Source organism: Haliotis rufescens, unplaced genomic scaffold, assembly GCF_023055435.1.
Source record: "Haliotis rufescens isolate VD_foot unplaced genomic scaffold, xgHalRufe1.0.p SCAF_3, whole genome shotgun sequence".
In the NCBI taxonomy this organism is placed as follows: domain Eukaryota; kingdom Metazoa; phylum Mollusca; class Gastropoda; order Lepetellida; family Haliotidae; genus Haliotis; species Haliotis rufescens.
The window spans coordinates 42625170-42736742 of NW_025964001.1; the positions used below are offsets into that span (position 1 = coordinate 42625170).

General features: G+C 40.2%; 2 protein-coding genes across 3 annotated transcripts; one reads left to right on the top strand and one right to left on the bottom strand.

Moving 5' to 3' along the window:
- The first annotated feature begins 17607 nt into the window (after positions 1-17607).
- On the top strand, positions 17608-71517 carry LOC124123409 (glutamate receptor-like). Of its 2 annotated transcripts, none has more exons than XM_046486638.2 (13): positions 17608-18306; positions 38556-38705; positions 39480-39842; positions 40439-40641; positions 46904-47077; positions 48544-48654; positions 57286-57480; positions 57928-58022; positions 59009-59096; positions 60829-61141; positions 62691-62920; positions 68839-69104; positions 70420-71517. In XM_046486638.2, the coding sequence occupies exons 1-13, from the start codon at positions 18192-18194 to the stop codon at positions 70709-70711; spliced, it is 2595 nt and encodes an 864-aa protein (XP_046342594.1). In that variant the 5' UTR covers positions 17608-18191; the 3' UTR covers positions 70712-71517. The 2 variants fall into 2 exon arrangements, with proteins under 2 accessions (XP_046342594.1, XP_046342603.1); XM_046486647.2 differs by having other exon boundaries at positions 17609-18306; positions 62691-62911.
- A 15383-nt stretch (positions 71518-86900) lies between these two features.
- Positions 86901-89127, bottom strand: LOC124125264. The gene is made up of 2 exons (XM_046488541.2): positions 89043-89127; positions 86901-88557 (listed from the first exon to the last, which is right to left on the bottom strand). The coding sequence occupies exons 1-2, from the start codon at positions 89073-89075 to the stop codon at positions 87439-87441; spliced, it is 1152 nt and encodes a 383-aa protein (XP_046344497.2). The 5' UTR covers positions 89076-89127; the 3' UTR covers positions 86901-87438.
- Positions 89128-111573: the final 22446 nt, after the last annotated feature.

A 111573-nucleotide genomic window follows, 5' to 3' on the forward strand; every position in this document is an offset into this window, starting at 1 on the left:
CTGACCAGTGACACAGTTAACACATCTACCCGACACGCTATACAATGACCAGTGACACAGTTGACACATCTACCCGGTACACTATACACTGACCAATGACACAGTTAACACATCTACCCGACACACTATACACTGACCAATGGCACAGTTAACGCACCTACCTGACACCCTATAGACTGACCAGTGACAGTTGGCACATCCACCCGACACACTATACACTGACCAATGACACAGTTAACACATCTACCCGGCACACTATAGACTGACCAGTGACACAGTTGACACATCCACCTGACACGCTATACACTGACCAGTGACACAGTTGACACATCTACCTGGTACACTATACACTGACCAATGACACAGTTAACACATCTACCCGACACACTATACACTGACCAGTGACACAGTTAACACATCTACCCGACACACTATACACTGACCAATGACACAGTTAACACACCTACCCGACACCCTATAGACTGACCAGTGACACCGTTGGCACATCCACCCGACACACTATACACTGACCAATGACACAGTTAACACATCTACCTGATACACTGACCAATGACACAGTTAACACACCTCCCCGACACGCTATACACTGACCAGTGACACAGTTAACACATCTACCCGACACACTATTCACCGACCACTGACACAGTTGACACATCTACCCGACACACTATACACTGACCAATGACACAGTTGACAAATCAATTCGACACACTATACACTGACCACTGACACAGTTGACACATCCACCCGACACACTATACACTGACCAGTGACACAGTTGACACATCTACCTGACGCACTATACACTGACAAGTGACACAGTTGACACATCCACCCGACACACTATACACTGACCAATGACACAGTTAACACATCTACCCGACACACTATACACTGACCACTGACACAGTTAACACATCTACCCGACACACTATACACTGACCAGTGACACAGCTGACACATCTACCTGGCACACTATACACTGACCAGTGACACAGTTAACAAATCTACCCGGCAAACTATACACTGACCAATGACACAGTTAACATACCTACCCGACACATTATAGACTGACCGGTGACACAGCTGACACATCTACCTGGCACACTGTACACTGACCGGTGACACAGTTGCCACATCTACCTGGCACACTATACACTGACCACTGACACAGTTAACACACCTACCCGACATATTATAGACTGACCGGTGACACAGCTGACACATCTACCCGACACACTGCACCATGACCAGTGACACAGTTGACACATCCACCTGACACACTGTACACTGACATCTGACACAGTTGCCACATCTACCTGGCACACTGTACACTGACCAGTGACACAGCTGACACACCTACCCGACACACTATACCCTGACCTATGACGGTTGTCACCTGTGACAACTATTGCAGAGTTGCCAGTGTCGACAGGTCGGCAGTTACCAACTTTCAATTGACCTCATCATCATATGTGTAGGAGATCGTTCTGCGAAATAAGGACACATGATGGAGGTTTGTTTCGTGTCGTCCATCGATCTTATGTTTCTAAAATACGTGTTATCACATATTTAATCATCACTAGCAATAGGGACACTTTTTAAACGGAACGATAACTTCATATGGAACACAAATAATCAGCACTTACAAATCCATGTATTAGGTGAGAAAAATCCTATCTGCATCTTCATCTGGATCGTCATAAGTGATACCTTAACAAGACTTATACACCAACAGACGGTTAAAAGAAAAAATGCACTTGAAAATTTCAGTTCGTTGAAAACAGTCGCAGAAACACTACGAGCTTAGGGTCCAAAACACAACCATCATACCTGTATGAAATACATCACCATCGAAAAACCATTTCTTGGTTGTTCCATTTTTAGCCACCATCAAACATAGGTGTAACCTTTCTTGTGCCCGGCAGTTTCGATGAGTGAACTATGGTCTGATTGTGGATGAGAAACTCTATAATTAGCATTGATCACAAAAAGCGATACCTGGAGAAAAGCCCTTTTAAATGAAGCCCACTTATAGAAACTCCCAAACTAACAGAAAACACCTATTATTAACGTGATTATATATTTACTTATGTGTTTGTGGGAACGGTCCTTGAGTACACAACTAATGGAACATGATTTGACAGGTGAAGGCAGTGCGATGTACATTTACTGATTAACATGCCATACCTGTCATCGCACCTGCTGACTTCCGAACATTAGTTATATAGACGGCATGAAAGGATGATGCCTCTCTCATTAACCTGACTCAGTGGAAACTGTCGCTACTGTCATGTGAAGCTTGGTTATCGCCCAATGTAGGCAGAAGACGTGGTGTCCATCGCGATAGAATCAGGCCAACTGTGATTAACGCATTATAGAGAATAATATGTAATGATTGTGCGGATATTACGGAGACCTGGAGTTAGTGATATTGTTGTTACATCATGGCCGACTGTAGAAAGTAATATTCAAGCAAAATCACGGCATATTAATGAAATTAACATTTAAAATGACAGTCATTTAACATCCGATATTGGCATGACAGTTGCCCGAATTGAGTTGGGGTAACAAAAACAAACTTTCAACGTAATAGACAAAAGGTACTCGCACCTACAATCGCTCAAGTTCAATGACACGATACATTAATAGTGTGTATGACCACCCCCTGCTTAAAAGACAAGCAAGAACGCTTGGGCAAATACAAAAAGGAAGTCTGATAACGTCACGTGGGATACGTCGTTATTCTTCTTGGAGGACCTGGATCAGTTTCTGTCGGTTGGCTGGAGGATGTGGTCGCTGTCGAACACGACTTTGACGTTGTTGGTTGCAAGGTCGTACTGTACGATTCGGGCTGTATGGGGACTGACGTTGTCACGCCGATAAAGGACATAACGTGGCAGCTGTTGTAGAAATGGTATTGCAATCGGATGAAGAATGTCATCCATGTGACAGTGAGCTGTCAAATTTCCGTTAATGATGACCAGTGGTGTTCTTTCCTGCCCACAAATAAGCAAAATCACGGCATCTTAATGAACACACGGCACGACCTCGCTGCCAACAACGTACAGCCCGGGCCCATCTCAATCTTTGACGACGATGTTGCGCTGTCAATAACTGTCCTCTGTAAGGTCTGTAAGCCCTAATTCCTTGAGCCTGGCCACTGTCTTTCGACTAATTATAAGCCCTAAGGCATTCGTCCGTGATGACGTCAGTGTCAGGTATCGTGCAAAGTACGCAAGTACCGGTCTTTATTGGGTGTAGTTACCCTGGGTTTGCCTGTTCTTGGTCTGTCTGTAACGTTGCATCAGGTTAGTTACAGCACAACGGGAGCAACCAAAAGTTCTCGCAATGAGGGTATGGGTGGCTCCCATCTGTATCATACACAGGGCCCGCTCGTTTTGTTTTTGGGTAAGTCGTGGCATTTCTGGGGTGATTTTTATTAGTGTGAGTGTCCGTATCATTTATATACCCTCATTGCACACATAGTTTCTGCTGCCCATGCGGCACGTGTTTTGCACTCTTTCGCTTTTCTACAAAACCAAACGTGCCGTGGGCGTGTATCACTTTCCGCACAGAGCATTGTTGTGTTTGGACTATGTGTTCAGCATTGATTTTGTGTAATCGTTTGACCGTCAGTTTATATAAATAGACCTGTAGTCAGCAATATTACAGATATATGACGATGGCCTGTAGTCAGTAATATTGCATCTACATCACGGAGACCTGTAGTCAGTAATATTGCATCTACATCACGGAGACCTGTAGTCAGTAATATTACATATATGACGATGGCCTGTAGTCAGTTATATTACATTTATATCACGGAGACCTGTACTCAGTAATATTGCATCTATATCACGGAGGCCTGTAGTCAGTAATATGACAGTTATATCACAGTGGGCTGTAGTCAATAGCATTACATTTATATCACGGTGGCCTGTAGTCAATAGCATTACAGTTATATCACGGTGGCCTGTAGTCAGTAATATGACAGTTACATCACAGTGGGCTGTAGTCAATAGCATTACATTTATATCACGGAGACCTGTAGTCAGTAATATTGCATCTATATCACGGAGGCCTGTAGTCAGTAATATGACAGTTATATCACGGTGGCCTGTAGTCAATAGCATTACAGTTATATCACGGTGGCCTGTAGTCAATAATAGTACAGTTATATCACGATAACATGTAGTAAGTAATATAACAGCTTTAACCTTCTTGCACACCTAATGCATAAACACAACAGTGCTAAAATTGTTAACGTTAAAAGCATCACAACATCGTTATTTGTACAAATTCGTTTACAATACAAAAAGTCGTGCATAAGGTTTTGTATCCCTTTAGACCAATGTGCATGTTTACCTCAATCTTAAACATCCCCGAATACACTGCAGGGCAAAACAAAGTAATGATTATACAGTTGAAAATCGGACGTGACCAAAAAATTACAAACGTTATCCAAACGTTATTAAGCTGAAAACAATCTCAGAAACACACACAAAAGAGTAACACAATGACTGTGATAGCTGTATCAAATACATCACCAACGAAAAATCATTTCTTGTTTGTTTCATTTTTAGCCACCGTCCGACATGTATTCTTTCTTTTGCCTGGCAGTTTAATATAAAGTCATCCAACGGTGATGACTAGAGTGGGCGTGCGGTGAAGATTGCGGGGTAGAATAGGCCTTCAGTAACTCAAGCTTGTCTTCCGAAGAGGCGACTAACGGGATCGGGTGGTCAAGGCTCGCTGACTTAGTTGATACATCTCATCGTATCCCAACCGTCTAGATCGATGCTCATGATGTCAAGCACTTGATTGTCTGGTCCACATTCGATTATTTAGAGACCGCCGTCATATAGCTGGAATATTGTCGAGTGCGACGTTAAACAACAAACAAACAAAGAAACTGGGGTTGGACCCTTGTTCCTTTCTACCGTTAATGGTGTTTCTGTGTAAGCATGTTCCGATGCATGTCAGCTGATTCCCGCTTGACTGTGTCTGTCTGCAGCAGCAGCAGCATGTCCAAATCGGTGTTACTTCCTGGATGATGTGTAGGGAGACGTCTACATCAATGATGCTATTTACATACCCCAGGCGCTGTGTTATCGTCGAAAAAACTATCGCTTTCATCTTATTACAACAGCATGGATAACTTGAAAATATGGTGTGATCTGTACATCTAAAACCTTTACTATTTTGAATTGACGTCGTGCCAACTAGTAATGAAATGACATTTAAATGCTATCGCTTGATCTGAGCGCAACCAAGCTAGGATGATGGTGTACGGCGAGTGAGTGAGTGAGTGTGTGAGTGAGTGAGTGAGTGAGTGAATGAGTGAGTGAGTATCACCGTATGACAACTTGTAATGGGCACTGATATGTTGAAAGACGAATGATCATGCGATTGTTAGGATTCCAACCATACATCATTCGATCCTGACGCGGCTTCGATTTGTTTTACCTCACACCACTGGAACACGAAAACATACACACACACTACTACTACTACTACTACAACTACTGCTACTACTACTACTACTACTACTACTACTACTACTACTACTGATCTTTATATGAATACTTTTGATTCTTCACGAACTTCGCGCATAATTTGTGTTTGGTGTGTGTACGATTACTATTGCGTGTGTATGTGAGTACAGTGTCTCTACAACATCTTTGTATCTCTATTTATTTATCTGTACAAAGATACAAAGATACAAAGATACAACTCAACATTGTAAAGGGAGTGCCCAGATGGGGCATAAATCTGATTAGTTATCTAGGTTACCGTGAAGATCCGGGTTAGAATAGGGCTTCAGCAACCCCATGCTTGCCTTAAGAGGCGACTATGCTTGTCGTAATCGTGTTGTCAGGCTCGCTGACATGGTTGATACATGTCATCGTATCCCAATTACGTGGATCGATGCTCATGATGTCAATCACTGGATTGTATAGTCCAGACTCGATTATTTACAGACCGCCGTCATACAACTGGAATATTGCTGAGTGCAGCGTTAAACAACAGACAAACAAACAAACAAAGCTGTCTTCGTCAGTTCAAGCCTAAATCGACCCTATTCAAACGTTAACATCTCCAAACCACCGGTCAGATTAATCCCCCATCTGATCCCTATGAAATATAGAGCAATATATATGGGTGCCGTCGTACAAAACAACCTTAGCGCTACGACTGTCGTACGTCTATGTTAAGGTTTAGGAGCTACGATCACCTTAGCGCTAAGATCGCTTTGTACAACGGCACCATGAAGTATATAATGACGAGCAAACACCAGACACGAAACTTCAAGTGGATATCAAGCCACTGATTCAACAACGCACATACCACCAATTTACAGCAAACTGGTAATGAGACTCATTACGGTGTTAAGATGAAAGCTATATGCTGCTGCAAGACATAAAAAGTAGGCTGAGACTATATAATCATTCTCAGGAGTAAATCAATAGAGAGATGTATAAACAAAATGTCTATTCATATTGATTCATCCACGAGGAGATCATAAACAAATATATTATAAACGGAGTCATATGATTTGGGTGAGATAAATGCCAACTACATGCACAGACGTAGATAGTTGAATAGGTCTATTATCAATGCAGCATCAACATAAAAACAATGTTCTCTTAAAACGATTTAGGTAGAACAAAGCTTGATTACTGAAGCATATAATATAAGATAAGATATTTTTCAACTCCAAACAGCCCAGAATTATTCATCTGTATATACACAAAGACAAAAGCGACCCTTTGCGAATATTTTGAAAGAAAAAAAGAGCAGAAGTTAATCGCGTAAAGATATACAGTCAACATTTGAAACCAAACTTATCATGGCCACGCTCACAGTTAACCTCACATTCAGGGTGAGTGAGTGAGAATGTTTTTACGTCGCTTTTAGCTATATTCCAGTAATATCATGACGGATGACACTAGAAATGGGTTTCACACAATTTACCTATGCCGGGAATCGAACCCGGGATTTCGGTGTGACGAGCGAACGCTTTAACCACTGGGCTGGCCCACCGCCCTACTCTTATTCAGGGAGTTCTGCGTACAGTATTGTGACAAATGACAAAAAGATCACAAACTCAATACCAAATATTTTTTTAAACGTAGTGAAAACAAATTGTGCCCCGTTAGTGAACTTTTCACATATAACTGAAGAAAAAAATGTCAGAGTTTAGAGACGTTTTAAAAGCAAAAAGAAATACCATCATATCAAATATTTTCAGAGTTAGAAATCAACTAAATTCAAGATTCATTGTCATTGGCAAAAGAAAACAGCCAAGTTATAGAATGTGTGAGTATGGTTTTATTCTGCTTTTGGCAATATTCCAGCAATATCACGGCGGGAGACACCAGAAATGGGTTTCACACATTGTACGCTTGTGGGGATTCGAACCCGGGCCTTCGAACGCTTTAACCACAAGGCTACTCCCACCGCCCCTACGTAAATCAGAAACTGAAGCTAGTATAAAAACATTTCTATAGAATATTTTTGGTGGGTGCTCCAATTGTGTTAACCACAAAATCACAAAATCAAACTTTGGAAGTGCCAATGGAAAGAGTGAGTGAGTTTGGTTTAGTGCCAATGAGAGTAAGTGCAGGCCAGTCAGTAATTAAATTGTTGTCCGCTTCATTTCCATATTTTGACTTGTATCATATGTTTCCGTATTCTTTTGGTCAGGTGAACAATTGACTTGCATTCGCATGTGTTTGTGACGGCTGCCACCTGTGGAGCAGGATGCCCTCATCTTTTTGCTCACTTGGTACCACCACTATTTGATAGTGAAACATAGACACAAATGCTTATGATGTAGTTGGAATGACACGGACCGACCGCTTTTAGCACAGATTTCTAATGTTTATGGTGCGGGTTTTGTCACTTTTTTATAAAAATATCTGAGCAGATGCATGAGGCTAGGGTAAGTTGATCAACATACACTATCTCCTGAAGCACTGATTGAACAAAAGACTCCGTCTGAAACAAAACAACAAAATAGAGAATATTAACTTGTTAGTTCGTTTGTCAAAGTCAAACTGATGTTTTGTAAGCTTAATATATGTAATCGATTCACGCGTAATTTTCCATCCATTATTAACACAATAACCATGGAAAGATACATTATTGTATATTTTTATGTTCAGTATTCTGAACCACTTGGTTACTGTCCGAATCAAATAAGCTGAAGTGGGAGCCTCCCTCTTTCACCAAGGTCCATAGATTTGTGCTAGTTCGACCAACAGATAGTAAACACACTCCACGTTCACTGCACCTGCTACACCCCATTAACTATGTACTCTGCTATTGAAAATATTTCAACACACAGTCAAGTAAATAGACAATCACTGATGTGTATAGCAGTTAGTAGGTGTTCCGTCGATGCATCAGTAAAGATGAATATTCAGTTTCTTTTTCTTAGTACTTGCATGTTGTACCAGGTGGTATTAGTGTCAGACTAAAAAGGTATTATCAAGGTATCATAGGTGGTGATGTTATGGCATCTGTCTAAAGGCGATATTGTCTGAGCATCAGTTTCAAGGTGATCTTATCAAGGTGTCAGCAAAACGTTGATCTTTTCAAGGTATTACTCAATAGGTGATCTAAAGTAAAACATTACAAGTAATCTCTATCGCTGTGTTAGTCTTCAGTCTACTCGAAATATACTAAGTCAAATTAAAACTTCACATTTTTAAAAGTAATCCCATATATGATATACAACGGACAAATGTATCACAGAAGGTAATTTTTAATCATTAATGTCCAAAGAAGCATTGTAATTACAAGTAATCTCTATCGCTGTGTTAGTCTTCAGGTGATCGTATCAAGATGCCAGTAAACACGTGATCTTATCAATGTGTCTACAAGTGAGAAAGTGTTTGTGTATTACCGGCCCATTATGCAGTGCATGTGACAGTACCGTCAAACGATACGCATATTTTGCCAAGCAGTTGAACATATTTACTGTTTGATAACTTTATTTTCTTAAACTTTGTGCTGTTGGAAACTACAATATAGTATATAGGAAGAAGATCGTCAGGTAGGTCATTGTAATATGGTCATTCCATAAAAAGTGATATTTTGACTCAGTTATTGGAACAATACAAAATGGACATAATCTTTCATTACGGACTAAACCCATCTTTTTACCTTCTTCTATTAATAGTTTATGATTAGAACAACGGAATTTACACAATTTAATACGATAGGCTGGTACTGTAGACGTCATCAAATAATTCTCAAATTTATTTTCGAACTTTATACTTCTGTACATTTCATGTTTAACGAAACGAGCAATATTGACAAACCAAACTTGGTTATCTATTGCGATACACCTGCACACATTTCTTTAAAGCAAGATGAGAGCCGTCTTATAGCTGGAATATTGCTGAGTGCGGCGTTAAGCAACAAACAAACATACAAACAAGACAAGAACACACTGACACAGCCCCTGTCTTGATTCATCCATATATAACCCAACTATAACTATATAATAGCTTCTTAAGCTTGAGTGCCCAACAATTACGTCCACCTTCAGCGTATTATACTGGTGTTCATATGCTCTTTTTAAAATAATACGAGGGGCGTTTGGCTCCTTTCTTTGCTGGTGACTGTGTTCATTTCAAATCTGAGAATATAGTCTTTTGAATAAGTTCAGTAAATATAAATGTGCGATAAATTTGCAAATTATATTGCAGCAAAGGTAGATTTTAAAAGGTGCCATGAACTAAAGAAGAACAACTATAACCTGAAAATGAGCGATGTGATAAATGAGGCATCAAAGGACAGTGGCTGTAAGAGATTCTGGGATACATCTAAACGTGCCCTATAAAACAAGTAATTTCTAAGTATCTCTTTTAAATGTTCCTGGCAAGTAATTTACTTTTGTGTTAGAAAAATGGTTTAGGACATGGATGGAAATTAATTATTTAATATCTGAACCTCTAGCTGGTTTTGGCTCTAATTATTCTACCATTGATAAAATATGTACATTTTACACTCATTGTACTCGAAATATACTAAGTCAAATTAAAACTTCACATTTTTTAAAGTAATCCCATATATGATATACAACGGACAAATGTATCACAGAAGGTAATTTTTAATCATTAATGTCCAAAGAAGCATTTTAATTAACGGTGGTAACCATAATTTGTTCCAAGCACCTACGGTATTCGGTAATAACATCAACAGTTTAAATCATAAGTCCCAAGCACGAGAATCTGATGGCACACAAGTTCAGTAGCGTGTATGGCCACCATGTGCGTTGACAACTGCCACATAACGCCTCCGCATGGACCTTGTGATGCTTGTGAACACATGATTGGGAAGACGACGCCATTGTTGCTGCAAAATGGTGCAAAGATCTTGCAAATTGTGCGGTTGGTTCTAGAGTGTGCAGACTTCTGCCAAGAGCATCAAAGACGTGTTCGATGGGATTGAGGTCGGGAGACCTTGACGGCCAGTCCATGTTGTTGACTCCCGCATTCTGAAGAAATTTTCTTTGTCAAAATTGCTGTGTGGGGTCTTGCATTGTCGTGTTGGAACATCAAACCGGGTCCATGTGCTGCCATAAAAGGAAGAAGTTCTGGTGCCAGTACCTGGTCGCGGTAAGCAGCAGCGTTGAGGTTGCCACGGATGACAAGAAGCCTGGAACGTGCATTGTCACAGAAAGCACCCCACACCATGACACTTCCGCCTCGAAATCTGTCAACTTCCTGTACACAACACTGGGCGTAACGTTCATGACGGCGCCTCCACACCCTCGCCCTACCATCAGCAAATCGAAGATTAAATCGGGATTCATCACTGAAGACGACTTGATTCCAATTCCTCTGAGTCCATCGTAAGTGTCGCTGTGCCCACAATTGACGTTGACGTCTGTGTAATTGAGTCAGAATCGGCCCGCAGTATGGTCGTGCTCGAAGGGGAGCAGTTCTCGAACGGTTTCGAACAATTCGCGCACTCAGTCTACCCCTAAACAGTTAATTTCTGGTCGATGTAGCCGTCAAAAATCGGTTACGGAGGTGACGTAAGACAATCTGACGATCCTCTGCATGTGACGTCACACGTGGTCGATCTGGCCGAGGGCGATCAGCGAGTGGTACCCTTTTGCTGTAGACGCGTCTGTAAATCATAAACTGTCCGTCGACTGCAACCCATCGTCCTTGCGACTTCAGTTGCCCGTGAAAAAACACTTTTGCCGCTTTAGTGCTGTGCACATGATTCTGATCGATTCACCTGCACAAAAACGGGTGTTATCTGAAGACAATACGTGGTCATTACTGCTTAAATACACAATAAGGGCCCACAATGATAACTGGTCAAAATGTTAAAATTTTAGGATTGTGAAGTTTTTAATTTGGTTCAGTATATATATGCAAATCCAATGGCCATTTCTACTGTGCTTTCGCTGATTTCACGCAAGCCTTATAATTTAGTGAATAGGAAAAAGTTATTGTATTTACAAGTAATCAAGGGTTGTCATGGAAAAATGTTTAATGTTATGCAAAGTATTATTCATCAGTGAAAGCATGTATAAAGACTGACAAGGGTAAAACAAACAGTTTTTCAACTTCCAGAGGTGCAAAGCAAGGATGTAGTTTCAGTTATGGTTTGTTCATTTTCTTTAATCAATGAACTTGTTATTGAAACTAATAACCAATGTTATTATGGTATACTTGTGCATCAAGATATTGTTGATAATATGAAGCTTTTGTCTGCTGATGATATTGTAATTTTTCATTTGCAGTAAGAGGTTAACAAAGACAAATAAATGTATTACAAGTCTTTTGTTTGAAAAGGGCTGTTGGGGTACATTTGAACAAAACAAATATTATTGTGTTAAAAAAATGGAGGTATAGTTGACAAAAGGGAAAGATTGAGTTATGGAAATGCTTCGGGCATGGTTGTACTTCCCTATAAATATGTAGGTATTATGTTTTCTTCTAAATTGATATGGTCAGTTGCTTGTGTGACAGAAACGTATTTTCAGTAATGAAAAATTAACTACAGTTTTAGTAAAAATAATACCGTAACATATGCAGCAACTCCCGGTGACTCGTAGTCAATTTACAACCTTTATGTTCCTTTAAAACTTACCTTTTGGCCGTGGAATGGGGGAAATGTTTATTTCCAGCTCGGTTCCTATCGCATGGTCTGCACGTGGGTGAATTTTAGTTTCAAGTTCCGGTCAGAGCGTCTGATAGGAGCGTTCTGATTGGGTGACGGGCGGATTGTTGACCAATCGCGTCTAGGATGGGTGCGGGAAGAGGTCAAGGTCGGTTGGCGCGGTAAATATAAGGGGGCTTGACACCTGGGGTAGACTGTCTTGCGTTATCGGTTGATCGATACAGGTTAGGTGACCGCACCACACTTAACTCTGTGACGGAGTTAGTTCCCCGTAGATCTGTGAGGGATCTATGTCCAAATCTTCTTTTATAAAATATGAGAGGAATTTGGTAGAGTTAAGACTCTTTGGGAAACCGGTAAGATAGTGGGCGGGGCGGGTGACATTTTACGGAAGTGCAGTGCATAGCAGGGATGCAGGATTATCTTAAGAGTGATGTAGGGCAAACTGGCTAGGTAGAAAAGTAGTCAAAACGGCATGTTGGGTAATGTTAGGATTTTGAGGGTGGGGGTTAGGTTTATAATTTGAGTTTCCTTGATTTATTGAATTAACTATATATTTTGTTACTCTGACTTTGTTTATTTATTTTTCTAATCACTCCTCTCTACATCCCAAAAGAACTGGGAAATAGGGCGGCTGTAGGTTAAGAATGACGAACACAACGCAAAGCATGGGACATTGTTTGTGACAGCCGTTCCTATTACACTTGTAAACAAGTTGCTATTCAAGTGTCAAATGCATGTATGTCTGTGTACAAGTTGTTCAAATAAAATAAGTATATAAATCATTTTTTACTGTAAACTTGCACCTATATTACTATATGGTTCGGAGTTATGGGGAACAAAATATAATGCTTCCATCGAAAAAGTATATACTAACTATTTCAAAAGTTTTTGGGTGGACTGATATATACGCCTCAAAATATAGCAATGTTTTGTAAACTGAACTCTGCGGTATGTTTGTACATAGTCAAGAAACAGTAAGGAATATATTATTTACATGTGAGATCTTTATGTGTGGATTGTACAGGATACTTGTAACATTCAAGTGTTTATGGGAATATGTAAGCAGCGAGTGAAAGATACATTTGCATAAAACTAGTAAGGAATCGTTTCATCTTTACATTATCTTTGCAATTATAGTAAATTAAAGTCATATCTTCAACCTGAAATGTATTTCTCTGTCTTACCAGAAAAATCTTTAATAAGATCTTTTTTGTAAATTCAGAATTTCATTACAGAATGTCAATGTCAATATGTGTGGTAAATCTAAACATAAATATTGAACGTACCAATTGTGACTAGGTGAAGTTGACGATGATTTCTTATTTGAGTGTAACAAGTATTCCAATTTAAGATCTACATATCTTTCTTTCTTGCAAAATTACTTTAAATCTGAAATTTGAATGATAAATGTTTTCAACTCACAAAATAAACATGATATCCTTTCAGTGGCTACTTACATAAAACATGTTTTAATATCAGATTCAAGAAGACGTAATTTCTGTATATTCACGTGACAATATATTATGATTTAGTATCAGTTGTACTTTAGGCCATATGGCCACAGCACTGAATAAACCTGTCAGTCTGCAGGTGACGTTATCAATAGTTAATGTGTCAGTATACAGGTGATCCATCTGTCTATGGTACTGACTATGGTACTGTCTATGGTACTGCCTATGGTACTCTTATCAGGCCTCATTATATACGTGATCTCATCAAGTCATCTGTCGATAGATTATCTTATCAAGGTCTCATTATCCAGTGATCCTATCATGGCATCACTCTATAGGTGACCTTATCAAAGAATCAATATGTAGGCGATCAATGTAGCAGTTTTGACGAACCCGCATTCTCGTATCTTATGTAAGGGATTTCATCTTGGCTAAGAATACTGTGACATCCTGTATGATTTAAGCGTTAAGGACACTGTAGACCAGCGATACATGTCATGGCGGACGGCATATGTATCCAAAACCAACCTCGAATTTTATTTCTGCCGTGCAAAATGTATTATTTTGTACCGTTGCATGTCTACAGAACCTGTCACTCGTGGATACTCTTTTCATGAGCGTGTGGTTTTGTGAGTCCAATGAACTGTTTCAGTTTAATTTACTTCAATTGTTTCTAGTTCTCTATCAGAGAAAATAACGTAGGTCTGGATCAGGAGCAAATATCCGAATAAGATCGCTAAGTGTTCGTCGGTACCTAAAGCTTTCTCGGTTTTATGTAACCGTATACCTGTTATTGTTATTAGTAAATTGAAATAAAGGGATTGCTTTAGAAAATCGGTTTTATTTGAACATGGGTATTATTTCATGTATCACATATGCGTTTGATTTCCTGTAGACTTTGTCTGGGCCTAGTCTCCTGTAGATTTTGTTTAGACCTAGTCGAAGTGATTCTGCTCTAGATGACCCGAATGGAAAAGCTCTCACTTATTGATTATATTACACTTCATGAACAAGATCAACATGTTATAAAAATATTGCTTTTATCTCATTAACAGAGTAAAAATATTGGTATGAATGTTTTTTCAAGAGGTCTTTAAATAATTAAGCTCTTTTTTTGTTATTTGTGAAAAATACATCAGATGTTGACAGTATCAATAATCGACTGTAAATTAGAACTAACGTGATCTCTAGAGCAAAGATAGTGACTTTGTGTGAACTTCCAAGTCAGCTCGTCGTTAGCAATAACAGAGATAAAACCCTTGCCATAATCAGAAGAAATCTGTGCTAAAAGCAGAATCCACGATTCCGACTACATGATAAGCATGTGTTTATGAAGTTTTTCGCATGGATTTGCATACGCGTGGATATCACAGGATGTTGGAAATAAAATTATGTTCTTAACAATGTTTAAACAACGATATAAAGATATGTATTGGAAAGGCTGGTCAGCTGATATCAGATGTTCAAAATCGCTACATGCCTATTTAGTGTTTAAGATGGAAATAATACCAGAAATGTATTTAACAGCAATTCGATCTTTATCTTTAAGCAGATGTTTAACGAAGTTCAGGTGTGGTATACATACCCTCAATATACAATTATACAGACACTCCAAAGATAATGATGTTTTAACATCGATGTGTCCTCACTGCAAATATCACCAAGTAGATGAATACCATGTTTTAGTGATATGTCCAGTATATGAAGATATAAGAATCAAATACCTGCCCAACTATTATTATACGTATCCATCCCAAAGAAAATTTGTACATTTAATGAACAGCAAAAATGGCCATATTCTTCTCAGAATTGCAGTTTTTGCTTTTAAGATATTTGAAGGAGTGATGATACATTGAACATTAATAAAACTCAATTGTGTACTACAACGCTACTCAGCTCCAATATACAAGTGGTGTTCCACTACGAATTTCCCTACAACAAAATGTCATTGCACTATTGGCCTCACGACCACATGCACGAAATAAATCTGTCTGTTTATGAATCACAATCACACAGACATGATAAAAGGTGTTAAAGGGGAAGTGTACACGCAAAAATCACTTTCTTTCTTTTTCTAAACAAAACGCAATTTTAGAATTAGTTAGTATCTGTGTTTGAAAATATACACTCATTTTTTTCACAGTGAAAGTAGGAAGCTCACAATAGTGTGAAAATGATATGCCGTTACGAGGCCTTCGTTTTTCGAGCTAAACTGGCCTGAGTTATCCCCCTTAGATTATGACGTAATTGGTGCCAATTCAACTGGGTCCCTGTCTATTCTGAACGCAAAAGATATCAAGTACAAGTTTGCGGTAAAACAACATGGCCTACGACACACTCCGGCGCAGTGGTGACTCAGCATAACACTATGCTGGCTGGCATCTGAGACGCTAGAATCACACATCTGTACCTACACCACGTGAAGCGGCTCTAACAAAGCATGATGACGTCATAATGTTTATCAATTGGCACCAATGACGTCATATTGCAAGGGGCATAAGCCATGGTGTTTTTGTTATGGAAATAGAACACTTGGTAAATGTGAAAAATATAAATCGTTTTAATGCAAAACATATGTTAATTAATTGTGATATTTTTATATTTTTGTCTATGACACTTCTAGGTTAACACTTTTATTGTGGAAAAAGTACAAGAAAATTAGGTTCATTTCCGTGTGAACTTGCCCTTTAACGAAAAGGTGAGTGTATCCTGTTCCTCGAGTTATATTACGCTCTTTGACATGTTCGAATGAGGTTGGCTGGTTGGTTTGTTGGTTAACGCAGCACTCAGCACTGTTCCAGCTATATGACGGCGGTCTGTAAATAATCGAGGTCTGGAACAGACAATCGAGTGATTGACATCATGAACATCGATCCATGCAATTGGGATCGATGACATGCATCAACAAAGTCAGCGAGCCTGACCACCCGATCTCGTTAGTCGCCTCTTGCGACAAGCTTAGTCGCCTTTTATGGCAAGCATGGGTTGCTGAAGACCTATGCTACCCCGGATCTTCACGGGTCATGTTCGTATATAGAGCTTGCTCGATGCAAGAAGTGTCCTTATTGACATATAGAAGATGCACTAAGCATAAATATCTGTCTTTCACAGCAATTATGTGACACACACATGTTGTGCGAATGTGATTTCGAAATATGCTGCAGGGTTAGACAATAAGTTTATGGAAAATGAGTTTGCATCAAGAATTTTCGTGTAACGGATGAACGATCTGTTGATATGTAGCTTACGTTGAAAAAGATGATATGGAAACGAAAGTTAATTGATGTAACTTATGTAACTGTTCAGTGTCCCCCACGCGACTCCAAGATTATCAGAGATGATTATTCAGCACCGTACCCATGCTCGTTTCACCAAAACGACAATTTTGGCTTTTCATCCACATGGTGCTGAAATATTGGGATATAACTGAAATACTGTTCAAAGAAGCGTTAAAGCCACTTACTCCATCATACACCCACTCGCATGGACAATTGAGATTCGTGAGAGACAGCGTCTGCTTTTGGTCAGTGCTACATTCATGCTACAAGATATACCTTATTTTCCAGTTTTGGAGCCAACAACACATTTCTTTTAAAGAATTCGAAGTCCTTTTCAAAACCAATGGCCACAAAAGTTAAAGTTGAAAACAAATCTAACTGGACCAATGTTTCGCCGGTACGATGCGACTGTTACTATGATACAGATGTTTACCTTGTCCTGATCACATTGGTTGATTTCCAATGAAGTCCTGTTTTGTAATAGCTACTCTAACATATCGGTAAACATAATCTTTTGTAATCATTGCTCCTGGTAGAGTGTTGGTATTTGGTGACGACGGCACGTGATTACAACAACAAATACGGGGACGAGGTATGCAATTATCCCACGAGGAAGACAATATATAAGAAAGCCTTGGTGCTGTATCTCATGTTGTCTCCTAACCGCTTCCTCGCGCACACAACGCAGAACCAATACTCAGCTGGAGGCGTCACGAGCAAAAAGCCTGCGCCAGCCACCTGATCGATGTCATACACCCAGGAATCAATCTCATCCAGTCGTCAACGCTCCCTGAATCACAAGTCCGAGACGAGTCTGTTTAACCGCTGGATATTGATTCAGTGGTAGCTATCAATTTTTAACTGCGTTGTTAACTTGGCGCAGGTAGCCTGTGTGAGGCAGCGCCCCTAACGGTGAGTTTCCACTAGTCGTCTGCTCAACCACCTGTCACCTGCGAGCGCAAGTCAGAAAGGCGGGGAACGTAGGCAGCTGGATCCTACAGGAAGTAGCACTTGCCAGCCGAAGGCTAGAAATGGGAACATGACGAATGGAGGGAGCATATGGTATTCAGTGTCTTTCGAAGGAAATGGATATATTTTACGGAGAACATATGAATCAAAATAATCAAGTTCCTCAGAAGTTAACTTAATGGTATAGCCATAAATCATTATTAATCAAGCGGTGTGTGATGCTCGTGAGTGATCGTCTGAAGAAGCTCCAGAGCGCGGGACACAGTTTCAGGAAACACCCAAGGAACAGGAGGACCCACCCGGATCACACACCATGGCTGCTGCCTCTCAACCACCCACCCTCATCAACACCCCTGTGATCGGTCTGTTTCTTCTGTTCGCTGGCACTAACCTGGTTACATCGCAGACATCCACAATCCTAACCATAGGCAAGTACCACTCAGTAATGTTCTCCGGGCATGAATTTACCTTGTTTGACCAGCAGCTGTTTTCAATGACAAACGATTACTCTGTGATTGTATACGTTTTACTATAATAGGTTATTGCTGTGAAAATAATTGGAAATGGTTTCATTATTGTTGCATGGGTTTATTTAGAAATAAAGATGGCCTCGATACCGTTAAAATGTTAATGCGACTGAGGAAGCAGATTCTATCTCTTATTATGGAAATACGATCATGGCTCTTGATCACATTATCTATAACAACTAATTATATTTTTACAAAATATCCTAACGCTTATTATGGCAATGTTATCGTGATGCACACTCATTACAACGAGAAAATGTATCCTATGTCAATCAATTGTGCACATCTAAGTCTCGTGTATGTCGTTATTCTTCCAAGGTCGATACTTGTACGATTGGAAATCGATAAACGTATGCGTTTTCTGTAAACCTCCTCCTATTGTAAGACCAAGTCCTAAATCTACAGTGAAACATGGGTCTACAAATGAGCAATACTTTCCTTCCGATGGAGACAGAGAGCCAAGGTTTGAGAGGTTGATTGCCCCAATACACCTCTCCTACACCAGCGTCAGCAGTAATTAATAACGATCGGACCAGATTGCCTTTGTTACTGAGTAATGTTCATCGTGTACACGTCCTGCATCCACATAGAAATAAAATTGGCCGTCGCAAATAACTTAGAATAGAGAAATTCGAAAGCATAATGATATCTTGTTGCAAATAATATAGGTTTACTATCGACACGGTATAGTGTCATTAAAGGAAATTTGCATAAGTTGAAATAACATAAATACGCTCTACCGTTACACATCATCGTATGAGAAAAAAATCATAGACAAATTCATCTTATATTACAGTATTTCATCTTTGATGTGACCAAACAGATTTATGTGTCCTTACATAACAAAATTCCATGGCAGTGAACAATCATAAATAAATAATAATGTGTATCTTTATAATACGCCAACTCCATACCCTAAAGCATGCTCAAAGTGTTCCATCCTTACCCGGTCAATGAATGAGTGTGTACTCGAGTTTCATTCTCAGCTCAGCCCAAGCTGAACGTGAGGCGCTAAAATGTTAACACTACCATCTCATCCTAACGGGCACCCATTCAGTGCTGATGAACAGAGGCACATTTCGAACAAAGTCACTTGCTTAAGGTGACACCACACGTGCAAACATATGAGTAAGCTATAAGCAGGCTCGCCTACAATACCGGACATCAATTCCTCCTGTGTGACATTGCCTCCTCCTTGTACCCCAATGCCCTATGAAATAACTCGATACTCACATATGAGATCATAATATTTCACTAAGACTATGCTTCGAGCTATGAATAAAATACGAGGTTTACATTGTGCAGTGCATGACAATTAGCTGTTTCCGCAAACAGGCAATTTGTCAACGTCATCTTGGTGCTTCATCTGCAAATAAACCAGCAATTTAAGAGTACTTGATGATTCTGTTGTTGTATAGTTAGCCTATAAATAGTTCCAGCAACATCCATATGTCATTACCTTGGCAATCTGAACCAGGACTAAATACCCCTGTGGACTGTGACGGTACTGATTACAGGCTGGTGCCAGCTGCGGTATTGTATCCGCCATGGGCACACTGACTTGGACAATAAGAGAGAGGGGCATAATGCATTTAGATCACAGAGTCATGAACACGAACACGATATCGCTGCATGAAGGTTATTTGCTCAGGTACACGAATCAGCAGGAACACGGGCCAGCAGGAACACGGGCCAGCAGGAACACGGGCCAGCTGCAGGGGGTATACTCACCACCAAAGGAAACGCGTACCATAGAAACATATAGAGGAGACTGTACGTTAACGGGAGATGTTTCCAATGTGTACCAATTTATGACAAAACTAACAATTAGTCTAGTGTTATCTCGTAATTTCCAAAATTTACACGCTAATCCTGAGCACGACAAATGGTGCATCTCGAGTTATCGATCTATGATGTCATATGTCATGCGTTCATGAGCGTCGGTTCACACAACATACCAGTATGTTCGTTTGTGCATCTAACCAATCTAATATCTCTTGAATATGAGTAATTCTCGATATTAGCCAACATTAATGGTATTGGCGTTTCTTTTGTCGGTGAGTATATTTGTCCGGTAACCATAACCCATCGGAAGGCATCTTAGATGCCTGTGTCAATATGAGCTAGCTTCAGGGCGGTCAATGGGTCGGGACCATACCAGCTTCAGAGATTTAACTGAGTCAGAGTGAGTGGGTGAGTTATGGCAACTGAGTCAGAAACGTGGACACGTTCCAGAGGGATATTTGAACATGAACTTACTACAGAAAGGTGTCTGATTAAGAAGTGACTTTCACTTTGTGTGAGTTAAATGGAGTATGAACCTTCACAGAGTTAGGTCAATAACGTATGAATTGCATGAGTTTGCCTCGACGTTCGTACTAAGATTGGATCTCATTCTTTGAAGGTTCATTCCTCAGTTAACTGACACAACGTCGGACGAGAGGTGTCGTTAGGGTCGGGATAGGGAGGGTGTGGTCAGGGTAGGAGACGGGAGGGCGTGGTCAGGGTAGGAGTCGGGAGGGTGTGGTCAGGTAGGAGTCGGGAGGGTGTGGTCAGGTAGGAGTCGGGAGGGTGTGGTCAGGTAGGAGTCGGGAGGTGTCGTTAGAGTAGGAGACGGGAGGGCATATAGTCAGGGTAGTAGTCGGGAGGTTTGGTCAGGTAGGAGTCAAGAGGGCTTGGTCAGGGTAGAAGTAGGGAGGGCGTGGTCAGGGTAGAAGTAGGGAGGGCGTGTTCAGGGTAGGAGTTGGGAGTTGTCGGTAGGGTAGGAGTCGGGAGGGTGTGTTCAGGGTAGGAATCGGGAGGGTGTGGTCAGGTAGGAGTCGGGAGGGTGTGGTCAGGTAGGAGTCGGGAGGGTGTGGTCAGGTAGGAGCCGGGAGGGTGTGGTCAGGTAGGAGTCGGGGGGTGTGGTCAGGGTAGGAGTCGGGAGTTGTCGGTAGGGCAGGAGTTGGGAGGGTGTGGTCAGGGTAGGAGTTGGGAGTTGTCGATAGGGTAGGAGTCGGGAGGGGGTGGTCAGGGTAGGAGTCGGGAGGGCGTGTTCAGGGTAGGAATCGGGAGGGTGTGGTCAGGGTAGGAGTCGGGAGTTGTCGGTAGGGTAGGAGTCGGGAGGGTGTGGTCAGGGTAGGAGTCGGGAGTTGTCGGTAGGGTAGGAGTCGGGAGGGTGTGGTCAGGGTAGGAGTCGGGAGGGTGTGGTCAGGGTAGGAGTCGGAAGGGTGTGGTCAGGGTAGGAGTCGGGAGGGTGTGGTCAGGGTAGGAGTCGGGAGGGTGTGGTCAGGGTAGGAGTCGGGAGTTGTCGGTAGGGTAGGAGTCGGGAGGGTGTGGTCAGGGTAGGAGTTGGGAGTTGTCGATAGGGTAGGAGTCGGGAGGGTGTGGTCAGGGTAGGAGTCGGGAGGGCGTGTTCAGGGTAGGAATCGGGAGGGTGTGGTCAGGGTAGGAGTCGGGAGTTGTCGGTAGGGTAGGAGTCGGGAGGGTGTGGTCAGGGTAGGAGTCGGGAGTTGTCGGTAGGGTAGGAGTCGGGAGGGTGTGGTCAGGGTAGGAGTCGGGAGGGTGTGGTCAGGGTAGGAGTCGGGAGGGTGTGGTCAGGGTAGGAGTCGGGAGGGTGTGGTCAGGGTAGGAGTCGGGAGTTGTCGGTAGGGTAGGAGTCGGGAGGGTGTGGTCAGGGTAGGAGTCGGGAGGGTCAGGGTAGGAGACGGCAGGATGTCGTCAGGGCAGGAGTCCGCCAGGTTCTTATCTACAAATATTTGCACCGAATACAATAACACGCTGGACTGATCAGCGTTGTAGATAATCGATTGGCAATGATTGTTCAGGAGTTTGTATACGACAAACAAGCAACAGTATCAAACACAGCATTACAAGTCATCTGCCCACACTACATCATGGTCTTTTTTAATAATTCTTCCAACGTAATCAGAAAATCGTCAATTCCTCTCAACAACTACATCTGGTTGACACTGACGAAGTAGTGAGTTGAAACTATACACACACCACTATATACACACACACACAAAACACGTCAGGTTTTGCTCCGAATCCCTCATGACTGTATTTCTTGAGCACAGTCGATTACTTTCGTCCAATGGGTGGTCACTATTTTGGTCACGTGGAATACACTTATTTTAGAAATATTTGCAATATGTTGTTTATCGTACAGTAAAACACTGCAGGGAGAATAAACCATGAGGGGCACAGCCCCAAGTGGTTATGCTCCCGGCAGTGTTTTATTGTACATAAACAACGATTACGAGTCGATTATTTCTTATATGAGATTTTGTATATCCTTTTTAATGTAAACGCTATAAAAAAAAACATATACCATTTCTAAGAAGGTTATACACTAATAAAATAATGATGACTCCCTGAATACAATCCGACCTCGGCAATGTCGGACAAGTCCATTTTATGAACAGGGGGGTACATTTGGTATTTCCCTGATATTCTAACAAATTTAAAGTCGATTACCTGCACCTTTTCTAACGATTGTCATGTCTCAGCTACATCTATGGGGAACAACTTACTGGACATTTCCCTCTCAAAAATAACGTCGTCCAATTCTCGACGTCATCAAGTTGCGAGCGCCGGTTCGAATCTCCAGAAATGACGTCATGATAGAACAATGATTTATCGTGAAATAGGCCGCTCTGAGTTCTTCATTGTTCTTTGCGATTTATCGCGTAGAAATCGTTTATATACTGATAAAGTAATGTAAAGTACAAAGTTTATAATGCGTGAAATTGTCGTGTTTCGAGAAACTTGTATATTTCAGCATAACAACGAACCGCAGGTATATGAAATCGTGCAATCTGCTTCGAATATGAATGGTTAAATGTGCGATCTGCAATGTATCGCTCGTGGAGGTATGCTATTTGCCGGTGTTCTTAGATAGATACTAGCCCTCCATATAATACAGTTAACATGCGAAAAGGAATGTGAGTGAGTTGGGTTTAACGCCGCTTTTAACAGTATTCCAGTTATATCGCGGCGTGTCAGCATAATATGGGAGGAAAGCCCGAAGTGGTGCATGTCTCAGACGTTTACCACTTCGGTGAAACCCACGAGCACGGGTATGGTGCTCACAAACCTAGAAACATAATCCAGGCGAACCGGGATTCGAACCCACAATCATAGGTTTCTGGCGTGCCCAAGGAACGCAACTCTGCACAGCGAATCGCGGCGCCTAAGACGACTGGGCCACCCGTGCCCCCGCGAAAAGGAAACAATTCTGAATAAACCGATATATTTGACTGGTTGTTTAATCATTAAATCATATCTACTTTTACAAACAGCGCGCACAATAAAAAGTGTTTACAGTGAAAGAATATTATACATTGGTCAGGTTTGTATCCTTAAACTACCCAGTACCGCGCCGACCATTCACACTCGTGTCAAATTATGACTTTGTTTAAGCTAGGATGTTCTTCACCTGCGTATTAAAATTGCAAGAGGATACTTTTGTATACCAAACATAAACGCACACACACTAAATCTAGGATTTATTTCTTTGTTGAAGTTCCACCAATATTTTCATCACTCTTTGCTTACAACGAAGGTTGCTATTTTGAGTTTAGGATTGCGTATGAAAAACATGTGTTTGTTATTATCGTATATTTGTTTGGCATCGCTCTTCTCAAAATGGCCATGGTTTAACCGTTATTTTCCTACAGAATGGAGGTACACTATCATAATATCGAAATGGAATGTCAAATGGCTCTTGTCCACAAGATGTTTTCCCTTCAAATATTTGAGTTTAATTATCACTGGGGTGTTGCCACGACTACCGTGTAACACCGCTTATAGGCATATACGTTACCTACGCGAGCTTCTGCCGTTTGTTTTAAAACGCCGCCTTAATGTAAGCAGTACCTTCGTTTTATAGAATATGGAGCGTCCGGGACATATCCTTATTTGAATTTTTTTTGTGGCTTTTAAATCCATCAACCGCTTGAAAGGAATAGTGCGTAGGTCGAATTCCTGTACCTAAACCACTTTAATACAAAGTAATTTCATGATAGCGAACAATATAGCTTAAATCAATATGAATTGTGAATAGGAACACTGAGTTTTAGACACAGTAAAATGATATGCTATCATGGGTTCCCAGCCTGTCTAAAATACGCGTTGGAAACAAGGCACACAAACACATCTCAACATTTGATTGTGACATGTGTTGAATTTGTAGGGGCGCTATTTTAAATGTACTGGCAATCAGTAAAGCTTATTTCCCTATATTTTTATTGTTCCCTTACTCGTTTCCATCAGTATATATACCCTGCCGGAAAAAAAGAAAGAAACACTTGAAAAATTACAAACCTTATAAAAATGTAACTACCAGTCTGAACACTGTCGCCGAAACACTGCAAACTAAAGGTCAAAAACTAAACTATAATACCCGTATTAAATGCATCACCATGCAATAACCATTTCTTGCTTGTTTTCAGTCACAATCAAACATGGGTGTATACTTCTTTTTGCCAGCAGTTTATGTGGCATTTGCCTGTGCAGCATGTGTTAAGCCGATCTAGTGCAACATACAGACACACTACGCCAACTTATGAAAATGTAGTTTAATTATATAGAAATGTATATGTAAATATTAATGGTAAATGGTATTAGCTTTCAGTGGCATTACCTCTCATATATATTTACACAGACTCTGCAAAAAAAACCACAAAAGTGATTTTTAGATGTATATTTTACATATCATACGATTAATAAATAGATTGTAAATTGTTCAAAATTGACACACATCATTGTCATTGACCAAGGTTCCATATAGCATACATGGAACCATACATTTTCAAGGTGAAAGTCATCTGTTATCAATATCTTGTATGGCCACCATTAGAAGCCAAAACTGACTGGCATCATCGTCCCATGGAAGCAACCAGATCCCGAATTATGGCCTGGGGAATGTTCACCCACTCTGCCTGCAGTGATTGTGCCAACTGTCGGAGGTTCTATGGTTGTTACTGACGTGCTCGCAGTCGTTGATCCAGTGCATCCCACAAATATATGATTGGGTTTAAATCTGGAGACCTGGAGTGCCATGGCAGCACCTGCATGTTGTGGTTCCTGTAAAATGATGTCGTCAGTCTTGCCGTGTGAGGTGGGGCGTTGTCTTGTTGGAAGATGACTTTCGCTTGTTGCATAATGGGAAGGACGTGTGGCCGAAGAATCTCACAGAACTTTATACTATGATAAAGTATTTTTTGCTTATCTTATATTGACATTGAAAGAGATCATAACAATAACCAGAAAGCTAAGTGTATCAAGTAAAAGAAATGCATAAAAAGAAAATTATGATATCTAATAAAGTTAGTATATAAAATAAGTTATTTTATTAGATCCATTTCCCTGACTGTTCAGTTAATCCTACAGACTTCGCATTAAATCGTGCAATACTGTTGATCCCGGTTTGCAAAATTAGGGTTATAGATCTGGAATGCCAAATTTGAATATCAGATAGTCCCGGGAAAGCCGAACTCATCATTCGAGGTATTCTGCTGTTGGTACCGCGAGCGCCAAATCGATGAATTCGGTGAACGGTGAATGCATACTGTTTTATGATATAAACGAGGCATACCGAAATACATTAGTAGAAATACGCTTTTATCAAATTTGGCGTTCCCTGGCCGAAAACAAAAGGGGTGGTCGTTTTTACAAAATAAACACAGTGGTAAGTAGCGCAATAATATCTTATTCTGTTTTAAACAATTATCTACAGAATCAAAGTTATTACAACATCCATTTTTGTCGATTAAATCCTATCAAAAATCAAGAAAATAATAACGAGTCAAGTTTCAAAACGCAGGCGGGGCATGAACATTAAAACATCAACCATGGTTTAAAAATCAAAGTGATTAAGGGATTTAGAATGATAACAACAACGAAACCTTGGCTATGCCTGCAGCCCTTTCTCCTTAATAATATACAAATGTTAGACAACAAACGACCATATATTAGTCTATATTCGTCTTTAGATAATGCAGCACTGGTGGAAGACTTTTTAAACAGTTCATTAACACCGTGAAACATCGGTTCATCGTCAACATTAAGCATTGGTTACTTGTAACATTTAACATCGGTAACTCGTCAACATTTAACATAGGTAACTCGTCAACATTTAACATAGGTAACTCGTCAACATTTAACATCGGTTACTCGTCAACATTTAACATAGGTAACTCGTCAACATTTAACATCGGTTACTCGTCAACATTTAACATCGGTTACTCGTCAACATTTAACATCGGTTACACATCGGTTACTCGTCAACATTTAATATCGGTTACTCGTCAACATTTGACATAGATTACTCGTCAACATTTAACATCAGTTACTCGTCAACATTTCACAACGGTTACTCGTCAACATTTAACATCAGTTACGCGTCAACATTTAACATCCGTTACACATCGGTTACTCGTCAACATTTAACATCGGTTACCCGCCAACATTTAACATCGGTTACACATCGGTTACTCGTCAACATTTAACATCAGTTTCTCGTCAACATTTAACATCGGTTACACAACGGTTACTCGTCAACATTTAACATCGGTTACACAACAGTTACTCGTCAACATTTAACATCGGTTACACAACGGTTACTCGTCAACATTTAACATCGGTTACTCGTCAACATTTAACATCAGTTACGCGTCAACATTTAACATCGGTTACTCGTCAACATTTAACATCGGTTACACATCGGTTACTCGTCAACATTTAACATCGGTTACTCGTCAACATTTAACATCGGTTACTCGTCAACATTTAACATCAGTTACGCGTCAACATTTAACATCGGTTACTCGTCAACATTTAACATCGGTTACACATCGGTTACTCGTCAACATTTTCTGGCTACTTCACATGGCAAACACGCAGTCTTCTGCGGGAAATAAATGACCTAATTGTTGCTAATTAAATAAATGAGGGGACCTGGAACAACATTCAATGAACACATGATGAACTACCACCTATGTCAATTCAATAATATATCCTTCTATTCGGTATACACCACATGCGGAAATTCAAAGCGATCTTGACGAAAACACCGAGTTCATAAAATATCATTTCGAATGAAAATAATATATCGTTGGCAAACCAACTGAAGTACTATTTACAACAGCTGCTAGTCCATGAAAATATTTAATTACGATGTAAACACATAATGCTGAAGACCTGAAAATCTGATAATGGTAGATTGTTGTCTCCCACAAGCCAACCAAATGAACAGCTGATCGTGCGTAACACGTCAGCTAAACGATATGTTAATTGTATTCGCAAATATTTCCTCCAGGAGATGACAAGCAGAAATATGTAAATATAGTAAATAGTGTTACCTTTCATCTAATAATGCTTATTGTCCAATAGTAATTTATATGCATATTTGTAAATATCCGTGGTGGTTCTGGGTGTGTTGTTCACAATATCCGGAATCCCATTGAGGGATACCCATCTCGATCATGTTACCGATAAAAATATTAAATTTCATTGAATCGTGTTCCAAAGTTATTGAACAGATTTCCCACTCAACAATGTTTTTATCGATCTTGTCAACAATTGATAATTCCACTCTAAAAACTATCAATGTTCTTTTATCCTGCTTTATGAGTTAGACTATGCACTGGTGAACGTATTTGCAACCTCTACCGAAAACGGAATTGTACTTTGCATTTGTGAAGTTTCAGTATGGCATAAAACGTATCCTACTGATTCGATCTGATCTTTTCATTACAAGTTAGGCATCAATGGGGTTTTTAACACCTTAAAAAAAATCACGTATCCAAACGTTTGTTTGAATCTCGGCGTGATCGGCAGGTTGTCCTCGTAGTTATTCGGAGAGTACGCTGTTCTCAATAAATCAAATCGTAAAAAAACGAAGATTCATAGATTAATTCTACAGGAACCAGTGTACATGTACATGAACCGTTATGTCCAAACGACTTTGCAGCGGTACATGCATTTGCCTGAGTGAAAGCTGGCATTATGTTTTGTTTACTAGTTTCCCACTCAAAATGCAATGTGAAATTCTCTCCAAATCCAGGTTTTGGTTCCATATTCTATGGAAACGTCCGCATATTTCGTAGTTGATAATATTTTTAGTCCTTTTTTATGACCTCATCGCCAGTCTTATGTTGCTTAACATGACCCGTGCATCTTTCACTGATGCCCAAACCGCAGATATCTTCAATAAGCCACACTTTCCTCATTAACTGCGGTATCAAATCATATGGTATTTTGCACGCTCTTCCTGTAGTGTTCTTGCTTCCCTCGAGACAATAGTCGCGACGCGCGGTCTAAGGGAAAATTGTTGACTTGATAACCAGAATTTACCTTTGATCATATATAAAATATTGATTAATCGATAAGTAATCTCTAAGCTTATAGATAACTAATTTGGAACAGTTAATAAGGAAAACGTGAAGGACTTTCTATTCTATGGTCACCAAATCAATGCCTTAAAGATTAACCATGATCCTCAATACAATCAAGAAAGTAGGGTTTTTTTTATTTACAGAAATTGTTTGACACAAGTGGAATCTATTCCCTGTGGACTTGCAAAATATCAAAGCATTTGCTTGAATTTTGGCAATCTCAGAAAAGAACCATGTTCACTTCTTTCAAAACATTTCATTTTTCAACTTTGTACACCAATATACCACACGGAAAACTGAGGGAAAAACTTTTTACTTAACGCTGTGACCATCCATTTTGTTGCATATCTATCTTCAGAGGTTGAGGACAACATGTCAAAATTGAAATAAAATGTCACCTGAAGCATCCCCGTCGGCACCAATAGTGCTCCCCATTTTGCTGATCTGTTTCTTTATAATATGAATCGGAATTTCTGCTCGGATTGTCAAAATAAAAAAAAGAGGATTTGGCCAAGATGTTTAACTTACGTTTCAAGTTTATCGATGACCTGAGATAATAAAAGAATGGTCAAATAGCCAATTCCCTTCCACGTACATAATAATCATGTCTGAAGTAAAGGAGACAAGCGAGACAGCCTCGTTTGTTTCTATATTTAGATATATGCTTAACGATTCAGAGTGACCAAAAACCTCAACAAGACTGTGTGGCAATAGAAATTACTTCAACTTTCCAATGGTCAACTTTACCTTCATGTCGAGCCTTTTTAAGCTGCTCCAGTCTTTGAGGTACAATCAAGCATGCTATTTCTTCGAAGGTTTCAAGAGCGTCAGATGACTCTTGCTCAAAAGTTGTTTGATCAAAATTACACCATTCACGGCCTCTGAGGACATTTTCAATTTTGAAATGTGAATTCCCTATTTTGAAGTGTGCCATATGCTCTCTTTTTTTCAGGTGAACATTTGACTTGCCTTAGGTTGCATGTGTTTGTGATGGGTGCTACCGGTGGGGCAGGATACGATCACCCTTTCGCGAACACCTGTTATCATTATATGATAGTGATTCATTAACCCATGGTATAGTCGAAATCGTTCAATGGACGCTACTTTTAGTTTAGATTTGGTTATGTGTTTTTGTCGTTTTATATTTCGTATAGAAGAGATCACTGAGTAAAACTCACTTGAACGCTTACATTAATGATTTCAAGTATTACCAGTGAAACAAGTTTCAAATCGATTCCATTCGGATTGTTGGTACATTCCTATTGTAAACCAATATAACGATTTCTGAATAACGAGAAACATTTCTCTCAATCAGTTTGCGATTGCGATACGAGTTTATTATCCCTCGTAACTGACAAAGATGAGTTGCATTTCAGAATCTCTGCAAGAATCGTAAAATAAAAGCACCTAAATAATTATTCACGATTGTATAAGGAATCGACTATTTAATATTCTGGAGAAAGGGGCAGGATGCTGGAATTTTATCCAAAATAAAAGTTTCATGTATTCATGTTCTCAAAACTTCTGAATGCCTATCAAAGACTTTGTTCCAAGGTGGGTTTGTTTTGTTTTTTGTTTTTTTAAATAAGAAGAAGATATTTAGGCCCATAATTTTAATTAAAAAGGTCTCTGATTTGCAGATGTAGATGAATAAATATCTTTTGTCTCCATACAATATCCCTTCCTCTCAAATGATCGGTCCCAAAGAGATAATATAAGACTGTAATTTAAATACATCATCACGATATCTAGCAGCCAAAACAGGATGAATACGAACTTTGAGAACAAGTTAATGAGCTCTGAACAACGATATATTTGTTGCTCCTGTTTTGTTTTTTGGGGTTTTTTTTGTTTTTTTTCTCATCAAAGAATTTGCTATTTACTTTACATAAACACCATCATAGGTCGCATAATTTAACCTTACAGATAATCTTCTCTGAGACTTTCACTTTTTTCAAATATATGAAACTATTTGATATTTAATTTCACACAATTGTGTCATGTTTTCCGACGTTATGTGACAAAATTAAAATAATCCGAGTGTCAAAACAACAATCATAATAGCCCCGTCAAATCCATGTGTTTTGTATGATGATATCAGCGTGAGGTGTTAACTTCCAAGTGTCTGTTTTTGAAAAAATAATGGATCGACGTCACATACCCGTTTAAACACCTTAAACTGTATAAGGGCTGGAATGTTTTGATATGAATGAATATTGAACGATGTGACGTCATGATAATGGTGTGTGGTTTGGAACCAACCCTTGTAAGTCTCGCTTCATCCTTCTTCAGAGTTGTGTTACTTATGGAGAAATCCTTCATATATTAAATGTCATATTGACTTGAGTTAGCTGTATCTCGAAAACGAATATAATCGAGGGGTTCCGGCTGCAAAAAATAACCACGCCATTATATTGTTGTGAATGTTTGATACATTCTTCCGTTTCTGAGAGCCATGGCACCTAAAGGGGAATCGTTCTGAACAGCTGACTGTTAATCGGGTCAAGAACCCACGCATCCATCAGTTTGATAGGGCGATCAAACCTCCCTCGGGATTAACCTGATCTTCTATATAGGTGATCCTAAAGGTATCGCATTGGAGTAAAAGATCTGGTTTTATTGACATTGGTCTGGGCCTTTAATGGAGTCTATCCAGTACTTTGATCTCAACTTAATGATATCATATTAACCTATCCAACCTGACCTACAGATGGCGCTCAGTTTGCAGCAGACACAATAGTCTGACGTTGGAGGACATTCCCTTTGTCATAATGCCCTCGGGAGGAGCCGATGGATTGCAGTTTCTAAGATGTGATTGTTCTCTGTCATAATTGAGTTCAGTTGAAGTCAAGCAAAATGAATGAATTATCAGATGATGGTGGCCAAATCTACATATATGTTGGGTTAGAAGACGTAATGTATATTTGACGAAGGTCATTCGATTATTCCAAGCACGACAGCCAAACCTGTTAACCTCCGGCCACTTGTAACAAGATGCACGACAGCCAAACCTGTTAACCTCCGGCCACTTGTAACGAGATGTTCATCTTTTTTTAGTGTTTAGTTTTATATAGTGATATTCTGTATGTTATTACAGAATGGTATTTAGATATAGAGGATCTACATATCGTAATATTCATGTTTGTTGGATTTTCTGTCTCAGTATCATGAATCCATAATTCATATATATATATATGTGTGTGTGTGTGTGTGTGTGTTTATATGTGTGTGTGTGTGTGTGTGTGTGTGTGTGTGTGTGTGTGTGTGTGTGTGTGTGTGTGTGTGTGTGTGTGTGTGTGTGTGTGTGTGTGTGTGTGTTTATATACTCACATATATGTAACTTAGGTAAGTTAAGGTGGGTTGGGGGAAATGAATAAGTTATGTCCCCCTTGTTGTCTCGATGCATTAACTGTTGGTTGCGGATCTATCTCTCTAAGCACTTCTAAGTGAGTACGGCAGTCATGCGTTAAGCAGATCTGCGTCTGCCGCAACCGATGTTGAAGTAATGATGATATATATTATGTACGATAGTATTGTGGGATGATGTTTGGTGGAGCATCAATGATGTTGGACGTGTTAGCGCGACCTGGCGACAATTATAGTGATTGCATCGCTGTCCTTAATATCAATGTGATTGAAAGTAATAGGCAATCAAAAGCGACAGGACTGTCATCAGAACATGTGTCAATTAGTGTTGGCTGAAATTACTCATACCTGACTGAATATTGATTAAAACTAAACTACAAACGGTCGATTTTATATTTATACATTACAGCTTGTTGTTAAGAGCGGTGGAAGTAATGATCGCTTCAGTCCATTAAGAAGGTTAACGTGGTTAAAATAAAAGCAACAAACCATTTCTATAACCATGGGATATGTCTTCTGAAAGAAAATTCAGCTATGCGATTCCGACTGTATCACATGCATGTGTTTATGAATCACTATAAAAAGAAATGATAGCGACAATTTGTTCACCTGACAAATCAAGGGAACTATGGTACAAGCCATAGGTCATGTTCATGGATCACTCTCAAATGGTGATGATACCGGGGGTTCGAGAAAAGGTAAGCCTATCCTGCTACACTGGTGGCACCCATTACAAACACATGCAAAGGCAAGTCAATTATTCACCTGACAAATCAAGGGAACACGGGAACTATGGTACAAGCCATAGGTCATGTTCAAGGATCACTATCAAATGGTGATGAAACCGGGTGTTCGAGAAAAGGTGAGCCTATCCTGCAACACTGGTGGCACCCATTACAAACACATGCAAAGGCAAGTCAACTATTCACCTGACAAAACAATGGGAACATGCGATACAAGTCCTGTGTTCATAAATCACTATCAAATAATGGTGGTACCATGTTTTCGCGAAACGGTGAACTTATACCGCCCCCGGCGCAACATTAAACTGAACAGTCTTGCTCCAAAGATTTTTTTTATCTTTGATATTCTTTTAACAATGACGTGCACTCTTTGGCGAATGTCACAGTGTTACTCATAGTTGATGCATGTATACGCTGCTAGTCAATATCGAGAACCACACCGTGTGTCGTTGCACAGAGACCATGTATGTATACGTGAGCAGCATCGGGGAGAGCAGTATAGATATTTCTAGTGTTTGACAATGCTATTGGCCGCGATCAGTGCCGGTTATTGTAACAGCACGTCAAGACACCTCTGGTTTTCCATCATAAAATGGGTCCCACTCCAATATGGAATATATATTTTCCCATTTTAATCTTGGTTCCTTTACCATATACCATTAAACTCTACCTGTCGACCATCTTTTAACGTGATGAGTAATATGAATTTATTTCATATTATAATGGTGTTATGGAGATCATTGTCGTTTACTCCAACTGAAGGCTTAATAAGAAACATACTTACAAGCTCTGAACAAACACGGATTTCGTTTAAGCTTTAGTGTTGGGTGGTCAGGCTCGCTGACGTGGTTGATGCATCTCATCGTATCCCAATTGCGTAGATGGATGTTTATGATGTTAATCACTGGCTCGTCTGGTCCAGACGCGATTATTTGCAGACCACCGTCATATAACTGAAATATTGCTGAGCGCGGCGTTAAACAACAAACAAACAAACAAACAGACAAACAAACAAAACTAGGCCGATGAAGAGGTAAGAGTCTTGTACATACTGTAATATCAAATAAATATAAAACGTCTAGGTAGAATAAAGAGAGTAATTAACCATTCTCGATTATCCGCCCAAACAGATTCAATTCGGCAAAAAAGGCAAAATTGCAGTGAAAATTATATGAATGGATCAGGGAAAATAAGTAATGACATCAAATACAGAACAATGTAGGATCCTGTGACATCATCTTTAATGTCATTGGCGGAACCAGAGTGTTGGGTGCTTAACCTGCAAACCCACCTAAACCAAATAACTATCTCACCCGTCTTCCAAATGCGACTATGGGGAATCGTTCACAGTGTACAAAACAATAACCGTTCGACGGGATTCTATACAGTTACAAGCGGCGTTTTTAAATTTGAAAACTCTGATGTCAACATAATTTGTCAACACCAACAAGTACGTCGAATCATCACCAATAAGTTTGTGGTTTTCAAGATCAAACTTCGTCTGAAGAAAACCAATTGCAAGTTGTTCTAACTCGAATGTGTACAACGTTACCCAACGTTCCCTTATTTCGACTTACAGGCGATCAGTGACAGCCGAGGTGTTTGCATAGATACATGGGCAAGTGGGTTTTGTTGAAATATCAATCGAAGCAATACTGGTTTGGCAATACTATGATTTGAAATTGTGTCCTTCACAGAGTCCCATAGATCTGTTATGAATCGGTTGTAGCAGGGGGTTTGACAAGGTGACGAATTTGACTGATTCTCATATTATCCGCCGCCACGAAGTGTGGCGTTGGATATAGGAATGGAATTCGTTCGTCCGTCCGCTTCTCAATGGGGCAAATTTCCTCAAAATCTATTTTCAGTTAGAGAAATAAAATTTCCCACTCTGATGCTACTGGTTACGATCTCAAATGAATTTATATATTGACGTCTTAAACTATTTTTTACAAAGTTATGGCCCTTGCTACCTACTTTTCATCCTAGTGCATACCGCGTGAAATTGGGTGAAGTTACATGAATGAAACTTTGCAAGCTTATCTGAGAGATGCTTATCGAGAATGAGCGCCAAAAATTGGTTTTCCAGAGTTACTTCTCTTGCTACATGTCTTTAGATTTGAACATACGGTTACGGCCCTTGATCCATGTTATTTTACTTAGTGCATGTGTTTGCAGGGTGACAAGTTTTCTAAAAACTAACTGAAGTTACATGATTGAAACTAAGAGATACTTATCCAGGCGAAAGTTCGAAATATTTTTCCATAAATTATTTTTCCCAGAGAAGGAGCCTTTTGTGTGTATAAATGTAACATTAATGTTTTCTGATGATATAAAGCGACCCTAGTGCCTATCTCTCCTTGACGCTTTATAGGACTCTTGTTTTAATAGTTAACATTAACTTTCATCTTATTCAATACCATATAAACAAACACAATTGTTATATGCGTCATGGCGGGGGTAGTGAACACGCTGTTTCTTTATTATTGTTATATTTATTCTATGATTCATTTTTCATCTCGGGGCGGTACAATGTGTGAAGCCCATTTTTGGTGTCCCCCGCCGTGATATTGCTGGAATATTGCTAAAAGCGGCGTAAAACCATACTCCCTCATTTTTCATCTTAGCTCAAGAACAAATATACAATCTAAGAAAGAGTGTGTTTCGGTATTTTTTTAAACACCAGCGATGGATCGTGTGTCTGGTTGTAGATTTGTTATTTGGTGTCTTCACAGCGAATCATAATATATAATCGCTTGTCAGGAAATGTCATTTATTATTCAGTTGATCAAATTGCAGGACGCCGAGCGAGAAATTATCTGAGCTGACGGCCTGTGTGGTTGCCTTGACTGTACGATGACATTGAGCTATAATACATAATTAACGATGTGATTATATAGCACATGTTCATCTGGTTCCATTTTCATGACAATGGCGACACTGGACCGTTGAAGACTGTGACATTAAACTCGCTATTCACCAGTGTAACCACACACGCTCTCTAAATATTGAGAACTCACTGACAAGCAGAATGTGAATTACATTACAATAAACTAAGTAACAACGCATGTTCATTATAAAGCTACTGTCAATAATTCAATCAGGACGCTAAGTTGACATTTCATGTTATTTTTTATTAATTTCTGGAACAGAAAAATAACAGACTATTTTTTGCCAATTAGTGGTAATGCGGATACATCTATGTGTTTAAATTCCTTTCATCTCTTGTGAGTACTGATGGCAGTCAATAGAATGGAACGTCACAACACACAAAAATACATCGTCATGTTTAAGTCCTTAAGTACTTATATCCCCCGTGTTGTCCTTAAGTACTTATGTCCCCCGTGAGGCGTCGAAATTCGTTGTGCGGTGTGCAGAGGTGCGTCACTTGGGCACACCAGAAACCGATGATCGTGGGTTCGAATCCCGGTTCGCCCTGATTGTGTTTCTAGACTTATCAGCTCTATATCCGTGCTCGTTGTGTTAAAGCTGTATTCCACTCTGGGTTTGGTGCCACAAAGCTGTCACGCCGAGTATAACTGGAATACTGCTCAAAGGTGAGTTAAACCGAATTCTAACATGAATTTGGAAATTACTCGATTCTGATTGGTCGCTCATAGGTTGCAAATCACAATAAACCCCATCTGATTGAAACAGCCAACTTAACCGCCGCAACACCGCGGAAGCTAATATTCAAAGAAAAGTACTTTTAAGTTATTGTCGGATGGCATATTTAATTATATCTACAATCATAGGTTACTAAATGCAAAGTTGCAGATACTACAATATTCAAAGGATGTGTGGCAATACATTTCGTGCAGAAAATGCGAAAGAAATCTACAAAGAGAATGTAGCTTAAGTTTTGGGAACAACAAAGAGCGTGGAATTTGACGCTTTTCTACATACGACTCTGACGTCCTATCTTTTGCGTCACAATGAGCGATATAACGTCATAATGGTGACGTGTAGTGTAGAACGAAAGCTGCGCGAACGGTTACAAATTTAAACGTAGCGCTTACATCTACCGGTTAACCTAGCTCTACACTGAAAATACAACACGTGTAGCTCCTCATTCACTCACTTGTAACGTTACAACTTTGGCTGTCAGACCATGGGCTATATTAAGCGGATCCTGGCATGACTAAGGGACGCAACAGAAGCTCTCTTTCGGCCAGAAAACTGTTCTTTTTTTATGGCGGAGTTAAACTGTTCAGAATTCTCTGCATATTATCCTTGTGAAACCCACATATTCCTACAACGCTTAAGGTTATGTCCGGCAATCGTACTTCTGGGTCATTTATTATATCTGATTTCTCTTTAGCTAAGGTCTTTCGTCCCCGTGATATTTTGTCAATACTTGCATTCGAGATATTAACCATCTTCGAAGCACTGCGATTGATACATGGAAATTACCATGATGCCATAATATCAACTCATTCAATGGCTTCTGTTAGACCTAGTGAGTCAGAGAAACTGTATCAAAAGTAACATCTTCATGGACGATGTTCTACTTATCCTTCTCCATGTTGGTTCAGAGGGAAACATGATTCACATAAGCTATCATAAGTCACAAAACATGTGTTTCTGAAAGAGTTTAAACCTTGCCCAAAGACTTTTATATTGGATATATCGATTAATTTTCAAATGTTGGTAGCAAATATGGGATTATTATGTTTCTTGGCGAAATGTAAGTTCTGTGTGTACATACGTTAAATTGCACTTAAACATTCGGCGACGTAAAAGAAGAGACGTTACTTTCACCAGGCCCTCTTGGTCATCATGGAATTAATGCCAACAGAAACATCAAATACATTAATAATTAGATACATCCCCATTTTTCGGTCGTTGCAGTGGTCAGTCAAGCATATTTTACTATCAGACATATCTGAGGTAGCCAATCAACTATCCTCTACTGGGTTGCAAAACAAATATACGTTTGTATTTCGTAAACGTTTTACTTTACTTATAAGCAGCAAAATCTCTACACTTGACACAGCAGACCTAAATTAAAATTGGCTTATCGTTTTGAGCTTCATCCAGATCATGATCCGTAAATGCGCTGTCGTGTCACTGGATTTCTGGTCCATCACTTGATTGTCTGGTTTGTTGACATGCCACCGTTGCATGGCGGGAGTACAGGTGGGTGGCGTCAGACAACAAACAAACATGTTCCTTTTTATGCAAATTGTGAGTCTTTGGTGCTACCGGTAGGGCAGGACATGCTTACCCTTTTCGCGAACACCTTGTATCATCACTGATTTTCAGTGATCCATTCATATATTTTTCACCTTTATTTTGCCTTTTACGCTCAATGGAATCTGTTTCGTCGGGTAATCGAGACTGCTTATTCTCTGGTGTTAGCGTTTTGTAATTAGATAAAGGAGACGCACTTTGTCATTCTTGAATATTAGGCCCATATCTAATGTATTGGGCAATCTAAAAAGCTGTCTCCTATATTGTGTCTAAAAAGGAAAATTGATGTTTTATGTTTCACGATGTTTTATGATGTTTTATTTATTTTAATGGTTTTAAAATTCAGAAGGACCATTTGCTCATTGCCAAAAATACCTAATTCCTACCTCATATTTTACAAAATTCAAGATTGACAATTTATTTATGTGAAAAGGTGTTGTAAAGTAAGAATAAACTTGTGTTTTTGCAGGTGCTATAGACGCTCAAAATGAGACTGAACCAATGACCTACCAAGCTATACAGACCATCGGTTATAACGCTACCTGGGGAAGCGAGCTGAAGGTGAAGGTCATATGGTCGATCGCAAAAGTGAACGAAAGGTTTTCACTCCTCAAACAAGGTCAGTGTATATGACATTTTACACACTTGAACATGTTTTGAAGGATCCCAGAAATCCCATTTATCGTGCTCCTTTGCCATATTAATTGTTGTAGCTTTGTGGTTAATGCGTTCGCTTATAACACCGAAGTCGGGCCCAGATATTCCTGCCTAGTTCGGAAAGGTTTCATTCCCAATATGGGTACAACGCGTGAAGTCCAGTCTTGGTGTTCCCTTTGCTGCTATAACAGGATAATGACCATCTTCCCGAGGCACTGGTGTTGACTGACTCGAAAAGTCCAGTGTCGACCCTTTCCGAACTAGGCGGGAATATCTGGACCCGATCGTAGCGCCACCAGTGGCGAGTTTTGTCGCTTCTATGCGCCTCTTACTGACCAATCAGATTCCACCTCTCATATCACTTGCGTTTGCTTCAAATAAAATGGTGGCGCCCAGACAAGATAAATATTGTAATAAAACGGGCCTCACCTCTCGAACTGTATCAAATCACGTAAGCACCTTGATTAAAACATGAAGAGATTTGGAAAATATCTGTCGACCCCAGTTGACGGTACACATCCTTTGCAAATCCTGCAGTCGATTTCGTAAAGCGATTTTGATTGGACTATGCATCAACTCGTTAGTCCAGCCAAAATATAACTCCACAATTACAGCCGGGTTCGGCAAGGGGGGAAACTGGACTGTTATAGTCAGATAATTCCCTTGCCTCAGGTAGTAAGATAACGGCTAAAAACGACAAAACACCATATTCACTCACTCCTGATTTTCGTTACAGTCCGCGGCTTCATTGACACCTCCGTTGACTTTCTGGTGCTCAATGACATCTTCTACGGATATTTGGAGGAGAAACACCACTTCGAGCTCCAGGACACGACAGTCGTTCACTACCAAGGCCAACTCAGCCCCTTTGTCTCCCCCAAGACTGCCGATGTGAGCGTGGAGCCAGATCCCTGGCGTATATGTGGCGCCTTCTCGTTTCTCAAAGACGGTATCTCGCCAGACAGCAATCAGTGTAATGAGAATAACGACGTCCATCACGATGACCGCCCCATTGTGCCGGATATGGTGGACGTGGTGTTCGCAGTGCTCGATTACCTACAGTGGAAGTCTCTCGTCATACTGTATGAAGATGAAACAGGTTAGTTTTACCTAGCATTAGAGTGAGTGGGTGAGTGAGTGAGTTGGGTTTAACGCCTCTGAACAGTATTTCAGTTATATAATGGCGTGTCAACTTGATAAATGAGTGAATATGGTTTTACGCCACTTTTAGCAATATCACGGAGGATGACACCAGAAATGGGCTTCACACATTGTACTCATGTCGGGAATCGAACCCGGGTCGTCGGTGTGACGAGCGTGACACATCAATAACAAAAATTCAATTCCCTATTTTGACTTTGACTATATGTTCCCATGTTTTTAGGTGAACAATTGACATGCCTTTGCATGCGTTTGTGAAGGGTCCGAGCGGTGGGACAGGAAACGCTTACCTTTTCGCGAAAACATAGTATTACCACTGTTTGATGCTCATGACAGTCGGAATCGTACAGTGAGTGGCCTCTGATTTCAGCAGAGATTTAATATGAATATGGGATGGGTTTTGTCGCTTATATTGCAACCTATACCCTCTTTTGACAAAGAAAACACACAAACGTAAGAGAGGGGGTATATATGTGTACACACAGAGGGCATATTAACATGCGGTGTCTGATTAACCAATCGTCCACGTTGCAGCTCTTGAGGCGATGGAGGTGTCGGGCATGTTGTCGTCGGACAACGTTACATACCAGGTGTACAGCGTCAAGCACTATGAGAATACCATCGGCCTGCATGACATGCTCAACGTCATCTACAACAAAACCATGACCAGCAGCAACAACGTCATCAACATCGTCCTGATGTGCTCTGAGGTCTGCGTCAATAAAATCATCAATAAGGTAGGTGGCCGCCTGTTGTGATCAGTTTAGTTAGATGTTTAAACAGGCGTAACTTCAGTCACGAAAATTGTGAGTGATTGAGTGCGCCGGGTTTACGTCGTTACTACTACTACTACTACTTACCCGTGAAGATCCGGAATAGAATAGGTCTCCAGCGACCCATGCTTGCCGTAAAAGACGACTATTCTTGTCGTGAGAGGCGACTAACGAGATCGGGTGGTCAGGCTCGCTGACTTGGTTTATATTTACATGTCATCGTATCCCAAATGCGTGGATCATGTTCATGATGTCATCACTGGATTGTCTGGGCCAGACTCGATAATAACAGACCGCCGTCATATACCTGGAATATTGCTGCGTGTGGCGTCAAACATCAAACAAACCAACAAAACTGATGTAGTTTGAATATTGTTGCGTCGTTAAACAACATTCATTCATTCTCTCTATAGTGGATTTACTTTTTTTATTGCTTGTTGTAAAAGGCGTCTAACGGGATCGGGGGTCAGGCTGGCTGACTTGGTTGATGCCACTCATCGATCCCATTTGCGTGGATCGATGCTCACGATGTCAAACACTGGATTGTCAGGTCCAGACTCGATTATTTACAGACTGCCGTCATATAGCTGGAATATTTCTAGTGCGGCGTTAAACAACAAACCAAACCAAACCAAATACTTTTTTATTAAACAAAACTTAATATATTACATACATACGGAGTGGAAGACAACACTGTACAAACTGGAGGTAGTATATTCCTCATTATTTGCCACTGTGTTCAGAGCGTGCCTTGTCAACACCGCAATTAGAACTTACTTACAATCAATGCTCTCACATGTAAATCGCCTTCAGCCCAGCACGCCCCGGTAATTGTCATGAGGGTTTGTTCGAAATGGCAGACTTGAGTTTCATTATACTGGTGTTTGGTTTTTATCGAGACAGCTTTAAACAGTGAGTGTCATGTGGACATGGTCATCCTCGCTGCCAGAAGAATCGATCACACCACAACGGCAACGACACGCCAACGTTATAACTAGGAGGGATGCCGAATCAATAGACATGTTTACCATATCCATTCCAAAACGTAATGTTCAATGTAAATTTATCCCATCCAACACAGTTTTTTTAAAAGCCAACTGAAAATGAAGGTGAAAATGGTTGTATACAATTTCCTTGTTATTATCCTATTTTGTTATTCAGCAAATATGAGTTCCTCACTGAATAGAAAGCTGCAAATCTCCGTGACTAATTCATAAACATCCTGCTTTGAGTTGACGAGATTTGAATGTTCCAGGGATCGATTGTTGAAGCTCATTATACTTGTAATACATCTGTGTCGGAAATCAATGTTCAAAGCAGTAAAAAGTGTCGAGTCAGCTTTTGTCATTTTAATATTTAACCATTACACATGCTGGTGCACAACCAGCAACAAATAATATGTAAGTTCAACGTGGTTGTTCCGACTGTCAGCGTCATGAAGTAAGTAGGATCTTTCGCCGACCCGGTCATGGTGCGGCGTGATGGAGACTGACATTGTGTCCAGAAATAAAGTTATCTTATTTAAAAATATATATCTACAAAATATAGAGAATAAAATCCAAAATGGAGCCCATCCCGAGGCGTGAAATAGAGGAGGGTAGGGTGGTGTTTCACAACTCTGTCCATCAGTTGGGCGTGGTGAGCCAACGCTGAGACTACTGTCGCGGAGCTTGATTTACGCCTCACCCATGGAGGAGCCGACTCGTAATTGTCAAAAGGCTACGATCCCGTCGTGAACACATCCGCGTGAATTAAAAAGTAAATACATTGGACATGGACATACCGATTGCATTATAGACACATTGACTAAGCATAACCAAATGATAGTTCAATGATTTATTAACACAATGCATTAATAAAGGATTACGAAGGGGAAATTACTACAGCTATCAATAAATTAAAACCCGGTGAAGATAAAATAATACCTGAATTCTTCAAGGACTCAATGGATGAATTATTATCATTATTGTTTGATTCATCTGTTTTTTACAGACAGTTGGGGTACGGCGGTAATTGTACTAAAGTATAAGGAAGGTGATTCTGAAGACCCTAACCTACTCAATGCTCTCACATCTATGTAGTAATGTGTAAAGGGCCTAGTGCTCGAACACAACAACCTCTCATAAGATTTTGAATGTCCATTGGGTTTAAGACAAGGATGTGTGTTAAGTCCCCCAATATTTTCCATGTATATTAAAGAGCTTTAGAAACTGAGGAAAACTGCGAACATGGCATACACATGCATCCTGATATTATACAGCTATTTCTCCCATTATCTGCAGATGACGTGTTTTTAGCTGATTCTGCATGTGGTCCACAAAACGTATCAACGTTTTGGAATGTTTCTGTGAATGTCACCGGTTATCTGTGAACAATGGTATTTGTATGGCACAACTGTTGCATTCTATAAATATTTGTGTGTTGTTTTCTCGAGATCTTTGTCATGGCCTCGTCACGTTCGTCATGTTGCTGTGCAAGCGAAGACGATTCTTTGTGGTGTATTCAAATCCTTATATATAATAAAACCGTTCCCATATGATTTATGTTTTTCAAATTTTGATACCAATATTACTCCAATGTAACTTTATGGTTCAGAAATCCGCAAAAATAAATGTAAACAATGCGAATGGTTGCTTGTAAACGCTTCGTGTGTGTCACACCATCTTCAAGTCATACAGTTAGAGGTGAATGTGGCCGATATCCTTTTTAACAGTGAGTTTATATACTGGTGTAAACTAATTAATATGCCAGACACCAAATATGTGAAGAGATGTAACAATTTATTAGTTTTAGATTTTGTGAATGGAAAAACCTACTGAGCTTCATAACTTAAAGATATTGTATTCAGGTCTGGTTTCGGATATATTTGGCAACAAGAATGTGTATATAATGTATCAAGTTTGTATATAGACTAAAATTATGCTATGAGCATAAATGGCAAACGACACTTGTTTCTAGTTCTTAATTGGTAACCTACGTCTCTTTCAAAATGTCCTTTGTCCTCGAATTCTGTTTTAAAGATATTTCCATTTCAAAATTCCGTGCTGCACTATCTCAGCTTACATGTTGTTCACATCAGCTCCGAACTGAAACTGGTAAACATGTTAAAAAGGTAAAATCAGATGTTATGTGTTATGTTTATGAAAATTTCAAGTGTTCGTATATACCCCAAAATACTACTTATATATCCAACATTACATAAATGTAAGTTATGAAGGTATTCAAAAAGTCCCGAAACTGTAATAAATCTAGCAACTTTGGTATATTAATCAATGCAACTAAGACAATCATTTGGGTGAACAATGTATATCAGTGTACCAATGTATATATTACCGTTACTCTCTCAAGCAATGATGCAATTGTAGAATGGGCCTTAGGCCTCCAATTTAAGAATAAACATTGAATACACGGCTGAGGGTCTATCGAATGTTTTTGATCAGCTTGTCACGCTATTAAAACATTGTGTTGCTAACATGAAGGCCATGTCATACTATATAATTTATAAAGAAATTCCCAATCAATATATCAAAACGATACCAACATATGTTGTTATATAGCCAATAATTACATATTTAGCGATTAGAAGTGTGAGCCCTCCTTTTGAAATTACTATAGTGGAAAAACGTGAGCACACATTTAGAAATTGATTAACAGCACAAAATCATGCTAAGAGGATGTGTATGTGTGATGCCAGCCTGCTGAGATACAGCTACAATACTGCATTTTCGCTTAGATATTGCTTTGCTCACCATTAATAGTTATTTTGTTAGACCACCATATTATTAATAATCGGTGTAATATGACATCACCGTGAAATCTGTTATATTGATAGTTGTATTGGTCATATTGATGGTTTACCGTGAAAAATCTGCTCTGCTAATGGTTTAGCGTTACACATTTGTTAAATTGATGGTTCACCGTGATATATTAATAATATTCATTGCTCACCTTTTTTGTACTGATGGTTTGCAGTTATACATATGCTATATTAATGGTTTGAAATGAGACATGTTTTGCACATAGACATGCTGCACAAAACCTTTTGAAGACATATTATGAATGTACCCTTTGTGGATAGATTAATGTTGGAAATTATCGACACGAGTCAGCCAAAATAAATAGGCGCATCAATAGAAATGTTTCCAAATGTGTCTACCAACATTTCAATTCTGAAATCACTCCATCCTTTGCATGGGAGTAAGGACTTAAGAGATTATATACTATCCAATTAATAGTCTTAAATGCAGGACCTTATAGCATGTCTAGAGAAAACCATTGGATTCCATTGTTGTGTACAGCAATGCCATATGGATGTAATGACAACATACAAGTTGTTAGCAGTCTTTCTAACCAACAAACAGCCTACGTCAGTGTGTTAAAACTGTTCCCGGCATTCCAAAAACGTCGACGCAGCCATTGTCACAAGAAAGGACGAAGGACAAATGATACAATTCATTTGGAAGGTTTGTCGCCTCTTCTTAAGGAGCCACTGGAACTGCCCAGAGTAGGACCAAGATTATAATCCGTGTCACTGAAAGAAATTCAAGGACTATAGCAACTTAGTCTGATGGATGGGTCTACAAACAGTGAGAGCCCACAGTATCGACCAGGGACTTATAGTTCTTGATATTGCTTTTTTACAAAGTAGAAACGGACTCTACGAAATCACACAAAGACCGCATGTTCTTTCAACTTAGAATTTGCAAACAAGGGAATTGATGCTTGAAATTTTACAGTCTCAGCAAAGAAGCAAGTTCAATTTTGCCAAAACATTTGATTTTTCTACTTTCTCACGACTATCCCACATAACAAATGTAAGGGAAACTTCATTCCTTGATCCATTGGGCTTTTGAAAGGATTTTGTCGCTTTCATATAATAAATGTGGTGATGATAGATATAGTTACAGATCTATCTTCAGAGGTTCGGAACAATTTTGAAAAAATTGAAAGCAAATGCCATCTGAAGTTTACCGAGAAAAACATTTTTGAAATTGGACTTGGACTTCTCCGTTCATAACATCTATGTAACACTTTGGGGTAAGACATTTAGGCAAGAAGTCGGCATCCTCATGGGCACCAACTGTGTTCCCTTTCTTGCAGATCTGTTTCTATATAATATGAATCGGAATTTTAACCTAGCTTCAGGAATATCGATCTTATATTGTTCAATAACCATGAAATAGCCAATTCCCTTCAAATGATCTACCCAGCTGAACTGGAAATAAAGGTGACCAGTGAGACTGCATCAGCTATTTCATATTTAGATCTGTGCATAAAGATTCAGAGTGACAAAACACGTTCCACAAGACTGTATGACAAGATGGATGACTTCAACTTTCAATCGGTCATTTTTCCTTAATGTCGAGCAATAATCCAGCCGATCCAGCCTTTGGTGTTTACATTCTACAACGTTTGAGGTACAGCTGAGTATGATCAAGGTTACAACATTCAAGGCGTCAATAAAGCCTTCAAAACGTTGTATGATAGATACATGTATGTGGGTGACATTTCCAAACTTTAAGTCCAATGTAGTTCCCTATCTTGACTTGTACCATATGTTCCCGTGTTTTTAGGGTGAAAAATTTACTTGCCATTGCATGTGTTTGTGACGGATGCCACCGGTGTGACAGGATATGCTCACCTTTTCGCGAACACTGGTATCGTCATTATTTGATGGTGGTTCATGGACGCATGTTCATGATATTGTCGGAATCGTACCATCGATTCTGCCTTTTGGCAGATATTTCTTATAAATATAGAAAAGGTTTTGTCGATTTTATTGTACTTATGATTCTCCGTGATGTATCTGCTATATTGATGGTTTACCGTGATATATCTGCTATTGTCATAATATACCGTGATATACCTGCTATTTTCATAGTTTATCGTGATACATCTGCTTTTTAGATGGTTTACCGTGATATATCTGCTATAGTGATGGTTTACCGTCATAAATCTCTATTTTCATAGTTTACCGTGGTATATCTGCTATTTTCTTAATTTACCATGATATATCTGCTATATTGATGATTTACTGTGATACCCCTGCTATATTGATGGCTAACCATGATACATCTGTTGTATTGATGATTTACCATGACATATCCGTTATAGTCATGGTAAAATATCTTATATTGATGGTTTATCGCGACATATCTGCTATATTGGTGGTTTATCGTTAACTATCTGCTATACTCTATTACTTTACGACTGGTATTGTGTTTAGGCCAACGCCTTCGACGACGTCAACGGAAAGAAGACTGCCATGAAGCTGGCGTCCAATTGGCTAGTTGTTCTCCCCCACCCCAACAACGCCTACGTCGAACAGTGCGGCATGGACATGGACAACATCGCCGTCATCACATACCCGCCCAGCAACACCGTCAGCAACATGACAGTTGTAAGTAATATGGCAGTATACCAATGCGCTCGTTAGATTGAGATAGGTCCTAGTGGCTTATAACATGCACGCCACACTCACCCTCTGTCATGAGGCAAGTCCTAGTGGCTTGTAACATGCACGCATCACTCACCCTCTGTCATGAGGCAAGTCCTAGTGGCTTATAACATGCACGCCACACTCACCCTCTGTCATGAGACAAGTTCTAGTGGCTTATAACATGCACGCCACACTTACCCTCTGTCATGAGGCAAGTCCTAGTGGCTTGTAACATGCACGCCACACTCACCCTCTGTCATGAGGCAAGTCCAAGTGGCTTATAACATGCACGCCACACTCACCCTCTGTCATGGGGCAAGTCCTAGTGGCTTATAACATGCACGCCACACTCACCCTCTGTCATGAGGCAAGTTCTAGTGGCTTATAACATGCACGCCACACTCATCTTAGAACTGTCATTAGGCAAGTCCTAGTGGTCTATAACATGCACGCCACACTCATCTTCTGTCATGAGGCAAGTCCTAGTGGCTTATAACATGCACGCCACACTCACCCTCTGTCATTAGGCAAGTTCTAGTGGCTTATAACATGCACGCCACACTCACCTTCTGTCATGAGGCAAGTCCTAGTGGCCTATAACATGCACGCCACACTCACCCTCTGTCATGAGGCAAGTCCCAGTGGCCTATAACATGCACGCCACACTCACCCTCTGTCATGAGGCAAGTCCCAGTGGCCTATAACATGCACGTTAGACTCACCCTCTGTCATGAGGCAAGTCCCAGTGGCCTATAACATGCACGCCACACTCACCCTCTGTCATGAGGCAAGTCCCAGTGGCCTATAACATGCACGCCACACTCACCCTCTTTCATGAGGCAAGTCCCAGTGGCCTATAACATGCACGCCACACTCACCCTCTGTCATGAGGCAAGTCCCAGTGGCCTATAACATGCACGCCACACTCACCCTCTGTCATGAGGCAAGTCCCAGTGGCCTATAACATGCACGTTAGACTCACCCTCTGTCATGAGGCAAGTCCCAGTGGCCTATAACATGCACGCCACACTCATCTTCTGTCATGAGGCAAGTCCTAGTGGCTTATAACATGCACGCCACACTCACCCTCTGTCATGAGGCAAGTCCCAGTGGCCTATAACATGCACGTTAGACTCACCCTCTGTCATGAGGCAAGTCCCAATGGCCTATAACATGCACGCCACACTCACCCTCTGTCATGAGGCAAGTCCTAGTGGCTTATAACATGCACGTTAGACTCACCCACACGGGATTGGGCTCGCTGACTTCTTTGAACGATGCTCATGATATCAATCACTGGATTGTCTGGTCCAGACTCGATAATTTACCGACCGCCGTCATATAGCTGGAATATTGCTGAGTGCGGCGTTAAAACAACAAGCAAAACTTTCCTATGCGTGTGCTGACCCTCCTCCCTGTGTATGCAGGGGTTGCCGCAGACGTTAGAGAAGGTCCTTCGTTTAGTCGGCTCCAACAACGACACCAACAACGTCACAATGGACGACATCAGACATAATGCCAGCGTCACACTGATGCAGGTAGGTAGACATGGGTCTTATTGCAGAGTTATGCGTATTTATATATACGGTCATACATATTCATATATAGTCATACATATTCATATATACAGTCATACATATTCATGTATCTCCATCAGGTCAGTGTAAACGTATAGTGATCAAAAACGTTTATGGACTGACAGTCATTCACTGTCATTGGACGCAAACCGCGATAGGTAATTGGTTCTAAAGAGTGACATCGATTCCATGATGTTTGACTAAGCCAAGGAACAGTTTAATCAGGTGCATCTCTGAATCTTGGTGCGTGCCGAGTACACAGAGAAAGGTTTTCGTGTGCAGGTCGTGCCGAATGTTAAACCAAGTCCTGTGTTTGTGATTGGTTGAGCCTTTGATATCACTGTGTGACGGACAACATCAGGTATCTCATGAGAGGACGGTTTATCGATTGTCTCTCTCTGTATACTAAATGTTTTGTGACATCAGAATATATCAAACAAAATATCGAGCAAGTATGAGTACATCCATCCTTTGAATGACAACGATGTAACATATTAATAACTCACACTATTTAGTGTAATCAGTGTTTCCTATTATGATGATGATGATGATGATGATTGTTATTATTATCATTATTATTATTATTATTATTATTTACAGATTAAAATAAAAAATGCTGCAAAGAGGGTTTGGGATTATTATTATTATTATTATTATAATTATTATTATTATTATACATATATATTGTAATATATCCTGCCTTTCTACTACCCAACCATAATGATTAAGAATCACTATTATGATTTATAAGTTCATGTGTACCCTAATTATTATTAATATTCAAACCTCAGTCGTGATAAATAAGGAAGCCATAATAATGTTCAGCAATTGAATATATTATATCTTTCTTATGTAAGATAGCTACGCGATAAATCGCAAAAAACAATGAAGAACGAAGCATGGTTTATTTTACGATCAAACATTGTTCTATCATGGCCTAATTTTGGAGATTCGAACATGCGAGGGCAACTTGATGACGTCGTTAATTGGACGAAGTTATTTTGTAGAGGGAAGTGATGGTCCAATGAGTTGTTCGTAACGTAGATCAACGCAATGGCCGATCGATCGCACCTCAAAGTCGCAGTCTCCTTTCGTATAAACTATAAGATATGTATCATCACTCACGACTGCCTCAACAATAGCGACTATCCAGACTATCTCAAAGATCTTATATCCGGGTACTCTCCAGAGCGTGCTCTCCGATCCTCTGGTGGAACTCTACTGTATCAGCCTCTGTCTACTTCTGCTATGTCTGACCGTGCCTTCTCCTTTTGCAGTCCACAGTTATGGAACTCTTTGCCTTTGAACCTGAGAAACTCTGCTTCTAAGGAAACGTTAAAGTCTCTCCTCAAAACCCATTTCTTCACTTCAGCTTTTCAATAGATCTCCTGATTGTTGGCATATGTACATAGACATTACTTTTTAACTTTGTCACAGCGCGAGTGAGCAACTGTCGATGGATATTAGGCGCTTTACAAATCAATTATTATTATTGTTATTATTATTATTATTATTATATGACAATCGGTATTTGGCGAAAAGGTACGCATGAGCGACGTATACAATATGAGAATATTCGGGAAATACCACACTTAACCACCCTGTTAATAAAATGGACTTGTCCAACATTGCCGGGTCGAGTCATCATTATTTATGTACGAGTAGATATTTTAAAGCTTGTACATTTTATTAACATATTTAGCCTGTCATTTTGATATTTCATATATGAAATAGAAGACTACTGGTCTTGTTTATATATCGTACAATAAGTCACTGCTGGGAGAATAAACCACTCGTCGTTTCTTCAATTAGCAACAGGGTGCACGGGTTGCAGAGTTGCGTCCCTTGTTCATGCCATACACCTGTCATAGACCAATAATGTTTCTGCGTTTGTCAGCACCGTACCCCTCTTCATGGGTTTCACCGAAGTGGTAAACGTCTGAGACCTGCATCACTTCGGGCTCTCCTCCCACATTAAGCTGACACGCCGTAATATGACTGGAATACTGTCAAAAGCAGCGTAAAACCCAACTCACTCACTCACTCACTCACTATTACAGCCCCTGTATCTATACTACCGGACATCCTCTGGACATGATGACCATCAATTACTAAGATCGCCACTCATACCGACATGTTTATCTATGTCCGATACCGAAGAAAGAATCAGATAAGAGTTTTGGGAATATTTTAATTTGAGGTGTTAAATAAACTTGTACTGAAATGTAAACTTCAAAGAATCCTGTTGGGTCGAAAGGCTAAATAAACTGCCGGCCAAAACAAAGTATACACCAGAAAATTGTATTTGACCAACATATTACAAACGTTATGAAACGTTATTTGGTTGAACACACGGAAACAATGCAAACTTGAGCTCCAAAACACATCTATGATACCCTGAGCAAACACATCACCATCGAATAACCATTTCTTGTTTGTTTAATTTTCGCCACCCTCAAACATGGGTGCATACTTTCTTTTTGCCGGCAATTTATAATCAAATCTAAAAAATGTATTAAAAAACATCATTCTTAAGTAATAAACTGGGTCTGCATCTTGTTTCATTGTTGTAGCCATTAAAAGCGCAAGATTGCTTGCAAATAACAAAAAGAGCATAAAAGGGCTGTACGATCAGTACCGTTGATAATCAATAGATGTTGATTTCCCCACACGGTACATATTTACCTGCATGAGACACGGAGGTGAAGGTAAATAAGTGATAAAGGTTTCTCATGAGGCCACGTGCTTTATTCGTGTGTAATTAACGGAAACTAAATATGTAGCGGCGTCGTTGAGAGGGAAACTAATACCGCATGTTGACCTACTCCATCACGTCTCGCCACTGAAGGGAAAGCCTGGATAACGTTGGTACCGGGTGTATATTGGACATGTATTGATAAACGACGATCGTTACGTGTTTCTATGAACTCGTCGTATTTCTATTGGTACAAGACGAATGTGTGCACATAGACATCTTTATATTGTCATCCGTTTTGATATATCCGTGATAATCGCGACTTAGCGCGTATATGATAAGGTCTAAGTCCTAGTCAAGATTAGGGAGCACGGTAATTCGTTGTACAGAGTTGCGTCCCCTGGGTACGCTAGGATCCTATGATCGTGGGTTCAAGTCCCGGTTCAGCCTGATTATATTTTTAGGTTTGTCAGTACCATACCGTGCTCGTGGGTTTTACCAAAGTGGTAAACGAGACATGTATTACTTGGGGCTTTCCGGCCACGTTAAGCTGACACGCCGTGATATAACTGGAATACTGTTCATCGTGGCGCTACACCCAACGTACTCACTCGTCACGATAGGGCTATATTCTTCCAGTAAATTGCATTACGTTGCGACCGTTAGGTGACGGGTGGGCTCAGCGCATTGTTGAACAGTATTTCAGTTATATCATGGCGGGACAGTTTGATGCAAATTGAAAGGTCTAAGCGACCGAGGTTGTTCTAGTCAGTGAAAACCACGAACGCGGGTATGGTGGCGACAAATCATAAAGCACGATCACGACCACAGAGAAATGAACGCATATATGAGCGAGTTGCGGCCCCTTGGTGATCTTTGACCGTAGACTCTCAGTAACTCCAACAAATATTTATTTAAGAAATAAAAGACGAGTGGGAGTTGTTTATCGTACGATAAAACACTGCAGTAAGAATAAATCATGAGGGGCACAGTGTTTTATTGTACAATAAACAACGACCAGAAATAGTATATTTCTTATATGAGAAATATCAACATTATTTACTGCCTCTTTAAAGATGATGCTAAAATGTTCAATCTTTACATATATTTACCCGTATTATAATAATGATGACTCCCTCAATATAATCCGACCTCGGCAATGTCGGACAAGTCCATTTTAAGCACCGGTGGGTTTTTCTCGCGTATTCTCACAATCCTCACATCGATTACCTTTCCCAATACCGGTTGTTGTATCTCTCCTCCTTTGGGATGCGATCGTTCGGCCATCGCGTTTATCTGCGTTGCCCTGCTACATCTATGGGGAACAACTGACTAGACACTCCCCTCTCAAAAACAACGTCGTCCAATGTACGACGTCATCAAGTTGCGAGCGCATGTTTGAATCTCCAGAAATGACATCCTGATAGAACAATGTTTTATCAAGAAATAAACCACACTTCGTTTTTCCTTGTTCTTTGCGATTTATTGTGTGGCTTCCTTATATTTGCTGCTAACAATCCTGGCGCAGCGTATATTGCAAAACAACACGTGCAAGCGTATCTTTTATCATCATCAGGATGTCGCAAACTTTTCCAGACACAGTTAAGGCTATATTTAGCCACTCGCAATAATTTCATTGCGCAAAACTTTCAAGACGGACATTATTGTCTAGGATTAAACTGCTGGTATATATGGAACTATAAGGTCTATTGAAATACACAATGCTATGCTAAACCTTCAGGTGTATTCATCCCAATATTCATCCTGCGATTACACGGTCCATTGCATCACGACCTATATCGAATTTACTTAACAGAGCGTTGCCATGGTACTAAATGAGTCTGTCTCCCATCTGTGGAGGAATACTCTGTTGTACTGTGTTGTACAGCTTTGTACGAGCCAGCTGTTGTAGTCCAAACACGTGGAGCAGTAGTGAACAGGATACATAACAAGATTGACAATCAGCAGTAAGTGACGTGCATCTATCTATTCACACCTGTTGTGAAGATTCATGAAGTATATCATATTCAACACATGGCACAACGAAGGATCCCACAATGCAATCGATGCTCCGTATGACAAAAGTATGAAATATTCATGTAAGTAAACAGCCTCAGTGGCCCAGTGGTGATCGTGCCCTGAAAATGGAAGTCCGGTGGTTCGATCCCCTGCCGCGTCATACCTTAAGACGTTAAAGGAGTACTTGTTGTTGCCCTGCCTTGCGCTCGGCATTAAGGACTGGTCGGCTCGGAGTCAGTAGACGGTGTCTGAGTGGGGTATCCATGTAAACTGTAACATGGTATCTCAGAGGTTTGGCATTATACAAACGACATAGACCAGTAGAATCACACACACACACGCACGCACACACGCACGCACGCACGCACATTGTGCATTAATCTTTCTAACGCGAGGTCAAACCGTATTCTCACCTCACGATCCTCCGTGGTCTGTTTGTAGAGCTGAAACTTCAGTGTTATAACACTTCACCATAGAGAAACAATCAGCATTGCCGTGTGTGTCAGTGTACACCTTTGTGTGTGATTGGAAGCAAGAATACACGTGTGTAGAACTAGAACACTTTGTAGTGAACTTCGCTGTCCTACAGGATATACTTCTATAAGTCAATGAGGAGCGTATCACAGGTGAAACTTCCTTGTATCACACTCAATGCCCGTTTCTTGTATTCAATCATAAAGAAATACGCCTCCTTCTCACTAAAATAATTTTCTTTCGTTTAATTGTAACACTGGAACATTTGTACATATCATCCCCGTTGCTCCACACTAGACAGCAATTTACTAATGAAGAATGTTAATCTCAGCTTATTTCAGTCAAGTTTATGTCAAGGAGTAAGTGGGTATGATATTGCGCGTTTTTAGCATTATTCCACCAGTTTCACGGGGGAGGGCACTAGAAATGGGCTCTACACATTGCACCCATGTGGGGAATCGAACCTGGGTCTTTGGCGTGACGAGCGAACATTTTAACCACTGGGCTACGTGCATGCACGTGTGTGTGGCTGCTTGTACTAGTCCGGACTTATGCCGATTTATAGTTCTAGCTCACTGATATACCATGCCGCAGATGAACATGCATACCCCACTCAGACACAGTATATTGACTCACAGGGTACCATCTTTAAACGTCTTTTAGTATAACGCGGCCGGGGATCGAACCCAGGACCTTTCCGCTCTCGGGGTGGACACTCTACCACTAGACCACGGAGGCGGTCCACTCGAAAAGTCATACTGTTGATCCCCTTATTTGGAATAAAAAATTAAACTTGCGCATAATGTACATGCTTTGGTAAACAATACACGTAATCTCGTGAAATATCACGTGTATGATACACGGCAATAATGGCACAATTTCAGTTCCATGTGTACTTCCATATATTCTTTGAAACATAAGCGTAAACAAATCCATTCGTTAAGAAATGATGCAGCTTGGATGGCTATCCGTCCTCGGCGTTTAGGTACAAACTGATGAGGTCGTATCTCTGCCATACACAAAGTTCATGCAGTGCAAGTGGGGGTTCTTCGATCGCTTGTGTCAGCACTAACGAAAACACTTAGCTTTTATATCTGTGTATGATTTCCTGGCTAATCTGGTTACGTCGGAGTTATTTTAACCAGGAGCTGTTTATTTCTTGTCACGTGTACACAAAACATCCTTAGTCATCCCGAATCATTATGTAAATATACCTGAAAAGAAAATTACAAGTAGTATTATATTCAGAATCGATGGAAATGCAAAACAATGTCTGAATGACCGTCATGTATATTTACTGTTCTCTTTGAAATACTGTTACTCCGTGTGGTACCCATTAACACCTGACGTATTCCAATGGTAATCATTTCCTCAAAGTAGCAGTCCATCAACTAGTGGGTGTAGCGTCTCATTGGAACAGATACCACTGGTTATAGTATCGATTTTCGCATTCAATCCGACATTTAATTAAAAAACACCAAATGATCATAAATCAATACATGTCTACGTCTTGTTTTGTTAGAATATATATACAATTATACACACTTGACGTTACATTTACATTACAAAATACCTTTTTCTAGAATATATAAAATCGTTAAATAGCAAGATCTTAAACTAAATGATATTAAAATAGATAAGCTACAAACGTAAAAGGGGTACACAAACGGCAATAAACAGGTTATTTACATAAAGACATATCTGCTAAATTAAATTTTCGTGATCAAATTAAACAAATCATCGAGATATGATATCAGAATCTTCTGGACAATATACTACCTTCGATGTACGCGTTTGATTACATGCGTTCACTGATGCGCTGAGGTCAATCTTTCACGTGTAGAGGCTCCGTTTCGTGATGAGAAAAACGACTGCCTGTAGCGGCATTCATTGTCTCAGGAGACTCACACCACTTCAGCCTTGGCCTGGCATAGACTGTTTAGAGGCTTGAACCCGAGGATTATTGGTGCATAAAATGAATGCGATGAATAATTGGTGAGGTTATGTAGCAATGGCACAGGTGCCTAAACAACATCATTCATTTGTTATGGAGTAGTGGTATACATATCACATATCACAGGGGGATAATATACATATATCACCGACCAAAAATATGATGAAACGATATTGATTGTGTAATGACGATGAATGTTTGTAAATTAATGTCGGGCGTGTAGATCAATATCTGGTTTGTCCACCATAGTGGGCGGTACATTCACGACACCTTGTTGGCATACTGGGGGGCACGGGTGGCCCAGTCGTCTAAGGCGCCGCGATTCGCTGTGCAGAGTTGCGTCCCTTTGGGCACGCCAGAAACCTATGATTAGGGGTTCGAATCCCGGTTCGCCTGGATTATGTTTCTAGGTTTGTCAGCACCATACCCGAGCTCGTGGGTTTCACCGAAGTGGTAAACGTTGAGACCTGCATCACTTCGGGCTTTCCTCTCACATTAAGCTGACACGCCCTGATAATACTGTTTAAAGCGGCGTCACACCCAACACACTCACTGTTGGCATACTGTTGTTTGAGTACGGTTGTCTTTGGTATTGCTCTGCCATTTCGTCTGAAGAGCCGGGCCACGTTGGCTGGTGCTGGGTCTGTGACTACACTCTCCGCCCGTGTACATCCACAGATGCTCTATATGGGATCATGTCAGGGGGTTTAGCGGGCCAGTCCAATGTCCGTATGCCTTCACGTCGGAGATATATCGGTGACAACCTGTGCACGATGTGGTCTGGCAGTGTCGTCTTCTGTTCAAAATTTCTGCCGATAATTATCGTGAATGGAACAACGACAGGAAGCACCATTTCGTCAACATATCGCTGGGCAGTCAAATTTCCATTAACAATACATCAGTTGTGATATCACCCCACTATATGACACTAGCCCCCGCATTCCGTCCAAGATCAAGAATTGTTGCCCTGGCATACCGCTCGCATCTACGTCACCAACATACCGCTCGCCGCTACGTCACCAACAGATGCAACGCCACGATATTGTAAATATACACCTCGTCGATAGCTACATTCAAGTCATTAATTCCCGTATTTGTTGTCTGTAGTATATATACATGGGGTATTACGGCTCATGAGCTCTTCGCCTTCGCCTACAGTCGTCTGAGGCGCGATTCGCTGTGCACTGTTGCGTCCCTTGGGCACGCAAGAAACCTATGATTGTGGGTTCGAATCCCGGTTCGTCCCGATTATGTTTCTAGGTTTGTCAGCACCATACCTGTGCTGGTGGGCAATACTCCCACCTTAAGCTGACACACCGTGATATAACTGGAATAATATTCAAAGCGGCGTTAAGCCAAACTCACTCACTCTTCTCTCGTCACTGATGACGCTCTTGGGTATAACGTTGTACAAGGGACAATGTGTATATTGTTGTTTTGTCTGTTGCAGTTGCTGGAATCCCAGGCACATTGCTGGCGGAGCGACGTCTCCACGTTACTGTGGAAGTCAGGAGGCGTCAGGCGCCTCAGCTCCGTTGGCTACGTTAATCGGACCGGGCATCTCAACATCTACAGCGACGTGGAAATCTTTCCAAACACCAACTTTGGCTTCAACAATAGGTTGTTCAATATTTCAACGAACGTGGTAAGTGTTCACTATCATGTTGAATGTGTCCTTAAATGTGTTGGGTGATTACGTCGAGGTGACAGGTGCCCCCTTTGAAGGAGTGAGTGTTCACTGTGATGGAGTGAGTGTTCACTGTGATGGAGTGAGTGTTCACAGTGTTGCTGTGATTGTTCACTGTGATGGAGTGAGTGTTCACTGTGATGAAGTGCGTGTTCACTGTGACGGTTGCCTGTTCACTGTGATCCTGTGAGCATTCACTATGATGGAATGGGTGTTCACTATGACAAAATCGGTGTTCACCATGATAATGTAAGTGTCAACTTTGATTTATTTAGTGTTTACTTTGATGGGGTAAGTGCTCACTGTGATTAAGTGGATGTATCATAAAAAAAACCTTTGAAATAAAGTGGATTTCCACTAAGTAAAGTAAATGCACAATACTGAAACATTCTTTGTATGTTCTAGTGGGAACCGTTTGTGATCGAGACAAACACAACCGAGAAGTTTGAAGGTTTCTGTATGGACCTGTTGAAGGAGTTAGCCTCGTCTCTCAACTTCAGGTAAGCTGGGCAGTGGTTACAGCGTTCGCTCGTCACACCGAAGACCCAGGTTCGATTCCCCACATGGGTACAATATGACAAGCCATAAGTACAATATGTTTCTGACGTCCCCCGCCGTGCTATTGTTTGAATATTGCTAAAAGCGGCGTAAAAACATACTCACTCACTCAGGTGAGATGACTGTACGCCCGCCAAGACAAGTAAATACCCTTCACTGGAGACGTAAATACCCTTCACTGGAGACGTAAATACCCTTCACTGGAGACGTAAATACCCTTCACTGGAGATGTAAATACCCTTCACTGGAGACAGTGGTGCTGCGTAGTATTCAATACTGAACGGTAACTTATGAACGACCTCCACAACGATGATCAAAGCCTCTGAATCGGTACACATCCGTCCCACTTGCACAAAGCGATCTTAGCGCTAAGATTATCTTAAGCCTATGTTAAAGTATGGGAGTTACAATCATCTTAGCGCTAAAATCGCTTTGTGCAAGTGGGCCCAGATGTGTACCGAGTAGAGTCCCCGGATGTATGTGACCTGAAAATAAGTATTCTTGTCGACACCAGTTTAATTATTTGACATTTGGAAATTTTACCAGAATGTGGACATGGGGACGTGTATTTTTTTTTTTAAATTTCACGAACGTGTATTTGTCCTCCTAGGAGATGCTGATAAATCATCACTTGATGGGATGTTAATGATGACAAGTAATTTATCCGTTCTCTGCTAAGCTCTAGTAGACATTTCTAATGCTCAATGTTCAGGACGACATATATATCAAGTAAAGGCAATAAAATATTTTGTAGAAACAATCTTGAAATTGGATGCAAGGTTGACAGAAAACGACCCTTTAGTACTTAATTAAAAATTGCGTTCACTCATGTGTTCAAGTGTCTCATATCATGTAAAGGATACCTTAACATAAACCAGGGTTCTTTTAAATGACCATGTGAAGCTGACTTGCCCCTGTGTTTTGACAGTTACAACCTCACAATGCCGAAGGACAAGGCGTGGGGAGCGCTCGTAAATGGAAGCTTCAACGGACTTATTGGACAGTTGGAGCGAGAGGTGGGTGGAGGGAGTTCAGAGATGAAGAGAGGGGAGAGGGTTGGCAGATTATGAGGGAACGGGTAGGGTAGGGTAGGGTAGGGTAGGGTAGGGTAGGGTAGGGTAGGGTAGGGTAGGGTAGGGTAGGGTAGGGTAGGGTAGGGTAGGGTAGGGTAGGGTAGGGTAGGGTAGGGTAGGGTAGGAAAAATGGAAAGAAGGATATGAAGAATGGAAGGGTGGGTAGGAAGACTTGGAGGAAGGGAAGGAAGACTTTGAGGAAGGGAGGGTAGGAAGAGTGGGAGAGAGGATTGGAAGAGTGCGAGGGAGTATTGGAAGACTGGGTTTGAGGATTAGACGACTGAGAGGGTGGGTCGGAAGACAGGGAGGGAGGATAGGAAGAGTGGGAGGGAGGATAGGAAGGCAGTTTGTTTGTTGTTTAACGCCGCACTCAGCAATATTCCAACTGTATGACGGCGGCCTGTAAGTGATCGAGTCTGGACCAGACAATCCAGTGATTGATATCATGAGCATCGATCTACGTAATTTGGATACGATGACATGCATCAACCATTTCAGCGAAACTGACCACCCGACGCCGTCAGTCGCCTCTGACGACAAGCATAGTTGCCTTTTATGACAACCATAGGTTGCTGAAGACCTAAGAGACAGGGAATGGAGGATTGGAAGACTGGAAGAGGGTATGAAGACTGGAAGAGGGGAAGGGAGACTGGCACGTAGGGAGGATTGGAAGACTGGCAGGGGTTATGAAGACCGGAAGAGGGGAAGGGAGACTGGCACGTAGGGAGGGAAGGAAGACTGGCAGGGGTTATGAAGACTGGAAGAGGGGAAGGGAGACTGGCACGTAGGGAGGATTGGAAGACTGGCAGGGGTTATGAACACTGGAAGAGGGGAAGGGAGACTGGCACGTAGGGAGGATTGGAAGACTGGCAGGGGTTATGAACACTGGAAGAGGGGAAGGGAGACTGGCACGTAGGGAGGATTGGAAGACTGGCAGGGGTTATGAAGACTGGAAGAGGGGAAGGGAGACTGGCACGTAGGGAGGATTGGAAGACTGGCAGGGGTTATGAACACTGGAAGAGGGGAAGGGAGACTGGCACGTGGGGAGGATTGGAAGACTGGCAGGGGTTATGAAGACTGGAAGAGGGGAGGGAGACTGGCACGTAGGGAGGATTGGAAGACTGGAAGAGGGTATGAAGACTGGAAGAGGGGAAGGGAGACTGGCACGTAGGGAGGATTGGAAGACTGGCAGGGGTTATGAAGACTGGAAGAGGGGAAGGGAGACTGGCACGTGGGGAGGATTGGAAGACTGGCAGGGGTTATGAAGACTGGAAGAGGGGAGGGAGACTGGCACGTAGGGAGGATTGGAAGACTGGAAGAGGGTATGAAGACTGGAAGAGGGGAAGGGAGACTGGCACGTAGGGAGGATTGGAAGACTGGAAGGGGGTATGAAGACTGGAAGAGGGGAAGGGAGACTGGAAGAGGGGGAGGGAGACTGGAACGAAGGAAGGATAGGAAGACTGGAATTGAGGAAAGGGGGACTGGGAGGGAAATAGGATAGGAGAAGAACGAAAGGGGTGCGTATGGTGGAATGATGAGAACAAAATTCCGAAGAAGTGTGGGATAAATGACACTGTTATATGCATAAAGTTCAAGATGTGACTTTCTGTAGAGGAAGAGCAGCATAGGTACCGCTGAACATTTGCCATGTGTTGATCATTGTTCTGTTTTGCAGGAGGTAGATATGGTCGTGGCACCTCTATCCATCGAACCAGACAGGGAAAAAGTGGTGGACTTTATTTTCCCCTATTATTACGAGTACACTACCGTTCTCATCAAAAAGCCGGATCCGAACAGGACTAAGTGGCGAACGTTAATCGACCCCTTCAAGTGGCAGGTCCTCATGTGCATCTTCATAGCACTCTTGGGGGTCACGACGTTCTACTTCCTAGTAGAGCGCTGGAACCCGTACTATGAGGGCAAGAAAAAGGAAAAGTCCATGTTCGGGGATGCGTTCTGGTATATGTACGGAGCGTTGCTTACACAAGGTAAGTTCTCCGGTATAGTGATTGTACCTTCCTCGGTGTTTTGTTTTGTTTGTTTGTTGTTTAACGTCGTACTCAGTAATGTTCACGCGATATGACGGCGGTCTGCAAATAATCGAGTCTGGACCAGACAATCCAGTGATTGATATCATAAGCATCAATCCACGCAATTGGGATCGATGACATACATCAAACAAGTCAGCGAACCTGACCACCCGATCCCGTTAGTCGCCTATTACGACAAGCATAGTCGCCTTTTACGGCAAACATGGGTTGCTGAAGACCATTTCTACACCGGATCTTCACGGGCCCCGTCCTCGGTGAAAATCAGTAGCGTTAAGAACTGTAACAGCCATAATAAAATCTTGGGCACCTGGCTAGAAAATGTAGTCATTCCAATGAAAGACTAGAGATCACAGTTTTAGTCATTTGTCAAATGACTGATTTCACAATTGACAAATATAAACTGCCGGGCATAAACTGTACTCTCCCATGTTTGATGGTGGCTAAAATGAAACAAGAACGAAATGATATTCGATGGTGATGTATGTGACCCGGGTATTAACGTTGTTGTTTGGACCTTAAGTTTACAGTTCATCAGACTAGTAACGTTTTGATGACGTTTGTAATTTTTGGTCAAATCCAGTTTTCAAATGTATACTTTCTCTTGCCCTGCAGGGGCGGTCGGGTAGCCTAGTGGTTAAAGCGTTCGCTCGTCACGCCGAAGACCCGCGTTCGATTCCCGACATGGGTACAATGTGTGAAGCCCATTTCTGTGTCCCCCGCCGTGATATTGCTGGAATATTGCTAAAAGCGGCGTAAAACCATACACACTCACTCTTTCCCGGCAGTTTATATATACCATTCCACAGATCACTAATATATGGCACATGTATTCTCTATATCTTTTAATCTGTTTCAAAACACATAAAAGCTTCTATATAAGCAGATATACCGGCGTGTTCAGTGATTTTATCTACCGGTAGGGTACTAACATGCTTACCCTTTTCGCGAACACTTGGTGTCATCAGGGATGTTCAGTGATCCATTCATATAATTTCCACCTCATTCACCCAGTATAATCATTTACGGCAGATAATCGAGACTGGTTCATCACTGGCATTGAGGTTGTATAAAGTCAAGCAGGAAAACAATCTCTTGTTATCTTCGTGTTTAATTAAGTAGTTTTTTTATTCATACGGAGGCACGGGTGGCCCAGTCGTCTAAGGCATCGCAGTTCGCTGTGCAGATTTGCGTCCCTTGGGCACGCCAGGAACGTGTTCTCGAATCTCGGTTTCTAGGGTTGCCAGTACCATATCTGTGCTCATGGGTTTCCTCAAAGTAATAAACGTCACAGACGTTCGGCTTCCTCACTCAATAAGCTGACTCGTCGTAACTGGAATACTGTTCAAAGCGGCGATAAACCAAACTCACTCACTAACTCATTCTTCTTATTCGATTTCGTCCTTTTCGCACAAGATTTAGCATCAGTTCAGTGAAAACCACATGCGTGCAGGGATCATCATCTAAGTGACTAATTTTCCCTTTCCAGGAGGCGAGCACCTGCCGGACTCTCAGGCCGGACGGACAGTGGTCAGTTGCTGGTGGTTATTCTCCATCGTCATGGCCGCCACCTACAGCGGCAACCTTATCGCCTTTCTCACCGTCAACAAGGACAAACTGCCGTTTGACACCATCAGCGAATTGGTCGAGCAGACCGACTATATCTGGGGCACCGCGGGAGGCGGCACCTACTGGGAGACGATGTTTGAGGTACCCCAGGTTGGTCAGAGAGCCAATCTCTACCAACTCTTTGCTCAGTATCTCTGTGTCCAAGTCACTGGTAGTGTCCTAGTGTAGAAGATTCCTTCTGCTGTGTCTAGTTTGTCTGGTCGTTGTTCGTCAGTCTCTTGAAACTGTAATGATTCTGTATTCTCAATAGTCATAGGTTCTCCTGTCAATTCATACACAATCTCTCTTATCACAAACCCTCTTTAAAATGGATCTTTGTAAGTACTGATAACTGTGATACTACGTCACGCAAAGTCGTGCATCCTCTTCTCCTGAAGCACTCAGCCTGTCTGCACAAGTCACACACGTTTTGTTAATTCCTACACATTCTCATAAACTTACATAAGAGGGCAAGAAACCGCTAGTGAGGCCTATGCGATCAGGTTCGATTAACAACACATGATTAATAAATCATGCGCCAACACATACACATCGTAACACACCCACTCACCCAGCCACTCACTCGCAAAAACACTCACTCACTCACCATCTTACCCACTCTTACTCATCAACTTGCTCACTCACACACCAACACACTCGCTCACCTATCCACTCACCCACCCTCTCACAAACCCTTCCACCCACCCATCCATCCACCCTCGCACTCACCCAAGCACTCACTCACTCAGTCACACACCCACATTCTTACTCATCACCTCACCCACCCACTCGCTCATCCACACACCAGCACACTCACTCACCCCCACTCCAACCCACCTACCCACTCACTCACCCACCCACACTCACCCTCTCACAAACCCACTCACCCAACCATCCATCCACTCACGCACTCACCCAAGCACTCACTCACTCAGTCACACACTCACATTCTTACTCATCAACTCACCCACCCACTCGCTCATCCACACACCAACACACTCACTCACCCCACTCCCATCCACCTACCCACTCACTCACCCACCCACTTACTCACTCACCTCACAAACCCACTCACCCACCCATCCTTCCACTGACGCACTCACACAAGCTCTCTCTCACTCATTCCCTTTCTGAAATATCAATCCTACTACATTTCTACAAAATAATCTGTAATTTGCACACGGGTTGGTGACTTACAACACCTTCCCTGAAGTTATACAAACTTATATTGATATATCTTCGACTAAATCTCCTAGTTTCCAATTCTTCATTGATCCTCTTCACTTACACTTCTTACATAAACACAATGTCATTTTGTTCGGATAATATATATTTCCAAATTTATGCATCCATTGTGTAAAACACACACCCGTTATCGAGAGATATGGTCCTCTTCTGTATTCAACTATTCTGGTTGGCTGTATGAGTTCGTTCGTCAGCCCCGTTCAATTCCCTAGATGTGAGAAGTCCATTTATGGAGTCCCCAAAGCGTGATATGGCTGGAATAGTGCTAAAATGGCGTACCTCCCTACCCACTACTTCAGCGATTAAGTGATAAAACTGAAGAAATTTCCAATCACAGATAAACCTCAACACCATTGTAATTCATTACGTCGTTAACATTTAAATAGTTCAGCTCTTTCGATTCAGTCATGAATAGTTCATTGAACTGTCTCTCTCATCAAATTTTAGTAGGTTTCCATAACAACCAATTTGAAACAAAACGTTATACCTGCGGCGTCCGATAATGGTAGTTCATGAAAGGTATACCCAAGGTGGTAAACCAGTGCACAATAATGGCCAGTCTCTTCCCAAAGTATGTTTCACACTGGTGTTGTTTGTGTCCATTTGTTTTAGTGTCTTCAACATGGCTCCAGATATGAAACAGACGAGGCTGTTTCTTGTATTTCTAGTGCAGATGGGTAAATCAGGGGGAGGTAATTTGACAATTATTGAACGATATCAGATCATCGATATACCTGAAGCTTCGGTTAAACTTGTTGGCCAAACTATCTTGTTATGATTTTGCCAATCCAAGCAGACATTCCGATTCATATGGTTAAAGAAACAGATCAGCAAAAAGGGGGCCACAATTGGCGTCCTTGTAATTCCTTTTTCGTTTATTTTTTATATTTTAAACTGCATTTCATCTCTTGTTTACGTCAATACGTTCCCGTAATCAGATGAACAGTTGACCTGTCTTTGCAAGTGTTTGTGACAGGTGCCACCGGGGTTGCAGGGTACACTCACCTTTTCGCGAACACCTGATATCATCACTATTTGATAGTGATTCCAAACACATGCTAATAATATAGTCAGAATCGTACAATGGACTGGGTTTGGTGGAGGTTTCTTATGACCATGAAAACGTCGCTTTTATTCACATAAATAATCATATTTATATAGAGATTTCTTATGATTATTGATAAGGGGTTTGCCGCTTTTATTCAAAATAATGTGTAACAAGGTATATCACACATTAATACATTCAACAATATCCCGTCGGAAATATACCATTCACATTAATGCAAATGCCTTCAAAGTACACATTAAAATGTTGGGGCGATCACTGGATGTGTCCACGTTTCCCCAAATAAGCTCAGATACTGGTGTAGGGAGGGGACGTGTATAGAGAACCAGTGTACAGGCAGAACTGACTACGTGTGTACGATTTATCAAATCATATGAGCCACAGAGACCTGAGCATCCAGTGGTAGTGCATTGTGTCTAAACATTGTGTCTAAACATTGTCTAAACATTGTCTAAACATTGTGTCTATGTTTCTGTTCACATAGTGCTTTGTCATCGCTGCGTTTCCTGTTAGAGCCAAAGCAGTAACATGTGCTACAAACTGCTTGTCTTAAAAGAAAACTGCCGGGCAAAAGACATTATACCCTTCAAAATTGGATTTGACCAAACAATTACAAATGTTATCAAAACGTTACGAGGCTGACAACAGTCTCCGGAACAATGCAAACGTAAGGACGAAAACAAAACTTTGATACTCGTATCAGATACATGACCTTCGAATAACCAGTTCCATTTTGCAAAGACGTATAGAGATGAGTCGTTGGTTTTGTTTCAATTTTAGCTACCAACAAAACTAGGTGTATATTTATTTTTGCCCGGTGGTTTATGCTATATCAGATGTGTTATTATGTGTTAAAATCTGTGTATATTACGGCGGTGAGTATGTTTTACAACTTATGTGTTAATGTGTTTTCTGGCAAATGTATTAAAATGTTCTCACCAACGTGTTGATATATGGTTAAGCTGATGTGCACAATAAATTGTAGCTATTAAATGAACATGTGAAATGTTGTGGTATAAATATATACTGCAACAAGTATGTCTAATGTGGTAATGTGCACCCAGTGTGTTGATATAAGCCTCGGAGTTTTTTCCACTTATATCAACTCGTGTTATATATTTGATATCAAAGGACACTTCGGTGAGATTTTATTTATCATCCAACATCATTCTTCCAACTTTTTCAGTTTGTAGACAGTAATAAGCAGTGTCTTGAGTGTCAAAAGTACTGCTAACACCTTCAGTAACGGATCAATAAGTGATGTCATTTGATTGTGACGTTATAGTAACCAATGACATCACAATAGTCTGCAAAGCATCGTTATGCAATTTCGTTGCAGCGATATTTACAATGTAGATATCGCTTGATCTCACCCAAGCGATATCTCCTGTGGGAGCCAGTTTTTTATGATGAATATTTTTTGCAAAATGTGTTAATGTGCACCCAGTGTGTTGATATATATATCTGACCAACCAGGAAAAAAGGACCTTATGAGTGCTAGGATACAATTGTGCTCTGACGTCACAAAGAAAGACGATTAACGTCAATTTACTTCTGTAAACATCGCCATGTGTGTGGACTTTAAAAAAATCGGTTTTTTTAACTTGTTAGTTGGTAATGTAATAGAAACATTATTTCAAAGCATTTCAGCATACATATCTACTTTTAATTAATCAGACATTATATCTAAAAACTACAGTTATTACATAAACGGTCATAAGTCTGAAAAAGGGACTTTGCAGAAAATGAGACCAAATGTTTGGTGACACGTGTCTCTGTAATAAATATGAAACGATCGAAGCCTATCATTAAATTAAAATGTAATTTTTCACTCATAATTTCTTTTATCTTATGGCTGGTCACATATGTCAGTACTATTGTGTCAAAAGTGTTACATACAATTATCATCAAATTGCAACACGTGTATCACCATGCAAAGCGTCATAATGTCTCCATGCACCTCGCTGTACGTTAATGTTTTTACTTTCATTGACAGACATATACTCCATCTAAACAACACTTCATTATTGACAGATAAAGATGTATTTATTGACAGTTATGCACGATGTAAAAATAACGCTCAGTACTGCTGATAAAGACACTCTCACTAACAGAAAAACACGTATTTTGAACAACGCTCATTACTGACAGATAAATACACTTTGATTGACAGATATACACTCGGTGTAAATAATGCACGATGCTGCTGATAAAGACACCCTCACTAACAGAAAGACACGTACTTTGAACAACGCTCATTACTAACAGATAAATACACTTTGATTGACAGATATACACTCGGTGTAAATAACGCACGATACTTCTGATAAAGACACCCTCACTAACAGAAAGACACGTATTTTGAACAACGTTAACGCTCATTACTGACAGATAAATAAACTTTGATTGACAGATATACACTCGGTGTAAATAACGCACGATACTTCTGATAAAGACACCCTCACTAACAGAAAGACACGTATTTTGAACAACGCTCATTACTGACAGATAAATAAACTTTGATTGACAGATATACACTCGGTGTAAATAACGCACGATACTTCTGATAAAGACACCCTCACTAACAGAAAGACACGTATTTTGAACAACGCTCATTACTGACAGATAAATACACTTTGATTGACAGATATACACTCGGTGTAAATAACGCACGATACTTCTGATAAAGACACCCTCACTAACAGAAAGACACGTACTTTGAACAACGCTCATTACTGACAGATAAATAAACTTTGATTGACAGATATACACTCGGTGTAAATAACGCACGATACTTCTGATAAAGACACCCTCACTAACAGAAAGACACGTATTTTGAACAACGCTCATTACTGACAGATAAATAAACTTTGATTGACAGATATACACTCGGTGTAAATAACGCACGATACTTCTGATAAAGACACCCTCACTAACAGAAAGACACGTATTTTGAACAACGCTCATTACTGACAGATAAATAAACTTTGATTGACAGATATACACTCGGTGTAAATAACGCACGATGCTGCTCATAACGACACCCCACTGACAGGAGGACACGAACGTTGTGTAAATGTTAAACACATTATAACCAATCTCGGTTATCCGACGAGATGGTTTCCATTGTACATAAGGCAAACTATCGGTGAAGATAATATAAATGGATCACTGAAAATTATGACGGCTATTGACACATATCTGACAGATAAACATGATGTGGAAACGATACACGTTTGCTGATAACTGTAGGCAACTGATATAGCGTAAGATACACAACTACCACAACTACTACTGAAACGAAGACTCATCGCACATGATACTTTTTCATTCTTCGTTATAACATATGGTGCCTTTACTCGCCCATTCTACGATAGCATTATATTCATGTTTACATTTTATGTCAGCTAAAGTTTCATGATGTAACACCTAAATCTTGCAGTATTTTCGGGGTCGGGTTGCCAAATATTCTTTAGCGTGCCAGATTATGGTCATCATCATCATCTTTTCTTTCTTTCTTTCACTATTATCATCATCATCATCATCATCATCATCATCATCATCATCATCATTGTTGTTGTTTTTATTTGTGTATTTTTATTTTTATTTTTATTATTATAGAGGCGTAAAATGATACGCTGCGTACTTGTTATTTTATTCTCTGTCGTGGAGGTTCCTAATAGACGTAGACATCATCAGTGTACTCTTGTGGTTCCAGAAAACCAACAAAGCTGAGTTCAGACTGGCCTGGGAGGGGATCAAACGGTTCAACGCCACAGACCCCTCCGTTCTGAGTCTCAACCCACTTGACCATTATAATAAAGTGAAGGAAGGCTCGTACGGCTACATCGCCGACAGGTCGATGATGGAGAGGTGGATGGCGGAGTCCTGCGACCTACAGATGATCAAGGAGAACTTTTTCCCCCTTCAATACGCTATAGCACTTCCCAACAACTCCGCGTATGTGAGCATCTTCTCGGAGGAGTAAGTACCGATGTCATAACTTACATCTTAAGGGCCAGAGGCGCGGGTTGCCCAGTCGTCTAAGGCCTCGCAATTCGCTGTGCAGAGCTGCGTCCCTTGGGCACGCCAGAAACCAATGATTATGGGTTCAAATCCCGGTTCAACCCGATTATGTTTCTAGGTTTGTCAGCACCATACCCGTGCTCGTGGGTTTCACCAAAGTGGTAAACATCTGAGACATGCGTCACGTCAGGCTTTCCTCCCACATTAAGCTGACACGCCGTGATTTAACTGGAATACTGTTAAAAGCGGCGTTAAGCCAAACTCACTCACTCACTCACTCACTCAGAAGATGCAATAGTTGAATATTGCCCATAAGGGTATAACTATCGTGTGTCATAACTTTCCGTATTGCACATGTGCAGTTTAGCGACTCTCAATGTTGATTGGTCAGTTGAAACCATATGACGTCATAGTGCGTCGTTGTTGAGAAAATACTATATGACGTCATCCATTGTTCATGGCGTTACAAACAGATTACATGACGTCATCTGAATAATAGGATGCCTTCAGTGAACTTTCTCTGTAGGATTGACATTTTATATGTTTTCTCTTCATTTTCTTCTTAAAATGTCAATGAGACATATACAGAATAACCTACTTGAAACTCGCAATTTCGGAATATCTGTCCCTCGTCAACACCATAAACACCATTCATATACTCGGGACGGATAATCCGTTATTCCTGGAAGCTCGTTGGTTATAATCTAAATAAGATATGGTTAAAGTTGGTTTGCTATAAATACATCGTATTTGATACATTATGTTACATACGAGTCTTCTAGATCAAGTAATTTATGACATCTATTTAGAATGTTACAACATAACACAACCTGTTCAATACTCATTTTAAATACGTATTCGTGTAAGATAATAATAGATAAACAGATGAGCAAAAAAAAAGTTCTAAAAAAAAATATCTAAGCGATATCATATCCAATGGGCTTCACACAATGTACCCATTTCGCGAATCGAGCCCGGGTCTTCGGCGTGACGAGCGAACGCTTTAACCACAAGGCTACCCGACCGCCCCTAGCACTCAAAAAAAACTTCTACATGGTTTTATTTTTTAAAATACAAATTGATTTAAAACTTTTTATGAAAAAAATAATAACAGTTTTTCAATTTTCAATTTCATAAAAATGTCGGTATACTTTCTTTCGGCCCTCAGTTCATGTGTATTTTTATATAGAATGATACATATGATTGTCCCTAGTAAGTAGTTTATTTTTATTTATTTTTTTTATTGCTGAATGTTCATACTGTATCGCTGTAGGATGATGCGCATCTACGAGAGCGGGCTACTTCAGATCTGGAAGAAGCGATGGTGGTCTAAGAACAGTTTCTGCAAAGGTTCCCTCACAACCGAAGCCAAACCTATAATTTTGATCGACGTCCAGAGTGCGTTCTACCTTATCGGTATCGGCGTGGTGATCGCTGCCATAGCGCTAGGGTGTGAGTGGTTGTTCAGGTACATCAAATGTCGGAAATCCAAACCCGCACACATGGCGAACTGTAACGGCCACAGCAAAGGCCACCTACCTAAGTTCGCCAATGGTATAAAGTGAGCCGAATCTACGGGACCACTGTTAATAAGGATATAATAGTATCGGAAATGTGAAACTTAGCAATTCTGGTTACCATACGTCATGACATTTGTATACCATGGAGCGGTTTGCTTATGAAGACAAACAGATGCCGGGAGATGAAAGCTGGTGCCACCGTGGGATGATGGCGCTGTTGGTGCTTTAACTGATTCAACCATTGGACTCAAGGCCTAGTCATCCAGGCCTCGGCCGTGATCATGGCTACGGCAACAATTGTTCTCAAATATGATCTTCATATATCACCGATGCCAAAACAAACCCCCAAATAGCTGTATATAGCTGTTCCGTGCACCTCTATTGGCTTTGTTTATTGTTTTAAAGATTTTATCGAATCCGAACGAAAACTTCAAACCATTTCGAGAGGAAAGTCCTGTTTTTTAGAGACGCACAAACGCTGTCTTCCATGTAGAATTTCGCTTTAAGTTCTTTTCCACACAACAAAATACTTACCCTCCATTGTAAAAGTGACATGTAAGATGATTGGTAAATATATTATCCGATATTAATCCTTAAACCATATAAACATATTGCCAAGAAAGGACAGGAAGATGTTCTTACTGACGAAACTGCCGGGAAAAAGAAAGTATACACAAATGGATGATGGTAACCAAAGATGAAACCAACAAGAAATGCTATACGATGATTCTGTGTGTTTGTTTGTTTGTTTGTTTGTTTGTTATTTAACGCCGCACTCAGCAATATTCCAGCTATTCCGGCGGTCTGTAAATAATCGATTCTGGACTAGAAAATTCAGTGACTGACATAGATCCACGCAACTGGGATACGATGACATGCATTAACCAAGTCAGCGAGCCTGACCACCCAATCCTGTGAGTTGCCGCTTACGAAAAGCATAATCGCCTTTTACTGCAAGCATAGGTTGGTGAAGACCTATGCTACTCCGGATCTTCGCGGGTCTTATACGATGAAAATGTTTTTGATACGGGTATATATTTGTATTTTGGACGTGAAGGTTTGCAGTGTTTCATGCGACTATTGTCAGCCTTGTAACGTTTTGATAACGTCTGTTTCTTCTTGATCAAATCCAACTTTCAAGTGTATACTTCCTTTTTCCCGGTAGTATATTATCCACACAAATGACTTAACACTTGGTCTGATGCTGAAGAACAATTGATAAGTCTAGCGTCTGTGAGCCAGAACTGTGTGTTAATGATCATGACCAATAACAGTTCTCACTGGCACTGTGTTAAGTTGCGTTATCTCGTTGTCATGGAAATCAATGCTAAGCTAAATGTAATGGACATTGTTTTGTCCATGTGAGCCATAAAGTCCTTGATAACCCAACATATTACGATAGATCACTCATAAATCTTTGCAAATTGCAACCCGCCCGGAACGCACATTGTATGAAGATAAAATGGTTGTAAAGCGGGGCTACCGCGAGATTTGGAAGTCGGTCTGCTAACCCCGCTATTACAACGCATCCATCTTCTGTTGGACTGACCAAACCATCGAATTTACAGTTCTTTTAGCAATAATATTTTAAAATAGATGCACATCCTGTGTTGTATTTATACATATATATATATATATCGTTGTGCGTGTCACCAAACAGCTAAAATCCCACACAGACAATATGTGTGACGAACAGAAGTATTTGCAAGCTATTCACTTATCATAGTTAAAAGGTGTAGAATTATCGACATATAACGGCCCGCATGTCATCGGGGAAAGTGCAGATCACAGTAATTTGATAATGCCCTCATTTTGCATACCGACGGGTCATCATGAATTGCCTTGTTGTGTGATGTCATAGCAAATTTGCATACTAAAATCAAACAAACATGGCATCTGGCTATATTGGTACGGCTATGTCAACTCGAATGATCGAGCGAGTGCCCAATGAGTCAGCTGATGATAGATATGTATAGGTCGACCAGTTTACCTGCATATATACAGTTTAGACGTGGAAGCACGCAACACATTGCAGATGGACGCTGAATCGAACGACGGGTCCGATCGATCGGCAAAGTGGGACGGTTACATTGCAGCGTCGTTTTCAATGTCATTGTCCAAACAACTCTGAAAATTGACGTTGGAATAGCTCCTAAATGGCTTCCTACTGATGTTGGCTGGATCAAAGAACAAGTGGAAAGATGTCACGTAACTTACACTGACGTAATCAATCATTGATGATGTGTTTCTAGGCAAATGTCACACTGACTTCTGTAGTGTTTATGGTGCAATTCTTTCCTGGGTTATCTTAGGGATATGCTCATCTGTTTTAGGATAAATTCTACCCATGTCAGCTATGATAACGGTAACGCTGTTCCAGGCGTTTTCGATCTGTTTTCAAATGATCTCCGTAGTTCAGTTAATGACAGACAGGCTTCTGCAAATAATAATTCCCTTAAATTAGCGTTACCCTTATATTACACCACTAACGAATGCGGAAGCTAGGAATGTGGCGTTGGAATACCACACGTATGTCTGTGTGGGAGTATTAGCCATCATATGATGGTACATATTGTGCGGTAGAATAAGGGTGGACAATGTTTCTTTTACCATCCTTGAATCATTTTCAAGACACCACTTTGGATCTTACCGATCGCCCGATCGACTCCTAAAATTATTAATAAAGAAGATGAACAATCAAAAATAAAATTAAGAAAACAAATTATATCAAATACGAATTTGGCCTTTCCCAATAATAAACAACGATGTCATCCAAACTAGTGGAATAGCAGATTCGTCCCGATCAGCACCACACTCGTGCCCTTGGCTTTCACCAAAGCTGTGAATGTCCTGGTCATTTGAGACTTTCATCCATCAATGCGCTAACACGTTGTGATAAAATTTATGTACTGTCTACGGCTTTGTTAAACCCATCTCACTTACATTATCTATATCGATGTATAACTGTGCTCTTATATGCAATGGGAATTGAAAAAGTAATTATTGCCCTGGTATTAAGGGTAGTGGGTCAGTAACGTTTGCGTTGTGTCATATATAGAAAGTGAATTTCCATGGAACGTATTGAGTGCAAAAGGATCACCTCGATGTGCCTGCGGTGTAAATGCAGATCGTGTTCCGGGTACGTCAGGTGCCAGTTGTCAGGAAAGTCACTCTTGAAAGCGTTAATGCTACCATCTTACTGATGTTTGTTTTGTGGTATGATTGCGTGTCAGTAGACCCTTCCAGTTATATATGAAGTATATATATCTGGCTAATATGGCGACACACATTCAGGCATTTTGTGTTTTGCGTGTTTAATCATACCAGGAATTAGTACAAGTCCGGGACATAGGTGTGGTGATTGTATATGTAAATATGTTTTTCATTGTTTTATGGAAACTGTCGAAAGCTGTACGGTATCGATGTCAACTATCGAGATTATTTAATTTGTCATGAATTTATTGCCTTCGGCCAACAGACAATCGCAATGCATCGATATTCTTATATAATGTCTTTGTTATCACCCTGGGGGCACGGCCGACCCGATGATGAAGTCGCCCCCACCTCTGTGTAGAGGATAAAACAGCACAGTTGGGGCACGGGCGACCCCGTTGATGAAGGTGCCTCAATTCTTAGTGCAGAGGGTGAACCAGAACATTGGGAGCACGGCTGACCCCGTTGATGAAGTCGCCCTAATTCTTAGTGCAGAGGGTGAAACAGCACACTGGGGGCACGGCTGACCCCGTTGATAAAGGCGCCACAATTCTTAGTGCAGAGGGTGAAACGGCACACTTGGGGCACGGGCGACCCCGATGATGAAGTCGCCTCCATCCTCTGTGTAGAGGATGAAACAGCACAGTTGGGACACGGGCGACACCGTTGATGAAGGCGCCACAATTCTTAGTGCAGAGGGTGAACCGGCACAGTTGGGGCACGGGCGACCCCGATGATAAAGGCGCCACAATTCTTAGTGCAGAGGATGAAACAGCACACTGGGAGCACGGCTGACCCCGTTGATGAAGTCGCCCAAAATCTCAGTGCAGAGGAGCAAACAGCACACTGGGAGCACGGCTGACCCCGATGATGAAGACGCCTCAATTTTCTGTGCAGAGGATGAAACAGCACAGTTGGAGCGCGGCTGACCCCGATGATGAAGTAGCCTCAATTCTCAGTGCAGAGGATGAAACAGCACACTGGGAGCACGGCTGACCCCGATGATGAAGTCGCCCAAATTCTTAGTGCAGAGGAAGAAACAGCACACTGGGAGCACGGCTGACCCCGTTGATGAAGTCGCCCAAATTCTTAGTGCAGAGGAACAAACAGCACACTGGGAGCACGGCTGACCCCGTTGATGATGGCGCCACAATTCTTAGTGCAGAGGATAAAACAGCACACTGGAGGACGTCTGTACCGATGATGAAGTCGCCCAAATGCTCTGTGCAGAGGATGAAGCAGCACACTGGGAGCACGGCTGACCCCGTTGATGAAGTCGCCCAAATTCTTAGTGCAGAGGAAGAAACAGCACACTGGGAGCACGGCTGACCCCGTTGATGAAGTCGCACAAAATCTCTGTGCAGAGGAAGAAACAGCACACTGGGAGCACGGCTGACCCCGTTGATGAAGTAGCCTCAATTCTTAGTGCAGAGGATGAAACAGCACACTGGGAGCACGGCTGACCCCGTTGATGAAGTCGCCCAACTTTTCTGTGCAGAGGAAGAAACAGCACACTGGGAGCACGGCTGACCCTGTTGATGAAATCGCCCAAATGCTCTGTGCAGAGGAAGAAACAGCACGCTGGGAGCACGGCTGACCCCGTTGATGAAGACGACCAAATGCTCTGTGCAGAGGATGAAACAGCACACTGGGAGCACGGCTGACCCCGTTGATGAAGTCGCCCAAGTTCTCTGTGCAGAGGATGAAACAGCACACCGAGGGCACGAGCGACCCCGTTGATGAAGTTGATCGCCATCTGTTTATCGTCCATCATAGCATAAAGCCTCACTAATTCACTGCCCCTACCATCCCCTCGGATAGTGCTGTTGTACAAAACCCACGTTTATGTACATAGGGTATTCTGGTGGAGGCCATACAAAGACCAACTGCCAGCATGGAATTGGTGCAGTTCAGTATTGTATGTTCTCGTAGAACCAAATACCGCAATGGTGATGATAACAGGTTAGTGGGTGGGTGGGTGTATTTATAAACACATCGACGTGCATCGTTGAGCGAATGTGAGTACAGTTTAATTGTATATTCGTCTGTCTTTGAAATGTTGTTTGTATTATCTGAAATCTGCATTTACACCGTCCTGTGAAAGGTGTGATGCAGGAGCAACAATGCCTATCGGTATGGCAACGGGATTCCCACAGCGTGTGGTTCGTTATTACGGGCTATGTACTCATACATAGCTCAAACGCATTCGTCGTTCACTGTAAATATTCATGAACATTCATTGTTAAAATGTCGTTGAATTCATTATTGATTTGTACTGTGTACTCGAGAGCACACTACCTTGCCAGTTATGTTTGTTATCGATCTGTGATTTCAAGTCTTTCACTTGCCTCTGTTGTTTAGTTGATTACAAGTGTGTATGTTCCTTAGAATGAATAAAAATATCAAATATATCTATCTGATGTCTCTGATGATAACTTGTCTGTATATTGCAATGACTGGTCGTTACGCGTTATTGACAGGTCTCTACGCGTCAGTGACTGATCCCTCTAGGCGTCAAAGACTGGTTTCAATACATGGTCTCTGTGTCAATACTGGTCACTTCATGTCACTTTGAACACTTGTTACACATGGACATTCATTTTACAGAAACTACAAACTTTGAACATGTGTCAAATATAGACATTCATAAAACAGAAATTACAGACTTGAAACACATGTTAAATGACGACATTCATATACTTAAAACTACATACAATGAACGCGTTATATATAGACACTATACAAGGACAACCTATTATGAGTGAGTGAGTATGGTTTTACGCCGCTTTTAGCAATATTCCAGCAATATCACGGCGGGGGACACCAGAAATGGGCTTCACACATTGTACCCATGTCGGGAATCGAACCCGGGTCTTCGGCGTGACGAGCGAACGCTTTAACCACTAGGCTACCCGACCGCCCACCTATTATGAACACGTTATACTAATATATAGACATCATACAGAAACTACATATTATGAACACATTACATATTGACATACAGAAACTAGATCTATGAACACATGTTACATATAGACATTTTACAGAAATAACATACTCTGAACACGTTACATATAGACATAATACACACAATTACACACTCTGAATACACCTTTCTTATAGACATTATACAAAAAAATACCTGCTATGAACACGTTACATATAGACATTATACAGAAACTACATATTCTGAACACGTTACATATAGACATTAAACAGAAATGACATGCTCTGAACACGTTACATATAGACATTATACACACAATTAAACACTCTAAACACATCTTTTTTTATAGACATTATACAAAACATACTACGTACTGCTATGAACACGTTACATATAGACATTATACACAAAAATTACACACTCTAAACACATCTTTTTTTATAGACATTATACAAAACATACTTCATACTGCTCTGAACACGTTACATATAGACATTATACACACAATTAAACACTCTAAACACATTTTTTTTTATAGACATTATACAAAACATACTACGTACTGCTATGAACACGTTACATATAGACATTATACACAAAAATTACACACTCTAAACACATCTTTTTTTATAGACATTATACAAAACATACTACGTACTGCTATGAACACGTTACATATAGACATTATACACACAATTACACACTCTAAACACATCTTTATTATAGACATTATACAAAACATACTACGTACTGCTCTGAACACGTTACATATAGACATTATACACACAATTACACACTCTAAACACATCTTTTTTATAGACATTATACAAAACATACTAGTAGACGTACTGCTCTGAACACGTTACATATAGACATTATACACACAATTACACACTCTAAACACATCTTTTTTTATAGACATTATACAAAACATACTACGTACTGCTCTGAACACGTTACATATAGACATTATACACACAATTACACACTCTAAACACATCTTTTTTATAGACATTATACAAAACATACTACGTACTGCTCTGAACACGTTACATATAGACATTAAACAGGAATGACATGCTCTGAACACGTTACATATAGACATTATACACACAATTACACACTCTAAACACATCTTTTTTTTATAGACATTATACAAAACATACTACGTACTGCTATGAACACGTTACATATAGACATTATACACACAATTAAACACTCTAAACACATCTTTTTTTATAGACATTATACAAAACATACTACGTACTGCTCTGAACACGTTACATATAGACATTATACACACAATTACACACTCTAAACACATCTTTTTTTTATAGACATTATACAAAACATACTACGTACTGCTATGAACACGTTACATATAGACATTTTACACACAATTACACACTCTAAACACATCTTTTTTTTATAGACATTATACAAAACATACTACGTACTGCTCTGAACACGTTACATATAGACATTATACAGAAACAAAATACTCTGAACACGTTACAAACAAACAGTATACACAAAATTACACACCCTGAACTCATCTTTCTTGTGGACATTATACAAAAAAAACCTGCTATGAACATACGTTACATATAGACATTATACAGAAACTACATACAATTAATCTACAGAAACTAGATCTATGAACACATTACATATAGACATAACACAGAGCTAGATATATGAACACGTTACATATATAGACATTATAGAAAATCTACATTCTATGAACACATGTTACATCTTGACATTATACACAAACTACACACTATGAACTCATGTTACATATAGACATTATACGGAAACTACACACTATGAACTCATGTTACATATAGACATACGGAAACTACACACTATGAACTCATGTTACATATAGACATTATACGGAAACTACACACTATGAACTCATGTTACATAAAGACATTATACGGAAACTACACACTATGAACTCATGTTACATATAGACATTATACGGAAACTACATACTATGAACTCATGTTACATATAGACATTATACGGAAACTACTACTATGAACTCATGTTACATTTAGCAATTATACGGAAACTACACACTATGAACTCATGTGACATATATACATTATACGGAAACTACACACTATGAACATACGTTACATAAAGACATACGGAAACTACACACTATGAACATATGTTACATATAGACATTATACAGAAACTACATACAATTAAAACACGCAACATATAGGTATTATACGAAAACTAACTGCTATGAACACGTTGAATATAGACATTTTACAGAAACTAGATCTATGAACACATTACATATAGACATAACACAGAACTAGATATATGAACACGTTACATATAGACATTATAGAAAATCTACATTCTATGAACACATGTTACATCTTGACATTATACACAAACTACACACTATGAACTCATGTTACATATAGACATTATACGGAAACTACACACTATGAACTCATGTTACATATAGATATACGGAAACTACACACTATGAACTCATGTTACATATAGACATTATACGGAAACTACACACTATGAACACATGTTACATATAGACATTATACACAAACTACACACTATGAACTCATGTTACATATAGACATTATACAGAAACTACACACTATGAACATACGTTACATATAGACATTATACGGAAACTACACGCTATGAACATACGTTACATATAGACATTATACGGAAACTACACGATATGAACTCATGTTACATATAGACATTATACGGAAACTACACACTATGGACTCATGTGACTTATATGCATTATACGGAAACTACACACTATGAACACATGTTACATCTTGACATTATACGGAAACTACACACTATGAACTCATGTTACATATAGACATTATACAAAAAAATACATACTATGAACACATGTTACGTATAGACATTATACAGAACTACACACTATGAACACATGTTACATATGGACATTATGCAGAAATGACATAGTTTGAACACGTTACATAAAGACATTATACAGAAACTACTTTTTGAGTAAAAAACAGTACATGGAAAATGTAAAATGTAAAATTATTACACCGACACACGCGCAAGAGTCCCAATCTGAACGGTTGCCGAAGCAGTGAAACGCCGCCTCGTTTGACAGACCGGTATACACTGATTGCTTTTCGTGGACTTGCGAGTGTGTACCATATGTACATAGCCTTCCCTCTTTCGAAAGCTAAACTGAACCGCAAAAGAAACGCAATTTCTATAAACATTTGTGATACAAATCATATTAGCTCAAAAACAATTTGTAAAGTGCAAGTAAACGTTTTCCTGCATCATATCCTTGCCTGAAAAAGCAGCTGGTGTTTCAGGTCAGCCAAAACACATTAGCGCAAACGCAACCTCACAAAAGTCTGTGGGAGCAGTTGCGAACATTCCTCGTGCAAATCAAGATACACGTGCAGAATGAGGTATCTATGGGTATAAAAGCTACCCTCGATTGCCAGTCATAAGATCAATAAGATAGCCATGGCGAGATTAACTGCCCAAAAGAGACAACAGGCTGTTGGAAGATTGAATGCTGGTCAGAGTGTGCAGGTTGTCGCGAATAATGTTAATGTGCACGTAACAACAGACGATCGGCACTCACCGGCGACCTATCAGTGCCGATACAGTGCGACGTCACCTCGTCGCCAGCAACATTTTTTGTCGGCGACTTGCTCGAGTGCTCATGCTTACAAACTGACGTCTTCAGGAACAAATCGGATGAGCAACACAGCGTCAATATTGGTGTCATCAGCAATGGATGAACGTCATCTTCTCTAATGAAAGTCGTTATTGTGTGACGGCGGATGGAAGGCTCAGGATCTGGCGCAGACGTGGTGAACGATTTGCAGACACTTGTGTTCCAGAAAAAAAGCCATGGGGAGTCCCAAGAATCATGGTGTGGGGTGGCATTGGACTCAACCAAAGAAATGGAACTGTGGTCTTCCAAACATTTGGTCCAAGCAGGGTTAATGACGTCACAGCCCTGCGCTAAATTGACCAGATCCTCAGATCTTACATCTTTCCCTTTTTCGACCGTGACCAATGTCGCATACGCTCGTCCCCATAGAGCTAGAGCCACGAGGTACATCCATTCGCAGCATAGCATCATCACCATGCCTTGACCTGCCTTCAAACCGGATTTGAGTCCAATAGAGCACTTGCAGGTCGAGATCCAAAGACGTCTCAATGACCTCAAACCAAGGCCGACAACGGCAGCGGAATTGAGTGCAGCTTTTCTACGCATATTTGCCCAGATCCATATGGCCTTCATTAACCGCCTGGTGCACTCGGTGCACAGTTTATGTGTCGCCATCATTAAAGCTCATAGTGGGCATACGGACACTGACTTTTGGGGTGTATGGCGTTGCTCTGAATTGAAAACGCCAATATACATTATTAACACTGTGTTCATGATCTGTGCAAAATCTTGACATTCTCGCCTGTTCAATATTTTATTCACAAGTATTTGAAGATATTCACGTTTAAATACCTTACAGAGCTTGCGTTTCATTTGCGCTTGAGTGTACAGCATGTTGTTACTGTTCGCTTTCGTCAGGATCAGTTTATGTGCCCAGACAGCAACCGAATAAGTAACCGAGCATCACCTGTTCAAAGCCTGTTACTACTGACGTGCGAACCAAGACGTCCACGTTCCTCTTTAACTGAAGACTCGCCTAGCGAGCTATACGTGGTCTCGGAGAATAAATGAGTGAGGTAGCCGCTTTTAGAAATAGTCCAGCAATACTACACTTTACCTTTCATTCTTCGTTGTATTACTCGATAACCACCATCGATGGTACATGCGTTATACAATAACATGAACAACAATAATAACAACAGAAGATGAACAGCAAGATGGCATATAAGGTAGAATATGTCACAATATTGCATTCAAATGTCTGAGGAACTCTGTCATTTTTTTAAAAATAGATGTTATACCATTTGTGAACAGTTTACGATATTTCATTGTTTGGTCATTTTGTGTAGTATTCATTAACACTTTCAGTGCGTAAGGTTAAAAGTGAATTCCATCTAATTTCACTTCTAACCTTAAGCACTGAATGTGGCTAGGAGAAGGAAGGTGTTGTTTATTTCAAACACGTCTACACTGATAGCCACAGGTTGTCTCTCTCACTTGTTAACCAGCGCTAATGACGTGGATGATACCACCAGACAGGCGTGAAATTAGTACATAATGGAGCGTGTCTCGGAGCGTCATTAGTGACCGCGTCCAATGACATCCCCACCTGTTGACAGTCATAATCAGCTGACACTCACACAAACAATAATGATGACATGTGTTGCTGTGTGCAAAGGTCGGAGAAGGGGATGGGGTTGTGTTATGCTTGGTGGGTGGAGGTGGGCCAGTCTTTAGAGTGATTGGTGAAGGTGTGTATTTCATACAAATCATCATCCTATACAGGTCTACCTCATAAATGTTTCTCGAACAAGTAACTTAGAAAATGAATTACTGTATCTGTAATTATTATAATCTTAATGGCAAGTCTTTTCAAATATATTAGATAATACGATGTTCCTTTGCTGCCATCAATAATGCCCTCAATGTGACATAACATAACATCCGTTCCACTAAATGGCCGTAAAACACATGGGAAGTTACATGAGTCGCTGTAGGTTTTGAAGTTTACCATAGTTGTCCCAAATATTTCCAGTTCAGCTCTGGAAACCCATGGTTTGAAAACCATTGCAATACAGATGATGGTCAATACAAATCACACCAAGAAGGAATACACCTAATCTCATTGACCAAAGAAGGTAATGATATTTACAGCAGATGTGTACAGTTACTAGAATTAGATTGTGATTTTGTGTTACCTGTGGCCACAGTGCAGGAACGAACCGTGTCTATTTTCAGTGTTTTTGTCTACGGGCGATACACTATAAGAAGTATTTGTTGCCATCCAAATGATTGCTTTGAGGTTTGAGGACATGGTTCATGTTACTTTGCGAACAAAAGCGACAAAAGCCTTTCCAAATTCATAAGAAATCAACAGTGTCTCCATGTACATTTGGCGGACGTTCACAACGAGAGATGCTTGAAGCTATATAGTGACCTGGCGTCATTGAGTTGGGTTTAACGTCTCTCTCGACGTTATGATGCCAATGAAGTTATTTTTTACATACTTTTATAGTGAGTGAGTTGGGTTTAACGCCGCTTTTAACAGCATTCCAGTTATATCACGGCGTGTCAGCTTAATGTGGGAGGAAAGCCCGAAGTGATGCAGGTCTCAGGCGTTTACCACTTCGGTGAAACCCACGAGCACGGGTATGGTGCTGACAAACCTTAAAAAATAATCGGGGCTAACCGGTATTCAAACATACAATCATAGGTTTCTGGCGTGCCCAAGGGACGCAACTCTGCACAGCGAATCGCGGTGCCTTAGACGACCGGGCCACCCGTGCCCCCTTTTACGTCAGAATAAAGGAGAAACGATTGTGCTTGTGGCAAAATTATCGTTCTTTCTGTCAAATGACAACACTTGGTGTTTAGCTACTTTGGATTTCCCATATTTAAAACCCATTCTTGGTTCCCCTCCGTGGTCTAGTGGTAGAGCGTCCGCCCGGACAACGGAAGGCCCGGGGTTCGATCCCCAGCCGCGTGATACCAAAAGACGTTAAATGATGGTACTTGATGGAACCCTGTCTGGCGCTCGGCATTAAGGGGCTAAAACAAGGACTGGTCGGTCAAGGTCAGTAAACTGTGTCTGAGTGGGGAAAATTCATGTTAAACTACAGCAGCGTATATCAGTGGGCTAGTCCGGATTAGTACACATAAACACACATGCAAGCATGATGTTGCTATATAAGTGCAACAATTTTGGACGCGATATTAAACCCAATTTTACCTCACCTCATCACCGTGGTGTCCCCTGCCGAGAAATGGATGGAATAGCGCTAAATGCGGAGTGTAGCCTTGCTGGGTATGGCAATGGTACCTGACTACAGCGCCGGTACATCTACTCAACGGAAACATTTCGGGTGAGGAATCATAGTTCAGGTCGATATATATTTCAGGAATTAAAATATAATAATAAAAACTTTGTTCTTGATCAAGGTCCGCATTGAAGAAAACATCTCCTTGTATCAGAATGGAGATTTTATTTTATGATAACTCTTCTGATGCACCGGAACGCATGAAGCGGCGGTAAATCTCTTCACCTTCCCCGCAGGAACAACAGGAACATCTGCTGTGTTGGTACAGCAACAGAGAACGTTACCATATGATGTGGACATTATATTTGACATTATACTTTGTGCCACTCCATGCCTCAAATGACATCCCAGTATAGCATCACTACATTAATCGTTTGATCCAGGAACTTGGTTTAAGTGGTATATTAAATAATTCCCCATTTTAGGCCGGTATGTTAACTGAGGAAGAAGTCTGCCCAAACCAAGCATCAGTACTATTAAAAAGCGAAATTTGGGAATCGCTTTGCAGAGGTACAACTGTACACGACCAACCCTCACAATAACACAAGACCTGAGTAAATAAACAGTCAGTTTAACAGACAGCCACAGAGTGTTATACTGTATATAATCAGGCAACAATAGAAATATTTACAATAAATTATTAGAGCATGTTTACAATCAGTTATAGAAGTACATATCTGGGAAGAACATTAGGTGAACATGATATAGAATCATTACACAAGATACATACGCTATTAGTCAAGATACGTACTAGTATTCCAAGGTGCAAGGTGAAGAATCGATCCGTTTATTTGACTGACACAGTCTGAATATACGTATTCTAGCTAGCTACTATATTTTAAAGCAAAGAAAAGCCATTTCATATCGTCGTTAAACACGTTGTTTATATACTTTTTTAATATATATCTGTATATATGTGTAAATAGTAAATTTAGTCTCTCATAACTCCATGTGGAGTGGCTCAACTTTTAATAAGATGCTGTATTTTATAATGTACATTTATTAGGTGAGACTTAAATAAAAACCTGTCTGTCTGTCTCCTACAGATAATCTCATTTACTGCTGAAACTGACGATAAAGTTGTTATTGTGAACTTAAGTGGGGCTATCTCGACAGAATTATATAACTTAGTTTCACCGAAGCATAAAGATAAAGGTGGTTATAGCGAAGTTTAGTAAGAATGATATATTCCCAGTTGCTATTATGCCACGAATGCATACCTTTTACGTGAGATTCCACCAGGGTGGGAGGTAAACAGCTGTAGATACAGAGAAAGGTATTGAAGCCTTCCATGTGTTTGCCTAACTCTATCTGACCAGCACGTTGAGAAATACCGGTCCCGGATTATGTCCGATCTGCGTTATCGATTTGACCCTTGGCAGGTTTAAGAAACTGGAAACTTGTAATATTCCCAATTTCCATCCTCAATATGTGGCATGTAACTAGATAAAACATTTTTAAAACTTGTCCGCTTTGCCCATGTTAATAGTACCATCAACGTGTCAGGTATTATACATAGTCCCTGAACGTTCCGGGTATGATAATATTCCCTGAATTGTTCAGGTCATGTACATGTTCCCTGAACGTGTCAAGTATTATACATAGTCCCTGAACGTTCCGGGTATGATAATATTCCCTGAAGTGTTTAGGGCATGTACATGTTCCCTGAACGTGTCAAGTATTATACATAGTCCCTGAACGTTCCGGGTATGATAATATTCCCTGAATTGTTCAGGTCATGTACATGTTCCCTGAACGTGTCAAGTATTATACATAGTCCCTGAACGTTCCGGGTATGATAATATTCCCTGAATTGTTCAGGTCATGTACATGTTCCCTGAACGTGTCAAGTATTATACATAGTCCCTGAACGTTCCGGGTATGATAATATTCCCTGAATTGTTCAGGTCATGTACATGTTCCCTGAACGTGTCAGGTACTACTATTATCTGAATGTTTGAAGTATTGTACATTGTCCCAGAACTCTTCGGGTTTTACACATATTCTAAGAATGTTTCGGGTCAGTGTTTCAGTCATGCATATTGCTTCATGTCAGCTGCACAGTGGAGGTAGCACAGAACATATCTGCTTACCACTTTGGTGACACCCGTGCGCTAAATACGGATCCTTTGACACACTTGGCCATCCTAGACCCAGATTTATATTCCGTAAATGAGGGCCTATGATACCTCCCGGACATAGACTGCATAATGTATTATGTACTTTAACACTGATACTAATAATTTTAATTCTTCTTGATTTGAACATTTTATCAAGATATAACGTTGGGTTAAACAACAACTTATACATCATATTTGTAAGCTTATGTAGTGTTGGTCATTCATAACATTGTTCGGTAGATATAAATTTCTATTTCCCTCAAACAAGGCTGCATGTATGTCGGACACATGACTAACACGTGTTACACACCTCCAAGGCCGTCCTCGTCGGGCATAATAAACCTATAGGGTTTTGAACAACAGAGCGCCGATATGTTTTTAAATCGATAGATGCACAATAAAATACAGTAAGTGTATGGCGCAATTTAAACGGTATGTTTGACTTAAATATGCGTTGACTTTACAAATATGTATTTGATATTCAGGACTCATTTAATCTTGCAGATCAGTCTTGCATACAGTCAAGTCCCGTTAATCCGACATTGTTGGTTGCGATTACGATAACGAATTAAACATGTTGTAATAAAAAAAGGAAAAAGGAAATATTCATATTGTTGTGTTACATTGTCAGCGGAATATGTTTTCTAATCATGCAACCTCTGAAGTTGCAAAACTACTGTTACAGACTGATTCAAAATACTTTTTAAAGCATAGTCTGGAATGGAAGTCGCGTATCAAAACACGGGGCTGTGTACTCGTGGGGCAGATTACCACGGAGTACGATGATCACTGTGTCGGATTAACGACACTGATTAATGAGTGATTTCAGCAATTCGTCGCAAATGAGGTGTGTCGGTGTCGGAGTGCGAGACTGTCGGATTAAGGGGTCTAAATAGCACTGATTTAATCGGTTCCCATCATTTGTGTCGGATAAAGCCGATTGTCGGATCAACAAGTGTCGGATTAACGAGACTTTCCTGTACATATGAAATGGTTATGATCACCATCATGTTCGTGCCATGCATAGGCAAATCCGTATGTCTGACACATGTTGACACATTTTTATAACCACTTTCGTCAAGACTTCTGACCATATAATAACAGTGCTACTTTCTACATTCAGGCATCCTTAACAACAATTCTGTTGAGAGGTGGGCAGCGGAGTTCCAGAGAGGAAGCAAGAGTCTTAAAATGACCCAAGATCAAGAAGAGCATTAACTGCCACAACTAATGTAAATGTTGATCAAATACACATTATTATTGATTGTCGACGACTCGCCACACGTCACATAGCGAATACAGTAGGCATCTCATGAGAGTGTTGAGAACATTCTAAGGAATGAACGTGGCATAAAAATGGCTTCAGTTTGCTTGGTTCAAATGGTTCTGACTCCTGATCAGAAAAGACCCACCCGCACCCTTCACCCATTCTCCACATCACAATACTTTGTTCACAGGGATTCTATGCTTTTCTTGAATGAATTTCCATCAGGCTATACAGGTAGCCTGGGTGTTGCACTGATGTTTGTTGGCGAGGCTATGTACAAGTTATCGTCACTGGCCCTGAGAATGGCAGCCGTGCGACTTAGTCCACTGATGGACATGACAAGAACGCGACACATGGATAGCACGTGCAGGTCCAGAATGACTTTTTCTAATCCCTCACACGTGTAGTTCTTGGACCTGTCGATATGGACAATAGGTCCTTCATTTTCGATATATGTTTGCGGAAAAGCATTTTGAAACTTTTTTCTAATATTATCCGAATCAGTGGCGAGAAAGATTTTGAAGACTTCCGATTGATTCCATCTTTGTAAAAATGTAATCACTCCTCTTGGCTTTGGTTTCCGGGTTCGCCTGACTTCATCGTTCGGCATAGTCTTACTTCTACCCATACGAAGATGCGCGCATACCAATGTCTTTGCTCCTACCCTACGCTGTAGCGCATTATATCTGCTAGCTGTGGATGGTGATAGTCGGAACAACACCCCAACAATATGTTTATAGATCTCGTATTCACTTTTGTTTCTAGCCCACTCTACTGCTTTGAACAACGGGTTCCTCATCAAATGCTTCACACAGTTAACATTGATTGTCATGTTAATGACATCAGCCTTGAATACATCATTCAGATCGCTGGACTCCATGTCGAGGGCAAACTGTTTGTTGTCAATGACTCGCATCCTCTGTTGGTGTCGTGCCCTGATGTGACCAATGTTCAATCTCCAGCTGACCATGTTGGGCTGCCAGTATTCTGCCAGGTTACATGGGTCTTCCATCACTATACCAAACTCTCGGCCCAACATCTGGGACAGAAGGTACCCGGTCACAAATCCCTTCAGCCGGTCTGACAGCCCCCCAATGTATGATCCAATACACACACATACAATGTACTTCTTCGTCGGGTGAACAGGTTGACCTTGATCGAATGTAAAAGGTCCAGCATCTCCCGGGGCCTGTCTGTGTACATTGTCTGCCTCTCCTTCACCACGAAAGGGAAGTTTATATTTGTATTTGTGTCTCTTCATATTTAAAGTGTAACGGAAGCAGTTGACCAATAACACAGTTGTCCCCACGACACAGCAGAAAAATAGTAGTCTTCGAACCATCTGCTGCAACAGCATCGATAAATTCCATTAAAAAAACCCAGATATTGATGCATACACAGTAAGCACATAGTTTCGGACTCGAAATAGCAAAATGCCATTTGGCGTGATTTTTGCAATATTTATTCTTTGAGTTTCCAAAGAAAAAAGTCACAAGAAAGATGCATTAATAAAGATCTATTTTACGAGATTACGTTTTATACCTCCATCCATCTTTTGAATTGTTTGTGTTGAAAACACATTGTCTATGTTTGAGGTGCATCTGACCCTTTTATCTGACAGTTTGACTACATACATGATGCGGACAGTTTGACTGTACATAGGTGATGCGGACAGTTTGACTTCACATACGTGATACGAACAGTTTGACTGTACATACGTGATGCTGACAGTTTGACTGTACATACGTGATGCGGACAGTTTGTCTGTACATACGTGATGCTGACAGTTTGTGTGTACATACATGATGCGGACAGTTTGTCTGTACGTACGTGATACGAGGGCCACATCGACGTCCTGTGCATCAGTCAATCCGCCACGTTGTTGGTTCACGAGTAGCTGTGAGCATCAGCTTTGCCGCTACTCTGACATCAATAAGCAGCATCTGGTGGCAGTACAGCCACTTACAAATAAAGGCACATCGATGGATCAATGCCATGCCCATGCTGTTGATGTGATATTTCAGATTTCGTAACGCAACTAAGACTGTGATATTTAAGAATTTTTTTATCCCATTATCAGGACCTCCTGGAAGCTTCGATTCCTTTTAGTTCTAAAAGCAATTATTTTTAATAATCAACAAATTTTTGTTTTATCTGGTTTGTGTTTTACCTTGAACAATTTAAAATTTGTTACTAAACACATAACCGTCCTTTGTTGATTTCAAATAAGAAATGTGGTTCGATCAATTTGATCGAATGTAAAAGGTCCAGCATCTCCCAGGGCCTGCCTGTGTACATTGTCTGCCTCTCCTTCACCACGAAAGGGAAGTTCATATTTGTATTTGTGTTTCTTCATATGTAAAGTGTAACAGAAGCAGTTGACCAATAAACACAGTTGTCCCCACGACACAGCAGACAAACAGTAGTCTACGAATCATCTGCTGCAACAGCATCAATAAATTCCATTAAAATAAAACGTATATTGATGCATACACAGTAAGCACATAATTTCGGACTCGAAATAGCAAAATGCCATTTGGCGTGATTTTTGCAATACTTATTCTTTAAGTTTCCAAAGAAAAAAGTCACAAGAAAGATGCATTAATAAAGATCTATTTTACGAGATAACTTTTTTATACCTCCATCCATCATTTGAATTGTTTGTGTTGAAAACACATTGTCTGTGTTTGAGGTGTATCTGACCCTTTATCTGTCCCTTTTATCTGACAGTTTGACTGTACATACGTGATGCGGACAGTTTGACTGTACATACGTGATACGGACAGTTTAACTGTACATACGTGATGCGGACAGTTTAACTGTACATACGTGATACGGACAGTTTGACTGTACATACGTGATGCGGACAGTTTGACTGTACATACGTGATACGGACAGTTTAACTGTACATACGTGATGCGGACAGTTTGACTGTACATACGTGATGCTGACAGTTTGACTATACATGTACATACGTGAGCAAAAGTTCACAAAACTTTTTTTAAGAATCCGCTACGCGGATTCATACAGTTTGCACATCGGTTTTTCGATTCATACCTCAATGAACCGAAAACAATACACAGTCAATCCTTAATTATTTTTTTAATTTGAAGTTTACACGATATACGATTTTTCTATTGGACGAGAGGTCGGTCACATGACCGCGAAATTGACGTTCATAAGTGTATAATTAAATTTTCCATGTTTTCATTGAAATTCCTGCATTCTGATTAGTTGAATTGGTCACGTGTTATTGCCTTCATTTCCCAATGAATGATAAAAATTAAGCCACGCCCACCGAAGCGGACTACTTTTATTACTACGGAATGTCGGGGAATCCTAATATAACATCCCTTTCTGCTCACTTGTATTGCCATGCACTGGGCATTTAGCGACTTTCATGCATATTCCTTGAGACCGTAAGCCTAGAAGGAATGAAACAGCAAATGTGCAGACTCGCTCTCCTGTTTTTGTCCCGCTCGCCTCGGTGCCACAACTTTCATTTCTTCGGGTTTCATTTCTAACAAGCATTTTTCCAACTGGGTCTTCCCGTTCACAGGGAACTAATGTTCGAATCTGGCGGTAACTGACTATGTCATTTGAAACAGCCGCCTTCTCCCGGACATATTTGTTCCGGCTCGTTACAGTCTGACTGCTGCAGTTCTTCTCGCCTCTTGCCTTGATTGACAGGTCCCATGAACTTTGTTTTAATCCTACCCTCCGTTGATTGGCTACTGACTGTGTGAGCGTGTCATGTTATATGCATAAATTAAACAATCACCTGATTCATGTCACGCCACAGTATGTATTCCTACACCGGGAATGTATATCACTCTTTTATATAAACAACTGTTTTTGGTTAAACTATTATATGTTTTCGTTGTCGAATTTAATTATCAGCATTGACTATACATTTTGTTCGGTTCATTGAGGTATGAATCGAAAAGCCGATGTGCAAACTTTTGTAAGAACCGCTACGCGAGGCGATGGTCTATTTGAAAACGTGAATATAAGCTTAGAGTTTTATCGACAAACGCCTCATTGCCACAGACAAGATTCGACAAGTTACATTAAGAACCGAAGTTCTTAGTAAATGTCTCAGTACCACAGAAGTCTACTAACCCGTGTCCTGGACAGAAGGGTGGTGTGGCATTGTCTTTGAATGGTGAGAAATACTTTACTGTCTGGGGACTATTGGTTGATTTTTCTCTTCCAAAACCGCAAGATTATCCACACTCATGTTGACTGATAAGCAGGCATGTGACTGATGTACTGTGACAACTGTGCGTTTGATGCAGTCATCATGGCACACTCCTCATAAAATTCCGGGTAAGAAATTGGTCTTCGGCAACCCATGCTTGTCATACGAAGTGGCTAACGGAATCGGTTGGTCCGGCTCGCTGACTTGGTTGATGCATGTCATCGTATCCCAATGCGTAGATGGATGCTCATGATGTCAATCATTGTGTCGTCTGGTCCAGATTCGATTATTTACAGACCGCTGCCATGTGGCTGGAATACTCAACAAACATTATTACACACACAGTGTCTTGCATATGTTTGCAAATACTTGTTAAGACTGCGCATGTTTGGTCACATGATTATTAACGTGGAACTAGATTTGAACATGCTTTTGGTCGGCCTTTTAAAAAAAGCAGTAGATTGCCTTTGGTGTTGCATCTAAATACCAGTACTCTTACGAGGAATAAATACAATAAACGGCAAAAATGAAGCCTTATGAAAGTTATGTTATACTCTCTATGAATACCACCATGTAATAAGGAATCTATATGGATTTTTTGCCCCATATTATTATCACATTTTACAGATAAAAATTAAGAACAGATTTGGGTCCGGATGTTCTGGAATAGTCAAGCTTGTTTCCGCTCAATCAGCTCAGGACCCTTGCACCCTCTACGGACTACAAAATTGAGATTGTGTGCAGCAACCTTCGCTCGCTTCTAATAGCTGGGGATTTCATTACTCTCAACTTGAGGTTTGCCATGGTTCATCACAGGATCATCTGATAAGTAAATATGTGTAAATGAACATACTACAGTATTTGTCTCTATAATCAAAAGCCAATCACTAGAATTGACTTGCATGTAAGAGCTTGATAGGCAAACGAGGGTAGTATGATATATTATTAGAGTCAATAGCGTTGTGAGACACCTTGTGTTGTCCAATCAATAAACTATTTCCATAATCATAAGTAATATTTCCCAAACGTTGAGGTTCAGGACAATTTGTCAAAAATGACAGGAAATGGTATGTGACCTTTACATCAGAAAACAATTATATATGAAGTGCTGAACTTTCTCATTGATAACATCTGGGCATAAAGTAGGCATCCCCATGTGCACCAATTATGCTCCCTTTCTTGCTGATTTTTTTTAGGTATATGAATCGGAATTTCTGCTCGGAGTGGCAAAATCAAAGCAAGGGGACTAGGCCAAAACGTTTAACTTAACCTTCGGGTATATTAATGTTCTGATATTTTCCAGTAATGTCAAATAGCCACGTTAGTAACAAATGCCCATGGGTCAAGGAATGAAGTTTTTGCTCAAGTTTGCCGTGTGTTAGGAAATCCGACGTCTTGACAGATTGAACTTGATCCTTTCTGAGAATCAAAAATTCTAGCACATGCTTGAATGTTTTAAGAATCCACATGGTATTGATTCCACTTATTCCCCTGAAATTATGGTAGTTAAGGAAAATCAGACAATGTCAATGTCCTGAAACAATAATATAAACTGCCAAAGCAAGAGAATAACCAGCCCAGAGTTTCTGCCAAAACAGCTTACATTTGGCGAAAAGGACAAAATAGCTGTCGAAACTATATGAAAAGACACCCGAAAATCGCTAAAAGGGTAAGCAGGTCCCGACCTACCGGTATCACCTGTCATTCATACAATTTGCATGAAAACTAAGTAGGTATTGCCTGCTGCCACACAGCAGTAATCATGCGATGTCAGCCTGTAAACAAACCAGACAATCAAGTGGTCGATGAACCAGAAACTCAAGTGACACGACAGTACCATTACTGAGTTTTGTTGAAACTAATACAAACGCTATGTTTAATTTTGAATAACGTCAGCTGTGAACAAGTGCAGAGATTTTGCTGCTTAAAAGTAAAAGTAAAACGTTAATAAATATATTCGTTTTACAACACAGTGGAGCGCAGTTTTAAAGTCTCGGCCCAAACATTTGTAGGTGACTCAGCATAGATAATGCCACTGAGCTTATGATGAAACTCGGGGACTTTAGTCCACCACCAGAAACATCGACCCAGTACATATTAATTGTCACTGCAGGAGAATAACCAGCCTAGATTTTCTGCCGAAACATATTCCATTTGGCATTTACGCAATGCCATGTTGCGCCACATAGGTGACTTAAATCTCAGATTCTTGATTTTAACAGCTTATATCAGCTTTCCAGCTTATATCAATGACAAGGAATTCATCAAAGACACTTCTCACGATCTAGCCATAGAACGTGTTGGAGTGCTTAGAGCTAAGACTGCTTTGTTGAACGAGACCCATGTAAACAACTGAATATCTTCTTTATATTAGTATCTCACCTTGAAATTTGAGCAGAAATTCCAAATATTGGACATCTTTGCAAATCATTCACAATAAAATTGACGCGTTCAATGTTTTCTCAATAGTTAATTCCCTCCAAGTCCGTGACACGTATCTTTTGTCACATCACCTCGCAATATTGCTTTTTAATTTAAAGCCAAACTCAAGATGTTCTCAAAACATCGTTTTACTACTTCAAGATGATAATTATGCCCGTGTTTGTAGTTGCTACGAACAACGTGTTTGTATAGATCATGAACAACGAATCACCCACATAACCCGATAAATGTTCATCTTGAATCAATATTGACATCACATGTTTGGTTACAAGTGACACTTGCAATCCGCCATAATCAATGTATGAAACAAGTCAGTGATGTGATCTGAAAACGGCAGCATCAACAGCATCAACAGCATCAGCAGCATGTTGGCCCAGCTTCTGATGTCGCTCAGTTGGCATTCCGTCCTTGTCCTACACAACCACGGCCAAGGTAAGAATATTTAAAATTTGTAGAACACTATTCTATTCCTGAATTCAGCATAACATTTTGACTTCCTGAATGACAAATTGTAAATTACTAATCTAGTTCTTAACTCAGCATAACATATTGACTTCCAGAGTGGAAAATACATTAATACAATGATCAAACACATTGATAAGCAGAATCTAAAATCAAAAGTCGTTTCTTAAGACAGGGGTGAATCAATGCAATCTGGATTTAGAGTTTCAAGGCAACAGACAGTCCTCCGTTTCGTTTTAAACAAACACCCCACCCAGTCGGTAGGACTTATCTAATCGGTGCTCAAATAACTGTGTCCGGTCTACGGCGGGGTTTGATGCGGTGTCAGTGTCGAATGATGTTTGTGACAGTTGTGAAAATATTTTATATTATATATCTTTTTATTGACAGCCTTTTTATTTGCTAAAAACTGTTAAATCCAATTATAAGAGAGTATAGGCAATGGAACTGAAATATAATATGTTTTGGAACCATCTGTTGTGTATTAGCTATATATATAGATGATGGTATTCAGATGCCTTGAAATGTTGTAACGTTAGATCACGAGGGCGAAACATTACAGTGTTTTATGATACACGAGAGTTGGGACACTGGCTTGCATTGGTTACATCAAACGTGCGGTTTCAAATCAATCACTGACATGAGAAATTAGTTTTAAGGAACCTAATCATGCATAAATAATTAATAGAAGGTAATGGTGGAAAACTTGAAGTAACTTTTAATCGGGGCCGATTGTACTCAACAGTTCCCTTTGCACACGCACCGAAACTACAAACATGTTTGACACATTTGAGTTGTTGTCTGACGAATAACAGCTGTTTCTCATCCTATGCGTATGCGTATTTTCACATTTTATACCATAACAGAGTTATAACAGGTTTTGAAGATGTTTTTACCCTGAGAAGTACTAAAAAACTGTGGTTTCTTAAACGAAGACTTTGCTTTTCTCACTTTCCGATTAATTTAAAACATTTTCTAGTTCTTTTAAACTGTGAAGAAACACGTTAACATGATCACACGTTTATGAGCGTGCTAAATGTTACCCTGTTTCCCCGAATTTCATGATGTTTTCCCCATCGTGTTCAGTCCTTTCCAATATCTTCCACTGGTTATTACAAACAGTTAGAAAAATATTTGTATTCTCCCTCAATCCACAATGCAAAACATATACTTCGTAAGGTCTGTAGGTAATGCAATACAGTAAGTTAATGTTCATTCATTAAAATATTGATTGATGTGGGCATTGTCCATCTATTGATTGGGAATTGTAGGGAGTTGTCCGATGCTGCGATAATTTGTGAATGCCAAAAGCATTGAGTTTAAAAAAATAAATATTGATTCATTTCACGGAGTGTAAAATACGCAGTAACATAATACGTGGGATCGTACCGGCGTTTACGTCATAAAGAAAGGAAGAAGGAAGGAAGGATATTTCTTTGATATGATATACACCTGTGGCGACATGAAACAGGCGGATGCATGTGCAGTTTGAATGTCGTGGGTACAAAACTTGATGCACATGGTGAACGAGTTCAAGTTGGCAAGGGTGTCAGCTACCTGTATTTGGCTGAAATTGTTCGTGGGAAGTAATACACGGTTGGAGCAATATAGTGACGTTATGAGATTTATTTATGTCGGTATATTGGTGAAGCAGCTGAACTGAATTAAAGATATTGAATATTGACAGAAATCGATGAAACAATACTTTTAAAGAGTAAAGGTCTATTTCTAAATACCATTGTGTACGATCGACTGCAAGACATTTTGTATAGTGCTTTTAATTTCAAGTGTGATATGCTATCGTTTGAATGTATATAAATGTTACATGTACAAAGGTGTTCCCATGCACCTGTGAAGAACTGGGGTCTTCAGCAACCCATGCTTGCCGTAAAAGACGACTATGCCTGTCGTAAGAGGCGACTAACGGGATAGGTTGGTCAGGCTCGCTGACGTGGTTGATGCGTGTGATCGTATCCCAATTGCGCGGGTTGATGCTCAGGCTCCAGACTCGATTATTTCGGGACAGCCGTCCCATAGCTGGAATATCGCTGAGTGCTGCGTTAAACAACAAACAAACAAAGTTAGTGATCAACACATGCGTTTCAGATCAGAACATCACGTTGTCCTTGGACTCATCAGGCATTTCCCACGTTGACTATGACATCAGCTTCTCCACAGATGATGATCTGCAGAGAATCCTGAGAGACACGGAGCACGTGATCAAGCCATCCTTCAACGTGCTGCTTCTCTGTGACATCCACACCACTGTGTCAGTCCTGCGACAGGTGATCAAATGCGTTTACATTTATACTGCTGTGTATCACAAATGTATGAACAAATATTTTCGTAAAAGATATGTAAAGGCCAACATATTGTCACGAAGATGTTATTCCTGAAATCGGTTCGCACAGAACTAAATTGTGAAATCAGCAAATGAAAACACACGATCGATAAATAATCAATAAACAGTATTCAATCACACGATTTCAGATTTACAGTAAATAAGGCACACAATGGGTAAAATACGCAAACAATCATATGATAGTGCCGTTAGATCGGATTATGGCCCAGATGACACAGAGATGATATATATGACTGTTATATATTGATAAAAAGACATGTACGTGCGCACACAGCAGCACTTGGAACCAGACTCAAGATATCACCAATCTAACATGGTAATAATCCACTTTTCTGTTGAAATTTACCTGATGGCTCTAAATATCCAGCAAAGTTAGCAAGTCAAGATGAATTCAGTTTTACTGGAAATATCATTTCATGTCCTGCTGGTACTACCACTCTCTCATAATCTGAACTCTAGCAACAAATGTTTTCTTACCTTCAGTTCTTATTGCTATGGAGCGCAATTCAATCCTCATCCTCGTTTGGGACATATCAATTGTAGCTTCTTCCTGAAGCAAAAGAAATCAAAAGTTTCTTCCTGGGTCAGAATGTAGAATTTTCGGAACTCTATATCTACTGACAAACTCGTACACAAGATGTTTTGCGACGGGTGTTACTAGATATAGAGTTAAAAAAAGTATACATACTGACCAAGGGAGAAACTTTGAATAACGCGTATTCAAATCTAATGTTATGTTCAGAATATTTTCACTGTCGATTTGCCTTAAAAGACTACAGTCTCCGTGCTTGAATCCAGAATAGAGATAGAATCTGGCGAATTCATTTTTTACAAATAGGTATCACTTGATAAGACACACGACAGGTCGAACAGGATTCACACTCGTGTTGTCCTTATATATTAACAAACTGTCCCGTAGTGAACTTCTCGAACGATCAAGCCTGCCATGGTCATGTATACAATAGGGGCAGATAACTCTAAATTCCTCTCGCTGCCGGCGACCACTGTTTGAATCTAGCCAGGACATCACTTGATATATTTTACTAGAAGTTCAATCACTTGCTGCCACTGACAGTTGCTACAAAAATGTTTACAAATATATATATACTGCCACTCAAACCACTTACACATAATAATATTAATTCCATAGATTATATTCAATCCTGGGAACTTTCATGTGTATTAAGTATACTAACGAAAATGCATGCGTTATTAAAAATGCATAAATAATTCAGTCTTAAGTCACACACAATTTTGTTATAGGTGAGGTAAAATGGGGTTTAACGTTGCGTTCAAGATTACTGCTTTCATATAGCGACGTGCATGCACGTGTGTGTGTTTGTGTGTGTCTGCTGTACCAGTCCGGATTGATGCCGATTTTCTATAAATTCTTCTTGTAACGATTACTTGCCTGTAATTGTTAGTGTGATTGCTTGTTATCTGAGAAAAGTAAATTGTGTTGTAGCAGTAAACGATTTAAGGTAAATTATAGCGGGTGTAAGTAGTATATTCCGGTCAAGACAAACCATCTGTAGACAATCATCAAGTGGACTAGTACGAACACACACACACACGCCGCGCATGCACGTTGCTATAAGTGTAATGACATTGAACGCATTATTTAACCCCATTTCACTTCATAAATTACTAAGCGCAAATATTTGAAGGGTCTATTTAAATGTATTATGGACACATTTGAACTGAAAAAAAAGATGAACCATTTATTGATGCCTTTGTAAATAGTTACATTGTATGGCAATTAGTGTAGAATTATAAGATACCAATATGACATATCGATGTATTCCATCGGAGTCACATACACGCAGGTTCATGTTCCCATGCTTTCTTCGATCAGATGGGAATCTGTGGAACTAAGACAATGTCTACAGTTGATCTCTGCCATGTGGCAAAGGTCCTGATCGTTGGGACAAACGATTATCTGGAAAGACTGATGGATAGCAATATCAAAGTAGAAAATGTGGCAGTTGTGGAACTCCCAGGAAAGGAGGTAAGCTTCAAATTGATTTAAAAACAAACGTGTTTGACCAATTCTAAAATAGTTTCAGTACACACACTGTACTACATTGCCCTCTCCTGGCTATACTTGCAGTACACACACTGTACTACATTGCCCTCTCCTGGCTATACTTTCAGTACACACACTGTACTACATTGCCCTCTCCTGGCTTTACTTGCAGTACACACGCTGTACTACATTGCCCTCTCCTGGCTTTACTTGCAGTACACACACTGTACTACATTGCCCTCTCCTGGCTTTACTTGCAGTACACACGCTGTACTACATTGCCCTCTCCTGGCTTTACTTTCAGTACACACACTGTACTACATTGCCCTCTCCTGGCTTTACTTGCAGTACACACACTGTACTACATTGCCCTCTCCTGGCTTTACTTTCAGTACACACACTGTACTACATTGCCCTCTCCTGGCTTTACTTGCAGTACACACGCTGTACTACATTGCCCTCTCCTGGCTTTACTTGCAGTACACACACTGTACTACATTGCCCTCTCCTGGCTTTACTTTCAGTACACACACTGTACTACATTGCCCTCTCCTGGCTTTACTTGCAGTACACACGCTGTACTACATTGCCCTCTCCTGGCTTTACTTGCAGTACAAACGATCAATCTTAGAAGAGTACGATTGACAATATTCTGACACCGTCGTGGATTCGATCCCATGTCTCTCATTATATCATGGTTGCATGTCCCTAGATAGTATCAGATAACCGGTTATGTTGCCTGTCTGTATGCGTAGCAGTCTCTGCTGTACGTAACTAACACCGACAAAACCTTCCATAATCATAAGAAATCTCCACTAAAAGCACTGTCTATTGTACGAATCCCAGGATAAAACAAACGTGTGTTATGAAAGTCTATTCAATAGTAATGACACCAGATGTTAGCAAAACAATGAGCGTTTCCTGCCCCTACGGTGGCACCCGTCCTAAACACATGCAAAGGCACGGACACCTCCACATATCTCTCATACTATTTGGCGACAGCTTATAATAACTAAGGCCTTGAATGATCATAAGCTTTCAGATTAATTTCCATTTATGTCCAACAATACTCCTTATTTTGACGTGTACTAAATGTTCCCGTGCTTTTTTCAGTCGAACAATTGATTTGCTTTTGCATGTGTTTGTGACGGGTGCCACTGGTTGGGCAGGATATTCTCTCTTTTTGCGAACACCTGGTATATTATAGTGATTCATAAACAGATGCTCATGATATTATAGGAATCGTTCAATTGACTCTGATTTTAGCAGATTTCTTATGACCATGGAAAGGGTTTTCTCGCTATTTTTCAGGCCCAAGAGATTTTCTTGCCAGCTTCTCTTATCTCCCGCCCTACCTATAAATCTGTACTTGTCGTTATACGTTTTCTTCATAAATCAAGGAGATCAAACGGACTAAATATATTCGACAAAATTGAAAACTTCCTTTTATATGGCTGTCAGAAAACGAAAAGGACAGGTGAATGCTATATCAGTGCAAGGCTATGACGACGAACATGCTATGCAAACATTCAGAGTTGGTTCCACGCCATCAGTCACATGATTTGATGACACATTCTAAACTCATATATCCTATCGGGAAAACGAGTTTCACGAGAACATGAGTACATTTATTGTTTTCACCAAACGAAAAGGAGTACACGTTGAATGTAATCTATGTACCTATTGAATTACTTCTGCCGACTACACAATATATTCGGGTGTATACTTCAACAGTAATCTTTCATATAAAGCAAGGATTAACACATTTTTTCAAAAAGCAAATTAATATTAATTCACATTAGATCTGTTTGATGAAATAGCAATGGCTTTGACCCAGTGACACAGGACACTGATTCTTACAGCAACCTTTATGATTCTTACAGCAAGCCTTTATGATTCTTACAGCAAGCCTTTATGAGTCTTACAGCAAGCCTTTATGATTCTTACAGCAAGCCTTTATGAGTCTTACAGCAAGCCTTTATGATTCTTACAGCAAGCCTTTATGAGTCTTACAGCAAGCCTTTATGATTCTTACAGCAAGCCTTTATGAGTCTTACAGCAAGCCTTTATGATTCTTACAGCAAGCCTTTATGAGTCTTACAGCAAGCCTTTATGATTCTTACAGCAAGCCTTTATGAGTCTTACAGCAAGCCTTTATGATTCTTACAGCAAGCCTTTATGATTCTTACAGCAAGCCTTTATGATTCTTACAGCAAGCCTTTATGATTCTTACAGCAACCTTTATGATTCTTACAGCAAGCCTTTATGATTCTTACAGCAAGCCTTTATGAGTCTTACAGCAAGCCTTTATGATTCTTACAGCAAGCCTTTATGAGTCTTACAGCAAGCCTTTATGATTCTTACAGCAAGCCTTTATGAGTCTTACAGCAAGCCTTTATGAGTCTTACAGCAAGCCTTTATGATTCTTACAGCAAGCCTTTATGATTCTTACAGCAAGCCTTTATGATTCTTACAGCAAGCCTTTATGATTCTTGCAGCAAGCTTTACAGCAACCCTTTGTGGATGTGCAATGCTGTTCAAAAGGTCATTATTTAGAGCTTCAAGAATCCACGCTGGTAGGTATTTTTGCACCTATTGTACAGGGACTCAAAACGCAGACTTTGCCCTCGATAATCTTTGACCATATGGATAAATGTAAATGTAAGTGAAAAAAAGCTTTTTTCCATAATCATGAGAAATCTCTATCTGAGCGTCTATCTTGTGGTCGACTATATAATATAAACAGGATGGATCTGCGATAATAAATTAACTATGCGTCCACAACAAGACCTACACAATCCGAAGCAATCTGTGAGATTTAGTACACAAACCTACTGTTTTTTTTATTAATTTGAGGTAGTGTCACTGTACATTTGATACCTTTTATTTCAATTTGAATCCTGTACATAGTTCATGAAATCATGATATGGACATGAGGAATTGTTCGTTTGGTGACCTGTCAGTTATGACTTCACGGCATTCGACGCCAGCACGTAAAAGAAGTATGGCTGTTGTTACCCTGACACAGTGGGTCGTGTATTTTTCTTGCATGTCAGTGCAATGTACAAATGGTGAACGGATATATTTCGTGTCACTGGGAGAGAGAGCAATGATTTCAGGGTCTAATTTGAACAGATTCAATTTAAAGGCAGCAACAAAACAAGAGGGATACCAGTAGCATATATATGTGTGGTTTAGGCTGGTTTGAATCATAAAGATCATCGCGGCGTTTTGTCACCTCGCTGCGCGTGTTTGTGAAAAGCTTGCACCATACGTCGTCGAACCGCGACATAGAAAGAATTCCAGGTGAGGTCACGTTGATTCTTAATCCACCCACCTGCCCAATCCTAACGTTATATCTAACGAAACCTTCCTCCAATACCAGTGTTATAATTTTTCGAAACATCACCAGAAAGATTTGTTTCGCATCAACAAATTCTTGGTTCTGCAAGATGTTGACTGGACACTCAAATAATGGTTGACAAATGAATCGAAGATCTTATGCCGACATGGAAAGACTTGGAATAGGACTATCCATAGGCATATTTGACTTCGACGTAGAATACTTTCAATGTCCTGTTTAAATATTAGGTGTAAGTGTCTAACAAAATCGGTGATAGAATTATATTTGATTTCTTACAGGAAGACTTTCAATCAGAGACTGTAAGTAATGAATATTAATTTAATTTATTTTGGTATATTATTATGTGTATCACTGACATTGTAAATATCAGTGCCATGTCGTGGATTTTCTGAGGTAGTCAGAGAGACAAATGTTTTAACTATCAGACTCAAGCATATTTCAATGTCATGGTATAAATCATAAGTATAAATTAAATAATATGTAAGCCAGGGCTGCAGAGCTCCAGATAACTTTTTGAGCAATTGAGTTTTTACTCTAGGGTTTCTATTTTAATTGGGTTATTACATGTTTCATTGGATAACCAATATTTTTTCCCTCATCTATTCATTACTCTTTTGGGTATTTCCCAACATTAAGTGAACATTTTAAGATTTAAAAAAATGAAATTATGTTTTAGATAACTGTATATAACTGTTCTAAATAATTTTATATATAGGCTTGACTCGGAAAGTAAATTAGCTCGTAATTGTGTTTCGGAAATTTGCTCCTTTGTACGCATGCTGGAAAAGCTCCATTGGGTATTTACGCGAGCTGTTTTTATAAATTTGAGTTTTCATTTAATGCATGTGTTTTTGTACGCAAGTTAATTGAAAGTAATTGGGTTTTGAATATTTTTTGAGGGGCGGGGGGATCTTACGCAAATACGCTGCTTATCTGTATCTCTGCATGGCGTCTTTCTTCCAAAATTAAAAGGGAAAGGAATTGCATAGGACATTATATATGCATCCGTGTGCAGAGCGTGTGTTGCCCACGTACGTTAAAATCGACGCAATCATGTATCGATATTTGAAAATTAATTCCAAATTAATATAAGCGACACACCCCTTTCAATGATGATCGTTCCCAACCATCGTGAACTCGGGTAACTTGGTATTCGTATCTTCACGTAATATTATTCCAAGGGAAAGGTAGCCTTGTAACAAACATGTTCGCGATAATGACAACCTCCTTATACTAAATTGTGAAACTCTATGGTTACAAATAAATGAATTCTTGATTTTAAAACGTTAAAATCGAAATGCTTGAACATATGGACATGTTCTTCTGTATTTGGAACTAATGTAAATGTGAAGTCTAGATTACAAATCTTTGATTGTGATTATTCTCAAGTGAGCATCATTCCAAAACTGGCTTAGTCACTACTTGATCTACAAATACTAATGTATCGCTTACTTAGAAATTGACGGAATGACAAAGTAGACACGATTCATAGATAACAACTTCGGTAATTACTGTAAAGGCGACGTTTCGGTATAGATCCTTATACCGTTGTCAAGCAAGACTGAATGGGGAGTCTTAACAGTAACAAAAATTGCATACATGAGTGGGATAACATGAGTAGGTAATGACAACAGAAGGATAATACGACATGATTGACAGAGAACATATGCGGAGGAATCCAATGAGCCAATTAAACGGGATAAGTTTACATAGGTGGGATGATTATTGCTTAATAATTCATAGTTGGCGGATGGGATGAAATAGCCTTGATCTCTGTTGATTGATGGCTTGTTCTCTAATCTATACTGTAAATCCCCCACATTCTATATATTATTCTGTACCAGACAGACCGATTGTATATTTGAGTCTCACCTCACAAAACTATTTACATAGATACATATAAAAGGACATAAATGTGAGCTCGTTAAGGGTTGAGAGAGACTTAAAATCTATCACGGTATATACAGCATAAATATATTAGTGTGAAAGGTGTATTAAAATATACTACCCGTCACTAGCCATATAACATATATTTTCTTCGTTGGAGAATTAAAAAGCAGGTTTTGGCTGTTAAATATACATAATATTTAAAAAGTACAATATGTTTATCGGTATTGCATAACTCTAGAAAGTTGGGAAACCAAAACTGACCTTTTCGTATAAACTTTCACGCAAATCATCGTAGACAGGGCAATGTTCCTCATTCAGTCTTGCTTGACAACGGTATAAGTATCTACACCGAAACATCGCCTTTACCGTAATTAAAGAAGTTGTTATTCATAAATTGTGTCTACTTTACTAATGTATCTGTATGTAATATATGTAACAATATTATGTATGAACTGTTTAAATTGCATTTTTAGAAGCTGGTAAGTAACAGTAAGGACAAGCGATGTGTGGATGTGTAAAGACGTTGTGATCCATAAAATATCTTGTCTATAATAAACTGACGTCCAAAAGAAACTTTACCAACTGAAAATATAAATTTCAGACAAAGTGTAAACATTTTTTCGATGAAGTCTATCTAAAACACATAACCTAAATACAACAATAGTGTATGCAGAAAATGTTAATCGTCTGTTATATGTTTGCGAGATAACACGCGAAAAAGTGAAAAACACGTGCACCACGGACAACTGCAAATGCACGTGCGGGTAAAGGGTATAAAACGATTGCAACGGCAAGTCAGACATCCACAGTGATAAAAAAACACAAAAGAAATGCCACGACTCACAGTCGAACAACGTGAACGAGCCTTGGGTATGGTACAGATGGGAGCCACCCACGCCCATATTGCACGAACCTTCCAGTGCTCCCATTGTTGCCGTTACCAACTTGATGCAACGTTACAGACAGACAGGGCGGACCTCTGACAGGCCAAGAACAGGCAGACCCAGGGTGACCACGCCCCATGATGACCGGTACTTGCGTACCTTGCACCTCCGAAATCGCTTCCTGACAGTGACGTCATCGGCGACAAATGCCTTAGGTCACAGGGTTAGTCGACAGACAGTGGCCAGGAGACTCAGGGCTCATGGAATCAGGGCTTTTAGACCATACAGAGGACAGCTATTGACAGCGCAACATCGTCGTCTGCGATTGGGACTGTACGACGTTGGCAACGACGTGACTGGCAGAGGGTTGTCTTCACTGACGAAAGTCGATTCTGTATGTTTAGGGCTGATGGAAGACAACGTGTTTACCGCCGAAGGGGTGAACGAACGGCGGCGTGTTGCGTGCAGGAGGTCGCACCATATGATGGAGGGAGTGTCATGGTGTGGGGAGGGATCTGTGGGCAGGAGAGGACACCGCTGGTCACCGTTGACGGAAACTTGACAGCTCAGCGTTACATGGATAACATTCTTCGTCCAGTTGTCCTACCATTTCTCCAACAGCAGCCACGTGGTGTCATTTATCAGCATGACAACGCTAGAGCCCATACAGCCAGAATTGTCACAAACTTCCTCGCAGCCAACAACGTCAAATCCTGTCGTGGCCTGCACGCTCACCCGACATGTCCCCCATAGAACACCTCAGGGACTTGATGGATCGTCGTGTTCGACAACGACCACACTCTCCAGCCAACCAGCAAGAACTGATCTTGGCCCTCTAAGAAGAATGGCGTCAAATCCCACGTGACCTCATCAGATGACTGACTTTTTCTGTGCGTCGAAGAGTTTTTGCGTGTATTGAGGCATTTGGGGGTCACACACGCTACTAATGACTTGTTATTGAACGTGAGCGATTGTTTATGTACTCTGCCTATTGTCCATGATTCTGAATGCTCGAGTTTTGTACCACACTCAACTTTGGGGGGCTCTGACGTCATTCTCGGTCGCGGTATGATTGTCATTTTCAGTGTTGATTAAGTTGATATATTGATCTTCTCAACGCACTTTACTTCATGCATGTATGTTTTGTTGTTTTTGAGCAAGAGTGATTTCAAACTCTGGTAAAGTTTTTTTTGGACGTGAGTTTATATGTAGGATTCCGAGCTCAATAGAAGACTCAATGAAACCAGCAAGATCTTGAATAAAGTTAAGGGAAATCATTTCTGTTTTGCAATTCCAATTCCCTTCAGTTGATCCCTATCTCTCCTATTGGAAATTTATCATTAATTGTGAGAGACATGTAATGACATGTTTGAAATAAGGAAGCTGTATAAACAAAATCGAAGGTCTTTCGAGTCATTAATACAAAATGCGACGATTGAAAAAACCCTGGCTATTTTAAATGAAAATATTTAGCAAGCGGTCATTAACCTTTTTCGGGGTATTATGGACTCAGAGCCAAATGTTTACACAGTAAAAATAAACTAAGTAAATAACGTTGCTATGGGACTCTTTGCAAACAATGAAAACAGTGTAAGAATGTGAGGTGAGGTAAAATGGGGTTTAACGTCGCGTCAAAGATTATTGCACTTATATAGCGACGTGCATGCACGTGTGTGTGTGGCTGTTGCTACTAGTCCGGACTGAGTTCTATTTATAGTGCTAGCCCAGTGAGATACCATGCCGCAGTTTAACATTAATACCCCACTCAGACAGAGTATACAGACTCCGAGACGAATATTCCTTGTTTTAGCCCCTTACTACCGAGCGCCAGACAGGGTAACAACAAATACCATCTTTTAAAGTCTTTTGGTATGACGCCTCTCCGGGCGGGCGATCTACCACTAGACCACGGAGGCGGTCGGAACAATTGGAACGAATCCAGTAAACTATGAAAGAAAACCTATAATGCATATAAGGAATTACTGAAAATAAATTCACCTATATGGCTAATATTGTAAAATCGTTCCTGATTGGTAGTTAGCATTTTTCGAATGCCCATGGCGATTTGCTAAACTGTATCTGTCAAGCCTCTTTTAGTTAATTGTTTTCTTAAATGTACTTGCTTTAGTCTTGGCCACGTAAAATGTATGATCCAAAATATTTCTTTCGGAATATCAATTTCTAAATATCAATATACAAACATAACGGGTCCAATGCAACCGCCAGTTCATTATCTGTATGGGGATACAAAGCGTTCGCACGAACTACCGATATAACGAAATGACTATTGTTGTATTGGCGTTCACCTGTCAATGCCGTATCCGTCTCTCCCAACAGGGGCAGTCCAACACAACAAGAATATGGACACTGGTATTCCATCCAAATAGACGGGTGTTCAAGAGTGTAACTTTATCCTCCGATCAACCAGATGTGTTTCCCAATGTAAAATTTGGTTATAACAACAGACAACTCACCGTTGTCATGAAGGTAAACTATAGCATACTAATGTACCTATTGTTAATCATAAATTTGCAAACTATTTTCAGTTCCAAACAAAATATTATTTTCGTGTTAGAAATAAATGTCACCTTGTCTGTCTGATTACGTCCGACACAGGTAAAAGATAATATATCAAATAATTATAAGTCGAAAAATCATTCCATGTCTAGCAAACAAATGGAAATGCATGGACACTATATATACTTCCGTTAAATCAACGGTTAGGTAATGTATCTTTGTATTATGATTCCCTATACCTGAACATTATTGTTCAATGTATGTGTTGTTATCTGTTGATAGTCGCAGGAGTAGTATTCGAACTCATACATGCCCCTGAACCCGTTTTATAAATTTTGTTTACTGTTTTAAAAGTAGTTCGTATTAAGGCAACCACTTCGTCACAATTAGGACAGAGAGTAAAATGATGCAATTGTTTACAGTTACACGTTATGTTATTAGGGACAATGCTTATTTTGACTCTCACCAATCTGTCAACAGGGCATGTCCTATGACTACGGCTACGAGATAGTCAATGCACAGAAGGTGGTTGGTCTGCAGTTTCGCATTTTGCAAGTCATGGCAGAAAAACTAAACTTCAGGTAAATATAAACCCCAATCCCAGGGATACCCTGCGAAACAGAATGAAACGGTGAAAGGTATATGAAGAGCAGTTAGCGAAAAGGGACGCATGTCCCGCCGTACAGGTACATCTCCTGATGTCTATTGTGGCATAACATTATTATAACTTGACTATCAGATGAGGCTATTGTGTTATAACGTAGATACAACACCTGTCTTTGTTGGTGTAAAATGGATATAAGATTAACTGTGGTATAAGATGTATATTAGATCAGCTTATCTTTGTATAACATTAAGTGTCCATAAGCCTACATTAATATTAGAACCGCTTCTTTAGTTGTAGCATTTTTCACATAGTTACCGTGAGCCCTGCTTGAACGAGAAAGTGGAAAGTGATCTGATTCAGAGCGTGTGTGAGCATTAAAAGCGTCAATAAAATGAAATAACTTTGTTCAGCACATTAAATAGTGCACAAGACTTGCCCCGTAAGAGTTAAAACAGGTAAAGCTACCACTTGGGTCATCTGGGAAACGACTATTAAGCATATGTATTCCATGTGCAACATAGGTTAATAAGAACTTTTCCAAAATCGTTAATTAACGACTTTATCTCTTAGAAGCCTGGGTATATGAAAGGAATCAAGAAAATGTCTTTTTCAAATACGAAAATATTAGCGTCTTTGAGAACATTAATTACATCACTGAAGGAAACATTTACATATTTCACTCCCTGTTTTAACTCATTTCTGATCAACAAAGAGACTCCACCTCAATTGTTGTACTCCCGATAATTAACATACCCTGAGTAATCAGGAAAACACTGCCTAATGTTATCTTTTGAACAATTACTCCATACTTCAGTTACTCCAAAAATATCAACCATCACAAAATTCAATAAAATCTCTATTTAGTGTTTTATTACCTAAGCCGAGTACATTCCATGTCGTGAGAGTAACGACATGCAATATTACAGTTATATGACGGCGGTCTTGAATTAATCGAGTCTAGACCAGACAATCAGACAATCTGACCACACGATCCCGTTAGTCTCCTCTTTCGACAAACACAGTCGACTTTTACAACAAGCATGGGTTGCTGAAGACCAATTCTAACCCAGATCTTCACAGGTCAGAAAGTTTGGTGGACAAGTGGTATGTAGTTGAACAACGTTGCCATGATGATTCTTTAAACAGATTTGTTTACAATTAAAGTTTAGTCACATACTTTTAACACCGCTTGTCTCTGATATTCCAACCAGTGCTTATGTTAATAGCTACAACGTCATCCCTCCAAAAGAAGATGAGTGGGGCAGGGACATCAACGGTTCTTGGACAGGCGTTCTTGGGATGTTACAGAGGAGGGTAATGTACCAAAATAACAGACTTGGCTAATTAGGAGATAAACCTACTGTTTTTTGAAATTTGATGTAGTCCCACTGTAGAATAGATACCTCTTTATTTTAATTTTGAACCGAGCGCTTTAGCTTTGATATATTTCTTCCTTACATTTGAATATCTTATTCGCCAACTAGTGTTTTCATTGGTGCTTTGTGCCTTCGAGTTTATTACAATAGACTCGATCTCATCAGCATCGAGGGTGACGAAGTGGCGAGAGTCACTAGTAGCGGCAGACGTCATTCCCTCGCTAGTCAGTGTAGGCTCTGTCGCTTCAGTCGGAGCAGTGCCGGGCCCTAATGGACAGTAAATACACTGTTGGTAAAGTTTACATATTCCGAAAATTGGTAACAATATTTTGTCATGCTTGAAGTTTTTCTTACTTTTTCTATCAAACAAAGAATATTATAAGTATGTTTGACCTAAATCTTCTATTCAGACTCTGTTCTCCTCACAGGAAGTTGACTTTGCTCCGGAGATGATGACCATCCACGATGACCGTCAGACTGCTACTGATTACATCTTGCCACCGGTGCTAGAGAGCAAACTGATGATCCTGTACAGGAAGGAGGAGGATGTAGACCAGGACCACCTGGCGATGATCTTCCTCCGCCCTGTCCTACCTCACACACTGACCTTGTTTGGTGTATCTGTCGTTGCTTTTACAGTTTTACTGTCTTGTGTAAGATACATTCAAATCAGGAATGATGCTACTTCTACGAACAAGAATGCTGATTCCGATGAAGTATCTCAGATAACACCTTCAATTGGAACTGTTGCAATGACGACACTATATGAAATTTATGGAGCCTCTTTAAAGCAAGGTATTGTTAACGATATAATGCCATCATAGTATCAAATGGTAAATTAAGTTAATTACCCCAGTAGTAAAGATGTCATCGCAGTGATTCCCTGAATGGATATATCGTGTATGAAGTCCTTTCTTTGTGACACTTGCGTGATATGACTGGAATATGATATTGCTGAAAGAGGCGTTAATCAATACTAACTCACTCACAGATTACACATTCACTGCCCAGTCTAGTATTGTTTGATCTGAGAAGTCACCAGTACCAGTTATCCAAAAATAATCTACGAAATCATATAATTAAAGATATATTGTTTCAAAAGGGAAGAAAATGTATTTCAAAATGTTTTGATTATTTAGAATAAACTTCTCGTGTGTGCATCGTTACGCATATTATATTGATATTGACAAACTAGGCAGGATACGCTCGCCTTTTCGCGAAGACCTGGAACCATCAGTATTTGAGAGTGATACATAAACACATGCTCATGATATGGTCGGAATCGTTCAATTCTTGCGAATATGGAAAGAGTTTTGTCGCTTTTATTTACAATTTGGTTGACGTTTAACAATTGGTTAAAAGTACTTCTACCTTTGAATCGGGGCCTACTGGGGACTTTCAGTCGGAGAATCAAAATCAACATTTTCATGAACCACAATGATGCGTTTTTGTCATTTCAACTGCATATTGTCTTATTCATAATTAAATGCAGGGGCGAAGGGGTAGTCTAGTAATCAAAGCATTTGCTCGTCACGCCGAAGATTCGAGTTCGATTCACCATATAGGTAATATGTGTGAAGCCCATTTCTGGGGCTACATGTTACATGTCACATGCTACATGTTTTCTCAAACAATTTCAACCAAACAATCAGGGACAGAATCAACTGTATCACATGGCTCGGGGCGCATTCTCGTGGCGGCGTGGTGGATCTTCACAACAATCTTGTCTGCTATCTATTGTGGAACCATTATGGCGACGCTTGCTGTCAGACTACAGCAGCCACCATTTACTAACTTCGCTGAACTAGCGGCCAGAAAAGACTACAAAATAGGATATGATTCCTCAAGCATTATATCTCAATATTTTCAGGTAAATAGAGTGAAGCGCATTGTTAAATTGTAAAACTTTCTTTAAAATAATTCACCAAGACCATGTTGTGCGAACATGTTGCCTCTTTGTTTTGGGTTTGTCATGTGTAATGTGCCAAAACCCTAGGTAAATAATCTTCTGTTACAGTTATAAGCTAAGTTTAATGGTACATCAGTTCAATAATTATGTGGAGATACTGAAGTAGAATAACTTGAATTTGTTACATTGAGTTAATGTTTATGTTAGTAATACTACTATTCTGACAAATATATTTTCCGACACTAATTTAAAAAATGAATATTCTCTCAGAAATTTACTTCGATCTTTACGTACTTCGTTATTAAAAATTTAATTGTATTC

Bases quoted from the DNA above. Each gene is read 5' to 3' on its own strand.
- LOC124125264 (XM_046488541.2), bottom strand. From the start codon at position 89,075: ATGCACAGGACGTCGATGTGGCCCTCGTATCAC. The intron at 88,558-89,042 runs GTACGTACAGAC...ATGCTGTTGCAG, and splicing joins CGATGTGGCCCTCGTATCAC to CAGATGGTTCGAAGACTACT.
- LOC124123409 (XM_046486638.2), top strand. From the start codon at position 18,192: ATGGCTGCTGCCTCTCAACCACCCACCCTCATCAACACCCCTGTGATC. The intron at 48,655-57,285 runs GTAGGTAGACAT...TGTCTGTTGCAG, and splicing joins CCAGCGTCACACTGATGCAG to TTGCTGGAATCCCAGGCACA. The intron at 59,097-60,828 runs GTGGGTGGAGGG...TCTGTTTTGCAG, and splicing joins TTGGACAGTTGGAGCGAGAG to GAGGTAGATATGGTCGTGGC.